We start from the raw sequence: 144,179 nt of genomic DNA on the forward strand, positions 1-144,179 counted from the left end.
AAAGTGAACCTTTTTACTATATATTTTATATTATTGATCTTATAGGAATATTTAAGTTTTGTATTATTAAGAGATCATTTTTTTTCCTCAGATTCTTTTTTTTCCTAACATGTTATATATTACAAGATACTTAGGATAGGGGCAATGGGATCTTTTGTTTAAAAAGTATAAAGGTAATGTATTTGTGTCTGATATTGACTTCAAGATAATAAGCTGCTGAGTGTAAAGATTAAGGAAGCCAGTCACCCTCCAGCCATGACACTGAGCCCTTTGGGTTACATGTGATTATGACACTTGGACTCCTTGATACAGTGGTTCCAACTCTGGTAGAGGTCCACAGAGAACGTGGGTTCTCCAGCTGTGGAACCCACAGTGTTCTGCACTGTAACACAGATCATACCTTACTTTGCATCATTATTAGTAGGTGCCCGAGAATGTCAAGGCAGAAGCGTGGGCATTTGTATTGCTGCCTTTAGAAAATAGTTTTTTTCCCCACTTTGGAAAAGAACTTTTCTGTGTCTAGTAGCCTTTTCTAGCAGTTTCTTAAATAGGGTAAATTCTCATATTGCTTGTTATTAATCATTCGCCCTGTATACAGAGCCAGTATAATTTTCTTACCTCATGTTTGGGGATGTTGCTCAATATCTACTGGAACACTTCTCACTTCTCTGCTACTTGATATTTTTCCCCCCAGTACTAGGGCGTAAAACCCAGGACCTTGCATGTTATAGGCGAGTGCTCTACCACTGAACTGCGTCCCCTGCTCTATTTTTTTTTTTAATTAAGTGAACAGTATAGTCAGTTTTGACCATTTTGAAAGGATGATAGGCATATGGGAAAGCTCTGGCTTAGTGATTTCGCATCTTATTTGATTGGATTCGCATCTGCTTCAAGTGGGATTTTTATGGCATTATAATCTGATCTTGTGTTTGTCATTGATGTTCATAATTTTAAGAATGGCAACCCAAATAATTAATAAGTGAAGTGTTAACCTAAAAGAATGAAAAAAAAAATGGATCAGCAGGGTTACGTTTGATACCTGAAAATATTTGGCAGATTAACCTACATGTATTCAGAAATTGTAACAGGTAAGTGCTGGGGAATGGCTAAAATTCTCATTGACATGAGCTGCTCTAAATAAATGACACATCATTTCAAATATGTGCAGTCAGTTGTCAAAAAGAACAGAGATGTATCTTTTGTGTACTAGTGTGGAGCAATGTAATAAAAGTGTCAATCAGAAAAATATGTAAAGTAAAATAAGTATGCAGTTGGGCATGTGGATAGCATATTTATGCTCTGTTCATAGGAAGTTTCTGGAAAGAAACTTAATGATAAGCTCTGAGGAAAGAAGACTGGAAGACAACTGGCTTCATTGCAGTTTATGTAAATGAGGTAGAATTTCTGTTTCTTGGTATTAAATTCTGCAACATGGTATTCAGTTTTGGTCACAGCACTTTAAAGGGGAACATTGGCCATCTAAAAAGCACCAATAAAGGGATGAGGCAACTGGGAAACACAGGGCCACATTAGTAATGGTTAAAGGAATTACATACATCCCACCATTGAAGAGAAAACCTTGAATAAAAACTTCATGTATAAAAAGCTCAGTCACAAAAAAGTCATTCAGTTATAAAATTCTGTCTCTTTACTATTTTTTAAGCCCCATAAAGGCAGGAACCATATCTTTTTTACTTTCTAATTTAGTGTAGGATCTGTTCCTTGTACTTAGCATATAGTGAATAAACATCTGTGTAAAAAAAAACTGATAACATCTCAATATGCTTTCACAGCTCTCTCAAACTCTCCATCCTCACTTTCAGCCAGTTCCCTCATGGACAAAATGGAGGGAGGCATCAGAAGAGAACTTCCAAGGACCCCCTTCTCTCTCTCCTGACCTGTTTTCCAGACTGTCACCATCCACGATGGTGCTTCTCGAGCTTACATATCAACATCACCTGAAGGTCTTATTACGTTGCATGGCTCCAACTCAAGAGTTTCTGACTCCTGGGGTGTCTGGTGAGACCTGATCATTTGCATCTCTAATAAGTACCAAGTGACACTGCTGATCCAGGAACCCCACTTTGAGAATCCCGTATTATAGCCATTTCTGCTTCATCATCCTCTTAAGATCTCAGACTTCTGACACAAAGACATCACTGGCAACACTGCCTTTCAATCTAGATTCCCCTCTTCATTGGATCATTTCACCACAAGATTATTTTTCATTAAATTTATCATGTGTATGGTATTGGGGATTGAAACTAGAGCTTCATGCATGGTAGGCAAGTGTTCTACCAATCAACTAAACCCAAAGCTATCATTAAAACTCTTACCCTGAATTCTAGGTCATTTTTGTCTCATCTTTTTTGCCTTTTATTGAAATAAAATCCCTTGAAGAGTTATCTATTCTCGGTGCTTCCAATTCATTTTTCAGCCCACTCCAATTCAGATTTTGCCATCATCCATGCCCAGCACCACCAAAATTATTCTCAAGGTCACCTTTTTACTTATGTAATGGTTGATTCTTAGACTTCAACCTTCTTTTCCTATAGGCAGTGTTGTGCTAGGAGCTCTCCCTCCCTGAGCAGCTTTCTTCACTTGGCTTCTGGAGGCACCACGTCTTGCTTTTTTTTCTGTCTCAATGCTTGCTGCTTCTCAGTCTCCTTTGCTGGTTCCTAACCGTCTCCCTGGTTGTCCACCCCGAGGCTCAGTTCTTAACAATCGCTTTACATCTCCCCTACACCTGCTTTCCCAGCATTCTTCCATCTCAGTAATTGGCAGTTTTCATCCTTCCAGGTCCCCAGACCAAAACCTTGGAGTCATTGTTTCTATTTAAAACCCTCATTTATCAAGAAACACTATTTACTGTAACCACTGCCTCCACCCTAGACTGAGCCACTCTCATCTCTTACCTGAACACTGCAATAACCTAACAGGTCTTTCTGCTTTCATGCACCACTTATAGCAACCCAGGAGCCAGGATGGTTCTTTTAAAAAATTTTTTAAAAAAAACATCATTTCTCTGCTCCAAAATTCTGGGTCCTCAGGGTAGCCCATGCATTCCCATGTCATCTTCACTTGCCCTGAATTTCAGATTTCCTCCCAGTACCATCCCTTTAACTCTGCGCTTTCCACTGGCCTTCTTGCTTTTCTTAGAGTATGCCAGGCCCTCTCTTCCTTTCACACCAGAGTATTTCATTTGTTCTCCTACCCGGAAATCTACTACAGCACTACCTTTAAATCTGTTCAAAAATTAGTGGATCAACCTCAAACATCCTATTTCAACAGAATGTAATCATATCTCCAGCAAGCTAAGGGACTCACCTGGCCTGCTCCCCACCCCCCATTGCTCTTAACTCCTGCCAACATACTCTAATATCTGTTATATTTGTTCATTTGTTGACATACCCAGTAAAATGTGAACTCTAAGGGTGAGAACCTTATCACTCAATGATAGCCCAAATGATCAGGTTAGTTCTTGGCATTCAGTAGGCTTCCAGCCAATACTGCTTTGAATATACAGCTTCCCAATACACACAGATTAGGAAACCCTGCACGTTCTGGAATGTTGTGGTTTGCTCCTGTCTCTTTCCACCTTTCACAGTTTATGACATTCTAGGTTAGCACTGTCTGATAGAGGGAGAATGTGAGCTAATAGGCAATTTCAAATTTTCTAAGAGCCACATTTCACAGTTTATGACATTCTAGGTTAGCACTGTCTGACAGAGGGAGAATGTGAGCTAATAGGCAATTTCAAATTTTCTAAGAGCCACATTTAAAAGTAAAAAGAAACAGGAAATTAATCATAATATTCTAGTTACTTAACCTAGCATATCTAAAATATTTTGAAGACAATATATCAATATAAAAAAACAGTTTACCAGATGCTAAATTTCCTTCAGAAATATTTTATCTCTATTTAAATGATTTAAATTCCATAAAAATTCACTTTGAGAAAGTAAATTTGCCTAATTATTCTAAGTATATTGAAGTAGATCTCACCAATTTTTTTTAATTTAATTAAAATTACATGAAAAACTCATTTTTTTTTCTGTTGTATTAGCCACATTTTAAATGTTCAACAGCCACACATGTCTAGTGGCTGCTATATTTAGCAGCTTAACTGTGACTCTAACACAGGGCAGAACAGGCTGGCACTTGCCTCTCGCCTTTTATAACTGTTGTCCTCCCACCTGGAAGATTATCCTCTTTGCTCCACCATCACCTCCTTTATCTGACCCAATTTCAATTACCCCTTCCTCTACACTCTTAATACCGAACATATTACATTATTATTATACTGTATTAGAATAATCTAATGTGTTGTTCATTGGTGCCAGGGATAAATCTGTCTTGTTTACTTTTGCATCCTCAGATTTTTTTACCTTAGTGGCTGACAAAAGGTACTATATATATTTCTTAAATAAATGTAGAAGTCTATGAAATTTCAGCATATTGATATTTTAGTCATGCTTCTATTAGTCATACTTCTATTTCCAGCTCAACTCAGTTCTTCTAGGAAGCCCTCAGACCAGCCCATGGTAGAGACTCCCTTTTATTCCCAAACCACTTGGATTCCATATTGCTCAAGGACCATTGGTTTTATGTGGTTTACCATATACAAATTCTTACTCCCTAACCGGATAATGAAAACTGGAAGAACAGGAATTTGGGAAAAGAAGATGACTCACATTAGGTATTCAATAAAAACCTGATGAACTATTCAATGCATTGTCTGATTTCAGTCTTGTAACTCCTCCACTAGGATAAATGAAACGTTTTCTCCTTTTAACTACAATGTTAAAAACTATCTGCTTTCAAATGAAGAAATGAAACTACTTCCTGTACCCCGCTTTGCCTGCATGTCTGTGTATTTGATCATTCATCAAAATGTCATTTGTATCACAGACTTCTTCATTTCATTTATTATCTATTCTGTTGGTGCAGGGAACATGTCCCTCCATATACATATATACACTGATATTAGTCATCAAAATGTTATGTACAAACTTTCATATATTGCTGCTGGGCTAAAAAATAATTATTAAAGAACAAAGCTTATTTTTCACTTTTACTTTGAAGCATCCTACAGTCATCTACCTACAGAGGATGAAAGCAAACTAAATTATGAAACTTATGCCAAGATCTGTTTTATGTAATATAGAGCAAGCAGTAACTCTTTTTCCCTTGCTTCCTACCAGATTGGAGAAAGAGGAGGGATGAGTGGAACAAGGATTACATATGTATCAAAGCTTCTCCAGTTCTCATATTTTGTGACTATAGTCCTTATGATAAAGAACCCCAGAGGCAAATATGGGACCTGCTCCAGGTGGCTGTAAGCCTGATATCTCTGTAAACAGCTCAATTCATGATAAAGATGTTGGTGACCTGGCATGGCAGAAACCAAAAGTCTGCTTTTCAAAAAGGAATGAATATGCTTTATTCATCAAGTGAATATGTTGGTGCCTTAATTAATGTTACTAGACCCTCACCCCAATTTTCCCAATTTATGCCCCCATTACCTTAGAGCTGATGGGTAATGAGAATGTAGTAGGTTTAAAAAGGAAAACCTAAGATGGAGATAATTGACTTTTCTCTTTTTTTTTTAAATATGTATTCGGTTTTCTTGACAGTTATTTCCATCTTTGATCACTCAACTTGTCAGGTAATCTATCTTACAAGGAGAATTTCCTCAAGGAAATTCCTATATAAATTACAGGCTCCTATAAATTGCAAACTGGTTTAGATGTCATTCATATGGTCCTGGCTTCATTCCTTATACACTTAATGAATAGCTGCTAAGGTCTGAGTATCTGTGTCTTCCCAAAATTCACACATGGAAGCCTCCTTCATGAATGGAATCAATGCCCTTATGAAAGAAGCCTGAGGGAGCTTGTTTGCCCCTTCTCCCATGAGAGGAGACATCTATGAAGCAGAGTGGGCCTCAGCAGACACTTAATCTGCTGCTGCCTTGACCTTCAACTTTCCTACCTATGAGCAATAAATATCTGTTGTTTATAGGTTTTCCCAGCCAAGATGTTTTGTTATAGCTTCCCAGATGGATAATTGAGCAGCCAATAAGATGTTTAAACTGAATAATCATGAAAATGGAACACGAGTCATAATAACAGGAACTTGAGGAAATGGTTTTTGAAAAAGTACAAAGATCAAAAACTATGCCTGATTTTGTTAGTATTTTGTTACAAAGCAAAGTTTTTCAGAATTAAAAAAAAGTGGATGATTTCATTTAAGGAAGATAAACAGGAAATTGTCAGTGTTTTCAAACTATGTCCCCAGTTTTACAAATGATTCAGCCTTAAAAGTCTACACATCGGAATGTGATGAGGTATTCATTAGCTGTTCTCTCTGCAACCTCACTTGAGTTTACAAATTCCAAGAATCAAGATTAAAAGACTAAAGCAGGAATTGGAAAGTTGACTTGAAATATATACAAAATACGAAGAATAGTATAATGAACCCCTACTCATCACCCAGCTACAAGAATTATCATCACAGAGACAATGTTTTTTCTATAATACCACATGAGGAAGGTAAGAACAAAGATGTATTGAGCTAACAAAATTACTCCAGATGGTAACTGGTATACACAAGAATAAATAAAAAGAAACAGTAGTGATAAAACAGAAGGTTAATATAACAAAAGTTATAAATATGTATTTGCTCTCCTTTTTCTCCCAGCTTGTTTAAAAGATACAAATTAATAATATGAAAATGTATTGTTGAGTTTGCAACATTTATAGATTTACCATATATACAACCACAAAGGAAAGGGAATAGAGCTATGTGAGACTAATGCTTTCTCAAGAATTAATATAAACCTGAAGCTGATGTACATATTAAACCTTAGAGCAAACACTAAGAAAGTTACTAAGAATCTATATAGGAAAAAGTCTTACAGAAATAAAAATGCTACCTGAGATAATGTTCATTTATTGAAAAAAAAAAGACATGAGACACAAAGAAAACAAAATAAAATGGCAGACATAAATCTATGTCTATATTAATAACATTAAATGTGGCCAGATCAAATAATTCAGTTGAAAGGCAAAGATTGCCAGACTGGATTTTAGATTATATATATGATTTTATATTTATGTTTTTAAAATTATATATAATATGTATATATATACACTTTCTGCAGAAAACATGCTTTAGATTCAAAATAAAATAGATTTAAAGTAAAAGAAAATGAAATGATTTATTATTCAAATAACAACCACAAGAAAACTGGAGTGTCTATACTAATATTGGGGGGGAAAAACATTGAATGTTACTAGGAATAGAGACATTTTGCAATGATAGCAGTGTCAAAACATGAGGAACATATAACACATAAAAACACATGCATTACCATCATAACAGGGCATGGTAATACATGAAGCAAAATTAAGGGAAATTAAGAGAGAAATATATAAATCATAATTGGAGAGATTTCAATACCCCACTTTCAGTTGGTATTGAATAGGGTAGAACAACTAGCTGGAATACAAAGAAATAGAAGACTTGAACAATACTACAAACCAACCAGAGCTAACATATTTATAGAACACTGTGAACTATGAACAAAATACACATTCTTCTCAAGTGCACAATAAACATTTTGGGGATAGACCAAAGAAAATAAAAGAAACCTCAATAAATTTGAAGTATGGTGGGTATAAATAATTAAACTATTAAAGGGATAGAGATAATATAAAATTTTCAATCACAGAAAAATACTAGAAATAAGGAAATCAAAAATTATAAGTATGAAGAAATAAAACATTCCTAAATAACCAGAGGGTCTAAGAAGAAAGGATAAATTAGAAAATTCTTTGTGATAAATGAAAAATGAAGACACATACAGAAACATGGGCTGCAGCAAGAGCAGTCTTCCAAGAAAATTTTATATCTGTAACTGCCTAAGTTAAGAAAGAATAAAGAGGAGATCCAAGTGGTAGAATAGAGGATGTTGTGTTCCTGGCTGCTCTGTGGTGTAAAACCAAGAAAGCAGACAGATAGCAAGGGGGGTGAGCAAAAAGGGAGCTGGGGGGGGCGTGCTTTACTGGAACCTAAAACTGGACACTCAAAGAAGAACAGGGACACAGGAGGTTGGGTATAATAAAATAAGGAAAAAATCCCTAGCAGCACAGCCATTGCCACAGCCCAGCCGGAAGCTCCAACTAGAGAGGTCCCTCCGTGACCATAGTAGAGGGATAAGGGAATTAAAAGAACCTATATTTAGGGGAGGCCTGAGGTATGTCTGGGTAGGGAGCCTTTAGAGACAAAGGACATTGTCCAACAAACCTGAAGGGAGCACTGAACAATATCCATGTGTGGGGAAAGAAGCCACCATCTCTCCAGGGCATGAAGAGGACAATGGAAGAAACCATTTTGAAGCTGCAGCCTGGGGGTCCAAAAACTGAGGAAGTCGATTCCCGCAAACCTGTTTGGCTCAAAATACAGGTCAAGTAAACATGCACTGCAAGACATAAGAGTGTGTTTAAGTGATCAGAAGAAAATCAAATGTGGAGAATGAAAGAAAAGCAAGGAACCAGGAGACAGTGAGCAAGAAATAAAGACGGAGACCAGGCAGAGATACACAGGACAGTTTGTTTGCCAGAGCTGACAAATAAAGGCCATCTCTCCAAAGATGAAGGGAAGCAACACAAGCTTGAGTTCTGGGGCTTTTATGGGGGAGGCTCAGGGATTAGAGCCAGGTAGGTCCTAATAGAGCCTGGTGGGTCCTAATGTGTAGGAAAGAATGCAGCAGTTAAGGGTGGAGCTGTATGAGGGACTGATAATATGGCCCTTGGGCAGGAAAATGGTGGTTGTTACTTAGGATGGCCCCCCAGATGCTAAGGGACCTTACAGAGAGAGGTTTACACAAGGGACAACTGGTGGCAGAAGCCCACCCAGGTCTACCCTCCCGCTCTAATCTTGGGCAGGAAAATGGTGGTTGTTACTTAGGATGGCCCCCCAGATGCTAAGGGACCTTACAGAGAGAGGTTTACACAAGGGACAACTGGTGGCAGAAGCCCACCCAGGTCTACCCTCCCGCTCTAATCTGACTGCTTGCAAGATCTGCTGGGAGAGATGTATCTGCCTGGGAACTCAAAAGGGTAATGATGGGAGAAATTGTTTAGAGACTGAACCCAAGCCCAGGAAACATGGGGTCTGCAGGTGATGTAGGATGTAAGATAAGGCACCTGTGATCAAAAGGAGGAAGATTATAAGCAGCTGAACAGGTTTTATTGAGATTAACTCCTGGGCAAGACCCTTCAGTCCAACAGAGTGGGTTCAGGGCAATTGCCCCCAGGCTCAGCCAGATTGGAATTTTATTGGGCTTAGGGCAGGAAGAGAGGGTTTGGGACAGGAAAGGGAGGTTTTAGAGTCCCTTGTCCTCCTGGGTTGGCCAGGGGATCTTGCTGAGATCCATGTCCTACCAGGATTGCTCAAGAGACCCCGCTGATTGACAGGTGGTATGGATTGCCTGGGGCTTTGTTCCCTTAGCCACCTAATGTAGGGGACTAGAAATTGTTTCCCCCACCACATGAGTGGAACCCAGGGGACCCCTGGGGTAAAGTCCTCCAGTGTGGACCAGCAAGTACTGAGCACTGGAGGTGCGCTGATTTAAAATCTCCAGACCAGTTAGCATTCAGTGAAGAGGCTGGAGCCTGTCTAACCCTAAACCCTGCATGCAAGAGTTCTGCCTATGGGACTACCTCTCTCACTCCAGTGATCCAGAGGGTGGAGCATCACACTTCAGAAGACCCACCTAAAACTGCTGAGAAGCTGATAATATTTTGAGCTCCCACAGAAAGAATTATTTACCTTTTCATGAAGATTTTTTTCTTTTCTTTTTTTAAATTCTTTTTCACTGTTTAATCATGACCTTAATGGTACATGGACATTTATACAGTTTTCTATTTTTTTTCTTCTCATTTCTAGCATTTTTGAAGCCAGTCATATGGCATGAATTATGTGTGTGTCTGTCTGTGTATGTGTATGTGTGTGTGTGTGTGTGTGAACTAGGATGTTTGATTAGTGTATTTTAATTTTGTATTCTTTTATTTTTATTTTTTTATTTAAAATTTTACTTTAGATATATTTTTTCCTGTTCCCCTTGATTCTCTTTTCTTCTGCTAACAGCCAATCTCTATTGTTCTCTCTTTCACTTTTCCTTTAACATTTTACTTCTGTCTTCTCCTCCCTCACAATAATCACATCCTCTATCATTTCTGTTCTTTCCCTGTCCATCATTTGAAAATGTAAACCCTTTTGCAAATGTACTGTTTTTATTATAGGTAATAACTAATCATTTCTGTTTATTGTGATAATTAATATTGTGGATATTGTAATAGAAATTTGGTTTAATGCTGCATAATATTTGCATTGGTTGTTGTTATTAGTTGTCTTCCCCTAAATAGTGAAGTACTAGAAACTTTCAGAGACACTCTAAGTCCACAGGGTAGAAAATCTACTGCCTCAAATCCATACTCTTAGATGAGTAGACAAAGAACATGAATAAGCAAGAGAACAATCATCCCAAGCAAACAAGATACTCAACAGAATTCATTCATACCATAGTGGAAGAAATGTCAGAGAGGGAGTTTAGAATTGCATAGTTAAACTAATCTGCAAAGTAAAAGATGATATAAGAAAGCAAATATAGGTAGCAAAAGATCACTTTAATAAAGAGATAGAAACTCTGGAGGAAAAAAATCCTTGAAATGAAGGAAACAGTAAACGAAATTAAAAATTCAATAGAAAGCATCACCAACAAACTAAACCACTTGGAAGACAGAACCTCAGGCAAAGAAAACAAAATATATAATCTTGAAAATAAAGTTGAACGTGGAGAGAAGATGTTAAGAAACTATAAACAGAACTTCCAAGAATTATGGGATAGCATGGAAAGACCAAATTTAAGATTTATTGGGATAGATGAAGGTACAGAGATACAAACCAAAGGAATGCACAATCTTTTTAATGAAATAATATCAGAAATTTTCCCAAATATAAAGAAAGAAATGAAAAGTCTAATGCAAGAGGCTTACAGGACCCCGAATGTGTAAAATTACAATGGGCCCACATCAAGGGACATTATAATGAAAATACCTAGCATACAGAATAAGGATAGAATTTTAAAGCCTTCCTGAGGAAAATGTCAGATTATTATAGGGGAAAACAATTCAGATCTCAGCTGATTTCTCAATCCAGACTCTCAAAAGTAGGAGGTCCTGGAATAACATATACCGAACTCTGAAAGAAAATGGGGTACCAACCAAGAATTTTACATTCAGCAAAATTATCTTCAGATTTTCAGAAAATGAAATAAAAACTTTGATGATAAACAAAAATAAAAACAATTCGCAAAGAGAAAGTCTGCACTACAGAACATTCTCAACAAAACATTCCATGAGGAGCAAATGAAAAAAAAAAAAAGTAAAAACCAGGAAAAGGAGAAACTACACTAAAGGAATAGTCAATCAAAGCAGAAACTAAGACAAATTAAAAACCAGAAATAAAAAAAATTACTGGGAACACAAATCATGTCTCAATAATAACCTTGAACATCAATGGCCATACTCATCAATCAAAAGACAGATTGGCAGATTGGATTAAAAAACAAGACTCAATAATATGCTGTATCCAAGAGACTCACCTCATAGGCAAAGACATCCACAGACTGAAAGTGAAAGGATGGGGTGGGGGAGTGTATCACTCACATAGATGGTGTAAACAAGCAGGGGTTTCCATCCTCTTATCAGATAAAGTGGACTTCAAGCCATAGTCAAATAGAGGAACAAAGAAGGACATTTCATACTGATTAAAGGAATTATACATCAACAAGACATAACAATCATAAATAGTTGTGTACCAAACAATGAAGCATCCTTATACATCAAACAAACCCTTCTCAACTTCAAGAATCAGATCTAACACAACATAATAATACTGGGTCACTTTAACACACCTCTCTCACTACTGGATAGATCTGCCAAACAAAAACTAAACAAAGAAACTATAGAACTAAATAATAAAATCAATAATTTGGACTTAACAGCCATATATAGAATATTTCATTTATCAAAGAGAATACACTTTCTCCTCAGCAGCACATGAATCCTTCTCTAAAATAGACCATATCTTAGGCCATAAAGCAACTTTTAGCAAGTACAAAAAAAGAAAAAGAAAAAAAAAATAGAGATACTACCCTGCATTCTATCAGATCCTAATGGAATGAAATTAGAAGTCAATGATAGAATTAAAAACTAGAAGCTACTCTAACACTTGGAGACTAAATATGCTATTGAATGAAGAATAGATAGCCAAAGAAGTCAGGGAGGAAATAAAAAATACTTAGAGCTAAAGGAGAATAGTGATAAAACATCAAAATCTCTGGGACACTATGAAGGCAGTATGAAGAGGAAAGCTCATTGCATTGAGCTCATTCATTAAAAGAATAGAAAAATCAATGAATAAAAACCCTAAAATTACATCTCAAAACCCTAGGCAAAGAAGAACAAATCAATACCAAAGCAATAGAAGACAGTAAATAATTAAAATTAGAGCTGAAATCAATGCAATTAAAACAACAACAACAAAAAATTCAATAAATTGACAAAACCAAATTTGGTTCTTTGAAATATAAATAAAATTTACAAATCCTTAGCTATGCTAATGAAGAGAGAGAAAAAACTCAAATTAATAAAATTCATGATGAAAAAGGAATATAACAATGGACACTACAGAAATACAAAAGATAATTAGAAACTATTTTGAAAATTTATACTCCAATAAAACAGAAGAGTTTAAAGACATCAACAAACTTCTAGAGACCTGTGACCTACCCAAACTGAACCAGGAGGACATACATTTGAACAGATCAATCTCAAGCAAAGAAATAGAAGACACCATCAAGAGCTTACCAACCAAGAAAAGCCCAGGACCATACAGATTCTCAGCCAAGTTCTACAAGATCTTCAAAGAAGAATTAACATCAATACTCCTCAAATTATTCCAAACTCATTCTATGAGACTAGTAGCACCCTGATACCAAAACCAGACAAAAACACATCAAAGAATGAAAACTTCAGACCAATATCCTTAATGAACATAGATGCAAAAATTCTCAATAAAATTCTGGCAAATTGCATACAAAAACATATTTAAAACATAATGCGCCAAGATCAAGTGGGTTTCATCCCAGAGATGCAAGATTGGATCAACATATGGAAATCAATAAATGTAACTTATCACATCAACCGACTTAAAGACAAGAATTATATGTTCATCTCAATAGCTGCAGAAAAAGTATTTAACAAAATATAGCACCCCTTCATGTTAAAAACACTAGAAAAACTAGGGATATTAAGAACATACCTCAACATTTTAAAAGCTGTCTATGCCAAAACCAATGCCAACATCATTCTATAAATGGAGAACAAGTGTAAACATTTTCTCTAAGAACTGGAACAAATCAAGGATGCCCTCTTGTACCACTTTTATTCAACATCATCCTTGAAACTCTAGCCAAAGCAAATAGACAAAAGAAAGAAATTAAAGGGATACACATAGAAAAAGAAGAACTCAAACTATCACTATTTGCCAATGACATGATTCTATATTTATAAGATTCAGAAATTTCACCAGAAAACTTCTAGAACTAATAAATGAATTCAGCAAAGTATCAGGATATAAAGTCAACATCCATAAATCAAATGCATTCCTATATATAAGGGATGAATCCACTGAAAGAGAAATTAGAAAAACACACCATTCACAATAGCCTCAAAAAATAAATAAAATATTTGGTAGTCAATCTACAATGAAAACTATAGAACACTAAAGAAAGAAATTGAGTAAGACCTTAGAAGATGTAAAGATCTCCCATGCTCTTGGATAGGCAGAATTAGTATTGTCAAAATGGCCATACTACCAAAAGCATTAAACATATTTAATGCAATTCCTATTAAGTCTCCAATGATATTATTCATAGAACTAGAAAAAGCAATTATAAAATTCATTCGAAAAAATAAGAGTCACAGAATAGCCAAAGCAATCCTTAGCAAGAAAAATAAAGCAGGAGGCATCACATTACCTAAACTTAAATCATATTACAGAGTCATAGTAACAAAAATGGCATGGTATTGACACCAAAACCAATATGTAGACCAATAGTACAGTATAGAAGACACAAAGATAAACCCACATAAATACAGTTATCTCATCCTAGACAAAGGTGCTTAAAAATATACATTGGAGATAAGATAGCCTATTCAACAAATGGTCCTAGAAAAATAGAAAATCCATATGTGGCAAATTGAAATTAAACCCCTATCTTTCATGCTGTACAAAATTCAACTCAAAGTGGATTAAAAACTTCAGCACTAGATCAGAGACCGTGTGTCTACTAGAAGAAAAAGTTGCCTCAAATCTCCACCATGTCGGTTTAGGAACTGACTTCCTTAACAAACTCTTAAAGTGCAAGAAATAAAATCAAGAATCAATAAATGGGATGGATTCGAACTAAAAACCTTCATGACAAAGGAAACAATTAATACTTGGTAGTCAATCTACCAAAAGAGGTGAAAGAGAGAGCCTACAGTATAGGAGAAAAAAATCTTTACCATATGACCTCAGATATAACACTAATCTCCAGGATATATAAATAACTCAAAAAACTCAACACCAAAACAACAAATAAACCAATCAAGAAATAGGCAAAGGAACTGAACAGTTTACAGAAGAAGAAATACAATTGATTAACAGTATATGGAAAAAATGTTTACCATCTCCAGCTATTAGAGAATTACAAATCAAAACTACACTGAGATTCCATTTCACTCCAATCAGAATGGCAATCATCAAGAATACAAGCAACAATAAATATTGGAGAGGATGTGAGGGGAAAGGTACACTGGTAGAACTTCAAATCGGTGCAGTCACTATGGAAAGCAGTTTGGAGACTCCTCAGAAAATTTGGAATGGAACCCCATTTGACCCAGTCACTCCACTCCTCAATTTATACCCAAAGGATTTCAAATCAGCATACTACAGTGACACAGCCACCTCAATGTTTATAGCAAGAGCTAAACTGTGGAACCAACCTAGATGTCCTTCAACAAATGAATGGATAAAGAAATTGCGGTGTATATAAACAATGGAATTTTACTCAGTCTTAAAAAAGGATGAAACTATGGCAAATTTGCTGGGAAGTGGATGGAGCTGTAGAATATCATGTTAGGTGAAATAAGCCAGTCCCAAAGAACCAAAGGCCGAATTCTTTCTCTGATATGCAGGTGCTAATTCACAATAACCAGGAGGCAGGGGCTATGGAAAAATAGAAGAATTTTGGATTAGGTACAGGAAGTGAAGGGTGGAGAGGGGGCACGGGGGTAGGAAGGATAGTGGAATGAATCAGACATTATTATCCTATGTACATATATGATTATACAACTGGTATGATTCTACATCATGTACAATCAGAAGAATGAAAAGTTATACTCCATTTCTGTATGACATATCAAAATGCATTCTATTTTCATGTGTAACTAATTAAAACAAACAAACAAAAAATCTTTAAAAAATTACCTTGAGGTATCACTTCACATCCACTAATATGGCTCCTATTAAAAAGTCAGAAAACATAGGCTGGTGTTGTGGCTCAGTGGCAGAGCACTTGCCTAGCATGTGTGAGGCATTAAGTTCAATTCTCACCATCACATATAAATAAATGAATAAAATAAAGGTCCATCAACATTTAAAAAAATATTTTTTAAAAATTCTAGAAAATATCAAATGACACCATGGATGTGGAGAGACTGGAACCCTTATACAGTATTATTGGAAATGTAAAATAGTGCCACAGCCACTACAAAAAAGAAAATAAATTTTTCTCAAAAAAATTAAAAATAGAGCTCCCATATGTTCCAGTAATCCCACTTCTAGATACGCATGTAAAATCAAATCGTGGAAAACGGGATCTCAAAGAGGTATTCGCAAAACCATGTTCATTATAGCATTATTCACAGAAGCCAAGAGGTGGATCAAGGAATGAATGGATAAAACAAAATGCACTACATGTATAAGATGAAATATTATTCAACTTTGAAAAGGAAGTAAATCCTGTCACATCTTACAAAATGGATAAACCTTAAGGACCTTGTGCTAGGTGAAAACGGTCACAAAAAAATAGAAAAAAAAAATGGAACTGGGCCTGGTGGCACATGCCTATAATCCCAGTGACTCAGAAACCTGAGGCAGAAGGATCACAAGTTCAAAGCTAACCTCAACAACTTAGAGAGGCCCTAAGCAACTTAGCAAGACCCTGTCTCAAAATTTACAAGTAAATAAATACAATTTTTGAAAAATTAAAAAGGAATAAATGAAAAAACAAAAGAAAATTACTGTACGATTTCACTTATATCAGATATCTAAAAGTAGTCAAATTCATAGAAACAGAAAATAGAATACTGGTTGCCAAGGATCTGGGAGGAGGAAATGGGGGCTTATTGCTTAATGGGTATGGAGTTTGAGTTGTGCATGATGAAGAAATTCTGGAGAGAGATGTGAAGCACAGCAATGTGAACATGATTAAAACCACTAACCTGTACATCTAAAATGGTTAAGATGAAAAATGTGGAGGCTCAGTGGTAGAGCACTTGCCTAGATGTTCAAGACCCTGAAATCTATCCCCAGCACTATTAAAAAATGATAAATTTTATGTGATTAACTACAAGTTTAAAAATTATATTTTGAAAATTATATTTTCAAAATTATGAAATATTGTTCAAAGAAATTTAAACAGATATAAATAAATAAATGAAAATAAATCTCATGTTGATGAATCAGAAGACTTAATATTAGTAACACTAATTGTACAGATTCAATACAGAATTACATAGTGAAATTTATAAAAATACAAAGTGAGATTTTTATTTTTTACTCTTAGTAACTTATGCATCAAACAAGTTTAGATGCAGATTTGAACAACTTAATTAGCAAAGTTGATTAAGCATATCCTGTATGTAACTGTTAGAAAATGTTACAGTTTGGATCTAAAACTGCCCCCCCCCCCAACAGCTCCTGTATTAGGCAATACTGGAATGTTCAGAGTGAAATGATTAGATTTTTTGAGCTATAATCTAATTGGTAGACTAATCCATTTGTTGGATTAATCATTTGAATGGACTACTGGATGGCAAATGCAGGCAAGTAGGGCATGGCTGGAGGAAATGAGTCACTGGGGGCATAGCCTAGGCCATATCTCCCTATAGCCCCCCTTCACCTCTTTTCTTCTCTTTTCTCCCCTTCCTCCCCTCCCCACCCACTTCCTCCTCCTCTTCTTCCACCCACTTCCTTCCACCCACTTTCCTTCTCCTCTTCTTCTTCCTCCTCCTCGACACATCTCTCCCTCTCTCCCCCGTCCCTGTCTCTCTCATTGTCATGAACTAAGCAGCTTCCCTCCCCAACACTATTTCACTTCATGTTCTGCTTCATCTGGGGCCCAGAATAATGGACTTGGCACACCATAGACTGAACCTCTGAAACCATGAGCCCAAAATAAACTCTTCCTCCTAGAAGTATTTTGGTCACAGAACAAAAGCTACTAACAACAAAATATGCTTTTCTTCCCCCCAAAAAAACACGTGATACATTTACAAGAATGGATGATGTTTTGGGATATATATCATACCTCAAAAAATTTTAAAGAGACTTAATCCTTTAACCATAATACAAACATAAAGTTCAAAAATAAAAAAAGTCATAAGTAAATCTTCTCATTTGGATATTCACAAAATCTATTAGGAGGGATGAAGTTGCAGGCTCAAGGCTAAGTTGCTAAGAAAATGCACTGAAGTATGTTTTGAATTGGTCTGAAGATAAAACTTCTCCTTTCCACAGAGCGGATGTTCTCTCAAACCCTTGTTTCATGTAGCTTCTGATTGGTAGAACCTATATTGTGTTCCTGTGCAAAAGAGGAAGGGAAAGTAAATATCTGGCACTTTGAGCTGCTGTAGTGAATTGTGCATGCCAACCATACAAATAAAATTCAGGAATTCCCCAAATATAAAAAGTGTTATACCACAGAGCAGCCAAAACTCAGAACAAATATCCTAATAATAACTGTACATCACTCACTATACAATCGATGAAGTCAGTCCTGGGAGGGACTTAAACTCAGATTGCAAATTGTACTTATATTCATATAGACATTACAAACTAACATTTTTAATTCAATAATGTACTTATAACCCTGAATATCTTAGATTATTTTCAGTAGGGGCTCTTAAAACATGCATATATGTAGCTTTCCTATATCAATTTAACTTGATCCAAGAATAGAATGTAGAATACCTGGAGAATTGATAGAATTGGAACTCCTTGTATTGCTTCTAAGGGCTCCATATATATATAAAATATAAATAAAATATTTTATTTCTGCAATAACATATTTACAGTTGATTATAAATTAAAGGCCTGCTTGCACACCAAAGCCAAGTCCTTTGGGTGGTTAGGACAAAGAGGTAAGACCTCCAGCTGGCTCACGACAGAAACATCCACTCCTTGGCCCAGGTTTTGGAAATTTGCCTGCTTTGAGCTCATCAATATTTCTTCAATATACTTTGGTGTCAGATCCTCATAGTAATTGGCATTTATTGGAACCATCGGTGCATGCGCGAAGACCCCTAAACATTTCACCTCTATAAGGGTGAAAGTTTGTCAGGTGCAGTTTTCCCAACTTTTATTCCAAGCTTCTTTTGAATGACTCCCAATATGCTGTCAGAGTTTTGAAGATGTTGTAGTGCAGACTTGAATGTGTTACTTTCCAACTGGCTTTCGATTATACATTGTATAAAAAGTTGCTACTTCATATACTCTCATTGGAGGTACTTGTAAATTTTCTGCAACCTTGTTCATAGCAGAGATGGGCAACCACTCATTCTGCCTTTGAGCCAAATCCAGGACTGGAAGCACAGCTGCTGCTTTATGCCCTGCTGGATAGTTCTTTATAATTGCCTTTATGCTCTTATAGTTTTCTGGTGTGAAATCAAATGGGATAGCTGGGTTATTCTCAGGAGTATCCCTGTGCACAAACAAGGCTCCTCCAGCACCATTCTGTACAGCTGTCTTATCAAATCCCTTATGTCTTCTCCACCCCGCGGTGAGGCCTGCAGGCCAGCCCCTGAGCACCAAGGAGCAGAACTCAGCGGACTAAATTATTTGCCTTTTGCTGCCTCGCCAAACCAAACCATAATCTCGATAATCCGGAGAGAGCCTGGGACGCATGGCATGCACGCTCCCAAACTCAAGCATCGCGACCAGATTGGTGCGCAGTTCTCTATGCGGAGGGCTTTAAGGGCTCTTAACAAAACTGAATTTGCCAGCTAAAACCCCCAATTGATTAGGGATAAAATAGAAATACCAATGCAGTATACTTAATTGCTTTAAGATGAAATTATTTAAGATGAAAATCACTATATGAATAAAAACAAACCCCCACAAACATAAATTTTAAAAGTAAAATAGGTGCATGTTTTAGTCAGGTTTTTTGCTGTTGTGACCAAAAAACCTGACAAGAACATTTTTTTTTTTAAGAGAGAGTGAGAGAGGGGGGGGGAAGATAGAGAGAGAATTTTTTAATATTTATTTTTTAGTTTTCGGCGGACACAACATCTTTGTTGGTATGTGGTGCTGAGGATCAAACCCGGGCCGCACGCATGCCAGGCGAGCGCGCTCCACTTGAGCCACATCCCCAGCCCCTGACAAGAACAATTTTAAGAGAAGGAAAAGTTTATTTGGTGCTCATGGTTTCAGAGGTCCGCAGACAGCCAACTGCGTTGCTCTTTGTGGAGGTGAGGCAGAACATCATAGCAAAAAGGTGTAAAGGAAAAAAGCAACTCAGGACACGGTAAGCTGGAAGTAGAGACAGAACCCTCCCTCACTGGGGACAACAGGTATCCCAAAGGCACACCCCCAATGACACACCTCCTCCAGCCACACCCTACCTGCCTATAGTTACCACCTAGTTAATCCCTTTCAGAGGAATCAAGGCACTGGTTAGGGTAAGGCCCTCACAACTCAACCATTTCACCTTTCAGCTTTCTTACATTGTCTCTCACATGAACATTTGGGGTACACCTAAGATCTAAATTATAACATTGCATATGGAAAAGAATCGAAACATTATAAAAAGCTGTTGAGATGACTAAGTCAACTATCCCAAAATGGGGCTCTGCTGTATTTAAAATATAAGACAAAATGAAAGCCAAGACACCTTGATGTGATTGCAAGTGAGGATGGAAGGACTGCCTGCTTTGCAGCATGGAGTGGAACCTGCTTTGTTACATGATGTCAACTGTAGGCTCTTCCAGAAGATGGATATGCAGACAGTGCGTTTGGAGGGCAACTGCCAGTGATCCCTGGTGAGGTATGCTTAAACTTGCTGAAAAAGGATGATCTCTGTGTTTTATGCACAAGTTAGCCTGAAATGTGACTCGACAATAAAAAAAGTTCTCCAAATCCGACTCTGAACCAGTATCTAAAATATCTTTGATGATTACATAATGTGTGGAATTAGAAGAAAACGCTTCTGGATGGAGAAGAGATGAGAAACACTGAGCAGAGTCACTGGGAGAAGAAAGTCCTTTTCAGTTGTCCACAGTGCTGAGGCCTGTCCCAGGGCACTCTGGCCTCCCCTTCACACCTTCAACAAAACCCCTGTCTGTGGCTTTTGCTCCAGAAGCCCAGACCCTGTGTCTGAGTCACTTTCTACCAGCAGTGCAGACAGATATCAGTATTTGTTTAATTGTATGAGTAAACTATTGTGACTCACTAAAAATAAAAATACACACACACACACACACACATATATATATATATATATATATATATATATATATATATATATATATACACATTACCCCGAATAAGGCAGAGAGAATTATGTACTTTGTGAAGGTTGTTTTAGTCATTGTTGCTGATAAACTAGAAGGGATTTTTTTTGAATACTGGATTTTCAGCATATAATTGTTTTTCCCTACTTAGAACATCACTGAACCAACAATGTTTGTTCAGACATTGTCATCTTACAGCTAGTGTCATGACCTGCCCATTATTTCTTAATGAGATGACTGCATTTTAAAAAATTTAAGCCAACACACCTTGAAAAAAAGTTAAGATTCAATTAAAAAAGAATCATCTAAAATCCCTGCCTTTTCAAGGAATATGAAAGACCAGAAAATATGAAAATCTTTCACTACAAAAAGCTAAATATACTGGATAAAATGTAGCAAGCATTCTATTAAGTGCAGAGGTAAGATTTCAGTAAAATAATTACTAAGGGCCCTAAAACAAGAGAGAACTATATCATGGTGTGACACCTTTGCCTCTAAGCCAAGAAGTTAACTTAATAATCAGCTATAAACTGGTAGTATTCTTGTGAAGCCTGATAGAAACAAACTGAAATGAAATGCTCTGAAACCCAGCCTTTCAGGATTTTTATGGATAAATCTCAGCTTAAAATGAAGTCATCTTCCAAAATATAAAACCCAAAGGGGAACAATCTTTTATGACCAACTATCAGCAGATAAGATAAAGATAGCAGATCAAAGTTCCAAATAACTATATAACTATAAAATGTCAAATAAGGAGAGGAAACATGATTAAAAAGAAAAAATATAAAAGTTTTTTAAATGTATTTTTGCAAACAAAGTAGAATTATGGAAATGAAAAACGTAGTCATTAAAAACAAAACTCATCAGATTTGTGTTTGTGTGTGTGTGTGTGTGTGTGTGTGTGTGTGTGTGGTAAGAGGATTAGTTAACTGGATAACTGACCTGAAGAAGTTTTCCAGAAGTAAGAGCGAAAGAGGTGAGGTGGGTGAGGAAGACAGGAGAAAGGAAGGGAGGAAAGAAAGAATTTGCAGGGCATGTTAACTAAAATCTAGTAGGAGTGCTAAATGGAAAAAGCAAAGGGAATGGAAGATTGACAGGCTTCATTAGAGGGAAATATAAGGGCTGAAATGTTTACGAGATTATAGATAAACTTAAATATGTAGATTCGAAAAGGGAAATAAATTCCAAACTAGAGTAAATAAATTAATGATAGTGAAACAGCAGAATTCTAACACAGAGCAAAAGTCTTAAAAGCAACCTAGATAAAAGGATAAAAGACCACTTGTAAAAGAATACTTGTTAGGATGATCACAGTTGTATCTTTGGCAGTAATAAAGTCATAAATCAGTGGAAACAATGACCAGACTATACAGTGAACTATGCCCTCAGGTTTTAAAAATGAAACCTTTTTGAGAGAAAGAAAAAAATAAAAAAGACTGGTTGAATCATCTTTCTTCCTGCCAAAGCATGCTTGGCAGACTTTCAATAAAGGAACAGAAAAACCTGGCAACCAGCAGCTGAACCCAGCCGTTCAAGTGAATGTTAAATCCAGAGGTATTTTTCCACTAACTAGGGGTATGTGATTCTATAAAGGAATATGGTTGGGTTAGATAAGGGTGGAATGGGGTTATTGAAGAAACAGCAAGTAATGGCTGGTGCTATGTCTGATAGTGGAAGCAACCCAATCTAGGGTTTTTTTTTTAATCCAATCTTGATTTTGACTGTTTCAACAACAGTGGAAAGCAATATCTAATTTATGTTAGGCTCAAATGCACCAATCTGTAAAGACTGTCACAAAATGTTCTTAATGCTTAATAATTTGTATGTGTAATGTATGTAAAAAAATAAAACTATAAATATCTTTCACCTAGTTTGCTTAGATTACAGAGCACTTATTTCTTATGAATTATATTTTTATATATATTTTTACTATAAGAGTAATTCACATTTGCTGTAGAAAGTTTGGAAGACATATATGTCACAGGAAAATTTTTAAATCTCCTTTAATCTTACCATCTCAAGAAAATACTGGATATGGAGAATTTTAGGATATTTCAAGTCTTGCTGAATATTTAATTAAACTTTTTGTGCCTGTGCATGTGTATGTGTGGTATTGGAAATTTTTTTTTTCAATTTCAATATTTATTTTTCAGTTTTCGGCGGACACAACATCTTTGTTTGTATGTGGTGCTGAGGATCGAACCTGGGCCTCACACATGCCAGGTGAGCGCGCTACCGCTTGAGCCACATCCCTAGCCCCTGGTATTGGAAATTGAACTCAGGAGTTTCTCTACCACTGAGCTATATGCCAAGTACTTTTTTTTTTTTTTTTAAGACAGAGTCTCACTATATTGCCCAGACTGGCCTCAAACTTGCAATCCTCCTGCCCCAGCCTCCTGAGTAGCTGGGATTACTGGCATGCACCACTGTGCCAGTCTAATTAAACTTTTTACTTTTGAGGCAATTATAGATTTACATGCAATTCTAAGAAATAATATCAACGAATCCTGGGTACTCTTTACACAGTTTCCCCTCAATGGGAACCTTTCAAAAAACTATAATACAACATCACAGCCAGAATAGTAATGTTAATACAATCAAGATAAAGCACACTTCATTTATCACAAATTATTGCCCAAGTTATTCTGTAGTCACACCCACTTTCCTCCTGTCCCAACCACTTCTTTAATCCTGAAACCCATTATTCTACATTTCTATGATTTTATCATTTTGGGGTGAGGGGGATGATACCAGAGATTGATCTTGTGTTGATGTCAGGGACATTCGATTATTGAGCCACATCCCCAGCCCTATTTTGCACTTTATATAGGGACAAGGTCTCACTGAGTTGCTTAGTGCCTCGCTAAATTGCTGAGGCTGGCTTTGAACTTGTGATCCTCCTGCCTCTGCCTCCCAAGTTGCTTGAATTACAGGAATGTGGCACTGTGCCCGGTCATCCATTTCTATGATTTCATTATTTCAATAATATTATATGAATGGACTTATGCAGTAAATAACTTGTCTGCATTCAGGTTTTCATTCAAGACAATTCTCTAGATATGCTTCCAGGTTGTAACCTGTGTCAATATTTTTGTTCCTTTTTATTGCTGAGTAATATTGCATAGTGTTATGATTTGAATCTGGAATGCCCCCCAAAGGCTCATGTGTTGAAGGCTTGGTCCCCAATGCAATAATGTCAGAGGTGGAAATTTTGGAAAGTGATTGGGTCATCATTGATGGATTCATAACTGGAGGTACTTCTGGGAGGTGATGGAAACTGTATGAATGAGAGCTAATTGAAGGGAATGGGTCTTAAGGACATACCCTTGGGTACTCTATCTTCTCCCCAACCCCTTTCTCTCTCCCTGCTTTCCAGTCACCATGAAGTAAGCAGCTCTGCTGCACCACATACTACCTACCATGATATTCTGCCTCATTATAGGCCCATACCAATAGGAACAAGTCACCATGAACTGAAATCTCTGAAACCATGAACCAAAAATAAATCTTTCCTCCTTTAAGTTGATTTTCTTAGATATGTTGTCACAGTGACATAAATCAGACACACACACGGTAACACACATTGATATATCAGTTTGTATAACTATTTGCCTTTTAGAAAACATTTGGGTTCTTTCCAGTTGTTAACTACTGCAACTAAAACTGCTATAGCACTCATGTACAGCTTTTTTGTGTGATATAAGTTTTCATTTATAGGGGTAATTTCTGGGTCATATAGTAGTTGTATTATTAATTTTTAAAGAAACTACCAAATGGTTTTTCAGAGTGGCTCCACCTCTTTTCATCCCACCAGTCACCTACAAGAGATCCAATTTCTCCACATCCTCACCGGCTTTTAGTGTTGCCACCTTGTTCTATATGTTAGCCATCTTGGTAGGTGTGTAGTGATATCTCATAATCATTTAATTTGTGATTTTAGTCAATTCCTTAATGGCTATTGATGTTGAACAAATCCTTATTGATAGCTGACAATCAATCTTTTTAGTGAAATGTCTCTTCATATGCTTTGACCACGTTTTATCTGAATTTTTATTTTTTTTTTATTGTTCAGCTCTGGGAGTTCTTTATGTATTCTAGATACTAGTCTTTTGTTGAATTAGTATGTTATTGGCAATTATTTTCCCCCACTCTGCAATTTGTTTCTTTATCTACTTGATGAAAAGTTCTTGAACAGAGCAAACATTTTTAACTTTGATGAAGTCCAATTTACAAACTTCTTCTTTCATGGATCTTGTTTTGATGCCAAGTACAAGATCTCTTTTTTTAAAAAAAAAATTAGTAGTAGATAGACAAAATACCTTTGTTTTATTTACTTATTTTTATGTGGTGCTGAGAATCGAACCTAGTGCCTCACATGTGCCAGGCAAGGGCTCTACCACTGAGATACAACCTCAGTCCCAAATATAAGAACTCTTTGAAATCAAGTACTGATGCATGCTACAACATGGGTGAGCCTTGAACACATTATGCTAAGTGAAAGAAATCAGACACAAAAGGCCATGTGTTGTATAATTCCTTTTATATGAATATCCAAAATAGGCAAACTCATGCAGAAAGCATATTAGTGACTGTCAGAGAGGAAGAGGGAGTGGTAAGTGACTTTTTAGACAGTAAAGAGTTTTCTTTGTTCTCATACTAGTTATTGGTGGTGGCTTCACAAGATGTGAAAGTAACAAAGGGTACTAATGGTAAATTCCATGTATGTTTTGCCACAATTTTTAAAAAGCTTTATTAGAGACATTACAAATTATTTTTGAAATGTCACAACAATAAGCATTCTATACCACTCACTAGGGTTAAAAGTCTCGATTTATGTACATCCCAAAGTGGATTTTTTTTCAGTGTAATTTGTAAATAAATAAATTTTGAAACCTGAAAACAATTATAAGAGCACTTTACCTAGACCTGTTTCCCAAATATTTTCTCAGATATTTTTCCAAAAGTTTTATAGTTTTGCAATTTATACTTAAGACCTTAGTTCATTTTGAGTTCATCATTGTATAATGTGTGAGACTGGGTCTAAATTACTTTTTCTGCCTATGGATGTTCAATGTTTCTAGCACCATTTGTTGAAAACCTATCTTCCCGCTTGAATTGTTTTTGCACTTTTGTTGAAAATCAATTGGGAATATTTGCATGTGACTCTATTTCCAGATTCTGTAGCCTGTTCCACTGACCTGTTCCATTGTCTGTCTCTGTCAATACCACACAGTCTTGACAATCAAAACTGTATAATTTGCCTCAAATTTGGGCAGACTGAGCCCTCCCATTTTATTCTTATTCAAAATATCTCTTACTAGTCTAGTTTCTTTACCTTTCCATATCAACTTTAAAATAACCTTATCCATATATAGTTTTAAAATCTTTGTTGGATACTGATAGAAATTACATTAAACCCATATTTGAGAACTAATATGTTAATATAGCAAGCTCCCAATCTATGAACATGGTACATTTCTCCAATTATTTTACTCTTCTTTAATCAGTGTTGTGTAGTGTTCAGCATACAAGTCCCCTTGGATCCACTGACACCACAAGAGAGGAAGGTTTATTAATAGCAGGTGGATATCTGCCCTGTCTCCCTATATACAGTCTCATTACAGCTTAGCAAGAATAGAGGTCTAGAATCTACACTGAGCCTTTGCTAGTGAGAATAGGAATAAGTATGACAGTTTTTTCTATGGTGTTTGGCTGAACCTGAGCGGTTATTATGTGAAAGTTTTTGTCTCACTAGTACATCCTTTTCCTGGTCCTTTGTTGGTTAGAGAAAACAAGCTTATGTTAGGTCATTTTTAACCTATATCCATTGGTGTTTCCAGCATGCTGAATTCAGCTCCAGGCCTAGGGTATGTGGGTAAAAAAGAAAACTTAGGGAGCTGTGTCTTTCTTTGGTTCCTGAGGTCCTAAGAATGTCCTCCTTCTCTCCTTGCAGTCTTTCTCTGTTTGCTTTACGTATCACGACCATGATCTTCAGTTGTACTTAGCAAGGGGAACAGGGAAAATTATGTCTGTTCCATGTCCCAGGAAGCAGAGGCCCTATTTTATTTTCTATTAGTTTAGTTTATAATTTTGTATTAAATTGGGATAATATTAATTTTTCCAACTTAAAAATATATTTCAAATATTTGAAGTTATGTTTTAAAAATAGTATAAATTTATCACTTTGGAACTACATCTCCTGATATTTTTCAGCATTTTATATTCATGAGTTTTATAATTTTCTTTGACTAATTTCTATTTTCACTACCATGCCTGGAAGTTTTTCACATAGGAATTGCTTTTCAAATATTGTTATTTCCATTTATTCATGACAGTTACTATGGAGATAATGAGGCCACATAGATTCTGTGCTGAATGGGCATCTAGACTTACTTTCCAGCTTATTAAAATGTCTTCTATACAACATAGTACTAAATATCAAGCATCTTTGATATTGCTTTTGAATAGCTGCAATAATGAAGATTCTATTTGAGAGCACCCAAGTTCTAAAATGAATGGCAAAACCATTATAGAATAACTCACACTAACATAAATTTAATTCTATTGTGGATTAGATTTATTCTTTTGCACTTTCTCTCAACATTGAACATTTCCATTATTCCTCAACAACAACAACATAAACGTCTTCTTTAATAAGTCTTCTTTCTGCCATCACTCTGACAAGAGGAAGAAGAATCTGTGAAAAACATAAAAATAATATGTGATTAACATAAAAACAGCTAATATTCTTTCATCACTTTTCATGTGTCTAGTAGTAACGATTCATTCAAAAGGCAGTAACTATTTTGATTCTCACATCTGTGATGCAGATACTACGCATTTCTCCCATTCATGTATGAGAAAACTGAGTCCCAGGGGTGTTATGTGACTTGTCTACATTATACACAGTAACAGTAACATAACCAAAATTCAATCCATTTTACATGCTTTAAACACTGTTTAACCTCAGCATGAGAATGATGATTTCTGCAACATCAGATTGTACCAGACAGCTTTAAACCTTCTTGGCTGGTTCAGCAAAAGGAACCAAAACTTTTAAATTTAAAAAAATGTTATTTATTTACTTCATTCACCCATTTTTCTATGTAGCAGTCACCATTGTATTCTCTCCATAATAAGAGACTGGGGAAATTTTGTTCTTCAAATATTTGAAAGGGAAATCTATCATGTGTTTGTTCAAAACTTTGTATGAAATGCCTATTTGCCAGCATTTAAGTACTTAAGATACTTCATTTGCCAAAACAGAGAAAGATTGGAAAGAGAAAATAAACAGTGACTAAAAGAAATAAGAGATAAGTAAATTTTATGATATATTTGAAAGTGGAAGTAAAAAAGTCAAAATCAGTATATGTGAACTTAGTGTGCAGGTTGCAAGCAACATTAAATAGCATAAGAAGATGATGTACAATGGTGAGAGAATCAGTCTTTAAGGAAGGGGATTCCATGTAGAGAACATTTCCAGGGCACTAACTGGGAGACTGTCTGGCATATTTGAAGAATGGCAGGGACTAGTGTGGCTGGCAAAATGATCCGGTGAAAGAGCAGTAGGAGACATGTATAACCATGAAAATCACTGGAAATTCTGGGAATTTGCAGGGGAAGGACCCCTATTTCTAATAATAGATTTATTGTGATACAATTCAGATACCATAAAATTCCTTTTGCTGAAGTATACAATTCAGTGATTGATAGTATATTCACAGAATTGTGCTACCCTCATTATAACTTTAGAATATTTTCATCACTCCCCAAAACCACCATACCATTTAGAAATCATTCCTCATTCACTTTTCTCCCTGCCCTCTAGAGACTCTTATGCTGTTAAAGTCTCTGTGGAATTCCCCATTCTGGACAATTCATATAAAAAGAATCATACAATATGTGGCCATTTGTGCCTCATTTCTACTAAAAGGCAAAATGTTTTGAAGGTTCATCCATGTGGTAGAATATATAACAGTATTTTATTATTTTTTAGGACTGAAGGGTATTCCATTGTATGGCTGTAGTACATTTTTTTATCCATTTGTTCTCTGGGTTGTTTCTACTTCTTAGCTTTTACAGGAAATGTTGTTATGAATATTTGTGTACAGATTTTTCTTAGATTTTTTTTCGATTATCCTTAGTAAGTAACTAGGAGTGGAATTGTGGGGTAACATGGTAACTCTATACAAATTTTGTAATTTTACTATGCGTTAAAATGGGCATATATAGGACTTACATTTAAAAGCATCACTCAGGCCTCAGGCTGTATTAAGTATATATGTAAAAGAACAATGTAAGAAGAGAACTTAATTAGGGGGTTGTGATGGGTCATATTCATGTCCACCTGAAACTTGTCAACTAGATTCTTTGCGCTATTGTCAAAGTTAAGATGAGATATCAGATTAGGTTCAACCTTAATTCAATGGTTGGTTTCCCTAAGAAGTCATAAATCTGGAAACAGACATAGGAAGAACGCCAAGTGAAGATGACACAGAGACTGGAATAATTTATCTATAAGCCAAGAAATTCCCAGTATTTCTAAAAGCTAGGAGTTCCAGAATCTAAAGTAGGAGAATCTAGATTCACTAAATACTTCAGAGACAGCATAGCCCTGGCAATACAAGACTTTTAGTTTCCATAATTGTGTGAGAAAATATTTTTGATTTTTTAAAGCCCTCTTTAAAAAATCTGTGGTACTTTGTTATGTCAACTCCAGGAAGTGGAACTCTGTTATGTCAACTCCAGGAAGTGAATACAGAAGCTACTGTTGTCATTCAGTTGAGAAATACAGTTGGTCCACAGAAGGATTGTAGGAGTCAAGGTAATTTGAAGAAGTCAGATTCTGGAAATACCCTGAAAGTACAGCAATAAGATTTATCATAGGAGTGGATCTAATTTTGAGAGGGGAAAAAAAATGAATCAAGGATGACCTAAGACTTTCAATCTAAGCAAGTGGAAAGATAAAGTTTCCATCAGAAGAACAAGGACAGCTTTGGGTAGAGTAAGTTTAAGGAGAAAGATAAGTTCAGTTATGACAAGTTTTAGATGCCTAGAAAATATCCAAGTGGAGATGTCAAGTAGAATATGAAGCTGAATATGAAGGTCTTGAGTTTTGGAGAGAATCTGGTCTAGAGATAGAAAACTGTGAGTGAGGCATTTTCTGCCATAAAATGGTATAAAGTCTGAAAAGATATCATTAAGGGATGCAGTGTAAATAGCAAGGCCCACATTGAGTATTCCAACATCAAGAGGTCAAGAAAAAGAGAGCAAATCAGCAGAGGAGACCAGAAGGGGTTAATGGGTAAGGTAGAGAAATAAGGTTGTGATGCCTGCAATAGAATCCACTTGAAGAGATTAGGATGAGCAACAAGGTGTGACATAGGAATGTTGGTCTTTCAAACACTGCTGATGGGAAAAGATGATAGGAAAAATTGCTTGTTGAATTTGGCACTGAAAAAACACTGTGACTCTGAAGAACAGTGGGTCCAATAAAGTGTTGAAAGCAAAAGTCTGATCAGAGTGGGTTTAGACATGAAAGAGAGAAGAGGAATTAGTGCAGCAATTATAGACATTAAAAAAATTCACAGTATGGAATATTTCCAGCATATAACAATAGAGTAGTAAAAATGAAATGCTCTGTTCCTATCACTCAGATTCAAAAAGTTTTAACCTATGTTTTTCCCCACCCACTCTGTACCTATCCTACTAAATTATTTTGAAGCAATTATTTTGAACTACTATTTCTTTTCATTCATAAATAATCTATACTTGTATTTTGAGGCCATTGAGGTTTCTTTCTAAAAGGAGCAAAGAAGCAGATGCTAATTTGCAGGTGAAATGCGTTAAGGGAAGATTTTTGTAAATCCCATTCAGCTATTGAGCTCAGGTGGACTAGCAAGAGATTACATTTAACCAAGATTATGGTTTCTTTTTTTCAGATATAGAGACTGTGAGATTCAAGATACCCTAACCATACACATTTAAATTGGAGAAAGAATGATGACATCAAGTGGTGAAAGGTAATGAAAAGATAGTAGAATGATGAATTAGAGGTCATGGTGGGCAAAAGGGGAGTGAACGGCAGTACACATGGTTGTAAGAGGTAAAGATGAATGAAATTGAGGCCACCGCAGCTCTGTCCCATGTCAGAATGAGGCAGCCTCCATCTTGGGGCATGTTGCCGCCTTCGCCATTGCCATCTCAAGATGTGACAGCCTCGATCTTGGAACACGGCCAGGGTCAGACTCAGTATCGGGGTGCTTGCAAGTTTTCTGACTCTGACACCATCTCAGGATGCAGTCTCCTCCATCTGGGGACACCAACCGGGGCCTGGAGGTTCATTATTGAGGTGTTTGCAAATTTGGTTATACCTGAGATCTTCCTGCTAGGTGTGGTAATAGCCACCATTGTGCTGCAGAGGTGGGAGAGAGTCAGGCTCTTCCTAGCTCAGCAGATTCTGGGGCACAAGGGACGGCCGGGAGTGGCAACAGTGGATAGAGGGTAGGATGAAGCTGTGAGGACATTTTGCTCTTGGTTTACCCAGCCATCTGGTCCAGCACCCACCATGTTCCCTGGGCCTACTCAGGCCAGTGTCTCTGGGCCCTGGCACCAGCCCATTCCCCGGCACCAGTCTGGTCCCTGATTCCCTCCCCAGTCTGGCATCCACTCATCCCCTGATCCCACCAGGTCTGGCATCAGTCCAGCACCCAATAGGGCCCTCACTCTCCTAACTTCTCCCTAGCCTCCAGACCAGCCCAGAACTCACAGCTATGTGACCAACCCGCAGCTTTCAGCACCTGGTCTTGATCTGCCTGATATAGAACAGGTCTCCTCAATAGGTGCACAGGTCCTGGTGCTCAGCCCTTAGGACCACATGTGGGAGAAGTGCCTAATGTCTTAATAGGAGTTATTTGGTTTAAGGCTGTATATTGTTTGTATTGGATACTGTTAGTATCAATCTACCCCTTAAACATGAGGTACTGAAGACATTAAAGAATGCTACAAGTATACATGGTAGAAACTATACTACCTCATATCCGCACTGCTAGATGGGAAAATATATGAACAATATAAAGAAACAAGGGGACAAAGAACCCCAAACAAACCAAGATGCTCTAATAATAGAATCCATTGACAGCACAATAGAAGAAATGTCAGAGAAACAGATCAGAATGTACTGAAGATGACATAAAGGAATGAAATCAGAGATAAATTTCAGGAGGCAAAGATCACTTCAATAAAGAGAGATTATGAAAAGAAACCAAGCAGAAATCCTCAAAATGAAGGAATTAATAAGCCAATTAAAAATTCAATGGAAAGTATCATCAACAGACTAGACCACTTGGAAGATAGAACCTCAGACAACAAAGACAAAATATATAACCTTGAAAATAAAGTTGACCAAATAGAGAAAATGGTAAGAAACCATGAACAGAACTTCCAGGAATTATGGGATAGCATGAAAAGACCACATTTAAGATTTATCAGGACAGAGTAAGAAATGGAGATATAAACCAAAGGAATGCACAATCTTTTCAATGAAATAATATCATAAAATTTCCTAAACATAAAGAATGAAATGGAAAATCAAATATAAGTGGCTTACAGGACCCCAAATGCAAAAATTACAACAGACTCACAAGAAGGATAATCATTATGAAAATGACTAGTATACAGTATAAGGAAAGCCTGCCAGAGAGAAATGTCAGATTACATATGGGGGAAATCAATTTGGATCTCAGCTGATTTCTCAACCCAGACCCTCAAAGCTAGGAGGTCCTGGTACAACATATACCAAGCTCTGAAAGAAAATGAATGCCAGCCAAGAATTTTATATACAGCAAAATTAAGCTTCATATTTGAAGATAAAATAAAAGCTTTTCATGATAAACAAAAGTTAAAAGAATTCACAACTAGAAGACCAGCTCTACAGAACATTCTCAACAAAATATTCCATGGGGAAGAAATTTTAAAAAAAAATTAAAACCAGCAAAGGAAGGAATTACATTAAAGAAAAGACAATCAAAGGAGAAACCAAGTCAAATTAAAAACCAGAAATAAACCAAAATTACTGGGAACACAAATCATATCTCAATAATAACCCTGAATGTTAATGGCCTAAACTCATCAATCAAAAGACATAGATTGACCAATTGGATTAAAAAACAAGACCCAACAATATGCTGTCTAAGAGACTCACCTCATAGGAAAAGACATCCACTGAAGATGAAAAGATGGGAAAAATACATGACCCACATGGACCGTTTCCATCTTCAGAACAGATAAAGTGGACTTCAACCGAAATTAGTGAGAAAGAACAAAACAGAATATCTCATTCTGTTTAATGGAAATATACATCAACAAGACATAACAATTGTAAATATTTATGTACCAAAAAATGGAGCATCTATATACATCAAACAAACCCTTCTTAATTTCAAGAATCAAATAGACCATAATACAATAATGCTGGGTGACTTTAACACACCTCTATCACTGGGTAGATCTTCTAAATGAAAACTAAATAAAGAAACTATGGAACTAAATAATACAATCAATATTATTTAGGACTTAATAATAATTATAATAATTTGGACTTAACAGACATTTGTAGACTATTTCATCCAACAATGAACAAACACACTTCTCAGTAGCACATGGATCCTTCTCTAAAATAGACCATATCTTATGCCACAAAGTAACGCTTAACAAATACAAAAAAAATAGAGATACTACCCTGCATTCTATCAGATCCTAATGGAATGAAATTAGAAATCAATGATAAAATGAAAAATAGAAGCATTCCAACTCCTGGAAACTAAATATTACACTATCAAATAATGAATGGATAGCAGAAGAAATTGGGAATGAAATTTTAAAAAATACTTAGAGGTAAAGGAGAACACCGATACAACATATAAAAATACCTGGGACACTATAAAGGCAGTGCTAACAGGAAAGTTCATTGCATTGAGCTCATTCATTAAAAGAATAGAAAGTAAACAAATAAATGATCTAACATTACATCTTAAAACCCTAGGAAAAGAACAAATCAGCACCAAAAGCAGAAGACAGGAAATAATTAAAATTAGAGCTAAAATTAATGAAATTGAAACAATTCAAAAAATTGAAAAAAACAAAAAGTTGGTTCTTTGAAAAAATACATAAAGTTGATAAATCCTTAGCTATGCTAATGAAAGGGAGAGAAAAAACTAAAATTACTAAAATATTTTATGAAAAAGGAAATATCACATGGACACTACTGAAATACAAAAGATTATTAGAAACTATTTTGAAAATGTATACTCCAATAAAATAGAAAATCTTGAAGACATTACCAAATTTCTAGAGACATGTGACCTTCCAAACTGAATCAAGAGGACATACACAATTTAAATAGATCCATTTCAAGCAATGAAATAGAAGACGCCATCAAAAGACTACCAACCGAAAAATCCCAGGACCAGATGAATTCTCAGCTGAGCTCTATAAGATCTTCAAAGAAGAATTAACACCATTACTCCTCAAATTATTTCATTAACTATCAAAGGAGGGAACCCTTACAAACTCATTCTCTGAGACTAGTTGCATCCTGATACCAAAACCAGACAAAAACAGACACATCAAGGAAAGAAAATGTCAGACCAATATCCCTGATGAATATAGATAAAATTCTGGCAAATTAAATACAAAAACATATTAAAAAGAGAGTGCACCATGATCACATCCTGGGGATGCAAGGTTGGTTCAACATAAGGAAATCAATAAACATAACTCATCACATCAACAGACATAAAGACAAGAATCATATGTTCATCTCAATAAATGCAGAAAAAGCATATGACAAAGTGCAGCACCCCTTCATGTTCAAAACCATTAGAAAAACTAGGGATAACAAAAGCATATCTCAACATGGTAAAAGCTATCTATGCTAAGCCCCCAGCCAACATCATTCTAAATGGAGAAAAATTTAAAGCATTCCCTCTCAAAACTGGAACAAGACAAGGATGCTTTCTTTCACCACTTCTATTTAACATAGTTCTTGAAACACTGGTCACAGCAATTAGATGAAAGAAATTAAAGGGAAATGAATAGGAAAAGAAAAATTCAAATTAGCACTATTTATTGACAATATGAGTCTATACCTAGAAGACCCAAAAATTTTCACCAGAAAACTTCGAGAACTAGTAAATTAATTCAGCAAAATAGCAGGGTATAAAATCAATACCCATAAATCAAAGGCATTTCTGTATATCAGTGACAAATCCTCTGAAAGGAAAACTACCCCATTTATAATAGCCTCAAAAAAAAAAAAAAATACTTGGGAATCAACCTAAGGAAGGAGGGGAAAGACTTCTACAATGAAAACTACAGAACACTAAAGAAAGGAATCAAAGAAGATTTTAGAAGATGGAAAGATCTACCTTGCTCTTGGATAGGCAGAATTAATATTGTCAAAATGACTATCAAGAGTACTATACATATTTAATGCAATTCCAATCAAAATCCCCTTGGCATTCCTCATAGAAATAGAAAAATTTAAAAAAAAAGAAAAATCAGCCATGAAATTCATCTGGAAAAATAAGAGACCCAGAATAGCTAAAGCAATTCTTAGCAAGACGAGTAAAGCAGGTGGCATCACTATACCAGATCTTAAACTGTACTACAGACCAATAGTAAGAAAAGCAGCAGGTATTGGCACCAAAATAGACTTGTACACCAATGGTATAGAATAAAGGATACAGAGATTAACCCACATAATTACAGTTATCTTATATTAGAGACACCAAAAACATACATTGGAGAAGAGATAGCCTCCTTAACAAATGGTGCTGGAAAAACTGGAAATCCATATGCAATAAAATGAAATTAAACCCCTATACCTCATTATGCACAAAACTCAACTCAAAGTAGATCAAGGGCCTAGGAATTAAACTGGAGATCTTGTGCCTAATAGAAGAAAAAGTAGGCCCAAATCTCCATCATGTCGGATTAGGCCCCAACTTCCTTAATAAGACTCCTATAGCATAAGAACTAAAATCAAGAATCAATAAATGGGATGGATTCAAACTAAAAGGCTTCTTCTCAGCAAAAGAAACCATCAGTGAGGTGAATAGAGAGCCTACAATTGGGAAGCAAATTTTCACCATATGCACATCAGATAGAGCACTAATCTCTAGGGTATATAAAGAACTCAAAAAGCTGAACACCAAAAAAACAAATAATCCAGTCAGTAAATGGGCCAAGAAACATAACAAACACTTCTCAGAAGATGATATACACTCAGTCAACAAATATATGAAAAAAATGATTAACATCTTTAACAGAGAAATGCAAATCAAAACCACTCTAAGATTTCATCTCACTCTGATCAGAATGGCAGCTTTTAAGAATACAAACAACAATAAGTGTTGGCGAGGATGTGGGAGAAAAGGCTCATTCATTCATTGCTGGTGGGACTGCAAATTGGTGCACCAATATGAAAAACAGTATGGAGATTCCTTGGGAAACTGGGAATGGAACAACCATAGGTCCCAGCTATCCCACTCCTCAGTCTATACCCAAAGGACTTAAAAACAGTTACTACAGGGATACAGCCACACCAATGTTTATAGCAGCACAATTCACAATAGCTAAACTGTGGAACCAAACTAGATGCCCTTCAGTAGATGAATGGATAAAGAAACTGTGGTATACATACACAATGAAATATTACTCAGCAATAAAAGAGAATAAAATTATAGCATTTGCAGGTAAGTGGATGGTGTTGGAGAATACAATGCAAAGTTAGCCAATCTCAAAAAAACCAAAGGCTCAATGTTTTCTCTGATATGAGGCTGATTCATAGTGGGATTAGGAAAGGGAGCATGGGAGGATTAGAGAAACTCTAGATAGAACAAAGGGGTGGGAGGGAAACAGAGGGGCATGGTGGTAGAAGAGATGGTGGAATGAAATGGACATAATTACCTTAAGTACATGTATGAAGACACAAATGGTGTGAATATACTTTACATACAACCAGAAATATGAAAAATTGTGCTCTATATGTGTAATATGAATTGTAATGTATTTTGCTGTCATATAAAATGAATTAGAATTTTAAAAAATAACAAATAAATAAAAATGTTCAACATTTCTAACAATCAGAGAAATGCAAATCAAAAGTACACCAAGATTCCATCTCACTCAAACAGAATGGCAATCATCAAGAATACAATCAACAATAAATATTGGTGAGAATGTGGGGGAATAGGTACACTCATACATTGCTGGTGGGACTGCAAATTGGTGCAACCATTATGGAAAGTGGTATGCAGATTCTTCAGAAAATTTGGAATGGAACCATCTTTGCTTCTTAAGGAATTAGGAGTAGATTTACAGAGAGAGACTAAATTTGAAAACTACAATCATTAAAAAGTGAAGGTGAATTACAGAATGGGAGTGGATGGCTGATGGTTGAGCAAAAATTTCCAAACACAACAATGAGGAGGAAAAAGAAAATTGCTCAAGTCAAGAGAGAGCTGTGCAGGCATAAAAAACAACATGTACAATGAATCAAATGCATTCTGCTGTCATATATACCTAATTAGAATAAATAAATAAATTAATTAATTAAAAAAAAAACAGCCACTGCTTGTGAGTGTTGTAATAAAAGGAAGGAACCATCAGAGCTGGTGATAGAACTCAGAGTGTGTGGAAAGGGATACAGGAGGGAGAAATCCATCAAAATTAGTGGTAGAACTCAGAGTATGGTAAGGGACACAGGAGGAAAAGAAACTCCATCACAGCAAAGAAACAGATTTTGCTTAACCACTGTATGACACTTTTTCATCAATGTGAGCAGAACAAATCCAGGTTTTGTGAGGTCTGAAACTCACTTAGTTTGGAGGACTTCAAAAAAAATACAAAAATTTTGTTCTGCGAATTTTACCCTCCTCCATAAAAGTATGAAGAATTCACATGAATTCATTGACTACTCACCTTCAGATTTTTAAAGGAGCTATTGGGAATTAATTTTCTATGGATATACTGGTTTTTGCATGGCTCAGGTTTCCTAGGCAAAGAATACAGGCAAACTAAGTTAAAAGATCATTAAGTAGTAAACATGGAAGCTAGAGAGTTTTAGAGATTCATTTCCCCTGGAACCACTTGCTTACAGACTAGAAACCTTCCTGTTTCTTCTTATCAATCCTTGAAGATTATTTACATTTCAGGGTAAATATCTAGAAGGCACAAGGTACAAGTGTACCAACAGCTCCATATAAGCTATGAATCTCATGATTGCAAGGTTCCTGTTCTGGGATGCAGTCATCTGCAAACAAAAGTGACCATCTGGCCCTCACTGCATCATCCTGTGGGGATGGAAACTGGGGGAGGGAATTGAGTTATTTGATGCTTGGTGAGTAATAAAGGGCCTGTCCTCTGATTCAGAATCTGTGAGTAATAAATGGCCTGTTCTTCGATTCAGAATCAGTGTGTGTAAACATATATATTAGGAATCTGAGAAGTTGAGCGAGTGAGGGTATAAAGCTTCAGTTTCACAAACCTTATCATAAATCTGTCCCTATTTGTTGAATATGGAGTAGAGAATGGCATTGAATGTCCAGATTCTTTCCCCAAACCAAATCTGTTTTCACTCAGTTGTGACTCACTTGAGATTTTAAATATAGTTTCCATATTTAGTAAACTTTCTCTAAAATGATGTTGTTTTCAAGAACTCAGGAACTGGTATTGATATTTGAAATGATTACTCATTCCGTTTGCACAGTTTGAACATCTGCCACTTTTAAAAGATTTCACCTCGCCCAGAAATATGGAAGATAGAATGGTAATACAGCTCCAGCGCTTCATGGTCAATTCTGAGCAAAATGACCAAGGGAATTTTTTTCTCTCATATTTTCCTCACTACCTTTACCTTCTAGCTTCCCTTCTCTCTCTCTCTCTCTCTCTCTCTCTCTCTCTCTCTCTCTCTCTCTCACACACACACACACACTCTCTCTCTCTCTCTCTCTCTCTCTCTCTCTCTCTCTCTCTCTCTCCCTCCCTCTCTCCCTCTCTCTCTCTTTCTCTCTTTCTCCCTCCACACTCTGTGCCAAGATCCCCTAGCAAATCTCACTGAAGAAGGAAGTCAGGAAATGAAAAAAATCAGATAATGGACATGAACTTCCTTAGGATGTGCCATGAGAGAGTGTACCTCCTGAAGAGTCAAAACCTTAGTCTGTTTACACTACAATGGTATAGGCAAAGGTAAGCACAGGTATGTGTTAATGAGAGGAAACAGTTCATCTACATATAAAAGCTCAGCACATTTACAAAGTTACTTATATCCATTTTTGAAGAAGGGATTAATGGGAGTGTAAATAAGTAATTTTTTGGAAACAATGAACAGAGTATGTACTCTTTGACCCAGCAATTTCACTTGGTTGGAAACACAATCCAGGCAACATGTGATTGCAGTCTATGTGATTGAGAGAGGACCCAGTAAAGTTGCACCAGGACTCCTGACCCCCAGAAACTGTGAGATAATAAATGTGGATTGTTGTTTTAAGATAATAATTCTGTGATAATTTGTTACACAGAAGATTGTGATGTTGTGTTGTATCCAGAAACTGAACAAATTAAATTGATAGATGATATGTTTCAAGCTGTCATAATCTGAAGTGTTACCAGAAATAATTTTAGCTGGAATTAATGCTAGTACAGACTATATTTGGGTCTAAATAGCTCTTGACTGAAAGTTAACAGTGAGCAAATTATCCTGTTTTTTTTTTTTTAGTTTTAAAATATTTGTTAATTTATTCATATTCAACAGGCACCACAGCCATTGCTCAATCTTTTTTCCATCTTTAGAACTATAAAGTCTTCATAAGATTAAGTATATGAAAACTAGATACAAATCATTAATCTTAATTTTTAATATGATTTATAATCAGAAAAATACCCAAATACTCAGATGTAAATATAACAAAACATGTATAAAATTTCTTTAAACTGTCAAATGCTAATCAAACATTTAAAGATCTAAACAAATATAGATGTATGCCATGTTGTGGGTTGGAAAACTCAACACAATAAAGATGTCATTTCTCTGCAAAGTAATATATAGGTTAAGTGAGATTTCTATAAACATTCTAGCAAAATTTTCATACACATAGCAAATACTACTTAAAAATTTTATATCAAAAAAGATTAAAATAACTAAAGCAATTTTAAAAAAATAAAAAGGGGAGAATCAGTTCATCTGATTTCAGTACTTACTCTATAGCTACAGTAATCAAGATTACCTGGTATTAGTGGGAAAAGAGATACATAGAATCATTGGAACAGAATAGAAAAACAAAAAATTAACCAACAGAGCTAATTCCCAAGGTTTTCTGACAATGGAACAAATGCAGCTCAGTGGGAAATAAAATTGACTATCCATAAGCAAAATAGTAAATCTTGATCTGAATATCAAATTGTATACAAAAATTAATTGAACAAATGTACAAATATAAGTTATATTTTTCTCTTTTAAAAAATTTGTTCTAATTAGTTATACATGAAAGTAGAATCCATTTTGACACATCTTACATAAAAGGAGTATAACTTCTCATTCTTCTGGTTGTACATGATGTAGAATCACACCAGTCTTGTAATCATATATCAACATAGGGTAATAGTGTCTGATTAATTCTATTATCCTTTCTACTCCCATACCCCTCCCCTCCCTTACTCCCCTCTGCTTAATCCAAAGTACCTCTATTCTTCCCAGCCACCACTGCCCCCTCTTATTGTGAATTAGCACCCACATATCAGAGGAAACATTCAGCCTTTGGATTTTTGGGTTTGGCTTCTTTCACTTAGCATAGTATTCTTTAGCTCCATCCATTTAAATGCAAATACCATCATTTCATTTTTATTTAAGGCTAAATAATATTCAATTATGTATATGTCCACATTTTCTTTATCCATTCATCTGTTGAAGGGCATCCAAGTTGGTTCCATAAGTTGGCTATTGAGAATTGAGCTGCTATAAACATTGATGTGGCTGTGTCACTGTAGTATGCTGATTTGAAGTCCTTTGGTTATAAAACAAGTAGTGGGATAGCTGGGTCAAATGGTGGTTCCATTTCAAGTTTTCTGAGGTATCTCCATAGTCTCTTCCACACTGATTACACCAATTTGCAGTCCCACCAGCAATGTATGAGTGTACCTATTCCCCAATACCCTTGCCCTTTATTGTTGATTGTATTCTTGATGATTGCCATTCTAATTGGAGTGAGATGGAACCTTGTTGTAGTTTTGATTTACATTTCTTTAATTACTAGAGATGTTGAACATTTTTTATATACTTGTTGATAAATTGTATTTCTTCTTCTATGAACTGTTTGTTTAGTTTCTTAGCCCATTTCTTGATTGGGTTATTTGTTGTTTTAGTGTTGAGTTTTTTTTTTTTTTTTGTATATCCTGGAGATTAGTGCTCTATCTGAGATGCATGTGGTAAAGATTGTCTCCCATTCTGTATGTAATCTCTTCACGTTATTGATTGATTCCTTTCCTAAGAAGAAGCCTTTTAGTTTGAATCCATCCCATTTACTGATTCTTGATTTTACTTCTTGTGCTTGTGGAGTCTTGTTAAGGAAGTCAATTCCCAAGTCGACATGGTGGAGATTTGGCTACTTTTTCTTCTAGTAGGCACAGAGTCTCTGTTTGTGCCTAATTTTTTGATCCACTTTGAGTTGAATTTTGTACAGGGTGAGAGAAAGCGGTTTAATTTCATTTTGCTACAAATGGATTTCCAGTTTTCCCAGTACCATTGTTGAAGAGGCTATCTTTTCTCCAATGTATGTTTTTGGCACCTTTGTCTAGGATGAGATAACCGTGTTTATATGGGTTTGTCTCTGTGTCTTCTATTCTGTACCATTGGTCTATGTATCAGTTTTAGTGTCAATACCATGCTGTTTTTGTTAGTATGGCTCTGTAGTATAATTTAAGGTCTGGTAATGTGATGCCTCCTGCTTCACTCTTCTTTCTAAGGATTGCTTTCACCACTTCTATTCAAAATTGTTCTGGAAACTCTAGCCAGAGCAATTAGACAGAGGAAAGAAATTAAAGGGATATAAATAGGAAAAAAAGAACACAAATCATCCTTATTTGCTGACAACATGATTCCATATTTATAAGATCCAAGAAATTACACAGAGAATTTCTAGAACTAATAAATGAATTCAGCAAAGAGGCAGGATATAAAATCAACACCCATAAATCATATTGGTGATGAATTCACTGAAAGAGAAATTAGAAAAAATTACCTCATTCACAATAGTCTAAAAAAAATTGGAAACCAATTTAACAAAAGAGGCAAAAGATCTCTACAATGAAATCTACAGAACATTAAAGAAAGAAATTGGAGAAGACCTTAGAAGATGGTCTTGGATATCCATGTTCTTGGATAGGCAGAATTAATATTGTCAAACTGGCTGTACTACCGAAAGTTATGCAGATTTAATGCAATTCTTATTAAAATCCCCAAGACATTCTTCATAGATCTAGAAAAAGCAATCATGAAATTCATTTGGAAAAATAAGAGATTCTAATTGTTTTTGCACCATGTTTTGTCCTAGATTTTATTAAACCAAAATTTTCAAGTCCAAAAGAATCATTTAAATGAAATGAGGTGGGGGGAGGGGTTACAATTGCTATCCAAAAAAAGAGTCAAGTCCATAGAGAACTTTCCATAAACTACCAGCAGGATGGGTAGGTAGCAGTTGGAAAATGTCCACTAGACTTAGAACTAAGAGTATTTTTATGAGCTTTGGGGAAAGCAAACATAAATTGTTAACATTGTAGGCTGTGGATAAAAGGGGTTGGATAATGTGAAGAAATAAGGAGAGCTTTGGGATAAAACAGTCCATAAGGAGAAGTAAGTACTGCTTCAGATTGGATGGGGTTAACAGTCTGGGAAGTTGATATGTAAATAGGACACAGTGGCCCTTGGGATTGGCCAAGATGGAATGCAAGCTAAGGTTTCAACATAAATGTTCTTTTTGTTGTGTTTGCCTGCTGCTGGTAACCAATTAACTTCCTCTATTTTTCTCCCCTCTCTAGCCTCTGCTTTGTAATTAAATTTAGGGCAATTTACAATTCTTCTTTTATCTATATGTTGTTACTTAAAGTCATTCTGGTAAAGAGGTGCAAAGGTTGTCCTAGTCATCTGTGTTACATTCTTGCAAGGAAATTGTCTGTACTTTGCCCACATCCTGAGATGTTTCTGTGAGGCTGAATTTAAATGATCCAGTGTAATTTAATCCTGAGATATAATTATGTGTGTGTATGTAGACACATAATAATACATGCATAGAGTTAAATTAGGAAATATGCCTATGGAATGAATTGGTATATTTTCATGTATTATATTATGTCAATTAATATAATAAGTGAAGCTAAGAATGAAAGATAATATTCCAAAGGAGACTTATAATGGAAAGCAAAGGGGTCTCTGGAACAAGGCAAGAATGTTCCCTGTTATGGTTTAGATATGAGGTGTCCCCCAAAAGCTCATGTGTGAGACAATGTATTTTCAGTGGTGAAATGATTAGATAATGAGGGATATAACCTAACCCATGGATTAACCTAGTGATATGGATTAACCAAGGCAGGTAGGATGTGGCTGGAGGAGGTAGGTCACAGGGGGCATGACTTTAAGGTTTATGCTCTGTCCCTGATGAGCAGATCTCTCTGCTTCCTTGTTGCCATGTTGGATCTGCTTTCCTCTGTCATGCCCTTCCATTATTGTGTCCTGCCTCACCTTGCACCCAGAGCAATGGAGTCTGTCTCTGTAGATTGAGACTTCTGAAATCATGAGCCAAAAATAATGATTCATTCTCTAACTTGTTCTTTTCAGGTTTTGTGGTCACAACAATGAAAAAAAGTTGTATGAAACAGAAATTGGTACCAAGAATTGGGGTGTTTGCTGTGATTAACCTAACCATGTAGTTCAGAAGCCTTTGGAGCTGGTTTGTTGGGAAAAAATTTTGTTTGGAAAAGTTTAGAGATGCAAACTGGAAAAGCTTTGGAACATTTAAAGTGGAACTTAATGGGTGATTCTGGTGGGAGCTCTAAATACCATTATGCTTATACAATTATTGACAGTGAAGACAGGGTTCATGAGGTTTTGAAGAAAGAAGACTCTATTTGAAATCAGATTAGAGTCCATTTGTGTTACATTCTTGCAAGGAAATTGCCTACACTTTGCACATGTCCTGAGATTTTCTGTGAGACTGAATTTAAAGGTGATGGACTAATTAATTTTGTGGAAGGAATTTCAGGCAGCACAACAGTGGCGGTGGCATGGATATTGCTAGGAGCTTTCAGAAAAATTTACTGTGATGATCAGTAGCAGAAACAAAAATGAAAGGTTTGAAAAACTTACATTTTGGCCAGAAAAGCACATGTAAAATTTGTGCCAAGGATGTTGTGTTTGTTGAAGAGCTTACTACCACTAAAGAGAAGCTAAATGCTTTGCACAAAAATGGGAAAGATACCTTGAAGGCATCTCAGGAATCAGCAACAACACATCCATAGCAGGCTCAACCTTATAAAAGTGATAATATTTGAGAGACAATGAGGGCACCAGGCTAGCACAGTGGTGCATAGGCACTCAGAGGTCACTGCAGTCATGGTCTAAGGCAGCCCAGATAACTTGTAGCAAATCTTGCAATTGTGCATGAGGTGCTGGTTATGCAGAAATGTAGGATGCTGGAGTTAGGGGTTCACAGAGGCTTCCACTGAGATTTTTAAGGAAGGCATGGGAGGTCAGGCAAAGTGTAGCAGGGTCAGAATTCCTGTGTGCAGACTCTAATGGGTAATGCATGAAGCTGGAATGGAGATCCCCTAAATTAAGAGGTGCCAGGAATGTGTACCATTTGCGGAGGAAAGGTGTAAGCAGACATCAGAGCTGGGCCAAGAATGGAGTCATGTGGGTTTCAGCCAACAAGGCCAAAAGGGTGGAACTGCCCAAGGCCTTTGGAGCTCAAATCTCAGCCCTATATGACTCATTTTCTGGACCTGGAATTATAGGACCTAATGTCTGTCTGGGTTTCAGTATTGCTTTGGTACCATCCTTTCTTTCTATGCTCCTACTGTTCCCTTTTGGGATGGGAATGTTTACTCTGTTTACTACTTATTGAATGCATATAGCTTGCTTTTGATTTTTACAGGACTCACAGTCAAGAGTTTGCCTTGAGTTTGAGCAATACTGAAACGATTAAGGCTATGGGGACTATTGGAGATGGACTGAATATGTTTTCCTTTATGATATTGGCATGAACTTTTGGAGGACAGGTGTGGAGTGTAATGTTTTAGATCTTTAATGTTCTCCCCAAAACTCATGTGTTCGGCAATACAGGAATGTTCAAAGGTAAATGATTAGATTATAAGGGTTATAATCTCATCGGTGGATTAATCCATTTGATGGATTAGAAATTTGAGTAGACTGCTGGGTAGTAACTATAGATAGGTGGGGTGTGGCTAGAAGAAGCAGGGAAGTGGAAGCATATCTGGACTATATCTGTTGACGATTCCCCCTCCCCGCTTTCTCTTTCTGCTTCCTGGCTACCATGAGCTGAGGAGCTTTCCTTCACTATGCCCTTCTGCTATGAAGTCCTGCTCCTGCCTCACCTCAAATTCACAGCAATGGAGTTCACCAACCATGGGCTGAACCTCTGAAATTGTAAGCCCCAAATACTTTTTATCCTTTAAGTTTATCTTTTCAAGTGTTTTGGTCGCAGTGACAAAAACTGATTAATATAGATGTATCTACAATTTTTTTTCCATTTCACATTATTTCTAATAGACTTGAAACAAACAAATGCCTGTTGATAGGGTATTTTACTAACAAATTGTATTAAATTGATAAGTGGAATATGCAACTGAATAAAAATGGCATGGGCTGGGGTTGTGGCTCAGCAGTAGAGCGCTCAGCTAGTGCATGCAAAGCCCTGGGTTCGAACCTCATCACCACATAAAAATAAATAAATAAAAACAAAGGCATTGTGTACAACCAAAAGAAATAAATATTTTTAAAAATAAAATAAATAAAATAAAAACGGCATGGAAAGTTTTCCTGGTGAAATAATCAAAGACTGCAAGATGCTGCTTACAGTTTTAAAAATGCACATTTGTGAAAAAAAAAAAACAATTAAAATAATGTGTTTTAGAATGTATATTCTGTGTATATAGAATATATGTATTCATTGAAACATCTAAATTATAAAGTATTGACTTTTAGCTTCTAGTCTGACATGGAAAAACTTAGAAGGCATCACACACATACAACAAGAGAAATGCTGAAGACAGGAAAATAAAAAGTTTTCAATCCAGCCGAGAATTTTTCAATCCAGCAAATTTCTTCCCCCAAATGGATGAGACAGGTAAGTAATAGGTATAATTATAGTTTGTCTAGGGTATTAAAGAAGTACAAGTCTCCAGCTCAAGCAAAGATAAGAAGGGACATTTTCTATTATGACTGAAGAATCATTAGTGACTCAGTATGGACTATCTCAGGTTAAAAATCTCAAGCCATGGGGAGGCACAACTTCAGAGAGTTTTTACCTCCAAGAGCCCTATATAGTTCTCACTGTACAATTTTTTTTTTAAAATCTCCTTCCTGCTTCTGGCAGGAGAAGGAGAAAAGGAACCATTTGAAATAGGCAGAGAACATTCTGTTCTCTTAACAAAAGTCTGGGAATTATTTCAAAAATGCCCAATTTTGCCCAAAGCCTAACCAAATTGGGGAAGGGAAATATCTACAATTCAAACTCCCCCCACCCTCCCCACCCCTGCTTTCTCTCTCTGTCTTTCCTTCCACATGGGGAAAGTCAGTCTTCCTGAAGGACTAAGACCTAATCATAAGAATATGGAGAACTTCCTCTCCTGCTACATCTTGCCACCATAATAACAGGGTCCCTGTATAAAAACAAGGGATTGCTAGCCTCAGATACTAGTCTTTAGGGATGTAAGGACAAAAGGAAAGAGCCAACAGGGACAGCAGAGAGATTTTATCCTCTGTCACTACAGTTACAGCAAACAGTAAAAACAGCCTAAATCCTAGCCAAATAAACATAAAACTTCACTAAAATCCTATCTAAGGTTCCTTTTACTTGATATAACATATTTCCATCAAAAAGTTACAAGGCATATAATGTTAGTATGTTCAGGCTGCTATAACAAAACACCTCAAACTTAGTAGCTTATAAATTCCCATAGTTCTGGAAGCTGGGAAATCCAAACCCAAGGCAACAGTGGATTCAGTATCTGGTGAGGGTCTAGTTTCTTGTTCATAGATGGTGCATCTTACTATGTCTTCAGATGGTAGGAGATGTAAGGGATGTCTCTAGGGCCTCTGACACAGGGCACTAACCCCATTCACGGGAGCTTCACCCTCATAACCAAATCACCTCCCAAAAGTCCTGCCTCCTAACACCATCATATTAGTGAATAGGTTTCACTTTTGACCATAGCACATACTAAGTGGCAAAAAAGAAACCAAGTGTTAGAATCAGACTCCAACAAGGCAGAGAGTTTCAAATTATCCAACCCAAATTGAAAATAGTTAGAAGTAACATGCTAAGGGCTCTAGTGGAAAAGTAGACAACATGCAAGAACAGGTAGGTGATATAAGCAGACAGGTGGAAACTCTAAGAATTGAAATAAAATGCTAGAAACTGAGAACATTGTAAGAGAATTGAAGAATTCCTTTGACAAGCTCAGGGTAGATTAGACACCACTGAGGAAACTATTAAGAGTGGTTGTCTGGGGCTGTGGCTATGGCTAGTGGTAGCGCCCTTACCTGGTATGTGTGAGGCACTGGGTTCGATTCTCAGAGCCACACATAAATAAATAAAATAAAGGTCTATAAACATTTTTTTAAAAAAAAGAGTGGTTGTAAATTAAATGGCAAGGAGAGTTTCATTATTGGGCATTGGGAGGGAGACTTCTCACAGTATATCTATGTTTGTTTGTTTGTTTTTCTGACATCAAATATATGTTTTCCAATACCAGCCAACTTCTTGTGTTAAAAATAACTAAATGGAAGACCATTAGACTGAAGTGGCTCTAACACCTGGATTACTATGTAAGAAAACTGAAAACTAACTCAGATTAATTTTCCTATAAACAGCTAATTTAAAACAAAACTTAAGCTTAGCCAATCATAGTTATCCAAATGAAAAATAATTATATTATCTGAACTTCCCACCAAGATAATAAAAATCAAGCAATTGCTCAGACTTTAACCAATCAAATAATTTCTTTCGTCTATTTTCAAATTCACCCTATAAAAGCTTTCCCTTCAACCACTTCTAGTGGGGCCCCAAATCATTTCCTGTTTGAAGCTTCTTGATTCATGAATCATTGTCCTTCAAACTCTTTAAAATTGTAATGTGCTGGAAGTTCGTCTTTTAACGTCTGACACCAACTGGGAGTTCAACAATTCATTTCAATTCTGACACTAGCCACTCAAAGTCAGCACAGACTCACAAGTTAAGGTCTCAGTCCCACAAGCCTGCTCTACCTTCTGAGGTCAGCCACAAATGGTATACTTCTGTCTAACTGACTACAAATGCAAGCATTCACACATGCACACACACCCCTCCAGATTTGATAATTCATTAGAAAGATTCACAGAACTCAAGAAAACACTTTATATATGTTTGCCAGTTTATTATAAAAGATACAAGTCAAGGACTGCCATAAGGAAAAGACCTGTGGGGTAAGGTATGGGAGAGGAGCGTAGAACTCCTACACCTTCTCCCAGTGCTTTATCACTGAAATACATACCCAGCTCTTTTCATTTTTTTTTTTATTTTGTAGCAGTTCAGTGTGCTTCTCAGCCCAGGAACTTTCTGAACCCCAAAGGTTAGAGACTGCTTTAGAGGTTTCATTACATAAGCATGGTTTATTAAATCACTTGCTGTGGGTGACTGAAGCTCCCCTGCCTTTCCTCCCCTACCTATGAGGTGGGGAGGGAAAGCTGACAGTCCTAACCCTCTTTGCTTTATAGTGACTGGCACCTATCTGAATCTAAGAGCCCCTGCCAGGAGTCATGTCATTAGCATAGAAAAGATAATTCCTCACTCAGGAGGTTCCAATGGTTTTAGGATCTCTGTCTTTGGAACAGGGACAAAGACTAAATAGATTTTTATTATACCAAAACATTTTATAGTGATATTTGATTTTTTAACCCTAAAAATATAATAGATACTTAAAATTTGAATGTACTTGTTCTGTGGCTGTATTCCTTTTACTCCCCACCCCACTCCAACTTTGTCTGATATCATTTTCTCTCTCTCTCTCTCTCTCTCTCTCTCTTTGTGTGTGTGTATGTGTGTGTGTGTGTGTGTGTGTGTGTGTGTGTTGCTGGAAATCAGACACAGGGTTTTGTATATGTTAGGGCCTCTATCACTGAGCTACACTCCCAACCCTGTCTAGTATCTTAAACCACTCTCATGGCTGAACCTCCTGTGTAATGTCTGCCAATAGAGCTCCAAATGGGAAGACATACCTTTTTATAGTTTGGATCTGAAATGTCCCCCAAAGGTCCAAGTATTGAAGGCTTGTTCATCTACCTCTGATGCTATTGGGAGATGATAGAACCCATAGGATGAGGAGCCTAGTGGAAGAAAATTAGGTTATTGGGGAAGTGGCCTTGGAGGGAATATTAGGACCCTGGTCCCTTACTTTCTCCCTCATTGCTTCCTAGATGTCACAAAGTGAGTACCCTCCTCCTCCACATGTTCCCTGCCATGTTGTTCTGCCCTGCCACAGGCCCCACGGAAACAGGCCCAAGCAACCATGGAATAAACCTGAAACTGTGAGTCAAAATAAATGTCTCCTCCTCATAAGTCGATTTTCTCAGGTACTTTTGTCAAAGTGATGGAAAGCTAATGCATGCCTGAAAGAAAAATCCATGAAGTAACCCACAGATTGTAGTTCCCTGGAGTTCACACTTATCACCAGGGCATTGGCTGCCCTAAGGTTAGTAATAATGCACTCCTGGCTAATTTCAAGATAGTAGTATCCCTGCCTACCATTTGGATAAGAGAGATTGCTTCCGCTATCTGGGACTAAAATTAATAGTAGGCCATTTATCCCTTTATGTTTTAATACCTGGACTAGAAGCTATGGTTATGGGTAAGAATATGGCCAAGAATACACATACTGGTTACAACAAATTAAAAATGTGGTAATTGTTGTTAAGTAATCCATGAAAAGTATTAGAGTCAGTCCTTGTTAAAAGACCATGAATAAGATTCTGGAGACCACACAATTGTGGAAGTCAATAAAACAATGATCAAAGTTGACAAGATCAAGAAACAGGACTGAGAAAGAAGCCAAGTGTCATTTAGGAAGCAATTATCTGATAACACAAATTTCAGCACCGTCTTAGGTCTGACATTCATGTACATATTAAATATTGTATGGCTGATAAGGCTTGGTGAATTATATTTACCAAAGCTTATTTGTATTTCAAAACGAAACAACTTTTAAAACAATGGAAAGCTTTAGTTCATTTGACAAATATTTGCTAAGTAACTACTCTGAGGATATGATGGTAAAAGAGAAACTTTTACTTTGCTGCTCTCCTGGAATTTAGAGTGTATAGTCCAAGTGTTAAATAACACTAACAGTTGCAGAACTAAAAACTCAGGTTAAAAATAAAAGGTGTTTCAAAATGAAATAAAATGGTTCTGTGGGAGTTTATATCAAAGATCTTGTTCAAGCAAGTATTCTAAAGGAAATAATAATTAAACTGAGATCTAAAGGAAGAGTTAGATTGGAATTCCCTGACCCATGAGAAAACTAAATAATTCTTTACATATTAAAAATAATTTTTAGCCAGGCACAGTGGCATATACCTGTAATCCCAGCGACTCAGGAAGCTGAGACAGGCAAATCATGAGTTCAAAGCTAGCCTGAGCAACAGCGAGGCACTAAGCAACTCAGTGAGACCCTGTCTCTAAATAAAATACAAAATAGGGCTGGGGATGTGGTTCAGTGGTCGAGTGCCCCTGAGTTCAATCCTGGGTACCAAAATAAAATATCATTTTTAAGTAAAAAATAAAACAGGGTTTTTACAAGAGAGTTGGTATATTAGTTTGGAAGGGCTTCCATAATAAAGTGTTACAACCTATATCTTAGTCCATTTTATGCTTCTATTAGAGTCTACCAGAGACTGAGTAATTAATAAACAATAAAGGTTATTTGGCTTATGGTTTGGTGACTGGGAAGTCCAAGATCAAAGAATGGCATCTGGGTGAGGGGCTGCTTATTGCATCCTAACATGGCAGAAGGCATCACAAGCAAGAGAGCATGCTCGTGAGAGGGCTGGACTGGATTTTATAATAAATTCACTTTTGAGATAACAAGCTAACTCTCAAGGAAATAAAACATCAATTCATGAGGGTTCTGCCCTCTTAAAGATCTACCTCTCAACACTGTTGCATTAGGGGTTAAGTTTCCAATGCATGAACTTGCGGAGACAGATTTAAACCTTAACAACATTGGGTAGCTTAAATAACAGAAGTTCACTGCTACTGAATATTGCAGACTAAATATCTGAGATCAAGCTGTAGGTAAGATTGGTTTCTTCTGAGAGTGATGAGGATGAATCTATTGCTTGCCTTTCCCGTAGGTACTTTGGTGTTTTGGTGTTTTTGTTTGTTTGTTTGGTGTTTTGCTGGCAATCTTTGATGTTCCTTGGCTTGTAGAAACCTGCCTTTATTATGGACTGAATGTGGTCTCCCCCCTGAATTCCTGGATTAAAATCCTAACTTCAATGTGATAATATTAGGAGGTGGGGCCTCTAGGAATTAATTAGATCATGAGGGAGAAGCCCTCATGACTGAGATTAGTGCCCTTCCAAAAGAATCCTAAGGGAGCTCTCATCCCTTCTGCCATGTGAGGACACAGTGAGAAGGTGGCCATCTATAAAGCAGAAAATGGGCCTTCACCAGACATTTGAACCTGCTATAGGGTCTTCATCATGGACTTCCCAGACTCCAGAACTGTGAGAAGTAAATTTCTGTTCTTTAAGCCACCAAATGAATGTTATTTTGTTATATCAGCCCAAATAGACTGAGACAGCTTTTGCTTTCACATAGCATTCTTCTTGTGTGTATATCTAGTCCAAATTTCCCCTTTTTATAAGGACATCACATATGTATTTATTTGGTACCAGGGATTGAATCTAGGGGTGCTTTATCCCTGAAATACATACCCAGCTCTTTTCATTTTTTTTTTTTTTTTAATTTTGAGACAGGATCTCGCTATGTTGCTTAGGGCCTTGCTAAATTGCTGAGACTGGCCTCAGACTTGTGATTCTCCTGCCTCAGCTTCCTGGGTCACTGGTATTACAGGTGTGCACCGTTGAGTACAGCCATCACTCATATTTGATTAGGGACCACCTTAATATAATATGACTTCATCTTAGCTAACTATATCTCATATCTGAAATTACTCTATTTCTAAAGGTCCCATTTTGAGGTACAGCTCACTAGAACTTCAACATATATATTCTTGATGGGTATACTTGACCCATAACATCTGGGGAAGAAACAATGGGAAGCAAGGAGGGTTCCAAATTCACCTCCTGACTTTTAGCTAGGTTTATCATGAAAAAGAATAACAGTATTCCATTTGGAAGATTTCACGATATTTAATGACCTCAAAGGAGAGTTGAATTGCATTTATGTCAAGAAAGGAAAAGAAATTGTCTGAGAAGAGGTTGAGGAAATATTAGGTGATGGTGGAGTAGGAGTACTAGGGAGTACAGTGGAAAGTGTGGAAGGCTTGGGTTAAGGATAAGAAAGTGCAAAGCATTTGGGAGATGATGGAAAAGGATAGAAAATTGGTCAGGAGTACTTGGCTACAGTCAGGACTCCAATTCACAAGAATGGGGGTGAGAAGCATGGTGTCTTTAATTGCAATGCCTTCTTGAGAAAGGCCAAAGGATCTAGATAACCCAGTCTAGAGAAGTCTGATACTTTTCAGTGAACATAATCTCTACTCTCCTGGCCAGGAGAACTGGCTCCACCATTCACTGGATGTATGTGTTTGAGCCAATTATGGTACCTTGCAAAGTCTCAGCTTCTTCAACTCAGAAATGGACACAGTATTTATTCTTTAGCTGAGGAAGCTATTGCAGTTGGATATGAGTATCACTAGTAAATATCTTGGGAACGGGCTGGGGATGTGGCTCAAGCGGTAGCGCGCTCACCTGACATCCGTGTGGCCCGGGTTCCATCCTCAGCACCACATACAAACAAAGATGTTGTGTCCGCCAAATACTAAAAAATAAATATTAAAATTCTCTCTCACTCTATCTTTAAAAAAAAATATCTTGGGAACTTTCATACTTTAACAAATTCATGATCTCTTGGATCTTCTGTTTTCTGATTTAAAAATTGCCATAGTAATACCTTTTAAGGGGTTGCAACAAGAATTTGTGGAAATCTTCTTTATGAAAGTGATTTGAAAAATAGAGAAGTAAGGCTAATTTTTCCTAGTTACATAAATGTAACTGGTGGCTAGTGGGTGATCAGTGTCTGACTATTGAAGTAGGAGTTTGTAGTCAAGCAAAGGGAGGAGGCTAAAGTGATCCATGTGGTACTGTTATAGTTGGAGAGGGTTCCACTTAATACAGAAACAGATGGCAGTGTATTTGTAGATATGTGTATATACTTGGACCAGCACACACATAGATGTCCTTGCATGGACAAGCAACAATACACTACATCAATGACTCATCTGACATCCAGTTCTTGGCTTATAAATCATTTTCCAATAAAAAGTAAGAGGCCTTGTTGGAAAAATTTCTGATTCTAAGACTTGGGCAGGAAGTGTGCAAGATGAGTCCAGAACATCTTCTGGTGCCAAAAAGTAAAGAAGTATGAATAGCAAAACACATAGAGATGGGGCTGTGTCAAAGGGATAGAAAGAAAGAAACCAATTGAAAGAGCTTTTTATGGTCAAATATGAAACAATTTGAGAAACATAATAAAGTACGTTATAAACCAAGGCGTAAAACAAATACCTGAGCCCAGACTGATACAAATAAATGGCTGAAGAAATAAGTAAATAAATTAGGGAGAAGAGAATCTTTGGTGCAAAAGAATTCCAAATAATTTAGTACTTTTAGTCCACCCTAAATTAGCTAAAGCACAGCTGCCCACACTCTCAGTGTTTGCCAAACATATTGATTTCATTCCTAAAAGGAAAGTATGGAAATAAAAAGAAACATAAGATAGAAAGAGCTGACAAGCACTATCTCAGCAAGGTGATCAGGGTTCCACGTCAATAATGATGTCATGCTGACAGTGTGTACTCTTCATATGATATAATATAATAAAAATAAAGTATATCTTTTTAGTCTTCCTCCTGAAAACCATAGTCTTGTAATTTAAAAAAAAATCTGACTCATCCCAAAAGATGGATATTTGCAAAATATATGACAAGTTCTAAAAATTATCAAGGTCATCAAAGCAAGGAAAGACTGAAAAACTGAAACCTAAGGGGATATTATCACTAAGTGTTATGTATTCTGGATGGCATCTGGTACAGAAAAGGGACTTTATGTAAAGACTAGTGAAATTTGATTAAAACATAAATTTTTATGGTAATAATGTGTTAATATTGGTTTATTAGTTGCAATAAATATGCCATACTAATGTACTATGTTCATATTAGGGGAAGCTGGTACAGGGTTCATGGGAACTTACTGTACTCTATTCTACTATTTATGTGAATCTGGAACTGTTGTAAAGGAGTTTGCTTTAAACATTACTGGTTCTCTTGGTCTTATTCACCACTTCCTTTTCTTTCAGGTGAGCCCAACTTCTGAAAATATGCAGTGGCAGTTTACTCTATATGTTTTACTTCAACTCTGGATGTTTAATGAATACTTCTTTGTTTTAATTATTCAGCTCATGTAACATAGCACCTACTTTCTTAATGTCAACAGTTGGTTTGTCTTTTCCTACCTTCTTGCATTCTCTCTCCTAACCTCATAGTATGCTAGGGCAATATTAAGTTGTGGATGTGCATACACACACACACACACACACAGTGGTGTGCTGAAACCAACTCAAACTAGTTTGTGGGACCAATTGCTACATTTTCAGTAGTGTTGCAAACCAGTTATTAAACACAGACATTTTTAAAAATTAAACTGTGCAAAGTAATAATTAAATAAATTATTAAAACAAAAATAATACTCAACACTCATCTGCTAATTATTTTACTATAATTTATACCTTTTGTTAATTGTATCTCTGTGGTATAATGATATATTACTACTCAATCCACTATTTGATGATATCACCAAATTGGTATGCTGAAATAGGTGGATCATGAATCATGAAAAATAAATAGTCATGCTTACATAACAACATTCTGGTAAACAACAGACTGCATATATGATGGTGTTTCATGGGATTATAATTGAGCTGAAAAATCTCTATTGCTTGGTAATATAGTTATCATAACAAAGTAGCCCAAGACATTGCTTATGTGTTGTGGTGATGCTAGTGTAATCTACTGCACTGCCAGCTATGCAACAGTACATACAATTAGGTACACTACATAATCCTTTATAACAACAATAAACAACTATGTTACTAGTTTATATAGTTATTACACTATACTTTTATCATTTATATGTCCTCCTTCTACTTATAAAAATGTTTACTCTGAAATAGCATGTTCTGTTACATCATCTTCATACATCTTGTTTACCCATCTCTTGACTGTATCAAAAGGTCAGGTGGAGTGACTGTCCTTTAATCATCTAGATTTGTGTGAGTGAATTCTATGATGTTTGCACAATGACAAAATTACCTAATGATGAATTTTTCACAATATATCCAAATTGCTAAGCAATGGCATGACTGTGTTCTTCAAGTGTTTGAAAACTTTTTCATTTCAGGAAAAAACTCACTGTTGTCAATAAAGAGAGTCAAATTCAGACATTCAACTCCATTATAAAATACTTTCATTTTAATTGTTAATATAGATGGAACTACCAACCAACACTGATGTCAGAATTATTCTCATTTGTCAATTGCAACCACAGGTTGGCTAAAGATGCAATTTTGGCAAAATGAATTAAGAGCATTCTGTGAAAGTCAATTGCCTACACAGAATTTATAAGAAGGAGAATTGCATATTTTGTTATTTGTTAAGTTGTATGCTACACATATTCTTTATGTCAGTAAATTCCATAATAACATGTGTGCATGTGTGTTTATTTTCCCAGAGCCAATTGTTAAATAGCTGCTATCACACTACTGTAGTCACATACAGAATGTGGGAGTAGCTGGGCGCAGCAGTGCACGCCTGTAATCCCAGTGGTTTGGGAGGCTGAAACAGGTGGATCATGAATTCAAAGCCAGCCTCAGCAACTTAGTTAGGCCCTAAACAACTCAGCAAGACCCTGTCTCTAAATAAAATACAAAAAAAAAAAAAAAAAAGGATTGGGGGGAGGCTGGGGATGTGGCTCAGTTGTTGAGTGCCTCAGGGTTCCATCCCTGGTACAAAAAAAAAAGAAAAAGAAATGTAGAAGTTATTTTCAATATAAATGAGAAAATATGAGGCTCTACCTGGTAAGAACAATCTTAAAAATGTGAATCCACAAGCTTAGTTCTTATTTCCAAAGCCACATTGTTAAAGAATAAAGTTCTGAGTTGTCAACTACAAATTCTGTTGAAACCAGACCTAAGAATCCATATGATTGCCAGAGTTTCTTCATCCAATTGGGTTTGAAAATGGTGAGAACAGTAAGAAACAAGTTGTTTATATGTATTAATTAGTGATCTGTTGTGGACTGAACTTTGTTCCCCCAAACGTCATATGTTGAAGCTATATGCTCTAATGTGGCAGAACCTTCAAAGAGGTAAATAAGGTTAAACAAGGCAGTTTGATTGAAAGTTGGTTCCCTAATCTTACACTTGTACATTGCTGGTGGGACTGCAAATTGGTGCGGCCAGTATGGAAAGCAGTATGGAGATTCCTGGGAAAGCTGGGAATGGAACCACCATTTGACCCAGCTATCGCCCTTCTCGGTCTATTCCCTGAGGACCTTAAAAGAGCATACTATAGGGATACTGCCACATCAATGATCATAGCAGCACAATTCACAATAGCTAGACTCTGGAATCAACCTAGATGCCCTTCAATAGATGAATGGATAAAAAAAAAATGTGGCATTTATACACAATGGAGTATTATGCAGCACTAAAAAACGACAAAATCATGGATTTTGCAGGGAAATGGATGGCATTAGAGCAGATTATGCTAAGTGAAGCTAGCCAATCCTTAAAAAACAAATGCCAAATGTCTTCTTTGATATAAAGAGAGTAACTAAGAACAGAACAGGGAAGAAGAGCATGAGGAAAAGATTAACATTAAACAGAGACGAGTGGGGGGAGAGAAAAGGAGAGAGAAGGGAAACTGTATGGAAATGGAAGGAGACCCTCATTGTTACACAAAATTACATATAAGAGTTTGTGAGGCGAAAGGAAAAAAAAAAACAAGGGAGAGAATTAAACAACAGCAGATGGGGTAGAGAGGGAAGATGAGAGGGAAGGGGAGTGGGGATAGTAGGGGATAGGAAAGGCAGCAGAATACAACAGTCATTAATATGGTATTATGTAAAAATGTGGATGTGTAACCGATATGATTCTGCAACTTGTATTTGGGGCAAAAATGGGAGTTCATAACCCACTTGAATCAAATGTATGAAAGATGATATGTCATGAGCTTTGTAATGTTTTGAACAACCAATAAAAAAAAAAAGAAAGTTGGTTCCCTAATCCAATAGGTCTGCTGTCCTCATGAGAAGAGGAAGAAACAGCAAGGGTACATGTGCATAAAGAAAAGCCTGTGTGAGGACACAATGAGAAAATGGCCGTCTTCAAGTCAGAAGGACAGGCTGTAAAAGAACCAAATATGCAAAAACTTTGGTCTTGAACTTCCAACCTCCTTAACTACGAGAAAAAAAAAAAATCTGTTGTTTAAACCACTCAGTGGTATTTGTTATGGCAGCCCTACCAAACTAATACAAAATCTTCAGGCTGTAAGTAACAGAAATCAACTCTAGATAGTTTACAACAGAAAGAGGACAGGGTTGCAGGCAAAAGTTTCAACTGGAAACAGGAGGTCTGTGGGAAACCCACGTGTTCCTTTCCTTGGTATCTCACCTCTGCTATGCACTGCTGTCTCTTTATTTTGCACATCTCCTTTTCTGTATAGCTGCACTATCTGATATGATAGATACTGGGCACCTGAGACTTTTTTAATTTAAAATAATTAAAATACAAAATTCAGTTCCTTAGTCACATCAAACACCTTTTAAATGCTAAACAGCCACATGGGCTGGTGTTACTATATTGGACAGTGGAGATATAGTACATTTCCATCCTTATTGAAAGTTCTTTTGGACCATACTGAACTATAACATTACCAGAGACCAATTTATCTTGAAGGTAAACTTCCATTCAGCTTCTTTTTAAGGCTCATACATGGTTTTGAATTTGTAATCTTGTATTATTTTTCTTAGGAGTGGGGTAGGGTTATTAATAAGAGTTTTTAGATGATTACAGCTCTACTTCATATTCTCCTTCATTCATATATGTATTATGTTTGCATTCATGACTCCAACTTGAATGCTACTTTTTTCCTTCAGATGTATAGCTTTATCGTCAGTATTTCAATCACTTAGTGTATTATAGAATACAACTTGTGTTTAGACTGCTTTTGATCATGACTTGTTGCCTTCATAGACTTTCTAAGGATTTGTGACTTATCTCTGTATAAGACTCTTGGTGACAGGGGATATACTTCATTATGTATTCTTACTCTAGATCACATTCAGCTGGAGCTGATTCTAAAGCTATTTAAGCAGCAGTGGAATTTTATTACAATGCCTACAGATATAAAGATCACATCCCTATTTTGCAGATTCTAAGGATGACTCACCCAGATTTCATGTTCTTTGAGAAAACTTCTCAGAAAAAGTACATTTTCTGGTGTCCTAGAGATTCTGCAAAAAGTGGGAGTTAACATAAGGATACTAAAACCAGAAACAAGAAAGCAGATATTCTCTCTACCACATGGCCATTTATGCATGATCACTAATCATAAATGCTCTAAGTTTCTCCAGATTCTGGCATTTCTTAGTTCTCTGAGAACATGACTCAATGTGATGCTGCATAGCTCCTCTCTTTATAAACGGTATTCCTAAATTCAAAATACAAGAAATACTGATGCTTTGGACAAACGTTTTTAGACTGGATTCTTTCACTTAGCAATATCCATGCAAGGTTCTTCCATGTCTTTTGTGGAAGTTTATTTCTTTGTATCACTGAATAACATTCTATTGTATGGATGTTTCAGTTTATACATTAATCTATTGCAGTACATCTTAGTTGCTTCCAATATTGGACAATTATCATCAAAGCTGCTATAAACATTTTTTGTGCATGTTTCTGTGTGGATGTAAGTTTTTAATTCATAGAGTAAATACCCAGCAGTACAGTTGCTAAACTGCCAAATTATCTTCAAAGTGATTGTATCATTTTGTGTTCCCCAAACAACCTGTTGCTCTACCTCCTTACCAGGATTTAGTGTCATAGTGTTTGGGTTTTAACTACTCTAATATGTGTGATGATATCTCACAGTTGTTTTGCTTAGCAATTCCCTAATGACATATGATATTCTTCATACACTCAAGTTGGAGGTAATGTAAGAGCAAATTGCTGGGGGTCATTCATAGAATACTATCTACCATAGAACTCTTCTTCACATCTATATCAGTTTCTTATTGTTGTGATCATACATTTTCTCAACCATTTTGGCTTAAGGCAATTCAAATGTATTGTTGTTCAGCTCGGAAAGTCAGAAGTCCAAGATGGGTCTTACTGGGTAAAAATCAATGGCAGGGGTGTGTTCTCTTGGAGTCTCTAAGGAATAATTTTTTTCCTTGCCTTTTCCAGCTTCTAAATGCTGCTCACATTTCTTCAACCTTTAAAGTCATCAATGTTGAGCTCAGTCTTTCTCATGTTACCATCTCTTGGGTTCACTTTGTTTGGTCTTCTTCTTCCATTTATAAGTATCCTTGCAATCACATTGGGCCCACCTGGCTAACTCAGGATAATCTCCTATATACACTAGATGGAAAATGGCCTTCAAAGCAAACCAGGTCTGAATCCCTAGGACCTGAATGGTACTTTATTTATTTTATTAATTTTTTATTTATATATGGCAGCAGAATGCATTACAATTCATATTACACATATAGAGCACAATTTTTCATATCTCTGGTTGTATACAAAGTATATCCATGCCAATTCATGTCTTCATACATGTATTTTGGATAATGATGTCCATCACATTCCACCATTATTTCTAACCCCATGCCCCCTCCTTTCCCCTCTCATCCCTCTGCCCTATCTAGTTTGTATATTTTTCCCATGTTCCCCCTCCCTACCCCACTATGAATCAGCCTTCTTATATCAGAGAATATTCTCTAACTCCATCCATTTACCTGCAAATGCCATAACTTTATTCTCTTTTAATGATGAATAATAATATTGTGTATCTATGCCACATTTTTTTTATCCATTCATCTACTGAAGGGCATCTAGGTTGGTTCCACAATTTAGCTATTGTGAATTGTGCTGCTGTAATGTGGCTGTGTCCTTGTAGTAGGCTGTTTTTAAGTCCTTTGGGTATAGACCAAGGAGAGAGATAGCTGGGTCAAATGGTGGTTCCATTCCCAGTTTTCCAAGGAATCTCCATACTGCTTTCCATGTTGGCTGTACCAATTTGCAGTCCCACCAGCAGTGTACAAATGTACCTTTTCCCCCACATCCTTGCCAACACTATTGTTGTTTGTATTCATAATAGCTGCCATTCTGATTGGAGTGAGATGAAATCTTAGAATAGTTTTGATTTGCATTTCTCTAATTGCTAGTGATGATGAACACTTTACGTGGAAAAAAGAGACTTTACAAATGTAATTAAGGTTCTCAAGATGGAGAGTTTATCATACATTATTTGGGAAAGCTCTAAGTATAATTACAAGTATCCTTTACATTTTTTCAATTTAGATTTACAAGTCTTTATAAGAGAGAGGCAGAGGAAGATATAATGACAGAAGCAGAGATCTGAGTGATGTGCTTTAAGGAAGGAGGAAGGGGCTACAAGAAGGTAGCCTGTTTAAACATTTATTTGTCCATCAGGCTACCTGCTGCTATTTAAAAAATGAGGGAGAATTTTTCTGACTGAAAAAAACCTCCAAGGGCCTGGGCTGTGGCTCAGCGGTAGTGCACTTGCCTGGCATGTGTGAGGCACTGATTCTCAGCACCACACATAAATAAAGAAATAAAGGTCTACCAACAACTTAAAAAAATATATTTTTAAAAAACCCTCCAAGACATACTGATGATTTAGCCAGATGCAGAACAGTGTATACTATGATGCTCTTTAAGTCATAGATCATAAAGAACTCTTCCACCTTACTGATGTCTCCAGGTACCTCTGGGGAGTGAAGTAACAAGGAAGAGAAACATTAGTTGCATTCTGCATTGTTTGAATGTAAATACATTCATGTATAAACAGCATAATATTTTTTAAAACACCAGAGTTTTTCTTGCTCACCATTGTATCTAAGCACTCAGCATAGTCCCTGACAGGTAATGTTTGTTTAATAAATGCAGCCTAAGGGAAGAGGACTTACTGTTAATGCTAAATCTCCTGCTAGTGAACAGATGCTGTGGTCATGCTAAATTCTTCCTATTTCAAATATAGTTTGGTCCGGGAATTGCTAATAGAAACTTGAAGGCTAAGCCAGAGGGATGTATGTGTTTGTAATGAAAGTTACTATTGTGTGTCTGACACTGTGGGAGTTTATATCTGTTGCATCTAATCTAAACAAGCACCCTGCAAAGTACTTGCTCTTATACCCATTTGACAAATTAGGAAGCCTAAGGCTTAGGTAAGGGACTGACTCATTTTGGTGTGTTCTTTTTCCTTTTCCTGTTAGTGCAATTTGACATTTGCACAATTCTTAACAAATAGAATGTGGTCAGTTCTCAAAAGAACTTCCTTCCAAGACCCTCATTGTTATACAAAATTACATATAAGAGGATGTGAGGGGAAAGGGAAAAAAAGTCAAGGGAGAGAAATGAATTACAGTAGATGGGGTAGAGAGAGAAGATGGGAGGGGAGGGGAGGAGGGATAGTAGAGGATAGGAAAGATAGCAGAATACAACAGTCACTAGTATGGCAATATGTAAAAACGTGGATGTGTAACCGATGTGATTCAGCAATCTGTATATGGGGTAAAAATGGGAGTTCATAACCCACTTGAATCAAATGTATGAAATATGATATGTCAAGAGCTTTGTAATGTTTTGAACAACCAATAAAAAAATAAAAATAAATAAAATAAGAACTTCCTTCCACCAGTGTTTCACTTGTTATTAGTTTATTTTTTTAGACAACTTATACAATGGTTTAAAAATTAGTAGATCTGGGGATGTGGCTCAGTGGTCAAGTGCCCCTGAGTTCAATCCCTGGTACCAAAAAAAAAAAAAAAAAAGAAAAGAAAAGAAAATTAGTAGAAAAACAATTGATAGAAGAAATAAGTTCTGGTTTTGTATAGCACAGAGGGATGACTATAATTCATAATAATTTATTATATATTTTATGAAACTTTAGAAGAGAGGAGATCAAAGGCTCCAAACATAAAGGAATAGTAAAGAAAAGGAAATACTAATTATGCTGATTTGATCACTGCACACTATATGCATACAATTAACTGTCACAGTGAACCTATTAATATTTGCAATTAGTTTTTAAAATATAGAAAACACCTGGCATCAAATTGTATTCAGTTCAAGGTAAGTCTTCCTCTATATACTCCCTGATGAAACAGTTGACAATTTCTTTGTGCTCCATTTGTGTACAATGAATCAAAATGCATTCTGCTGCCATGTTTAACTAATTAGAACAAAATTTTTAAATGATCCAGCATTATACAAGGCATAAAGGATGACACAACATTAATAAAAATTGCTTAAGCCATTTTATGCTTTTTAGAAATTGACTTTTTTTAAAAAATAGGAAAGCAGGTATACTATTTTTTTTAAATGTTACAACATATGTATCTATAATTATGTTGGTAATTTTCTAATATATGTGTGTGTGTGTGTGTGTATATATATATATATATATATATATATACACACACACATACATACATACATACCACATTGAAGTCAGAGTATTTTTATTTATTTATTTATTTATTTATTTATTTTGTATGTGTTCACTAACATAAACCTCTATGGAAGAACTGTGGAGAGAAAACAGGATGCTGGCCTTGGAGTAAAATGGAAAGGTGCTGATTTACATGAAATAAAAATTTCTTTAGTTGCTGCCCTATCCAGATATTCTTGAACCATTTTATGGGCTCTGAGGATCCCATCTTCTAGGTTCAATCTGATGTGCTGATAACTGCTCACATCTGAAGCACCTAGGCAAGGTGTATGAGTGAGGACAGAGCCTTTGAGGGAAAGTGTCCCTTTCCCTACAGAAGGAGAAGGGGAAGACCCAGCAATCAAGAACAACATATAGACATATTTAATGCCCCAGAAGAAAATCAGAATAATCAGTAGAATAGAGGGACCCTTCTCCACAGGGGGTGTGAGATGGGGAGGGAAAGGGTAAGTACTGGGGATTGAATTAAAGCAAAGTATATTCCATGTGCTTGTAATTATGTCAAAATGAATCCTAAAAAGAATCAATAAAAAGGAAAAAAAAACAAAAATAAAATAGTTGACAATTTCTTATGTGTCTTTCCAGAAATACTTTAGGTTATACAAGCACATATACAAATATTTTTAAATTTAGTGTTTTACACACCTTGTCCTGTACCTCTTTTTTCATTCAACAATGTATGTCAGAAATCATTATATATTTACTAGATCTGCCTGATTCTTTTAAATAACTATATGTTTTTATTGCAAGGATGCCTCAAAATTTAAGCCTCTCTTCATTTATGGTCATTGAAATTGTTTCATATCTTTGGTTATTATTATAAACCTATAGCAACTATTCCTTTAAATGGGCCATTTTGCATATGTGCAAATGTGTCTTTAGAATAAATTTCTAGAAGTGAAATTGCTGAGTCAAAGTATATAAATATTCCTTTATATTTTTCATAGACATAGCTAATTTCATCCAGAGATATTATACAAATTTAGTCTCCTCAGCAATGTTCATACACACCTTTTCTTGTACAAGAGGAAAAGAAAGCAAAATCATCATCATCATCATCTAATTTGCCTACAGATACTGAAATTTTGTTTTGTTTTAGCTTTGCTCAGGAGTCATGTAGTTAGTACAACCCCCTTATTTCCTGGAACAGTACTACTTTCCAGTTGAAACTGTGAAATCAATTTCTTTCTATTTTATTTTATATGTCATTGATTACTTGATATACAACTGGACATGGAATTTAATAATTCTGCTCTTCTGTATTAAATAACAAACCTGCCTTTGAGTAGGATGGCCCCTCACTTCATGACTGCACTGTCCATAAGTATCCATAATTGGTCCTGTGGTGATACTCAGCAGCCCACCTGGCCTTCCTGAGACCCTCTTTTCCTAACAAAAAGAAACACACCATTATTCTCTTCACTCCTTTAACTCTCATCTCCTTATTTAATTATCTAGCTTTGTAAAAACTATATCCTTATTTCCCCAACAAAAAAGATATCCTTGATTTCTAAGGCCAAATCTATCTTATTTTACTACTCCCATTTAAAGCTTGAAATTATAGCAATAGATACAAGCTATTTACCTGTTAAAATAGCTTTAAATGTACATAATAATTAATCATCCTTGATGCCTTGAAGGTTGTCAGGTAGAAAGATCCAAAGATTTACTTACTTGGTTGCTAAGTTCAAAAAAATTTCTCACCTAAATCATTAACAACAATAAATTATTTTATTAAATAATTTACAAAGAAAGGGGCATTTTCCCCTCTCTTTCCCACCTCCAATGGGGGGGAGTAATGAGATTTGGGGGGCTAAGGCTGACGTATTAATTTGTTCTCTCTCTTTCTCTCTCTCTCTGTACCAGGTATTGAACCCAGAGGTTCTTAACCACCAGCCACATCCCCAGCCCCAGCTCTGTGTTTTTTGTTTCGGAGATTGGGTCTTGCTAAATTGCTTAGGGCCGGCCAAATTGCTGAGGCTCACTTTGAATTTGCAATACTCATGCCTCAACTTTCCAAATCACTGGGATTACAAACGTGAGTCACTGTGCCCGGCTTCCTATTCATTTTTTAAAAAATCTTAGGAATTGTTTACCAAATTAAGAAAGCTTGGCTTAGTTGGGGGCAGGGAGAGATGTTCAGTTTGTTAATAAAGTTCTCCAAGCCATGAGAAGACTCTCCCAAAGATAGCAGCTAAAACAGAAGGTCGAAAAATTTACTAACAACACTAATATTTTCTGTTTTTATTTCTATATTCCCTTTGAGGTAGCTGGCGAGTCCTTTACAATTTTTATTGCTTAGGACGATGCCTGATACAGAGTTGGTGCTCAGTGAGCATTTCTTTGCATTAACTAAGGAATGAGGAGATAGCTTAGAGTTAGAACTTTTCACTTTGTTTCCCCTTCAAAGGGCACAGCTTTTTCTAGGAATGAGTGCAAATAGGCTCTGGAGATGCTGCTACTTTACCCTCCGAAAGGAGATAGGGGTTTGGGAATTCTTATTCTCAGTCTGTTCTCAAGTGCCTTAAAAATATTAATAAACAGAGGAAATACTTTAAATAAGTTCACTAGTAGTTGATAGAAAATGTAAGTGGAATGTCCTCAGACTTGTTCTCGTGGCTGCCATCCCCATAAAGAAATGATTCTCTAAAACCGGATTGTCTGCAGATGATCTATGGCAACTCCTGATGACTCTGCTACTTGAGAGACAACTGAAAATTCAGAAAACAAAACGTTATAATTCACTCAAAGACAATTTCTAGGGGATGGGGTTGTAGCTCAGTGGTGGAGTCCTTGTCTGGCACGTGTGAGGCACTCACTGGATTCGATTCTCAGAACCACATCAAAATAGATAAATAAAAAGGTATTGTATCCATCTAAAACAACAACAAAAAAATAAGTTTTAAAAAGACACGTTCTAATAGAAAAAGAGGAAATAATGATAACGTATTCATTTAAAAAATATGTTTATTAGCCTGCCCGGTGGCGCACGCCTGCGATCCTAAATATTCTAGAGGCTGAGGCAGAATCGAAAGTTCCAGGCCTGCCTAAACCACTGAGTAAGGCCCTATCTCAAAATTAAAAGAAAAAAGAAAAGAAAGAAAGGAAAGAAGGGAGGGGGGCTGGAGATGCAGCTGAATGATAGGGCGCCTAGGTTCAATCTCCTGTACTGGAGGTGGGGTGACAAGGCTAAATAGGTACCTTCGCGTCTGGCCCGCCACCGAGGTAAATGGGGCAACCGCCTGGGACAAGATAGGACCGAGGCCAAGTTTCCGTCTCTCACACGCCCGGGAGCCAAAAGCTGCAGTAGATCTCGCGGGCTCCAAGGTCGCCACATCCGGGCGCGCGTGGGCCTCACCGCTCTCCGGACGCGCGCTCCCAGGGAAGCTTGAGAATTCTTGGGTCGGAAGTGCCTTTTTTCCGCTTCACAACCCTGGCACCGGCCGGATGGTTCAGAGGAAAGTCCTCGCCAGCAAAGTGCAATCTCATAGGCCCCTCTCCAGCCTCTGGCCCTTGGACAGCGGGTTTAGAGCCCCTCAGTCTTTCCAGTACTCCTCGCACGCTCCCTCCTCCCTCTGATTATTACTGGAGAAAGCCGGTGTGAGTTACTTGGCGTCCGCGGGTGGCTGCGGCCTCCTGCACCCAGCACCGCTAGGACCGGAGACTAGTCCCGGCCTTTCCACTGCAGGTCGCTCCCCGAAGCAGCCTAGCCGGTTGTGCGCTTGCTCAGTGAGCTCGGGAACCTCGCGGGGAGGCTCGGCAGATCTCCACGGAAGGGCCCCGGAGATAACGCCTCCGGGCCCAAGGCTGTGTGGCTTTCAAGTAGGCGCGTGTTCTGTCCCTGAGGTGTACATCACACCACGGAGGAGCCTGCTGGCAAGAAGGAGAATTATTGCGAACTCGCGATCTCTGAAACAGAAGGGAAGGAAGTGAGCGTCTTACAGTTGGTTGGGGGTGGGGAGATGAGAGAAAAATTGGAGAGAGACAATTTATCGCTGAGTACTAGGGTAGTTCAGAGCGCGATGGAAGACAGATACCCAGAAAAAGGCAGCCGGACATGGGCACTGAATAGCAGGCACAGAGGGATATGTGAAGAAAGGAACTTGGCACATCAGAGACATTTGGTGATTCTGCCTTAAAGCAAAAGCAAATTAAAAATTATAGGTGACAGCGAACACCCAGAGAGGGAAGCTCCAAGAGCATTTCCTTCCACTGAAACAGAAAAACAAGCCCCCCCCCCCAAAAAATGTCGAATTGACTTTGCAACCAAGTGGACGCTGAATCCACAAGACGACTTAACGACAGAGCGGTGGGGCCATTATTAGTGACCTTAAAGAAATAAAAAAAGATTATGAGAGAATACAGTATTATGAATAAATGGTATGCCAACAAATTAGACAACCTAGATGAAATTGTGCAGCACTGTAGAAAATGTTGAATTCTCTGAAAGCTAAACATAGAATTATTTGTTGGGCAAGGTGGCAAAGGCCTGTAACCACAGCTACTAGTGAGGCTGAAGTAGGAGAATCAAAAGTTCAAGGCCAGCCTGGGCAACTTAGTGAAATCCAGTTTCAAAATTCTCTCCCCCCCACTCTTCTCTCTCTAAATTGTTTTTTTTTTTTTTTTTTTAATTAAAAGGGCATGGGGTATCACCAGTACACTACAAATAAAATAAAACAAAGCCCCATAGCATTATTTATAACCTTAAAATTCTATTCTTAGTCATTTATGAAAAAGAATTAAAAACATAAATTCAGACACTTGTACACATTCATTGCAGAACTGTTCACAATAGCTCAAAGGTAAATGACTCAAATGTTCATTACCAAATTAATGGATAAACAAATTCCAGTATATTTGTACAATGAGATATGATCCAGCCATTAAAAAGAGAAGAACTGATGCATGTTGAAATGTGGATGATGAATCTTGAAAACATTGTGCTAAGTGAAAGCAGCTAGGCACAAACTGTCACAGCATATATGAGCCCACTTACATGAAATGTCCAGAATAGGTAAATCTGTAGAGACAAAATAAGATTTGCAACTACCAAGGGCAGAGCGAGGATGATTTAATGGGCATGCTAAATGGGATTGCCTTTGGTGATCATGAAGATGTTTAGATGTTTTGAGAAGTAGATAAGAGTGATAGATTGATGGATGAGCAACACTGAATGAATTAAATGGCATTTATGTTTTCTTTTTCTATTTGCTTATTTATTTTATGTTACCTTGTTGCCCAGACTGTCCTTGAACTCCTGATTCTCCTGCCTCAGCTTCCTGAGTAACTGGAATTACAGGCGTGTGCCACCCTACCTGTATATTTTTGAATCATTGATTTTAGGTTATGTGAATTACACCTCAATAAAAATAAATAAATAATAGAGCAATAGTGCTCCAACCTGAGATGAAGCAGTTGCGTGGACAGGAGTATGTCCTGGATATTATTGAAGTCAGAGCCACGTCCCTGTATTACCCTGCTTTGAGGAGAAGCACGAGTTGCCTTTTTTGGTAGAGGTAAGTGGCAATCTGAACTACTCCGCCCTCACCCCCTCTTCTACCCGCTGCCTGCAGGGTTCCATAGCGCAGATGGAAGACCAGCCACGTTAGGACTTCAGAAAGTAGCAGACAAGGGCTCCTAGGCTGGGGTTGAAATTCGACTTGGCTACTGAACGGAATACCCTAAACCTCCTGAGGTTCGCGAAATAAGAGGATCGTAACCGAAGGCCGAGCATACTAGTGTCCAGCAAAATTGTCCCTGGAATTTTCCTTCCTCGTTTTAGCGCATCTCATCTATTCTAAGCCCTGGCTTTTGATTTTTTTTTTTTTTAATCATCTCTGAAATCTGGATGTCTCACAATGCATAGCTGTGTTGTTCTCTAACGGCAGTGTTTATCTGAAACAATGATGAATCTCACAAATTTCTTTGCAATTCAACGAAATTGAAATCAAAATTTCTAGTTATGTATTTTGTGTGCCAATTTGCTGATATCCGTGTCCCCTACCCCTTCTATATCTCTGACGCAGGGCCATAATAGATCCTAAATAAATAGACTGAATAAATGTGAGCGAATGAAAACTTTCTTTAAAAAAAAATAGAGTTCTCTCTGCAATTTGCCAGCTATTTGATCCAAAAAAGGCACGTAGCCCCTTTGAGCTTTCTCAGTTCATTAAATGGCTATAACAACGCCATTTGGGGTAACAACGCGCCTTGTTGGGAAAGAGGAAGTACATACTTAAGTCCTCAGGACCTCGGTACTCATAAAAACTCCAGCCCAATGAAAAGGCAGGATTTTTTTTTTTTTTTTTAAAGAAAATACCTCTTACAATGACATATAAATGTAAACAGAAAGGAAAATTTCGGGCAGAGGGAAGCCAGGTCCACGTAAAAGAAGCAGTTCACGTTTTTTAAAAGCTGTATTTATTAAAAAGTTGGAAATAAGAAAGCAGGGAAAATTTTGGCAAAATGTAGGGCTTTCTTCCAACTTTGTAGATTGAGGCTCTAAGTGTCTCAGACCTCAATGATTCTTTAAGTCGGGGTTACCTGTAAAGGATAAAGAGAAAACTGACATTAGAAACTAGTCGAAGACTTGCTGTCGGTGCCTCCCACCTCTCTCACAGCCCAGACCCGGGATTCTGGCGGTTATGACCAAGTTTCTCAAAATGGCTTCGTCTTCATGTACACCTTCTCCCGATTTTCACCAACCGTGGGCACAGGATCTGCCCAACAGTTCTAAAGCCTGTCATCCCGCGCCACACTCCGGAGCCTGTGAGATCCAGGAGTGCATGGACTTTGGGTCTGCGCGCTCGGCAACGGCTGGGAGAGTATATAACGAACGCCAAGGTCTTGACCCACACACCACTAGGAGCTCGGCGTGAAGATGTCATCTCACTCTTCCTCTTTTGGTTGCAGAGCTAGCCAGCAAGCTCTCGCGACCAAAGGGCAATCCAGTTTCTGAAGTCGCTCGCTCGACAAGGTGAGAAGCTCCGGTTCTATAGCTTCCAGTTCTATAGTTCGGTCCCTACGTCCTTCCCCCAAACCCGTTGATGGCTTCCTATTGTTTCTAGAACTAAATGAACTCTCTTTTATTTTATCTAAAAGATTCCTAACCGATCTAGCTTTTTTGTACATGTCCAGCTCACTAGGTGCGCCAACACTCACACCATCATTCGAGCCCGGAGCGCCGGTCTTTGCACTTGACTGTCTCCCTTGAGTACTTTCTTCTCATCAGGCAGGTTGTCTACTCTAGTCTCTCCTGTTCATTTATTCATTGTAATGGTTTGACAAATGCTAAAATGCTTTTGTCAAAAAAGTCTATTTCCCAGAATGTAAGCTCTGGGAATGTAATCTGTTTGGTATTGATCATATTTGTGTCCCCAGCATCTAGAAGGGGACTGATCATGTGGTAGGATCTTCATTTAAAAATTCCATTCAGGGATAAGGATGTATAGAGTTCGCCTAGAACACTCAAAGACCTGATTTCAATTGCAGGCACACCCAAGAGGGAAAAAAAGGAATTAAGTTGATCTTCCTTATTCATGGGTTCCCTATCTGGATTCAACTAATTCCCTGTGAAAAGTGTGGTTAGGTCTACCATGGTTGCTTGTGTACTGAATATGTGCAGACTTTGGGAGGTGGGGTGTCATTATTCTCTAAACAACATAGTATAAAAATGGTCTACGTATCTAGACTTTAAAAAAAACAGGTGGAGAGTGGAGAGTTACAGCTCCGATTTAGAGGACCTGGTTTACCAGAGTAAGGCCCTGGGTTCCATCCCAGCAATGCAAAATAAATAAAATATATAGGCGGTGTGTGTGTGTGTAAGTTATATGCAAATACCATGGCATTAAAAGGGACACGAACATCGAACATCAGGGATATCGAGGATATGGTATCCATGGAAGTTCCTGGAACAACCCCCTAAGGATATCTAGGATATGTGTATCTGAAGAGGAGGGGTTGAAGAGAATGAGAAGGAATGAGGGACTTAAGGAACCAACAAATGAGGGAGGGAAGAAAGTAAAGAAAGGAAATCATGTTCTTGGGCTAAAAATCTTGGGTTTGGTTTCAAGGGGTTGCCAAATTCATTCGTTTGGTCCAGTTCAACAACCTACTTCCTCTCCTAGGCTCTTCTGCTTTCTTACTCCATGTCGCAGCAACGCTGCGATTGGTCCTCCATCCTACAGTGTTCCCTTACAGTGAAGGGGATAAGTTGGTGGGAAAATAAGTTTTGAGGTTTCAGAAGGGAAGGCAAGGAGGACCGTACCCTTTTTCGTTCCATGAAGTCTCTAAGAAACCGAAAACTTCTCTTTTACAGAGTGCAGATTTCAAGGTCTCCATTCAGTACCCTCAAAATCTTTTAGAGGAGCTCTGGAAAACTCTACCACATAAGGCAGAGAGCCAGATTTGCATGCATAAAAGCAAAAGCACCCGAACTGACAGATCTCCTGATGATGCCTAGCATAAGTGAGTTTGGAACTTGTGTCCCTTCAAAGTAGGTACGCATTGGGGAAAACTGAGACTTGATGAGTGTATGCGACTGACCAGCTAGTTTGGAGAGGAATCCGGATATATTAAACCTCTAGCCTTCTAGTTGACAATGTTAATGCCCAGTAGGCCTCGAGGTACAGGCAGGGTATTTAGGTGGTCAATGAGGAGAGGATTTATGGGATGGGCTTCCATCCCACGCTTGAGTTCATTTCGGGTTACATCTTCTCTACAGTTCCCGCGAGGCAGCTCAATTTCCAGATTGTCTCAAGGTTAGCTGTGTAAGGTGACTCTAGGCGAGACCTCGACTTTGCTCTCCCGGGCCCAACTATCCCTTCTGATAACAGAGCTGAGCTTCAGAGGCTCTCAGGTTCAAGTGCTTGTTGTCCACCTATCCTCACCTGGGGGACCCTCCCCTCCGGCCGTGCAGGCTGGGCTGCCGCTTTCGGTGTCCCCTGCCGCCGCGCGCAGATACTGCGCAACGTCGCGGTGGCCCCGCTCCTCTGCGAGGTCAACCGGAAGGCGACCCCAGACGTCGCGCACATCCAGCCGCGCCCCTGCCAGGTGCAGCGCCACCAGCGTGTCCAGGAAACCCTCCCGGGCCGCGTCGTGCACTGGTCGGGTGAGGGTGGCTGGGTCTGCGCAGTTGGGCTCTGCGCCGTGGAGCAGCAGTAGTCTGGCTACGCGGGTGTTGCCCATCATCATTACCTGGAAGAGGGAGAGAAAGGGAGCGGGCGGGAGAGAAATGATTAGGGCGAGCCTGGGCAATGATATGGGCAGAACTGGTTGGGGGGAAAAACCCTATTTATGAAGCTTCACCCCCACCCCATGCAGTCAAGGGTATAAGCCAGCGGTGTCTAGCTACCCTTCATTTGCTTCTAGTTACCAACTTTCCCCCTCCAATTTTACCCAGTCCACTTTTCAGTACACATCAAACTCCAGTATATTCACCAACCTTTCAGAGAGCCCTAGCCACAAGCAGGACGCTGCCAGAGGCAAAGGCAACAGCAAAAGGGTGAAAGACAAACTGGCTTTACTACAGAATAGTTTCCTGTATTTTCCCTATCATTTAGAGACATTATGCTAGGCTCAAAGACTGCGTAGTTCATTGCTGTATATTCAAGCTCAGATGTGGTAATTATTAAAAAGTGAAAACTTTAAACACACACCCCTTAATTCTTGCAAAACTCTGTTAATCTTATCTTCCCAGAATGTTAAACTTTATTTACTTATTATTTTATTTACTTATTTATGCAGTACTTGGGCTCCAACTCAGATCTTTGCACATGCTAGGCAAGTGCTCTAAACCGAGCTACATCCCCAGTCCACTTTATTTTTCATTTGTAGACAGGCTTCCTTCCCTAAATTGTCTGGGTTGGCCTTTATCTCATTATCTTTGTGTTTCAGATGCCTGCCTTGAGTAGCCGGGATTATAAGTGTATGCCACCACAGAGGTTTAAATGTCAGGTTCTTTAAGTATAAAATAAAAAGGCTTATTCAATTTCCCTAAAATTCCTTCCTGTGGTAAACTGAATAATGCCCCTCTACATAATAATGCTTTCAGAAGGTGTCAGTGTCCTAATCCTTAAAAGCTGTGTTACTTTACAGGGCAAAGTAATGTTACTTTACAGGGCAAAGGGAATTTCCAGATTTTATATTAAGGATCTTGAGGAAAATTATTCTGGATTTTGAATGTGGGCCAAATGAGATCACAAATGCCTTTTCATTGTAGGTGAACACACAGTTCTTTATTTATTTTTTATGTGGTGCTGAGGATTGAACCCAGTGCCTCATACATGTGAGGCAAGCATTTTACCACTGAGCTACAGCCTCAGCAAAAATGTCCTTTCAATAGGGTCAAGATCAATGCAAAGATATAAGCAGGGTAGCAAAGGTAAAAGAAAACACTCAGGGGCCTTGAGCCAAGAACTTGACAGACACTAGAAGCTGGAAAGGGCAAGAAACCCAGATTCTTCCTGATAGCTTCCCCTAAAAGAAAGAAGTCCTGTGGATCCATTTTTGGCTTCTGACCTTCAGAACTACAAAAGGACAATTTCTTATTTGTTTTAGCCATTACATTTGTGGCAACTTGTTATAGTAGCAATAGGAAACAAAAACACTTTCCAATTTTATGATTTGAGGGTTATTGGAAAAAGGAGATGCTGAACTCTTGATTCCTAAATCATCTTAGAATAAAGCCATTTCCAAAAAGGAATTTTAAAATGTTGTCTATAATCACTGCAACCTTGTAATTTGAGTGTTGTATGGTGGGTGGTATGGTAGACAATTCTTTTTAGGATATTCATCATCTGGTTATATTAGCTCAGGGACAGTGACTATCTAAAGAGGAATTGCTTATTTTAGTTATATTCTGTATCAATAAAACACGAATTAATTTTTCTAAATCAGGAAACCATAAAAAATTCTAGCATGGTTACTGGATCTTGTCTTGAAAGAAAGTGAAACTGACTTAGTTTGCAAAAAAAGACAGGAGAAAATGTTATCTAAATTGTACCTACAGAAAGAAAGAAAATACATTGCACTGCATTGTCCATGTATCTGATGAAATCCTTCATCTTGGTCTTAAAACTGGTCTTAATTGTTTCCCACATATTTTATGATATGAAAAGATGAAAAGTGACCCACATTTGAGTATTTAAATCATAATAGCAACCAAAAGCAAAAAGGAAAGAAATATTTGGAGGGTCCCTAAATCCATTTGATAAGAAATTAACTTGAATTTAGTACTTCAAATTTTCTGTAAACTAAGTATTTCTGTATTAAGCAACAATTTGGTTAATTCAAAATCATTTCCCCTTTCTTCCCCCTGCTAAGTAATTGTCAAATATAATTATCCAATTTTCTTTTTCTTTTCTTTTTAAAATTCAATCAAATAAGGACTCTTCTAATATATTCTAGGACTCCAAAGTCAAACTCTAAGCTGCTGGCAAAATTTCAGAGATGTTATTATTCACGAGCACAAATAATTTTTAAAGGATTCACATTTATCTTAAACAATCAACAACCTAAACTCTCTAGACTCAAAATGTCTGCACACTTCAAATTCCAAACAATCTTAAGTTTTAGAGCATTTTGGTTGTATTTGTATATTCATATACTCATGTATTTGTATATTCATATTTTAAAGTGTGTAAAATTTATTATATTTTTCATAGTTTCAGGGAAGGAAGTCATTTGGACAGTTTGTGAAGTTCCAAGTAGTTTCCTTTGTCTTGTTATGCAGGAATATTTTTTTCAATATGCATTTGTTTCATATACATTTTCTTTTTTATAATCAGAAATAACGGTCACCATTTGGAATAAAAACCTGGGTGGTGGCTGCCAGAATTGGTTTTTAGCTTAAAATTTAGGAATTTACTGAAAGCAAAAAGGAAAGAAGAAGAGAGAAAGAAAGCAAAGCAAAGAAAACCCAACAAATCCACTACCCTCCCCCACTAACATAAAACTGGAGCATAAAGGGAAGAAATGAGAATTCTCTCTCAACAATGAGGAATTGAAAACACTATCAGAAATAAATTAAACCATATAAAGAATTTAAATACAGCAAAACAGTACATAACAAAATGGACATCTTAGGCCAGATCACACTAACGTTTATCTTCATATACTTGTCTTTATTTTCTAAGTTCCTACATCAAGCATATATCTCCCTACTCAGTTAAAATAAAACAAACACAAAATGTAGTTGCTTCTGAATAATTTTAGTCGGTATTTATTCCAAATATACGCAGTAGATTTCCAACGAAATACCCCTCAGCAAGGAATACAATTCAGGGTCTGTGTGTTCCAGCAGATCATTTTTAAAATACATTTCTTTAAAACTCGCTTTTATCATAAATGTTTGTAAAATCTGTATCTCAATCTAATACCTCAATCTAATAATATAAGCACCCCACCCCACCCCACCCCATCTTCACAACATTCTGGAGATCCATACTCGTGGGCCTTCCCGTTTCTTCCTGGGCTTCCCGAGCCCCTACGGAATCACCAGGAGGAGGCTGTGATACCTAACCCCAGCTAAAAATTTCCCAGGAAGCGTCACCGTTTCGCTGAAACAAACGAAGAGCTATCTAATTCGGATTCCACTGCCAACACCGTCCGCTGAAGTTGCCCGCCATCCTCCTCTCCCGCTGCAGACCCTCTTACCTACCTGAATCGGGCTCCGACCGTACCGATTCAGGGCATTGGGCGGCGCGCCTGCCTCAAGCAGCGCCCGCACCTCCTGGGCGCGGCCCCGCGCTGCGGCGCTGGCTAGCCAGTCTGCAGAAGACTCCATGCGGCTCGGGCTCTCTAGCTCTCTGGCCTGCTCCCTTCCCCCAGCCTCCGGGGTCTTTCGCTGGCTGCCCGCCCCGCCCAGTGGCGATCTGCCCGCCCCTCCTCTTTCTTCCCCGGAGGCTGGCAGAAAGAGGCCCCCGGACACTGTCTACCGCTGGAGCGGCGTCTTTTCCACTGCAGGAGGGCGCCGTTCACTTGTCTCCCCGGAGGCGCCATTCACTCTGAATACAATGTGACTGTGACACCGGTGAATTCGCCGTTTCCTGGGGCTAGCCACAGGGCACCGGCCAAAAGGGGTCCTAGCCTAGAGCCCTAGGAAGCGGTGGGAGAAAAGCTCCCTGGTTCGCTTCCCCACCTGCTTCCCTTGCTGCGCTCAGGTCGTCCCTCCTAACTGCTGCGTCTTCCGGCCGCCCGAAAGAGGCGCACGTGGGTTTCTGAGCTAGTTCACCCGGGTAAGACTACATTTCCCTCCCGTTTCCTTCTTCCTCAATGTAATACCCTACCATTAGAAAATCTAGGAGGGATTCTTTACTGCCAAAACCCCAGTAATGTCATAGGCAAAGATTGCTTCATTTTTAACCCATTAAGTTCCAAGTTTTCAATTTTATAAACATTTCAATGAAATTGTCACAGGCGCATTAAAATAGATTGGAAATGATAATCTAGCGCTTATGTGTTGCAATCATTACACTATAATTATATTATATTCAAGTTTTTATAGGTATCCCACATCTGGGATGATGGGGGGGGGGGGTTAATCAGAAGAAATGCCAAAGCCACCCCCTTCTGCTGGCAAGAGCTTCACTAAGGACAGTAATGGCAGGACTATAAGACTTTCCTTTGTTTTAGATGACACACTTACCCCCACATACACACACCACCGCCGCCTGTCTGTTCAAACCCATGACTTTCTTTCGCGGTAGATCCACGCTGAGCTGGGATACCAGAAATTCCAGCTCAAAGCATTCATTTTGGAGAGTTCGCATACCCTCCAGCCTACCAATCCGCTCCCCAATTTAAAACGGATATTTGGGTGAGGGTGTTTTTCACACTTGCGCAAGGCTTGGTATAGGGGCTGGCTTTTAAAACATGAGGTCTATTTAACGCCCGATGAGGAAGAAATCTGCCTGTTAGCAATTAGGGAAATAGAGAAGTGGGGGAGGGAGTCATTGGGAGAACCGAGTTGGTGCTTAAAAAGTGATTCTTCCCAGACCCCAGAAAACTGCCTGGCGTTTTAGCGGCAAAGTTACACCGTGATTCAGAAACCAGGCTCATATGCTGTCCCGGGGGACCACTCCTGGGTCTCCTTCCAGCTTCCCACACTTCTCTTCCTACTGAAAATACCTTCACTTTTTCTTAGACATAAAAAGAGTGGCTAAGAGTAGTCCTGCTTTATAGAGACGTTGTGAGTTTAAATGAATTGTTATATATATTAGGAACAATGCCACACATCCTAAACTAATTGGTATGAACTATAAAATTATCTATTTGAAGGATCCACTTACAATCTTGTGAGGCACAGAGAAGAAAATGCGTTGGATCAAGAGTAGATCAAGAAGACTTTAATCACTGAAATTTTGGCTCCCCTCTGCCATTCTTATATAATACAATGTATGTAACAATGAAAAGTTAAACAGAACTAAAGAGTATAACAAGCAAAAGGAAATACAATAAGTTTACATTGTATAATATATATTTTTTAAAAATTAGATTGCTCAGCCTTAGATGCTGATGTCCTAAGCATATGTTTAATCTATTATATTGAATAACCCAGCTCTATATACAAGTTGTTTCAGTCCCTGGTTGACTTCACTTGCCACCCAGAATACCTTGTAGTTTTGGTTGCTGTTGTATTAGCAAAACATGTAGCTTTAAAATAATAGCAAATAAAATGTTGATTGTATGTAAATGTGTTTTTAAAACCCACAACACACTACTGTGCCATCTGTTTTCCCTCAGGCATTTCTCAATTATCTGGGTGGCAATGGTGTGAAAATTTTGAACTGTGGATAAAGAACATAAAAATGTTGAGTTTAAGGTATTTTATGATAGGGGAGGAGGAAGTAGTAGTTGTGTTGATGAAAGGGAGGGCACACATTTCCCTTGTAATATCAGAATATCAGGTTTAGACCAATATCAGAATTCATTTCCATCACTACAGTAATGGTTCTTTATCTTGGGGTAAGTGGAAAGAGTAGGCTCCTTCTAGAATCTGTTGAAGGCTACAGGTCCTCTCCTCAAAAGAGAAAAAATATGTAATGATTTTTGAAAATGTGTGTTCATTTGCACATGTATTTCTGAACAAAACTCAGGGAACTCAGGGATTGCTCTGCAATTCGATTATCGATTCCTACCAGGAACTCTTTTAGCTCTCATGCAACATATTAGGCTGCTGGTGAAGGAAAAAAATAAGGGATGGAACCACATAAAAACATCCTTTGTGGAAATGGAGAATATCATGCTAAGCGAAATAAGCCAGACCCAGAAACTCAAAGGTTCAATGTTTTCTTTCATATGTGAAAGCTAGAGTAAAAAAAAAAAAAAAAGAAAGAAAAGAAAAGAAAAAGAAAGAAGAATGGAAGGATAGGACATCATAAAGATACAGGGAAGAGCAGAGGTATAGAAGAAGGAGATTGAGAAACAGAGTGGAGGAATGGGAAAGGGGCGGCAATGCAGAATGAATTCTTAAAAAATCATGTTATGTGCATGTATACATATACCACAGGGAATTTCACCATTATGTATAAGTAAAAAGAATCAATCAAATATAAATGATGAGCTAAAAGAAGCCTAGCAGAGTAAAGAGAATGAGAGAATGAAAGGAGAACAGGAGGGAAAAGGGGGAGGGTAGAGTTTTCAAAATATTATGGCATTAGGTATAGACATTTTGTTCTGGAAGTTGACCCCATTATCTATGCTAAGTCTTTTATGAATAGTTAATAATAGCATGAAAACTCTTCCATTTCTTAAAAATCTACCACACTCCTAATTTACTCAACTCTCTTAGCTCAGACTGGAGTTCAATCCCCAGATGAACTAAAATATAAAGCCCAACATCCAGGTATCCCTTAAATTTACATCCCTTAAATTTCACGTGTAAAATGGGACCATAATATAGTTTGTGGGTTCATAAAATAAGATAATGCTCATCAAAGAGCCTTATGAAATTCTATTTTGTTTATTATTGTTAGTATTCACATACTTGCTTTTCTTCTTCTGTGAGAAGGTCATGGCCTTTTTTTTTTTTTTAAGATCTGTGATGCATTTGCAGTTTTGAACATCTATACTATGAAATTCTGATGTCTTTGAAGAAAAGAAGAGTACCACCTGTTAATTCATCCAATAAATTCAAAGGCTAAGAGTGAGGTATAGAGGGGCAGACCAAAGGAATGGGCTCTAGAGTTGGACTACCTGGTTCTAATCCGGACTTTTCCTACATATCCACTTTCTAACTTTGAACCAAGTTACTTAATAGTCTCTGGGCCTCAGCTTTCTCATTTGTCTGGTTAGGGTAATAAAAAGTATATGTCCCACACAAGATTGTTTAATAGAAAAAGGAAGCAGAGGATGGCACAAGAAAATGCAGGGGAAGCAAACCTCCTGGATGCTGAGAGCCGACTGCAGCCTTGGAGGAAGGTATGCAGGAAGATAAAGACAGAAAACAAAGAGAAAGATGTTCCAGGTAGAGGTGAGAGCATGTGCATGGGCATAGAGGTTTAGGAAAACTGAAAGTAATTCGCTGGCATGCTAAGAAACTGTAAAAATCAACTTCTGGATGAGGAGCCTGAAACTCTCTGACAGCTCAGAGAGTCAGAAGGAAACCCAGGCAAGGCAGTGGGACATTATATGTGGACTACACTTTCCAATTTGGCTGTGATTATCCAAGACTATGTACAAACAGGTCTGTGTTAATAAGGGAAAATAGTCTGGCATGATGCATTCTTATCACTGATACTTCAGATCTGTGCTGTCATGAATAAATGTGTGTGTATGTGTGTGTGCGTGAGTGTGTGTGCATGTGTGTGTATAATTTATTTATTCATTTAAAGGTCTGGAAAGGATCCCATAATGAAGAAGAGTTCCTTGGAAAATAACTTATTAGGGCAAGATATACATGCTGTAATGAAGCTTCTAGGCACAGCTGTGTTGAGCCTGCCTAGATAGGCTCTAGGGTAAGATACTGGGTTCTGTGGAGAATTATTCAAAGATAATAGAAATGGAAGAATAATCCCATGTGCCCTTTAGTTTAGAAAAACAATAATGTAAGAAAACAAGGGTCTCCAGTGAAACTACCATGTATTTTGTTACCTTGAAAGTGACACTTTTTTTTTTCTCCCAATGTCCTCTTCTGCAAGTGGACATAACAAAAACTGTGCCTTAAAGATGGTTGTTTGATTACAGCAAGAAGAATGTTCCTTAGGGTGTCCCTGAGTAAGAATTATGAGCACTGAGTGTCCAATCTTGAGTGATGAGACTATTTTAAATGGAAAAAAAAAAGCACTTTCTAAATTGAAAAGTGGCAAGGAATCTGTTTATTTTCTGCAAGGAGAAAAGATAGCTTTAGTATGAAAGGGATATCTCTGAGAACATAGAGCAGACTCCTGAACAGGTTTGCTATAAAAGAACAATGTATGTGTCCCTTGAAGGAGATCTCTAGAAGTTCCAAGATGGAGGATATTTCCTTCTTCCTCTTACTGTTCTTTATTTAATTGAATTCAGTGTAGCACAATTATTGAAAATAATAACTTGCTATGAGTAAGGCACTCTTTTAAGTTCTCTATTCTCTCTTCTTTTTCAGAATGGTCATACAATTTATTTTCCTGCTCTAGCAGGACCATAGCAAGGAGCACAAAACTCTAAATGCCTTAATTTATTACAGACTTGATGCATAATTATAGGTAAGTCATAATTTTTCACTCTTCAGTTTCTAAGTGTTAATTGGGCATAGAATCTACAGTATCTACTAGCCTGGTGTGGTGGTACATAACTGTTATCCCTACAGCTTGGGAAGTTGAGACAGAATGATTATAAATTCAAGGCCAGCCTGGAAAGCTTAGCAAAACTCTGTCTCAAAATAAAGTAAAAGGGATTGTGGATGTAGCTCAGTGGTATAGTATTTGCCTAACATTTGTGATATACTGGGTTCAATTTCTAGTACTAAAAAAAAAACAAAACAAAAAAACCCCTGTAGTTCCTATCATCATTTTACCAAGATAATTTTGAGGAAAACTTAGAAGTGTATTATATGATATAAACCAGATGCCTTTTTAAAATTTGTGTACAAAACAAATGTGATTTTAAGATCTATGTAAATATTCCACTATTAAAAATATCTTCAGAGTGGACTCATATGAGAAATCTCTATAGCTCATGAGAATAATCACTCCCTAACAACTATTCTATGTACTTTTTTATTACAGAAATTGAGAAATTTCATATAATGAATTACTTATATCTATTTGTAGCTATTTGACCAACTGAAAAAACTAAATTAAGACAGTGAGTATGCATGTATGTACATATGTATATGTGTGTGTGTTGTTTATGTGTACTAATATTTATAAATAATCTCATCCTGCGGAAGAAAATAAATAACAAGACATATAATTAGATGCAAATCAGACAGACTGAAATACAGTCAATAAGAAATTCATTCAAAGTTGCCAGTAAAATCTTTATGATTATTATTTAGTAAATCCCAACGATGTGACAAGCATTAAGCAGTTTTACATATATGATTTCTAATTCCACAACTGTCCCATGGGATAGAAAGTATTATCCTTCCTTCATAAAGCAGGAAAAAAAAAAAAAAGAAGAAGAAGAAGCCAAGACTGCAACAATGCACAAGAAGATAGAGTTCAAACACAAGGTAAGATTTCCAGTTCTAAGAGGTCCACACTCTCCTTTGTGGTATGTTTCCCTGTTGACTAATTTGTACTGTACATGGTGTACAGTAGGTAGTGCTTCCTTTTCCTTGAGGACTGTACTCTTAACCAGGTTGCAAAAGCTGAACCAAGGTAATAGGGTCTCTACTACTTTAGGAATTATGATACTTCTATTGTAGTCTTCAGTGGTAATATTTAATGTTAGAAACTTGGATCTCCAAGAGCCCTCAAAGTCACTTAATCGAATTCTCTCATTTTTTAATGTTTTTTCCTGATTATAGCTCACATGTTTTTTAAAAAATTGAGGTATGAGCTGCATAAATAAAATTTAAAATACACTATGGAGAAGTAATAGCTATTAACTTTTTTGATGGGGGGGGGAGGATACTGAGGATTGTATCTAGGGGCACTCTACCACTGAGCAGCAACCCCTACCCCTTTTTATTTTTTATTTTGAAACAGAGTCGCCCAGACAGGGCTCTAAATTGTGATCCTCTTGCTTCAGCCTCTGGAGTTGCTGGTATTACAGATGTGCTCCACTCTGCCCAGCAACTGTTAGCATTTTGAGACATTTTCTTCCTATCTTTTTCTTTGCTCAATCTTGACCTTGCAAATATTGTACTATAATATTGAAAGCAACTTTTCCTTTCACTTATTGCTAGAGCATTTTCCAAACTTCTCCAAGACCACTACATAAATACTAGCCAAAAGCTCTATTACTGAGTTACATCCCCAGCCCTAGACATGACTCTTGACCTAATATTGCAAAACTGCTTTTCAAAGAGCCATCCCTTTGATTTACAGCCAACTAAATGGAGGGTGATACACTGCCATGGTTGCAGTGTATCAACCATGAATGTTTTTGGCAGATCTTGAACTTGGATCCCCTCTCTGTATTCTTCCTGTGGCCTTACTACTGACTTTGACTTGGAGGGATATGGGTGTTGGGAATGCCATGCACATCTTTAATCACGGTTATGGTTTGGAAGTGAGGTGACCCCCAAAAGCTCATGTGAGATAATATGAGAAGGTTTGGAGGATAAATGATTGGGTTATAGCCTTAACCTAATCCGTGAATTAATCCCTGATGATATTAACTGAGTGGTAATTGGAGGGAGGTGGGGTGTGGCTAGAGGAAGTAGTTTATAGGGGGCATAGCTATGGGGTATATATTTTGTATCTGGTGAGTGGGGTCTCTCTCTCTGTTTCCTGATCAACATGTCAGCTGCTTTCCTCTGCCACACTCTTCTGCCATGATGTTCTGCCTCACTTTGATCCCTGAGGAATGGAGCCAGCCTTCTATGGACTAAAACCTCTGAAACCATGAGCCCTCAAATAAACTTTTCTTTCTCTACAGTTGTTCTCATTGGGTCCTCTAGTCACAGAAGCTAGAAAGCTGACTAAAACAATCACAACTGTAAGGGGTACACAAGTATAGTGCAAGGAATTGGGATGATTCCAGTCAGAGAACTAACCCCTCACTTGTCAGCACTGTGAGCTTAAATAAATTATGTAAACTTTCTGGGCCTTGGTTTCCTCACATCAGGTTCAAATAAATTTTGTAAAGTTTCTGAGTTCTGTTTCTTTTTTTTTTTTTTAAGCATTCGATCATTTTATTACCATTTGGATCATCTGTATATTCAAGAAGAGCAGGATTGTGACAGTGAAAAATTGTCATTAAGAAGAAAAAAGAAGATGTGCTATAACATGAGCAGTTCAGAGACTGCATTTTCTTGAGAAGTTAGAGATTTTAAAATGCAACTTTTAAAATATTAAATTTTATGTGACAAATAGTACTTGACAAATGCAGGCTTTTTTGAGTACTTAAGATGCAAAGTAAGAACTATTCTGAAATCTTCCTGTAAACACTAAATGTTCTTTGTGAAGTTATTCAAAGTAAAAAGAAAAGCCACAGTTCTCATGAGTAGAGAGCTGAACATTCAATATTATTCAATTAACAACTATAAAATATATTTGACCTTATAGACCTAATGTTAACTCATGGAAGGATATGTAGAGTATTAGGGTAAAAATATACCCTAATATTTAAAGCAATTTCAATTAATTGGTTTGTTTTAACCAATTTTCATGGTTTTATGTTTCAACTCATATTTCAAAGAGAACATCACATGAAATCTCCCCCAAGTTTGCTGTTTTAACTGAAAATAAGTTTAAGAATTATTGATTCTGAATTTTGCAACTAGTTATTTTTATGCATGCCTATTTTAGAATTGGGTCATAACTAACAAACATTAATGAATAGATTTAATAATTAAAACTTTTGCATGAATGTTTCTCAGTTATAAAGGTGATCATATATTAAGTGAAAGCAAAAATTCTGAGGATATTTTACAGATCCTCCATTTTGTAGTCTAGGACATTTTCTTTTTTAATTTTTTATTGTTGGTTGTTCGAGTTCTGTTTCTTTACCTCACACTAAGTAAGGAAGACACAAAGTATTTCACGAGGTTATTATGGGTAATAAATAACATCAGGTATATAAAAATACGAGTACACAGTAGACTTTCAATAAATGGAACTTCTTGTTGAGAGTTCATAAGAAATTTACTAACATGTTATTTGTGTAGACCATCAAAGTCAATTTCCTCTTGGGTAATCTTCATGCATTACTATGCATTTTGGCAAGTGTTTGTAGGTTCAACAAAGAAACTCCTTTTCAAAGATGTAATTCTCCCTCCTTTGAATTCTGACCTTCTGAAAACAGCATCTTTATGACAAAGCTGCCTGTGTTATAACAAAAGAAATTTTTAAAAAACATTAAATTATAGGAAGCAACTCTGTAGTGTAACATTATGTTCAATGTTTTCTCCCCATTAATTGGCACCAACTGCCACTCTTTGGAGTGCTTTTCAGGTAGAAGATGAAGAAATTGGACAAAAGTGAACAATTGAAAGTTTACTTCTTTAAGCCTTTATTGCCAACCTCCCTCTCTCTTCTTTGATGGTGTAGATTTTCCGTAAAAAATGTGTTACCTTTTCAATTACCAACTGAGAAAAGGAATACAATTTAGCATATTTTGTCTCTTGGCATTCCTATTTCTAAATAACTTCTTCAAAGTTTTATTAAATTATTAAAAAAATTAAAGGTTACCTTCCAGACAATGTGACTAATTTGAGGATGACTTTAATGTCCTTGTTCCTCTTCCCTCCACCCTCCCACAACACACTTTTTTATACTAAAGAGCTTTTAGACAATTGTTCTGGCCAAAACTATACTGCAGATATTCCAATGGTGATGACCATTCTGAAGAAATCAGGAATCCAATTGCTTTAGTGCTCCCTTCAAAAATTATTATTCTGGATTACTGAAATTTTTTAATATATTGAAGACAGGTTAATAAGTTTTATTTTTGTTTTTAAAATTAGCTTGATTTCCTATCTTAGGAAATAGATATTTATGAATAATGTCAAATATCTATTTAAGTATTAATTCGAATCACACCCAAAGGCCTTTGTATTCTGCCTCTGTACAGGTATGGATCAGAAATTTACACTGACTTTATGCAACACCTTAAAATGTATAAGGGATTTGTATTTTTAAATATTTTTATTATGATGTATATGTTCTTTAAAATTAGTTCAGGAATTGTGAGCTATTTTGAATAATTGATGAAGGTTTTCACTGTAAAAGTAAACCAATGTACTTAAAAAAAGTTTAGATATACACAACAGTAGAATATATTTTAACATATTATACATACATACAATATAACTTATGCTAATTAGGATCCCATTCTTGTGGCTGTTCATGATGTGGAGTTTCTCTAAACATGTGTTCATATATGAACATAGGGAAATTATGTCTGATTTATTCTGTCTTTCCTAATCTCATTCCTCCAACCTTCCCTTTCATTCCCCTTTGTCTAATTCAATAAACTTCTATCCACGCTCCCCCCTCTCCAGCCCATGTACTTTCTTTTTTTTTAATATTTATTTTTTTAGTTTTAGGTAGACATAATATCTTTATTTTACATTAATGTGGTGCTGAGGATTGAACCCAGTGCCTCGTGCATGCCAGGTGAGCGCTCTACCACTGAGCCACAACCCCAGTCCCCCCATGTACTTTCTTAACAGCATGATTTAGTTAGGCACTTTAACAATGACTGACAGATATGTATATTTTGAAAGCTTACAATGATCTATATATATACTATTTAGTTCTTAATTACATAAATATGGTAGGTGTCTGGGATTTACAGATGAGATAATAGAAGCACTGAGAGTTTCTAGCACTAGTCCTGGAACCAGAATAGCTAGCAAAGAAAATGGATGATCACAGATTATGTGAATGTCCAAAAAATGATTTTTCTACTGCATGCATCAAGTGGTCCTATTTCTATACTGGGGCAGTTTTCCCCTTCATTAATTTTAAATCAAAGTAGAAAAAAGTAATTTATAATTATAAGATGTTTCAATTAATTTTAGAATATTCAATGAATTTTGGAGGTCACAAAGACTTCAGTTATTATTATATTGCCTTATTTTTCAGAACTTTTTCATTCACTCAATATTTCCTGGTAAATATGTAGTTGATATTGAATATGAAAGGCTCAAGGGGGTTAAACAACTCACAGAACAGCAACTAACTAGAGGAGATGGAACTGAAACCATGTATATATGAAATCATGTGTAAATATATATGTATATATACACACACACACATATACACACATATCTATGTATTTATATATATATTCCCAGAGATAACCAAATATATATGCACACATACCTGATACTGTAATAATTAAATTAGATAATGAAAGTTGAAATACTCTGTGACTATAATAATTATTTTTAAATTACAATAATTACAATAATTATTTTTAAAGGGAAAGAGAACTTGACCACACAACATTTGGAAGAAAACTTTTGGAAGAAAGTTTCAATAGCTTCTTTTTTAAACTCAAATGTTACATGAAATATATTCAACTTCAACTATTCAGAATGTAAACTGCATGAAGTAAAATTCAAAGTGTTTCATGTTATATGGGCATTTAATTATTACAAAGTTAAAAGAGAACACTTTTTTTCTACAGAGTAGAAAATATTTTTAATTTAGGGGAGTCACTGTTATGCAGATGGCTGCTGTTTCCTTAAATTGGGTGAAAGAGTTAAACAATTGCTGAGTCAGATGACCTGGCAGCCTGAGAAAGTCAGAGAAAGAAAATGGTGGCACTCGAGAAAAGAAAGCAAAAACATAAGCCTTTTCCTAATATATCACCCAAAGTTATTGGTGTAATATTAGATATTTGGTAGCTTGAAAGCAGAAAAACTATGATTATACTTTGGAAGGCATCATATTTTAGGTTTTCTTATAAAAGTACAATATTTTAAAGCTTAAATTATTCATCTGTTTTCCCCCTTGTCAGTGTGCTTTTACAGAGACACAAAGACCCATCATTTTTTCCATGAATGCTTTATTCTGTTATGGTGACATTTTACTACAAGCTTGTCTTAATCTTAAATAAACAAAATTTAACCTATGGAACACATCTTCTCTTTTTTTTTTTTTTGTACATTATTTTAGGTTTTTATGTTTATTACAAGTCTGATTTAGATAACAAAATAAGATTAAAAAAAAAAACACCCTTATTGTTATTTACATGTCAGGAGTGGTGGAGAGAGAGAAAGAAAGAGAGGGAGAACAGAAAACAGGGAACAAGATTCATTCTTCCTGTGCAAACAGAAGTATATATAATATTTTAAAAATATATTATAAATGACCTATGTGAAACTTTTATGTCTGGGGCTGTGAATTTAAAAGACCAATATATTCTGTTGTCCTTCCTCCCAGTTCTGATTGAAAAAATTAACTGTCATCTAAGACACAATATTTTCCATTTCAAATGGACTACTTAATAACAGAGGTTTCTCCTTCATTTGGCAAAATAGTTTCTTTTTTTATTATTCAGACTCTCCTTCCTGGGATGGAAAATTTAACTCACTGCCTCTAGAATTTAAAATCTTACCTACAAGCCTGGACCTCAATTTAAAAATAAACAAGCAACAATAAATTTTAGAAAAGGTAATGTTGGATATTTTTCAAATTGTGTTTCAGTGGGCAACGTATGACAGAATCCTCAGGTGTTAATTTAAAATTCAAGTTCCTGTTCCAAAAGCAAATCTGTGGAATTAAATTTTCTGTGAGTTAGCCCTTGAAATATGTATTTTAACAGTAGTCCAAGTAATGATGCTGCTGATAACCTTTGCCATACTTTTTTTGGCTTCTTCTTACTTAAATATTTCAATTAAGAAAATAAAGACATTTTATTTTGGTCTTTGGTATTGTAATGGAACCCCCAAAATCTCACACTCACTAAGCAAGTACTCAGCTGCATCCTCAGCCCTGCCCTTTCTATTTTGAGATATGGGGGTCTCCCTAAGTTAACCTGGCTGGCCTCCAACTTGTGATCTTCCTGCCTCAGCTTCCAGAGTAGTTGGTTAAAGGCCTGCACCATCACACCCAACATGACCTTTTCTTTATGTTACTCAGATTGTACACCTACATTAATTTTATTTTGCTTAAGAGATTACGTATCTTTGTTCACATAATCTGAATCTCTACAAAACCTTTCTCCCTTAATTCTCCCTATTAGCTTCATAATCATTTAAATAATTTGATATTTTGTTCTGAACGTGAAGAAGAAAACAGAATCTGTTGAAAAAAAATTCAAAAGTCCTTTGTGATCAAATGTTTTAATAAACAAAGCCAATGTGTTTCTAATAATATAAAAATGAACTTGCTAGGGTTTTTGTTTTTGTATCAGGGATTGAACCCAGGGGCGCTTTACCACTTCGCTACATCCCAGCCCTTTTTATTTTTAATTTTGATAATGGTCTCACTAAGTTATTGTTGAGGCTGTCCTGGAACTTTTTATCTTCCAGCCTCAGCCTCCTGTGTCTCTGGGATTACAACTGTGTGCCATCACGCCCAGCTTGGTGGGTATTTTCTAGAGAGACTGGAACATTTTTTTAAAACTTCCTTCCCTTACTGAACAAAAACTTAAATTTATTCTCAAGGTTTTTATCCATTGGTTGGTTTGTTGTCATAGAAGTGGGTGTTGTTTTAATAGCTACACCCACCCCCATTATAATCAGTGATTCTCCACGCCCCCTGCCCCCCGGATTGAACCAGGGTGCTCTATCTGTGAGGTACATCCCTTTTTTATTTTGAAAAAGGATCTCGCTAAATTGCGGAGACTGACCTCGAATTTGTGATCCTCCTGCCTCAGGCCCAGACTCACTGGGATCACAGGCGTGCGCCACCGCGCCCTGCGAGGATTTCTTTTGATGCTTTAACTGAGGGCGAATTTTGCAATAAAAAGGTGATTTTTTTTTTTAAAGTTGAGAGACACCCTCACTGGAAATACTATTGGGCCACTCACCACATCATCCTGCACATCCAACAGAAAAGCAGAGAGTGGACGAGTGAGGCCTTTCAACACTCTTGGGTTCCATGCTGAAAGAACCGTTGGCCACTGAGTCTTGGAAGTACTCTTTACCGGAGATTCCCTTAGTGAACATGCCTCAGTCCCCACTCACCCCTTTTAAAAAAAGTGCGGATGGGGGCTCGCTAGTTCCAAACTGGGGAGGTGCCTTCTGTGGTACCCCGCCTCCCTCGCGAACCCTCTGGGCGCACTCGCGAATCCTCTGGGCGCACGCAGACCACGACCGCCCCATCTCCTCCCCTGCCCAGCGAAGCCCCCTCCTGCTCCACGACTAACCTCTGACAGCAGCTATTGTTATTCGTAACACATCTTACTTGCTTAAACTGGGGAGAGGCAGGGCCCAGGTAAGGCTAAAAATGAAAGGGGTGCGTGTTTGGAGCGCGGCGGTAAGTAGATCAAGACTCTGAACTCTTGCAGGTGGTCCTGCCCCTGCTGCCAGTTAAATCTCTGGCATCAGAAGTGTCTTAAGAATTGAGAGGGTCGGAAGGTATGGGTCTAGGAGGGTGGTCTGAGCTGTGGGACCAGAGAAGCAGAGTTGAGGGCTCATCTCCTGTATCCCCAGTTTAGCCCCGCCCGGCGAACGTGAGTGCTGGGTTGGGTGGGGCGTGAAGAGCTGAGTGAGGGATCGCAAGGGGAGCAAGAGGGCTGTGACCACTGCCCAACACCCAAGAACCTTGGCAAAAACAGGTAGAGAGCTGCCGCTTTATACTACACAGGCCTCTCACCCCTTCCCCTCAAATAGTCACCTTCAAACACATCCTACTTTCACAACTCAGTTCGCTTTTCTCCCTTTTCACCCATCTAATGCTAATTAAGCTCTTAGTTGTGTACAATTTTTTTTTGCAATGTCAAAAGCTTTGAAAATAATGTATATTTACTAATGATGACCCACTTTGGAAAATTCAAAAGTATAACGAAGGAGTTAAATATCATCCAAATCCTCCCCATCCTGAGGAAACCATGATAAATATAAGGAGAGACAGAAGAAAAAGGAGGAGGAGGAGGAGAAGGAGAAAAAGGGGGAAGGGGGAAGGAGGAAGGGGGAGGGGGAAAATAAGGGGGAGGGGCAAAAAGTAATAATTATTTGAATCTTTTAAAACGCTTCAACATAATCGTTATATATTCAATTAAAAATTATGCAAAACACAATTCTCTAATATTCAAGACGTGTAATTTAACACCTTATTGCCAGAATTTTAGGCATTTTTCAGTTTCTCGCAGCTATCTGTCCATCTGTGTTGATGTTTTTCTTTTCCCCTTTTATACAATCTGGAAATTGAACTTCCCCTGCCTTTTTTATAGTACTGGGCCTTGCACATGCTAGGAAAACTTTTTCTTATTTTAATTTTTTGAGAAAAGATCTTGCTGGGGCTGGGGATGTGGCTCAAGCGGTAGCGCGCTTGCCTGGCATGAGTGCGGCCCCGGGTTCGATCCTCAGCACCACATACAAAGATGTTGTGTCTGCCGATAACTAAAAAATAAATATTAAAAAATTCTCTCTCTCCCTCTCTCCCCCCCCCCCTCTCTCTCTCTCTCTCTCTCTTAAAAGAGAGAGAGAGAGAGAAAAGATCTTGCTAAGTGGCCCAGGATAGTCTTGAACTTGCCATTCTCTTGCTTTAGCCTCTGCAGTAGCTGGGAATAGCGGGGATTACAAGAGCCCACAGGCCACTGTGTTGATCTTTATTTGAATCTTTCTTTCCTTAGATAATGCCTAGATAAAGAATAGCTGGATGAAAGTGTGAGTACTTTTAAAGCTCTTGGTACTACTATAATGTATTATTATTATTATTATTAGCCTGTGAAGTATTTAAGGAAGGCATTAATCTTATCAGGTGACAGAGGCAATATTAATGATTAAGTATGTCAGAGTCCAAATTTAGAGAAAAACTCATTTTCAATATTATAATTTTGTATTTAGAAAATAAAGCAATATCTATGTTTGCATAATTTAAACTTCAGAAATACAGCACACAAAAAAAACTTGTTTATCAGGTTGGGTTTTTCAGCTGATAGAGTGTCTAGGATGTTATACTCTGGAGCTTCAGTTTCAGTTTGGCCCAGCATGTCTTTTTTTTTTTTGTACAGGGGATTGAACTCTGGGGCACTCAACTACTGAGCCACATCCCCCAACCCTATTTTGTATTTTATTTCGGGTCTCACTGAGTTGCTTAGCGCCTTGCTTTTACTGAGGCTGGCTTTGAACTCTCCATCCTCCTGCCTCAGCCTCCGGAGCCACTGGAATTACAGGCAGACACCACCACACCCAGCTCCAGCGTCTTAATATGGAGGGAGTAAGTGAGATTTTTATGTTTCTCAAAAAGGACTGAAATTTTGTTTTGGTGTGCTTGGGACTGAGCCTAGGGCCTCAAGCATGCTAGGCAAACACTTCACCAGCACTTATTATTTTATTTTGTGACAGGTTATGGCTTGTTCCCAGGCTGGCTTTAAACTTGTGATCCTCCTGCCTCAGTCTCCCCAGTCACTGTGATTACAGACATACATGCACCAGCATATTGGGCTGTCTAGAAGTTTTATAAGAGAAAAAGCTAGGCCAAATGGTCAATTTTGCAATAAAAAAGTATTTTTTTCTCAGATAATTTGTATCATTTTACTAACCGGATTTATTCTAATGTTAGGAAAACGGCTGAGCTTAACTCCATCACAGGAGTTACTAGTCATGAACTAGCATGCAATAGCAGGCCTGTAAAATAAGGAAATAGACAGCAGTAGACAATAGTATTTCTATCTTAGAATGACAATAGATGTTTTAAATTCAAGAGTCCTCAAAGAAATAAAATGAACATGAAGTTTAAGTTTCTAAAAGAGCTATTGTTCATTTAGAACGCAATACCAATTAGAATTATGTACATGGGATAGTAATGGTTAATGCACAGTGTTTGCCATGAGAGGACTCCATGTTGTTAAAAACAAAAACACTCTGAGACTTCCTTAATAGCTCTGCAAAAAAATATTTAACTTCATAATAAAAATATGACAATTTTGTAAACACATCAAAGTAGAAGTAACAAATCAGTATTGTAATTCATCAGATATAGGTAGATAAGAAACTAGTTATGTAGACAGTAGTGTGTATGTTGCTATGGATCCAACTCAGGGTCTCCTGCATGCGAAGTATTTGCTATAACTGAGTTACATTCCTGTCCAATGTGAAATTTTATGACACACATTTCCAGTCATATATAAATAAAATAATGAACATATTTGCAAATAATTTAAAATTATGTTAAAGTAATGGCACCTTACATATTTTATTGATATTAAATAATCATGCAAGTAATTTTTATCAACTTGTACCTCTCAAGGAATTATGAGTCTCAACATAATTAGCACCATATATATTCCTAAATCAATATAACTCTAGGTGAAATATTTAACTACATATCACTTATAATTAATACTGTAGATGTTTATATTATGTGTATAATTTCACATAGAAAATTGAAAAATTATGCATTTTTTCAAGATGATAAGCCATGTGCTCTATCATCAGATATTTGCTGAAAGCTGGGCCTTTCACAGTGAACGAATGCCTAAGCACCATTACACATAGTTCCTGAAAACTGGTTTATACCTAAATATCCAGAAATAAATGGTTACTTTCAACAAACGTATTTTTCTATTTTGTACTACAGATATACTATACAATGAATATTTTCTCTAATTTAAAGTAGCCAAATATGTTTTATATTTCTAAAATAGAAATGCATTATTAGAGAATTACAAATATTAGTAGTTTTGCTATTTTCTAATTATAGATTTCTAGAATCATCCTAATAATTTAAATAAAATAATTTTATAGAGTAATATTAACTAGAGTAATAAAACAAGTTTTTTAAGAGAATAATACTAACAACTATATTCAAACTTAATAGCAGTGGCTAAACATTTGCTGATACAGCAAAAAAAAAAAAAAAAAAAAAAAAAAAAAACACCATTGGGGGAAAAAAAAAATCAGAATCTTGTGAATGTTTTAAAATCACCTAAAATTCAAATCTAGCAAGAAGCTGTGAGAATTTTTATAAGCTCCTTCTACTGATTTTAAAAAGTTAACTTTTATAGTAGTATGAAATAAAATATAAAGTGCACTTTTACTATAAATTGTAGATTTTTTTGCTGATTAGAAAAAAAAATCCTGATAGTTTAAACAGTTTTTCAGTTCCGTGTCAAAAAGACATGGCAATTAAAAAAAATTCCCCCCTCCACCAGCCTTTGCCTTTTGGAGCTATGTATTTCCGGGGAAGAGATGCCACGAGGAAGGTCACAAAAATAAAAGCTCACTAAATTAATTTTAGATTTTACCTCCGAGTTCTAATTAAGGTTTTGCATACTACAACTATATATTCAATTTTCCTGGTCATAGGAAATTACACCGGCTGAATAAAAGATTTATCCCATGTGAGGACGCAACTTCCATAGCTTCTATTTTTCAAGAAGTAGGCCTCATTGTATAATTCTGTTAATTGTGGTCTGACATGATTAAAAAACGTATTTGTGATTCCCCAGGGACACCACTGTAGTTCTACCTTGTGCTAACTAACCACAGGCGCTTTGTCCTGAGCAGTTTGATCACATAGGCCGCCACGCCTGAAACCTCCATCTCATCTCCCTCTGGGCTGCAAAATCCCCAAGAAGCAAGTGTTTGCTCCTTGTGGCAGTATTTCATTAAGTCAAACTGTGTGCACGTCCACATTCTCTCTTGTCCTTCACCACTTCTGGACACGGGGAGGGCCACTCAGCCTGGAGGCTGGGTGGGAAAAAAAAAGGCGGTTTCTAGAAAACTAAGGCCATTAGCAGTAATTTCCCCCAAGGCAAAATAAAGTTCTCTAGAGATACACCTTACCGTATATGTGTGTGTGTGTGTGTGTGTGTGTAGTTCACTGACTTCCACCGAGGAAATTCAGAAGCCACTGACTTCTAAGGTGGGCTTAGAACCCTTCGGTTCCCCTTAGGGCTTCACAGAATTGAGGTCTGTGAAGGGGGCTCTGGGCTCAATGTGGTGGGAGAACCGCATCTCCTAAGTGTCTGTAAGACGAATGGGGGAAAGGCGTCCAGTTCCTGACCCCATAGCCTCCTCCTCCTCCTCGCCTCGTGCAGATGACTTATCTGTGTACTAAATCATACCAAACAAAATTCATCCAAGTGTCTTTACACCCAGGATTTTTTGAGGGGCTTTCCTACCTGGTCTTCTAGGATGCGATTGTTGCCCTCTGCGTTGACTCCTCACTAGCATCAGCACGAGGGCCGCCACGGCCTGCTCACGCGACACTTCCCACTCCCTCGCGAGCCGCGGGATATGCACCACGAAAGCCCTCACTCGCGGTGGGCCGCAAGTTGGCCGAATCCTGACCGTCACCAAGAACCTGCGTACCATATTCTTGCCACAGCCACGGAGCAGCTGCCTCTCCTCCTTTCAGCACCGGAGGTAAGCAGCACCGCCCCTGTCCCCCGAATGCAGACTGGGACCCACGCACCGCCCCCTGCCCATCTCCGCCCCGCAGGCGCGCACCCTCCTTCCTCGCGCGCGCCATTGCTCCCCCCACCCCCTACAGCCCAAGATCGCAGAACCGTTCGGTGCCCAATGCGCGCGGGAAAGGCTGCCGAGGCGCCCAGAGGGAGGCGCGCGCGGGAGCGGCTGGCGTCCTGGGTTCCTGTCCCTTCGGCCTACCAGCTCTTTCCCGCCTTATCCGCATCCCCACCGCTCCCCCGCCCCACCACCTTCCCACCCTCAACGCGGGCGCCCCACCGGTGACAGCCTCAGGGCCTGACGCATGGACGCATCTCCAGGCAGCCCGCCCCCTGGCAACATCCGTCACCTGACACGGCCCTACCAGGAACCGCCGCGCTCCCGCGGGTCCGGTCCTGCTGGGTGCCGCTCCGGGCTCCCTTCCTTTATCCCTCGCGCCCAGCGTCAAGAGTCCTCCTTTTTTCCAAATCAGATTATTTAAAAGAGAAAAAAAGAAAGAAAGAAAAACTAGGCCAGCTCTTTGCTCTATCGGCCAATCAGGAGGCTGAATGTCAGTTTTGAAAGAAAATGCCGCTCCGTCCGTTCGGTTTCTAGATTTGGGAAAACAGCGAAATTAAAAGAAACCGCTGCACGCACCGACACGACATCTGGATACTGAAGGCCGGGCTCGGGACCAGGTAGGTGGAGCCAATGCCCGGGTCCAGGCTGAGTACGGCTCCCCTTCCCCTACCAGCACTGGATGTCGCCTAAGTTACCGGACTAGGGTGAGCACCGAATCCGCTTCATCTAGGCCATTTTTATTTTCGGTTTTGGCTTCAAGATACAGTGGAGAATCTGAGCGCTTCTTCCTCTTTCCTCCTCCCGCACTCCCCTCCCCCAGGGGCCGCTCGCTTTCGCTCGGGCACCCGAGAGGACTGCAGCGTGGCGCGGACTGCAGCGTTCAGCTGCCGCCGCCTCCTCCGCCCTGCGCTCCGCCACCCTGCTCTCCCGCCGCCTGACAACTCTGCGCGCTGGCTGTCCCCTCCGCCCTCTCTTTCCTTCCACACCACTGATTCTTTCATTTTAGAGAGCCTCCCTCCTTTCTCCTCCGCGGTGGTCCATTCGGAACAGGAAAAGCGGGGGAAGGAAGGGAAGGAGCCGCAGAAAGACGGGGTGAGTCCAGGACACCGAGCGGCCTGAGGATACGGAGAAGCCGCCGTGTCCTAGAGCGCACTTCGGCGAGTCTGTGTTCGGGGTCTGGAGCTCGGAGGCGGGCTCGGCGACTCTCTGAAAGCGGGAAGTCGAGCCCAGGACGCGGCTTTCAGGCGCGCGGCGCTGACCGGGTGACCGACTTCCTGGGCCTGCGGTCCCTCTGGATCTGTCCAGAGCCTCTTAGGCAAGAACCGCGGCCTGGACGACCCAAAGTGTGCAAGAGCTTGTGGGACTAGGCCCAGCTTTCTACGCCTGGAAATGTGGCCCGCCTCGCAGCGGCTGCCCTCCCGTTCATGGGTTCGGGCCTAGCAGCCTGGCAAGTGGAACCATTTCTACTTTAGAGAAAGAACTCACAGGTCCTTATGTATCAGCCACCAAATCCCTTCACTTTAAGGAGGAGGAAAGTGGGGCCTGGGATGGCCAAGCCACCCATCTAAAGCTGTTCTGTAACTGAAAGACCAAAGCGGAGCAGCGGGGTGCTTTCCTTTCCCATTCCCCGGTCCTGTCACGTGACATTGATGGTGAAGCTGTCCCCCGGACTGAAGATCCAGCCGGTCCGATGAAGTAAGACTTAACGGTTGCTCTTAAATTCTAGATTTCACAAAGGCACTTTTCCGGTAGGATTCACTCATCATTTACCTACAACCTTGCTCAGAGCAGGAGCTACTTGCCTCCTTCTGTCTGAAATGAATGTTCTCTCGCTCTTCTCAAGCCTGGCTCCTTTCTGTTCAGGTCTCTTATTCAACATCTCAGCTAAGAAACGCCTTCCCTTTAGGGCACCCGCACACCACGGCAGCCCCACCCTCCTTACAGTATTAAGTGTGCAAAAGTTACCTTAATTAAGTATTTGTTTGTTGTGTCGGTCTCACAGTAGAATGTAAACTTGGTGAAAACCAGACCCTGGTTTACCTCCTGCACCTATGACACCATTCTCTTCAAAAAACTTCATGGGAGAGAGGGACTCTCAGGGATCGCCCAGGAAGGGCACTTTAGAAAGGGGTAGGTCAGAGAAATAACTCCTCTGCAGGAAACAATGCTGCTGAATTCAGCGTAGAATTTAAGGATTCTAGAAGAATGAAGGAGTGAAGAGTTTCCCGGGCCCAGACAAAGTGATTAGCTGGGGTAACAAATCTCGGTGGGGAAAGGAGAGAAGGCCCTGATTCATTTCTTGAAATTGTTATTTATAGTAGCCAGTGTTCTTCAGAGAAACAGAACCTCTAGGGTAGCATAGGATAGGTAAGAAACTTATTTTAAGGACCTATTCAGGAAATGGCGGGGCTGGCAAGTTGCTAATTTGCAGGCAGCCTGGAAACCCAGGAAAGAGTGGGTTTTGCAGGCTTGAGGCACCTCAGACTTTTCTCTTAAATCCTTCAGTTGGTTGGATGAGACCCATTCAGTTTATGGGCTGTATATGCTTTATTCAAAGTCTACTGACTGAAATGTTGATTACATCTAAAAGATACCTTCACAGCCACATTTAGACTGGTGCTTTCCCCACCCCCACCCCCCCAAACTGGGTACTACAGCAATGCCAAGTTGACATATATAATTCACCATCATATTATCTTGTTGTGCTTGTTTGGCTCAGTTTCTTAGCCAAATTTTAATTCAGGGATCTGTCTGTATTTATTGGACCTGTATAGCTTAAACTGTTTTCTTTCTATGGAAATTTGTCCAGGAGAAAAGAGCAGTTGCCCTATTCAGAGGAATGCCATTTGAGTAAGAAGATGATTATAGGGCTGGGGCTATAGCTCAGTTGGTAGAGTGTTTGCCTCACATGCACAAGGCCCTGAGTTCAATTCCCAGCAACACACACACACACACACACACACACACATTGTATAGTAGGTTCTCTGTTCAAAGAATTTTTTTTAATTGAACTTTTAAATTCCATTTTGTTTTCTCCTTGCTGCCTAGCACCTGTTCTCTATCAGTTTTGGTGTGGAGAGAAATTCTAATTTTAATTTGTCTAAGCAAAATGTAATTATAAAGGTGATTTTCTAGTAAAACAACTAATGGAATATGTAAGGAACTTTTGGTTAGGTTATGTGCTTTTCAAAAAATTAACAACTAGGAGTTGAAAAGTATGTACTTGTGCTTGAATCACTTGCTTTTTCTTTATAGTGACCCTTTGAATTTTGGATTATTTATAATCCTACAGGTGAAAATATGAATGTCCAGACAGGCTCAAATCATGGACATTACATGGCCAGCAAGTGTGAGAACTGGAACCATTAGGAAGGTCTTAAAAACAACAACAAAAAAAAAAACTTTTTGTAGTGGTACTGGGGATTGAACCCAAGGTCTCAAGCACACTACACAAGCATCCTACCACTGACCTACATCCCCAGCTCTCCCCCCCCCCCCCACTTTTTAAAAAAATTTTGAGACATAATTACTAAATTGCTCAGTCCTCAAACTTGCAATCTTCCTATCCTCCTGCCTCCGCCTCCCAAGTAGCTGGGGTTATAGGCATTTACCACTGCACCAGCTTCAGGAAGATTTTTAGACTTCTGGTCTTTCTGTTTTCCCAAAGACCTGATTCAACAGCGAGTGAGTTGATTGTGAATCACTTATGCAGGCAGTTACTGAATGTGGGAACTTTTCTCTGCTATCTTCCACTGGCCTAAAAATCTGGAAGGCACTTTTCTGAGTCTTTTAATAAAGGAAAAGAATGTTCTATTTGGATCAGTACCTCTCAGGCAGGGATAGGAGAGGAAAATCTTATTGTGCATTCCTTGTCCTGTTTTCCTGCCCCTATGACTCTTGATTAGCACAACTTCATGAGAAATTTTCTCCATGTCACATATGCTCAAATCCCAATCCCAAAGGCACAAGAGACACTATAGGCAATATTTAAAATCAATTTTTTGATCATACATGACAAAAGAGTAATTTCTAAAATATATGAATAAACACATAAACCAATAAAAATATAACCCAGTTAAAAATCAGACAAAGTTATGAGGCAGTTTATAGTTTATATACACATAGTCAAAAAATAAATGAAAGATACTCAATCTCACATGTAAAGACATGTAAACAAAACCAAATTTGTATAATTACAAGTCTGGCAAAAAGAAAATGGAATGGCAAAGTTGTTAGGAAACAGTCACTCTTTTAACTATTATAACTTCATGTAATTGTTTTGAAAGGTAACTTTATTGTATCAATCAAAATTATATGTGCATTTATGCTCCTGTATGTGCTTATATGTTCCCTCTGACTCACCTTTTCCATTCTTATGATTCATAAAATAATGCAAATGTACACAGATAATGTGTAGAAATATACTTGTATACACATGCACTATATAAATATGTGTATATATATATGCTATATATGGTATATCTACAAGTATGGGAAATATGTTGTGTACATGTTTGTATGAACATACACACATATGTGTATATATAGACATGTATATGTCTTAACAAGTGACTTAGCAATAAGTCATATAGATATGAAAAGCATATATAACATATATGTATTCATATCTAAAAGTATGGCTATATATATATGTACACACAAACATAAGTATGGAAAGATTACAAACACATGCAACATACTTGTACAGAGACATCTCTTAAGTAACAATTTTATTCCTGTTGCACAAATATCTCATATACATGTGCAGAAATTGTTATTATATAATATACTATGTTATTAGTGTTACAAAAAATACAAGAAAAAGAAAACATGTGACATGTTTGTAACAGTTAAGATTTTTAAAAATTAATACTCATTCATAAAATATAAAACTATATACATTTAGAAAAAATGAAGTAATCTATATGTGCTGTTAATGGAAGCTGTCAAAGAACTATTGCTAATCAAAGAAAGCCAGTGATAGAATAGTATAAATGTGTTTTTCAAATATGTGTGTTGGGGAGGGATGTTTACAATTATATATACTAATATTTCTGGAAGGATAATTTATAATTTTTAAATAGTATTTACCCTTGGATAGTGAGAATGGGAAGAGGAAGTTTCAGGGGATTTTTATTTTGCACTTTTTGCTTTCTGGAGTGTTTGAAAGTTCATTATAGCAAGAATTATTAAACCAAAAGCACAGACATTTGGGAGATCAAACTTATGTATTCCAGTTTGGTAGACCTGGAACTGATTAGCAAATCTATATGGGTGATTCTGACGTCCAGCCAGGGTTGAGGACCAATTGCCTCAAATGAAAATGGTTTTAAACTTGTTGCTTTCAAGTGACTACTGGGATTGACACCCTTATTGTATAGGCACAGTCCTAGAAGGTAAATGTAGAATAATAATTTAATTTTTTCCTAGAAAGGATATGACATTAAATATTTCTGTTTATGTTAATATTTAAACACATCAGAGGCCACTGTGAACTTGGAAAGGCTTATTGCAATCACTCTAGATATCAAAGGTGGTACAGAGATTGGAGAGTAGTAGAAGAAAATCAAAGGTTATAGTTTTATAACTCTAGGTGGTATGTTGACAGGGGATACACAGGACGGTGAAGGGCAGTTTGGTGCCCTAGGAAAAGTGATAGAGCTAGGGACTCATAACTTATAGATTCCATGAGAAGCCATTTTGTAAAAATCTTTCCAGAAGACACCCTTTAGAAGAAAACTCCAGGTGTTAGCAATAAACCTTCTGACCTGTCTCTGGGTTTTGAACAGAAGAAATTGTTTGCTGTTTTCTTTATGTATTATCTCTTATATTATAAAATGTGTTATAGCATGCAGTGACTTTTACAGTTTAATTAGATGTAGAAAACAAAATGTAATTATGTTATTTATATTAATAGAATAGAGAAACCTGAAGGACAATGGATAATCTTCACATATTTGGTTTGTGAGTACACCAAAAACTACCTAATATCACACACACAACCCTGGTTAAATCATTCTCTGTTATCCGTAACTTAGAATCATGTATCTGGTGCACAAGAATGTGAAATTCTCAGGAAGACCCAGTTTTTAGCCAAGTCAAGGAGATGGAGAGATTTGTGAATGGATAGAAGGCAGAGAGAAGTTTGTTTAAAATGGAATGGAGACAGAGTTCAGAGGAAGTAGCTCCAACCACATGATAATAGTTTTATGTTAATGAGTGGATAAAAAGATTGTGCATTTGAGGAGCAGACCAAGTATGAAAGGGAAATGAGCATAGTTTAGTTACTGTAATTGGTCATAAAGTTTTAACTTGACCTCTGTCGGAAGATATTTTAAATATCAGGACTGGCTTTATATATCTACCAGATGTCTAAATCTAGGAGCTTCTGAGTGAGAAGGGGATTAATAGCTATTTAGGATCCTTATAAACTTTTAGTATAGTTTTTAGTATAGCTGTAAGGATGTTAGCACGGTGTGTGTGTGCAAGCATGTGCTAGGCATTGAACCCAAGGCCTTCTGCATTCTGGGCGAGTGCTCAACCATTCAGCTACACCCCCAACCCAACCAGCATGTCACTTTAATACAATGTTCATAGATCTTTTTCCAGCAAAGCCTTTGTTTTATATTTAGTTCAAATGTCAAATTAGTAAATCAGAGTTGGTGCTCATTTTGACACATAAATTTATTCACATTATTGTGCTTAATATATAATCCATGCCAGTTACATTTTTTTTTCAGTAACAGCACTGGTATCAAAGAAAAATTTCCTGTATTATGTAATTAATAGGACTGAATATATGAAAGTTACTTAAGTTTACAGAAGTTCTTTATGCATGTAATGATAACAAAATCTGAGTAGGGGATTGAAAAGGCAAGAATGGAATCATCCCATTTGAAAAGTTGAAATTGAGAAAAGTTTTATTTAAAAAAACAGGATAGTAGTAGGGAGTGAACACATTTCTATTATTTATATTTTGATTATTTGAAGCCTGGAATTTTTTCACAACTCCCAGCAGCATGTACACAATGTTTTGGTTGAGCAAATCTGTTGAACTGCTGGCCCATCTTCCACAAAATAAAACCATGCTCCTCTTCCTTCTATTCCTCATGTTATTCTCTTTTAATTCTCATCTCTGCCCTCCTGAAATGGTTGCATTTACATAATTAGTTGATACAGATGTCTTTCCTAACCAGCTGATTCCTACAATCACTCAGTGAAGAGTTAGGGACCTAAAAGTTTCAAGGAATTTGATGGAATCAATCCAGAAAGTAACACCCTTAGGAGTGGGTCTGTAAAATCCATGACAGATGTTCACAGAGAATTACTCAGCCTCTAATGACTTCTTTTACATAATTTAATTTTTCTGGCCTTTACACTTTAAGTTTCTTCTAAAATCTTCATCCTTTCCTTTTCAGCCAATCCCTAATACCAACCCCAGTTAAGTCAAAAAGCCTTGTTATACACTCACATAAAAATTATTTATTTTCTTCAGAGTACTTATATTGGCATATAAATTCTCATTTCCTCAATATTTTATATGTTGAGTTTACTTGGTCAGCTCACTTTAAGCAACAGTTTTAGTCAAGCATATGGTGCACATCTGTAATACCAGTGATTCCAGAGTCTGAGGCAGGAGGATGGCAAGTTCAAAGTCAGCTTTGGAAACTTAGCAAGACCATCTCAAAATAAAAAGGACTGGTGGTATAGCTCAGTAGTAGAGTTTCCTGAGTTCTACACACACACACACACACACACACACACACACACACACACGAAAAGGAAAAAAAGCAAAACAAAACAAAAAAACCCAAAACAAAAACAAAAAACATTTTAGTGGTCTGATGACATGGAGAAAATTTAAAAGTAACTAAGTCTTTTTCAGAGGATCTTTTTTGTCCAAGTTCTCTCAAACTTGCCTGTAATTTTTTGATGAACTGATAAAGGTAGAGCTTAAAAAGATTTTTACTCCCTGGGGCTCCAGAACTTAAAAAGTATGTTTTTCTTCCATCATCTATATATCTTCTCCATTCATCTGTATATCTTTCCTTAGCTCACACTATGGCAAAATAACTACTAATAAAATATATATATGTAAATAGGCAGGCATATACATATACCACAGTCATGTATGCAACAAATTCATAAGGGTATAAAACTTTAATGGTGATAGGAACTTAGAAATAATCTAGTCCAATTCCTATTTTTATATATGAGGAAATTATGGCTAATCAGTTACATGATTTAGCAGCATGTATTTAAAAAGTTGAAGAGACAATACACGGGAACCAATGTCTTCTACCTTTCAATCAAGTCCTAGTTTCTTTCCTTCACTCCCTCTCCCTTTTCTGGAATTATAAATACAACGGGAGGATGTACTGAAAGTATTGAGGCTTCACTGTTATTGCTCTCTCAAGTAATTTCTAAAATTAAATTTATCTTTTTAAAAAATATGTGATCATCTGCCTATATCTATCTAGCTGTAGCTTAATAATTGAATACTGTGAAATTACACCAACCTAAGAGTTATTCTTCAAGTTTTTATCAAGCAGTCAACTAGTTAATTTCTACTATTAATGAAAAATCTAATAAGCAAATTGAAATTGCTTATGATTATCAACTGATTTAAACATGAGAGCAAACCTCCCTGTACTTAGAAGACACTGACTTTTGCATTAGTTTCAGAAGGCAGTCCAAAAGAGTGCTGTTTCAGATGATTTCTATAAGTTTGTAAATAATTAATTCTACTTGCTTTGCTTTGGGTAGAATAGCATTGTGTCCTGCATTATAAAGATCATACCCTCTCATAAAAACAACTAGCTTCCAGTTAAGTATAAAAGGAAAATGAGCATATCTTTCATTTTTTAAAATTAATGAGGGATGATTATAAAGGCAGTAAAAAAACATTATATGTTAATATCATTACATATTATATAATATTATATGGTATTTTATTATATAATATTAATATTATTGAATATTATATAGCTATTATATATTAATGTACACCTAATTTGTTTTTAGTATTTCCAATAAAGGGCAGCATAGAATCTTAATGCATGTGCAAGTGAAATTAGTTGTGTATATTTGCCAAAGGTCAGTTACCTAGTTTCTGAAGATAAATTAATGATCCTGGACACTTATATTGTGTTTGCCATAACATGGACATAAATTATCATAAAATCATGCCTGGTTCAATCCCCGGTACCCCAAAAAACATTTTTTATGATAATTAATTTGAACCTGTTTCATTTCTTAGGTCTGAAATTACTAATTTTAACCACTAAAGCACAGGAACTTTTATTTCATTTTATTGTAGTACTGGGAATTGAGCCCAGTACCTCACACATGCTAAGCAAGTGTTCTACCACTGGGCTACATTCCTAGCCCTTATTTATTTATTTATAAATTTTGAGATAGTTGCCTGGTTTGGAACTTTTTTTAATAATAAATTTTTATGAATTTATTACTTAATATTTTCTTTAGCATTTTGGTGCTATATATGCAATTTTAGAACGTTCAAAATGTTATAAACATATGATCATTATTTAAAGATTGAAAAATACAGTTAAAGGAAAACATAGTTATGTCATCCTCCATTATGCCACTTAGATATGGTATCCTTCAAAGGATGGTCTGTTCTCACTGACTTAAAATCACTCTGTGTGTGTGTGTGTGATATATATATTCTGGATCTAACCCAGGACATGCTCTACTACTAAGCCATATCCCAGGCACTCCACTTATTTCTAAAGCTCACTTTTGTGCCTTTCTCTTCCTGCATACCGCCAAGAATTGTTTTTCTCAATCTAGATATACTTTCATGCACTTAATTTTACAATTACTTATTGAGCAATGAAACATTTCCACTTCTAATAACAAGAATTTCTAACCTGCTGAATGGAGTTTAGACTTCATGCAAACAGCTATACAAAATAAATTCTCTTTTCTACACACACACACACACACACAAACACACACACACACACATTCCCTAAACCCATCCAAATAGTTGAAGTAAAACTAATAAAAACCGGGGACAGAGGGAAAAACAGAGAACAACCTCACTGAATTGGGGAAGGAAAGCTGTTGCCTTTCATGCAGATCAACTTTTCCCCCAAGTTGACACACTTTGGTATGATCAGAACAAACTGTCCAAATATCAGTTTTCCCCTTTTGGGACCAGAGAAAAGAGGAGAGTATAGCTCCAACATTCTGGTTTTCAGGGAAATGATTTCTGTCTCCTGTGACACAGAGAGCTGGAGACATATTTTGGATAATCAGGCACACTGAAAAAGAGGAAGAACTGTTGAATACCAGAAAACCTACAGTACACACATCAGGTGGAGGATGGTTTGGAACTTTTGATTCTACTGCCTCAGCTTTCTGAGTAACTAATATTACAGGCATGTCACTATGCTGGGCATGAATTTTAAAAAGATTTTTTAAAATAGTTAATTGTACTTGTTTTTATATCCATCCAGTTAACTGAAAAAGGAAAGATAAAAATAAGGTCAAATGAGTGATTCAACAAGGTCAGGTAGTAGGATTCGTAAAAACCTTGGTAATATTTTAGACTTAGTTACACAAATTACTAGGTATATTTAATTTTCTGTAGTTACTCAATGGAGGCAGAAGCAGGGCTCACGAACATAGTAACTATATGTGTTTGTATGAATCCTTAAGGATTTTATAAAACAAATAGGAGATTGATCAGTTGACATCTTTTTTGCAGTATATTTTCTTAGTAATTATAGAACAATGTAGACTTTTAAAATAATATTCATCTATCCAATAATTATTGAGTGCCTAAGTGATAACTAGGATTAAAGTTTCTGTCCTTGTGGCTTAATTTGAAAATGAGGGTTCCATTGTCTTTTTTTCAAGAGTTTTGAAAGAAAGATTTAAAACATTCTGTTTACATTTACCAGAATTTATAAGCCACCTTCGCAACTTAAAATGGGAGATGATTGTGTTCTTTCTGCTTAAAAATTTTTTATTAAATAGCTGTTTTCCTCATGTGTTATTCATGATTTTAGAGGTCAAAGGGAACAAAACAAAACTATAAGCTTTGTGGTGAGAACATTCAAACTGTCTATCTTGATAATTTTGAAATGTACAATACTGTTATTGACTATATTCACCAATCTGTTCAATAGACCTAAAAGGGAAACATATTCCTTTTAGGAGATTTTGTACTAATTTGACCATCATCCCCATGCTCCAGTCTCTACTTCTATAAATTCATTTTAGATTACACATATCAATGAGAACATTTGGCATTGTCCTTCTCTACCTGACATTTCACTTAGCATAGTTATCTGTGGTAATAGTTAACTGACTTGATTTAATTATTCTACACTGTCTTTATAAATCATGACATCATTTTGTACCCTATAAGTGCAATAATTATAAATTGTCAATTTACTGTAAAAAAAAAGGAAAAAGGAGAAAGGTAAAACACCTTTTGCACATGTGTTCTACATGTTCTTAAACCCCACACCATTTCACAGGCTGAGAAATTTTTTTGAATTAAAAATTTTCTAAATGTACTAAACACTTCCTGTATTGACTGACCTAGAGATTCACCCAGGACTAGTGGACTGTTTGCTGCAGTTCATTAGTCATTTCTGTGTAGCTAAATTAGTACTAATTACAAATGTAACAAGTTATTGGTATTGGTATAATATCAGTTTTACACCATGTCTACCATACATTGAAATCCCACACACTGATGGGAATCATGTAATAGTTTTAGGACTGTAGCTTCATGAAGTATATATTACATTGCCTGTATCATGTCCTTTTAAAAAATCTTCTAATGTTCTAAAACTACAATACACTGTGGAACCAATTTTAAAAATGCATGTAGTTGAAAGACTCATGAGGATTGTTTTGGATCTGTGTAAATAAAATATTCCTAGCACTATGCAATGTATTAGCTCAAAAATTACTTAATCATGATACAATTTTACAACACTAACTCTCCCAGCAATAAACTATTTTTAGATTCCTAAAGTGAGTTTTTTTTTTTTTTTTTTTTTTTTTTTTTGGTACCTGGGATTTAACCCAAGGGCACTCACTGAACCCACTGAGTTACATCCCCAGTCCCAGCCCTGGGACAGATTTGTTTTTGAGTAGAAAGCAATATTTATTTATCTTTCTTTAGATTATCTTTCTTTATTTAGATTTATCTTTTAGATTTATTTATCTATCTAGAGAAAGATATCCATAAACATTGTCTATCCATAAACATTGAAATTTACATCAGAATATTTTTTCCTCTGTAACCAATAGCATTAAATGTCTCTTTTTATCCATTGAGTTCTGTGTCTCAGATACTGGGATTCACAGGGGCTAAAAAATAAGATATGCTTTTTGCCATTGATGAGTTTACAGTATTGCAGGAGAGAAAAAAATATCAATCACTGATATGGTTTAATTAACTCTATGCTAGAGGAACATGTAGAGTGTCATAGAGGAGGGCCCCCACTTCAGCTTCAGGATAAGGTAGTTGTTCTGATCTATTTTCAGCCAGCACATATTCAACAGTTACTGAAAGGGTTTACTTGACAACTTGTTCCTTAAGCTGATCCTAGCAGGATACATAAAGGATGCCTAGACTGATAATATAGGAATATATATATATATATATATATATATATATATATATTATGCAAAGATGTGAGGGTAAGAACATAACATGTTTAGGTGAGTCTAAAAAGATTAGCAAGGTTGGATGATAAAGTGCTACATGAGAAAGGATCTATGCTTTGGTTTAAATGTGCTCCTCCTACCCCAAGTATGTGCTGGAAACTTAATCCCCACTGCAATAATGTTGGGAGATGGGGCCTAATGAGATATGTTGAGATTGTAAGGGCTTCACCCTTATGAGTGGATTAATGAAGATTGTGAAAGGGTTTCGAGTTTGAAATCCCTCCACCCCATGGTGATGCTTTCCACCATATTATGATGCAGCAAGAAGGCCCTTTTCATTCTCCAGTTTAATGAGCAAAATAAAATTCTATTGTTTGTAAATTTAAAAACAAAACAAAAAATGAGAACTCAGAAGCTTTGGAGCCAGATGGACTTACTTTGCCCATCATGAAACAAATACTTTCTGACCTTTGCAAGTTATTTGATCTTTCTCTGCTTTATTGTCCTCATCTGGGAAATAACACCTATCTCTCAGGGCTGTGTTAACTGTAAAGCATACTTGCTACAAATTATGTGTCAGTAAACATCTCTTGAGGATGTAGGGGGAAAGGAATATATATACATTGTTGGTGGAAGTGGAAGTGCAACCACTATGATGATCAGTGTGAAAGTTTATCAAAAGACTAGTAATGAGGGGCTGGGGATGTGGCTCAAGCTGCAGAGCACTGGCCTGGCATGCATGCGTGCAGCCCAGGTTCGATCCCCAGCACCACATACAAAGATGTTGTGTCCACTGAAAACTAAAAGAGAAATATTTAAAAAATTCTCTCTCAAAAAAAAAAAATGTTAAAAAATATAAAAAAAAAAAAGACTAGTAATGACTCCTTGGTATTTATATCAAAAGAACAAGTCATGTTTTCTCTCATATGTGGAAACTAGAGAGAGAAAGAGGGGTAAAGAAGAGAGGTGAAGTAAACTGATAGAGAGGAAGGATATTAGGGGGAGGAAGAAGAGAAGAGGTGGGGGAAGAATTGAGGAATGAAACTGAACAAATTGTGTTTTGTGCGTGTACGAATGTCATAATAAATCCCATTATTATATATAATTATAATGTATCAATAAAAAATTTAATACCTTATATATCTCTTCCCCAATTAGATATGGCCCAGCTCTCCACTAACCTTCCCCAGTAATATGTTAATTTTGGGAATAAGGAATTAATAGAGAAGTAATGATTGGTGTTTTTAGTTCAAAAGCACCCTTCCTTATAAATCTCTACTCTCAAATATTTTTTCTATTCCCTCTTTTCTCTTTTAAATCTATATTTAATAGTCAACTGAACTCAGAAGCATAATGCATGTATAAATTTTGTATTTCACTTTCTATGGTATATGTAAGCATTTTTAATTGTTAGAATCACTTATCAACAATTATTTTACAAGGGGAAAAATGAATCCTCTTGAAACTTCACTTCTCAGGAGTAGTGGTAAACCCATGATAATGCATTTTTAAACCAAATTATTCATGTCTTGGAGTTCAGTCTGTGTTTATTCTTTATTAAAGCAGTGAATTATCAGTTGTTCCAATGCTATAATGATCAAGCAACATTGGAAATTAAATCCCAGAGCAGTGCACTGTTAGTTTGGTCAGCAGATAAGAAGCCATCCCACAAGCCATCATTATGTATTTTCAACAGCTTCCTAATCTATTTTTCCAGCTACCTTTTTGGGAAATATCCCAATATAATTTACTAGACAAGTGCATCTAACTTCTAAAAGACATTTGGAATATTTCCCCTGAGATACTATAGAGAAAATAATTAGACAATTTAAACAAAGAAATAAATAGGCTAAGGATGAAAGCAATCTAGAAACTGGCACTGAGTTTGTCACAGTGCTGTAGCTTCATTAAAAAGCTAGCTCTGCCTCACCACTTTATTGAAAGCCAGGAGTTATTTTGTTAAATTCTTCCCGTTAAATACACTGTTACAACACCTCAAAAGTACAAATTATCACAATCTTTTAAAGTGACAATTCATAGGGGGATTTCTGTATCCTATGGTATGTAGATGAAGCAAATAGTCATATTGTTGCTCTCTTTACATTCCACTGCTTCATTCCGTGCACCGTTTTAATCCGTCCACATCCAGAACATAGCAGCAACCGCACTTTGTGGAATAATAGAAAGAGCCAGCACCTTTACATCATCCTGATCCAGGGATTTTAACTTATGGGGCAGATCTGCCATCGCTCCCATGTCCTCTTTTCTCCCTCCGTCTCTGGTGGAGCTGGGCGTGAATACCCAGAGCTTCCGTTTGCACATGCCTTGGTGTCGTTCCCAGCTCACACCCACCTCAAACCTCCTTCTTTGGTCTTCAGTCTTCTGGTTTGGCGTCTCTCCTCTAGGGTCTACCACCCGTATCTGGTGTTCAAAGGAATCTCTTCCGAGGTCTGTGGGGAAAAAGTACCCACTGTCCTGCGCCCAAACACCAATCCCTGTCACCTCCAGCTCCGACCCCAGAGTCAAACATTGGAAGATTCCTAGGAACCCGGGGTCCTTCAAGATTTTCACATTCACTTTACATCAGAAAATCGTGAAGCGTAAAGGACACCAGGTACTTCACATAATCTTAAATCTCCGTGATCCATTTGCCCCACCCCTCTGCTTGTGGCTTCACGGTGAGTGTCGAGGGTAGGATTCGGATTTAAAAAAAAAAAAAAAAGGTATATGAATTTATTCCGGGTTGGCTCCTCCTTTTTCTGGGAAGTGGAGTTTCTGAGAAAGGCTTGCAGGCTTTGTGCCGCTCCACGTAAGCAGCCTGCATTAAATTAGGTGGGGGTAGGGTATTGAGGGGTAAAAAAGTCGTTGTGGGCGGCTGGGGAAACTTGCAATCAGTCCCCAGCAGCCGCGCGCAGGTACTCTGCGACCTCGCGGTGGCCCAGCTCCTCAGCCAGGTCCACCGGAAGGCGGCCCCAGGCGTCGCGCACATCCAGCCGCGCCCCTGCCCGGTGCAGCGCCACCAGCGTGTCCAAGAAGCCCTCCCGGGCTGCGTCGTGCACTGGTCGGGTGAGGGTAGCAGGGTCAGCGCAGTTGGGTTCTGCGCCGTGGAGTAAGAGCAGCTCCGCCACGTGGGCGCTGCCCATCATCATGACCTGCGGTAAAGAGCAAAGTGGTCAGGGCGCGAGAGCAAGCAGAGAGATACAAAGTGGTCAGGGCGCTAGAGCAAGCAGAGAGATACCGGCTGGGGCGGGGCAGGTAGAGCCATTTTAAAGAAGAATGTACCATTTGTGAAGTATCCAACCAAATGCAGAAGTGCCTACAAGTCTCAGGCGTCTGGTTTCTCTCCATTTGCTGATGTAATCCATAACCCCACCCACCCAAGTTATACTCAGCTCAAATTAAATTCCATTTTATTCTTCAAACGTGCTGAGACAAGAAAGAACTAATGGTAAAGTGATTATTTATCACTGTGGAAAAAAAAAAAAACTCTTGATCGTCATTGGGACAGGGGAATTTATTTGGTTAAATAATTTATGGGTGGAGTTGTTTAAAAGACTTTTAAAGTATTAAATTGCTTCAGTTGTTGCTCCCCCATCCGTCATCAATCCAGGTCTAAAAATATTTAGTAGGTTATCAACTGGTAGTTTTAGAAGTTGAAGTAGTTTTAGGGGGAAAAATAAGAAACAACTAAGTTTTTACATTGTTTATTTCTCTTAGCAAATTCCCGTGAAAGGCTTTTTAATTTTTTCATTGTTATATATGCCCGTACTCAGACTGATTGTAGCCTGATAATTTGTGCCCAAATTGGAGATTAGAAGGGAAGAAGTAAATCAAGCCATACCTTGCATCTTATAAGATAAAAGCAAATGATTCGCTTTAATTTTCACCATATTTAATATTTTAAGTTAACATTATTTCTATGAGCTAAAATTTAGAGTGTAATATATTTAATGTAGCAACATTAAAACTGCATTTACATTTATAATGTTAAGTAGTATATATTCTGCTGTATTAAAAAATACTTTGAATGTTAGCAGTAAAAGTAGAACTTGCATAGCTTAGAAACAATGATGTTTTTATTTTGGAGGAGTAATCCTAGTAGCCATTATGTACATGTACATTATGCAAGCATTTGCTTTTATATTCTAAGATAACAAAAAATGATTTTTGGTAACTGAATGTCCAAAATACAGTTATTTGTTCTTGTAGGTCTAATGTGTTTAGAAATGTACCTTGTAATAAAAAGGCAGTGTATTTCTAATATTTGTGTTTTACAGATATTAGAAATATTCATTTACTCTTTTTAAAACTATGATAACTAAGTTATTTCTACAAATGATGTAAAGGCTATTTTGATGCAGAGAAGAAGGGGGGAAAGTCGTTTTTAGTATCCCAGAAAATGGCAATTTAATATAAATAAGAAAACTTGCTTTAAAATTATTAATAAAAGTTTAAGTCATTAAGAACCATTTTGAAGTATTTTTGCTGCTTTAAAATATCTTTCATTTGTTATACCACTTTTCTAATAATTTTAAAGCAATGAACATTTTCTTTAAAACCACAGTATTAACAAGATCTCTTAATATTAGCTTAGTGCTAAAGTGTGATGATGAGATGAATACCAAACATGACCACAAAGTTAACAATGAAGTATGAAAGCATTATCTTAGATTCTTAAAAAAATCTAAAAAATCAATACTAATTAAATCAGGGTTAGTAAACGTTGAATAACTGTACCTTAACAATGAAAAGGCAATCATCTATGAAAACCCCTTGCTATTCTAAAAGGACCTAATAGCTGCTATAGAAATGCTTTTGTAACCCAAGCTTTGAGTATGACAAATAATAATAATAATAATAATAATAATAATAATAATAATAAAAAACTAAAGAAGTACATTTTTTTTCCTACCATGCATCACTCAAGAGACACTGCTAATGTAAAATAAAAGGAATTAAATTCTGTGGTTGGGAATTCTGTCTCACTCCTCTAAATTCAACTCCTCTCTATGAGGGAAAAATATAAAAGATTTTATACAGTGGCTTAAAGTTCACAGGGAATTCTTTCATGCACTATGATTTTGTTAATTCCTTAAATTCAATCCAGATTGTGTAACCTGGAATTTACTTATCTTTATTCTGGAAAGTAGACAAACAAAACAGTCTTCCCTAATTGGCCTTTCCTTTCCCCGTTTCCTCCCAGTTGAATTTCTTCATTGCATCTCTGATCATGAGATGCAGAGGAAATATTGATATTTTCCACTATAAAAAAGAAAAGCGAGGATTATAGATGCAGCTCAATCATACTCGCCTAGCATTCACCAGGCCTGGAGTTTGATTCCCCAGCACCGCAAAGGAGAAAAAGAAAACCAAACTGAAGTAGTGGTTTGTTCAAACTCTACTTTTTTTTTTTTTTTCTTTAGGATTTTTCCCCCCCCTGGGTAAAATCCTGCCTTGCACCTGCTTCAGCAAGAGAGCCAGAAACAGCTGCCCAGGTCTGTGTCGGAGATCTGTCTGGGTCGCGGCCCAGACTCGCGGAAGGCTCGCCGCGCGCTCGCGCGCCCCCTGCCGGCGGGGCCCCGGGGCCCCAGCTACCTGGATCGGGCGCCTCCCGAAGCGGTTGACTCCATTGGGATCTGCACCGGCTTCCAGGAGCTGCCGCACCTTCTCCAATTGTCCCCGTGCCGCGGCGTTGGCCAGGCCCGCATCGATGCTGCTACCACCGAGCATGCCCTTGTCCTCCTCTCGCATTCCTCAGCCTCCAGACACCGAGCGGTTCGGATAATCCACCGCTGGCCGTGAGTTTAGCGACCCTCCACGGCGTTCCACACCTCTGCGGCGCACTCCACGCTCCTCAGAAGAGCAAGGCTTAGCTTCAGCACCCTGTCGCCGTCCTGCAGTTTGCGGCCGGTGCAATGGTCGAGTGGCTGGTGGTTAGATTTGAGTTTTTTCTGGAGCCGGAGAACCAGCCGACGCTCGTGGCTTGCTCCTGGGAAAAAGCGTCTGGCGCGACCGCAGCCTGACTCTGGCAGTGTGGGGAGCCAGCTGCGACTGAATTCCGTTTCCAGCTGGGCGGCGGGGCCCGGCTCTCCCCGCCCCCCTAGGCTCCGCCTCCAGCCGGGCAGGCCAGCGCGGGCGCGTCCCTGGGGTTGGGGGAGGCGTCCAGAAGCTGGCCGATGGCGTCATAGGCGATGGGGGCGGTGGTTTAGGGCTGGTGGGGGGTGGCGGAGGGAGGCGGGCAGCGGGCGCAGAAGATCCTATGATTGCTGAGCCAGAGATCCTGTGAAGGCACCTCCTGGAACCCTCGCCGCTCTGCTGGCTCGGTGTCCGGTAAAGTGAAGGCTACGTGTTTGGAAATATTGACCCACAGCGCTCAGCTCCTAATCCCCAGCAGGCGGAGCAGTGGACTTCCATTCCTTTAGTCATAGGCCAACCGGTCTGGAGACCTTAGTGGCTGCATTGCAATGGAGTGGCTGAGAGAAAACCTTTGAAAATAACTCCTACTTTCTTAAGATGCCTGAAGGTGACAGCTCTGCACCTGTCATGGAGGGTGAATTCATCCCCAGGCAGTACTTGAACTTCACGAGTTTCACATCGTGCAGTAACCTTAGCAATTTTCTTCTGGGTGTGTCTTTTTGAATTAGTCATCCAGAAAAATAGTGAAAAATTCTGAGAATCCTGTTCTGCGTGTGCTTTTAATTTTTTAATCTTTGAATTGTTAATATGGTTCTGACATAATTTTTTTTTTTTTTAGAAAAGAGATCAAGACTAGAAACCTGGCATAGGTAACACATATATACAGATGCATTTTAAGAATCCGAAACTCCTGCTGACGCTTGCCCGAAGTTCCAGCTACTCAGGAGGCTGGGACAGGAGGATCACTTGAGTCCCAGAGTGCCAGGTGTGCCTGAGCAACGTAGAATGACCCCATCTCAAACAACAACGAAACACTTAAGATCTGTTTCATGATATTTGTGAGATATATCTTTGCCCTCAAACCTATTTAAACCCACCTTAGCGTGTGTTTGATTTTTATTTACCATGACTAATAAGGACATTTATGCAGTAATAATGAAACATAATAAAACATGGGTGTGGTACTGGGCCTGTCATTAAACTGGCTGAACCTGTCATTAAATCCACTTTTGAAGATTTAAAGATCACTTCTTCCTAATCTTCATAAGTGAGTTTGAACCAACACACTTATTGCTTTGACAACTTAAAATAGTACAAGTGATACTACATTGAAATAGGAAGATAATCACAAGTTATGCATCTGTAGTCAAAAACTCTGGTGAGGAACTACTTGGCAGCGGATTTCTCCTAACACCAAGAAGTTATTTACAAAATAAGTTCAGAGTCCTGAGGAAGATGAGTCTCAAAGAAAGGTCTTTTGCTTTCTTATTCAAAAAACAAAAGACTTCAGAACACATTTCTTCTAGCTTGGACTTTCCCTTTAAAAATCAGGGAAAGCTATTTCCTTGAGACAGAGGGGCACAGAAGTGGCATTTGGGGAGGGGCTAAAATTCACCTTTGACACAGTAGGGCAAGAAATACAGTTATAATTTCTCTCTTTCCTACCCCATTTCTTAGTTTCTGGGTTCCTCTACCTCTCTCTCTTATTTGAACTTCCATATTTATCTGGAGAAAATGCCCTTTTATTTGTTTATGGCCATCCCATTATTAGGTTTGGACAGAAAAATAGACATCTACCTCTGGGTGAAAAACATGGATACACTCTTTTTGTCTTACTTGAGAACCAGTCCCCATGGACAGAGTATTGAGAATTACAGGTGTGTAGGTAGACAGGAGAAGGAAGAAGAAAGATGGGTAGTTGGAAGTCAGAGCATTTGAGATGAATGGCATTGGTATTTTGTCAGTAATCTGAGAGGCTGACTCTCCAGACTTATGTTAATAAACTTAGTCCAGGACATTTTCATCAGAAAATCCTAGCTACTCCATAATTCAGTGCACATTCATGTGTAACGTAGGCTGACTTTTAAGAAATGTTGTTGGGATCTTCTCTCTAATGGAGTCAAGAATTAAGTTTAGTTCAACAAAATTTAGTTCAACATGTCCTATATTCTACGTGTCCAGAGTTGAGTAAGATATGGGACCCTAGTTTTTAAGAAATTCTCTATAGTGGCACTTGGAACTGATGGAGAATTTCTATCTAATATGAAAATTTTCCTGAGATATATCAACAGGGTACTTGGAGACTAAGGTTGAAGGAAGCAACTCAGGGTGAAGGAACTTTTAGAGGAGGAGCCAACTGAAGAGATTCTTTCAAGGATGCATCAGAAATAAACTGTTTCCTCTCACCGTACTTTGAGCTCTGGATTTCTCTGCAGTTCATCAAAAAAGACCAGGAAATGATAATCTGAACCAACTTCTTAAGTAGTAGGCATGGTCAATGCATCTGAGGGAAAAGCCATTTGAAGTTGATAAGAAAGTGGAAGAGATTTGTTTGTATTTGACAGGGATAGAAGAAAAGCATGGTAAGGCAGGGTGGGGAAGTTTTTTCCGAGGTAGATATTTAAGTTTTCCTAAACAAATTGACCCAAAAGAAATTTGGGCGGGGGAAATGTTGCTAGGGGCATTTGTGATCGCTAGCACCATGGACAGCGCCTCCCCTGTTCGTACTTCTGGGTGGTCCTAAACAGCTCCAAATGGGGAATTCTAGAAGCTTCAAATTTGATCCTTCAATGCCTTTCCCCCCCCCCCTTCAAATAAAAAGGAAGCCACAAAAAAGGTCAATGGACACTTTTTTTTTTTAACCAAACCAATCTGCCCAACCTGGTTTCCAAATATTATTGAGTTACCTAATATTCTTTCTAAGGTTTAATAAACATTTTCTATACTTAAGAGAGGAAAAGTCACACTTGTTGTATGGCTCATATCCAGCACCTTAGAAGTGCTATTTTATTAAAATAGTATTTTAAAAAGTTCTATTTTATTTAAAACTATGCAGTATGCATTAGTACCTTAATTTTACAGATAGCACCTAAGGATCAGAAATTTAAGAAACTTGTAGACTACCTAACCGTGGCTTCAAAGCCTCTGTTCTTTACATTAAATAGTGTACAGCAGCAGTCTTGTTAGGGTAAACTGGGGGGAGGGTGACAATAAAATCTTATAATTATTTTCTCCTCTGTGTTTTCCAGATGGCTCACCTCACAGCACACCCTTAGTAGACTTCAGTGATGACATTTCACATGTAATACAATAGCACATTTGTATTATACAATAGAGTGAGATAATGAAACATTGTACCTCTCCCTGAAGCCCAGCTGTCTCTAGGATGAAGCACAACCTGTTGTTAATGCTTGAAACACATTTAGGAGATTAAATGGATGGGAACACAGTTGAAACTTATAATTGTCACAGCTGTGCCTTTTAATAGGGTGGAGAATTTTCAAGTGAGAAGAAAGAGAAAGTAAATGGTAAGCTGACTTTGAATTTTAAAGTAAGAGAAAATGAATAGAATCAGTTCTAATATTGTACATAATGCAGATTACTTGAGATGATGTTTATGTTCTAGTTTGTGACACTAGATATGAACTCATATAGAAGTATGAATAGAATTAGTTAAGTGGCCAAGAGAATTAGTGACATTATTATGCTCTCATTTGAGTGTTCTTTCATGTGTGGTTGGGCAATTCAGAATTACTTTGGGTTTTTTTTCAAATTATATATGACCCATCTCCTTTCCAAGAGGCTTGATTCTCTCCATTTTATCAGTTGAAAATTACTGCCCCATCATCTTCTCTAGCAATTAGAGAAATGCAAATCAAAACTACTCTAAGATATCATCTCACTCCAGTCAGAATGGCAGCTATTATGACGACAAACAACATTAAGTGTTGACAAGGATATGGGGAAAAGGTACACTCATACACTGCTGGTGGGACTGCAAATCAGTACAGCCAATATGGAAAGCAGGATGGAGATTCCCTGGAAATCCAGGAATGGACCCATATATCCTTCTCCTCGGATTATACCCAAAGGACTTAAAAACAGCATACTACAGGGACACAGCCACATCAATGTTTATAGCAGCACAATTCATAATAGCTAAACTGTGGAACCAACCTAGATGCCCTTCAGTGGATGAATGGAGAAAAAAATGTGGCATATATACACAATGGAATTTTACTCAGCAATAAAAGAGAATAAAATCATGGCATTTGCAGGTAAATTGATGGTGTTGGAGAAGATAATGCTAAGTAAAGTTAGCCAACCCCCCCCAAACAAATGCCAAATGTTTTTTTTCTGATATAAGGAGGCTGACTCATAATGGGGTAGGGAGGGGGATCATGGGAGGAATAGATGAATTCTAGATAGGGAAGAGGGGTAGGATGGAAAGGGAGGGGGCAGGGGATTAGCAAGGATGGTGGTGGAATGTGATAGACATCATCATCTAAAGTACATGTATGAAGACACGAATTGGGTGTCAACATACTTTATATACAGAGATATGAAAAATTGTGGTATATATGTGTAATAAGAATTATAATGTATTCCACTGTCATTTTTTTCCATTTACAACTAAAAAATATTTTTATTTTTATTTATTTATTTTTTATTATTAGTTGTTCAAAACATTACATAGCTCTTGACATATCATATTTCATACATTTGATTCAAGTGGGTTATGAACTCTCATTTTTACCCCGTATACAGATTGCAGAATCACATCAGTTACACATCCACTTTTTTACATACTGCCATACTAGTGTCTGTTGTATTCTGCTGCCTTTCCTATCCTCTACTATCCCTCCTCCTCCCCTCCCCTCCCATCTTCTCTCTCTACCCCATTTACTGTAGTTCATTTCTCTCCCTTGTTTTTTTCCCCTTTCCCCTCACTTCCTCTTATATGTAATTTTGTATGACGATGGGGGTCTCCTTCCATTTCCATGCAATTTCCCTTCTCTCTCCCTTTCCCTCCCACCTCTTGTCCCTGTTTAATGTTAATCTTCTTCTCATGCTTTTCCTCCCTGCTCTGTTATTAGTTGCTCTCCTTATATCAAAGAAGATATTTGGCATTTGTTTTTTAGGGATTGGCTAGCTTCACTTAGCATAATCTGCTCTAGTGCCATCCATTTCCCTGCAAATGCCATGATTTTGTTATTTTTTTAGTGCTGCTTAATATTCCATTGTGTATAAATGCCACATTTTTTTTTATCCATTCATCTATTGAAGGGCATCTGGGTTGGTTCCACAGTCTAGCTTTTGTGAATTGTGCTGCTATGAACATTGATGTAGCTGTGTCCCTGTTGTATGCTCTTTTAAGGTCTTTTGGGTATAGTCCAAGAAGGGGAATAGCTGGGTCAAATGGTGGTTCCATTCCCAGCTTTCCAAGAAATCTCCATACTGCTTTCCAAATTGGCTGAACCAATTTGCAGTCCCACCAGCAATGTACAAGTGTGCCCTTTTCCCCACATCCTCGCCAGCACTTGTTATTGTTTGACTTCATAATGGCTGCCATTCTTATGGGAGTGAGATGGTATCTTAGAGTGGTTTTAATTTGCATTTCTCCGATTGCTAGAGATGGTGAGCATTTTTTCGTGTATTTGTTGATTGTATATCCTCCTCTGAGAAGTGTCTGTTCAGATCCTTGGCCCATTTGTTGATTGGGTTATTTGTTTTCTTATTGTTTAATTTTTTGAGTTCTTTGTATACTCTGGAGATTACAGCTCTATCTGAAGTGTGAGGGGTAAATATTTGTTCCCAGGATGTAGGCTCCCTATTTACCTCTCTTATTGTTTCTCTTGCTGAGAAAAAAAACTTTTTAGTTTGAATATGTCCCATTTGTTGATTCTTGATTTCAACTCTTGTGCCATAACTGTCCTATTAAGGAATTTGGAGCCCGACCCCACGAGATGGAGATTAGGGCCAACTTTTTCTTCCATTAGACGCAGAGTTTCTGGTTTGATTCCTAGCTCATTGATCCATTTTGAGTTAACTTTTGTGCAAGGTGAGAGAAAGGGATTCAGTTTCATTTTGTTGCATATGGATTTCCAGTTCTTCCAGCACTATTTGTTGAAGATGCTATCCTTTCTCCATTGCATGGTTTTGGCACTTTTGTCTAATATAAGGTAGTTGTAATTTTGTGGATTGGTCTCTGTGTCCTCTATTCTGTACCATTGGTCTACCTGCCTGTTTTGGTACCAGTACCATGCTGTTTTTTGTTACTATTGCTCTGTAGTATAGTTTAAAATCTGGTATCACTCTACTGCCAGTTTCACTCTTTCTGCTTAGAATTGCTTTTGCTATTCTGGGTCTTTTATTTTTCCAGATGAATTTCATGATTGCTTTTTCTATTTCTGCGAGGACTGCTGTTGGGATTTTGATTGGCATTGCATTAAACCTGTAGAGTACTTTTGGTAATATGGCCATTTTAATGATATTAGTTCTGCCTATTCATGAACAAGGTATATCTTTCCATCTTCTAAGGTCTTCTTCTATTTTTCTCTTTAGGGTTCTGTAGTTTTTGTTGTATAGTTCTTTCACCCCTTTTGTTAGGTTGATTCCCAAGTATTTTTTTTTTTTTGAGGATATTGTGAATGGGGTGGTTGTTCTCACTATCATTTTAGAGGATTTGTCACTGATATACAGGAATGCCTTTGATTTATGCCTGTTGATTTTATATCCTGCCACTTTGCTGAATTCATTTATTAGCTCTAGAAGTTTCTTGGTAGAGCCTTTTGTTTTTTTTTAAATTTTCTATTCCCATATTAGATGAATACTCAAAATTCAGCAATGAAAAACTAGGTATGGTTATAAACAAGACATAGTTGAAATGAAAGTTTCCAAAAAGTATCATAAGTCAAAATTTAGTATCATAATGATGAGTTAAGATTTTAATTTTGACACCATAATCTTTGATGTGGTTATAAGGTTAGGTAATACTAAAGTGAAAGTTTCAAAACAAAACAAAGAGTTGACAGAAACATTAGTAATTGAAATTAAGTAGTTAGGAAGTATTGGATATGTTTTTGTTGTTGCTGCTGCTGTAGAAGGACAGAATACCTTTATTTTGTTTGTTTTATTTTTATGTGGTGCTGAGGATTGAACCCAGTGCTTCATGCACACTAAGCAAACACTCTGCCATTAAGCTACAGCCCCAGCCCCAGCCCCAAGTATTGGATATGTTTTATAAGACAGTTTTGCTGATTTTTTTTTTGGGGGGGGGAGTACTGGGGATTGAGCTCAGGGGCACTCAACCACTGAGCCACATCCCCAGTTGTATTTTGTATTTTATTTAGAGACAGGGTCTCACTGAGGTGCTTAGCACCTAGCTTTTGCTGAGGCTGGTTTTGAATTCGTGATCCTCCTGCCTCAGCCTCCTAAGGCACTGGGATTACAGGCATGTGCCACCATGCCTAGCATTTTTGCTGATTTTGATGTATGGTAGATGAAACAGTTTGTACTCAGTGTCCTTTCCATGATAAACTTGAACCAATTAATGATATCTAGTCTTCCCTTGATGTGATTCAAAAAATTGATAAAAGATAATAATGGCAATGATAAATATTAGGCAGTATTAATATACACTTATGAGATTCTTGCAGAGTATTTGATTATGGCATAATGAAATTTAATGTCATATTTTTCAAAATGAACTTTTTTCTCTAAATGACTTAATTTGAACATAATTTAAAAAGATGATGCAATTTAAGCTACCCTATAAAAATAATCCAAGGGGAGAGGGAAAGTTTTCTTTCTAGAAGAATGGCAGCTAATACAGATTCTTCGAACTGGAAAATCACCACGTTGTGAATCCCCCAAAGGTGTGACAAAACCACTGATAGATTGCAGTTGGGGAACAGAATGGTCTCATGACTTCATTTCACACTTATTTATGAATTTAAAAAAGGAAATATTCAGAGAGGGAGAGGGAGAAACTGATTATCACCTCAACCAAATAGGAGAACCTGACCATATGGAGTTTGGAATTCATCTATGTGAAGTTCTTGATGGAATTCTATATGTGTGTGTGTGTGTGTGTGTGTGTGTGTGTGTGTGTGTGTGATCTGCACATTATCAGAAAGTATTCAATACCTGTTTTCAGATATTATAATTTTTTAAATTTTCATGCTGTTTCCAATTTATTTTACCTAGTATTTGTGATCACCAAGTTCCAAGTATTGTGATTAAGATTACATTGTTCAAATGAGCAAAAACTTGCTTTCTTTTACAAAATGGATAGTGGATAATTGAGCAAAGAAAGCAAATTCTTTCTGAATTTTGATTTCTACTAGTAATAAAATTTCTTTCTTTGTTTCTTTTTTGGTACTGGGAATTGAAGAACCCAGGGGAGATTTACCACTAATCTACATCCCCAGCCTTTTTACTTTTTATTTTGAGACAGGATCTTGCTAAGTTGCATAGGGTCTGCTGAGTTGCCCAGCCTGGCCTCAACTTGCCCTCCTTCTGCCTCAGCCTCCCTAGTGGCTGGGATTATAGGCATGCACCACTGCACCAGGCATAGTAAATTTTCTCAAAATAGATTTTAAGGTATTTTTTTTAGTCCTACAGACATAAAGCTCAAAGCATTTCTTGAATGGAAATTAAACACATTTCAGTAACTTTTACCAGTTGCAATATCTGGTGTCAAGATTCACACATTATACTGAAAAAGCTGAAGGGATCTTTTCTTAAGGAGAGACCTTTGTTGCATTTACACAGCTCACCAAGTGTTTAGAGCCCATGGGTGGATCCCTTCTCCTTTGCTGGTAGAACAATCATTGACAGTGAGGTCATACAGGGGAAGTAGTGAGAGATGCAGTCAACACCCCACCTTAACTGCCCTGGAGGAACCCTATAAAGTGTTTAAATTTATCTTTCTATTTGCTCCTCATCCCTTGGGACTGGGTGAGGTGAAAGAGTTTGGGTTAAGAAGCAGTTGTTTTTCTCTTTCTATTTAGTTTGCATGTCATGTCTGGGGATTTGGCAATAAATAACTCATTCTCTGATCTTGTTTTTAATACCCTGGTTTTGATATATTTCCTCACATTCCAGAGGAAAAAAGCATTACAATACCATAGTGTAGAAGTACAAGAAGCGGGAATAAAAGTGAATGGAAGTCTGGTCCTTTCAAACTTATTTGGCAGAGTAGAATTTACATAGGCTTTACAGTCTACCTGAGTTTAATTTCTAGCTCTTCTACTTACCATCTGAGTGACTTTAGTCATGTAGTTTAACCTTTTAAAGACTCAATTTCCTCATTATAAGATATAATATAATCTTCATTATTGGGTAAGTATTAAATGAAACAAAGTGCATATGCATTCTAGCATATAGTAAGCTCCTGAGGTAAATGGAAATTATCATTAATACATTGTTCAGAAAAGAAAATACATCAGTGAACAAATGGTATATTTTATGAACAATACAGGGAAGATTGTGAACAAAAACTTTAGGAATGAATTTTTAAATGGTCATTTCTTTTACCAAGTGTTATTAGGTTTCCCATGCAAATACATATGCACACACACATCCACATATGCATATAGATAAATAAATATATACATGTACATATATAAGACATATATTTACTTATCTAGTTAACATTCTTAAGCCATCATCATGAAGCATAAGTTAATGAACGGGACTCAATTTATTTGTGGAACCATTTATACAATCATTGCCTATCACCTTCACAATGTTTGTTAACATTCTCGGACCACTTACCATATTATTTTCTTAATATTTTTCTTCAAATTGACTTATCTTTTAATTATTTACATTTTAATTTTTGCAGTGGTAGGGATTGAACCTGGAGCCTGTGCACACTATGCAAGTGCTCTTACCACCGAGGTACATTCGCAGTCCTTGATTCATCTTTTAAAGCCTTATTGAAATCTTATTTAAGCAATATTATTTGTAAATCATGGGTTTGTTGTGCAAGTGATATTTTTTAATGCACACTAAAAGAAATACTTAAAAAAGAAATACTTAAAGAAATACTTAAAAAATACTTAAAAATATATGTACCACTTATAACCATCTGAAGTACCTCCACTGTTACCGTGTTTTGGAAAATACTGATTTACCGTATCCCCCTTGGTCCTCATAAAAGTTATATGGGGTAAATAGAGAAGGCATAATTAACCCATCTCAAAGATGAGAAAATCAGGTTTGTGGATAAAATCTTACAGTCAGTTAATGACCAGCATTGGTCTTGATATCATTCTTTCTCTATACAAGTCCAGTGCTCCTACTGTAACACCCATTTCTCTAAAGAGTGTCAACCTTAAACTGGGCTCATGTATGCACAACTGTAATCCCAGTGGCTGGAGAGGTTGAGGCAGGAGGATTGTGAATTCAAAGCCAGCCTCAACAACTTAGCGAGGCCCTAAGCAACTCAGTGAGACCCTGAATATTTCGGAATTTTGTGGTAATTGAATGCAGATCACCAGAAAATTAGCAGAGAGCAGACTGCCAAATTGCTCCAGATTATCTCGGTGTCCTAGTATTCAAGGCCTTGTGTAATCCCCTTCACTGAGGTAACTTGCTTCTCTAACAGAACATGGCAACCTTGAAAAGATATAACTTCACTGATAAGTTTGCAAAGGATTGTGATTTCCATCTTGCTTGAAGACTATCTTGTTGATTTTGACAAAGCAAGCTGCTGTAGAATTGAGACTCCAGTGGCAAGAGCCTGAGGGTAGTCTCTGGCCAACAGTGAGCAGCAAATCAAATCCTTTAGTTCAACATTTATCAAGGAAATTGGTCCTGTCAGCAATCTTGAATTTTAAGCTTGAAAGTAGGTCTGTCCCAAGGATAGTCCTCAGATGAGCCCACAGCCTGGGTGGACATTTTTTTTTAATAAATAGTTAAGCTTTTAAAAAATATTTTTTAGTTATAGACAGATGCAATATCTTTATTTTGTTTATTAATTTTTATGTGGTGCTGAGGATCAAACCCAGTGCCTGACATGTGCAAGGCAAGCACTCTGCCACTGAGCCACAAGCCCAGCCCTGTGGGTGGACATCTTGAATGAAACAGGGCACCCAAGTAAGCAAGCCCTTCCCGATTCCTGATCCATAGGTGTTTTAAGCTGTTAGTTTTTTGTTTGTTTGTTTGTTTTAGGTGAAGAAACAGGCAGTTTGTTATTTGGCAACACAAGGTAGTTTGTTATCTGTAACACAAGCCCACAGAGTCATTTCCAGAAAGATTCAGTAGAGGTGGAATAGACTGACCACTGCTGGCAATGGGCCCTAGACACATTCAAACTAATAGACTGTGATGTCTAATACTGCAAATCTCATTCTTTCTTCTCTTACCTTTTCTTGTCCCTCCTTGCCTTTATTCATTCTACTTTTTCCTGTTGGAAACTCAAAGGTAATAGCAATGCAAAATAAAACTCCCATATTTACAAAATGTTGTCCTTTGTATGTTGTATCTGAGCCCACAGGAACATAATCATCTCTCACACATGAATCCTGCCCAGAGCTTATGTGTGAGAGGTGGATGTGCAGGTGGTGCTCAGCCAAGATTTGGCCGTTGGTGTTATTGAGTCATCATGGAGTTGCTTCACTGCTGTTCATGTCATTTTGAGTTTTCATTTTTCTGCAGATGGGAGTGTCATTGTTCTTTTTAAAAGCTGTGAACTCATGTTTTCTCTCATCTACTCCGCAGGCAATATATAGCACTGATTTGCTAGTGCCACTTGCTTACTTAAATGTAAAGATGATTTTTCCTGTGTGTATTCCTTATACAAAATTAAAAACATTAGCCATGTGAACATAACATATAGGCTTCATACTTTCTCTAAAATACTTCCCCTAGTTTTTCTAACCACTAGGTTACCTAAAATTTTTAATTTTTGCTTTTATTTCACATGCACAAGTATCTAAAGCAAGCCCTTTGGTCCATGGAGGGATAGAATAAGTGGTAGGGGAATGTATATTTGAATGACTTTAAATCACAAATCCCTTACTGTATGACAGCAAAATTTAATAATAACACTCTTAAACACAGACACATACATATGCAAATGAGTCACACTATAAAAACTTCTAACAAGTGCTGGCAAGTCGAATGGCAGAATTACCCTGAAACCTGCCTCCCCAATAAAAACCTTATAATTAAAAACAAGGTTGTCCATAAAGCATATATAATAACAATTATTTGCAACTGCTACAAGACTTGATTAGAAAGTTTAACGTACATTTTCACAGGTAAAAATTCTTTATTTCCACAGTGTGCAGCCAGAGGGTTACCATCCATTTTATACTTGAACAGTGAGACACTATTTACTCCAACAATCAGTACCTGCTTACTTTGATCCAACCAGAGACTGAAGGGATGCAGTTTTACCTGTCTTGTGAGAACAATGTTAGTGTTTGCTATGTATTGACCGAGTGTCCACTGTGTATCAGATACTTTGTGCTGTTGTATAGTTCATCCTCTTTTTTAATCTGGCAATAACTATATTTTATTTATAGTAGACTGAGGCTTAAAGCGGTTTACTGGATTTTCTAAGGTCTTTCAAGTAGTAAAGTGGCCATAACAGAGTTTGAACCCAAGTCCCTTAACTTTCTGAATAGTGCTCTTTTTTATCATAGCCTTAATAAAGGATGTGAAAATAATGAATACATGGAAGCCAGTGAATAGGATACAGTTGTGGCCTTAAGCTAGATCCTGTTGAACTTGTGGTAGAAAGGAAATGAGGAGGTTCTGTGTTGTTTTCTTATTCTCAGTTGGTTATCCCTTGGTATTTATTCCATATTCAAATTCTATTATTCTAGTCCATACATTCATCCATCCAAACTCATATCAATCTATCAATCTAACAAGCATACATTAATTAAACTCTAGGAATTGTCAAGTCTTCCTTCAGAGTGCCCCTGTGACAGGGGATCAGGGACTTGAAAATGGAATGGAAGTTCCCTGAAGTGATGGTACCACTTTTCCAATGTGTTTCTCCATGACTTTGCCTCTTAGGTACCTACTTTTGTGAGACATCCTGTGCAGACTGAGGTGAGGAAAAGCTGAAAATAGGATTGAAGAGGAGATGGGAGAATTTGTCAATAAAATTTAGATTCTTATGTTCTGAAATGCAAATATTCTTTCTCTAGTTCAGTTTTTGAAGAGTGCATAGGTAGAATGTCTTAGGGTAGCTGTTAGCAAAGAAATAGATTGCAGTGTACTCCCATTTCTTAGAATTTCATATTTTTCTGAAAGTAATTATTAAAATTGACAATTTTTTTTTATAGTACAGGGGATTGAACCTAGGGGTTCTCTGCTACTGAGCTACAACCCCAGCAACCCCTACCCCAACCCCCTCCACTGTTTGGTGACAGGTTCTCGATAAGTTTCTCAGGCTGGCCTTGAACTTGTGATCCTTCTGCTTCAGTCTTCCAAATCACTGGCATTACAGGCATGCACCACCAGGCCTTGTTTATTCTTGACTTTAAAAAAATCGTATGCAAAAAATTCTTAATGGCATACTGCAGTGCATCTGTTTTCATTAGAGGGCCAGATAGTAAATTTTTTTAGTCTTTGTGGGCATATGGTTTCTGTCACAATGACTCTGCTGCTGTAGCACCAAAGCAACCACAGACAACACAATAAATGAGTGTCTGTGTTTCAGAGAAACTTTATGTACAAAATCAGGCAGCAGGACAGATTTGACAGAATAATAATAGTTTGTAGACTGCTGATATAGTGGAAAGAGTTCAAATGGAGTTTGATTCTGGCTTTGCTATTCTAGCGGAGTATGTGTGGGAAAAATGCTTTATTTAGATTTGATGTAGTTTTCTTTTCTGTAAAATAGTAATAGTAAAACCTACTTCACATGAAGACTCATCTATGAAGCTAAATGTGGCAAGCTATCTGGCACCTAATAGGTACCTAATAAATCATAACTATAGTAATTATCATTATTACTGTATTATTACTTTAATTTTTTAAGTTTTTTGGGGATGTTTGCTGTCTAACTCGTGTATTTACAGTAAACTAATAAGTGCTGTTGAGGGAAGCAGAATTGTTTTGCTGGTTCATCACGGAAGTTTCTTTTACTAGACCTAGAAAGCCACTTGAGAGCTTTTTGTTACTTATTTCTTACCATTGAATGAATACCATTCTCTTTCAGTTCTACTTTCTCCATTTCAAGTCTTGTTTGAAAGAATTGTGTAGATATGGGTGCATGTGTTTGCTTTTCTCCTTTATTTTCTTTGTTGGGTAATTGTGCACATGTTGATTGGCTTCAAGTATGGCTTTCACTATCTCCATGACAATAAGCTTCTATTGACTTGAATTTGGACCAGCCCCTGTTGCTCTGTGAGTGGGATCATCTGGGTGTGTCAGGCTTCTCTGTGGTGGCAGGAGGGGGTGGCTGCACCTGTTTTACTTGTGGAGCGTTGGCACCAACGTTGCAAGTGCTTTTCTGTGTATTTGGTTTTTTCTTCTTTGTGAAAGGTCACTGGCTGATTTGAGTGACTGAGCTGAGTCCCACATCCTGAGTATGCCACACTGGCTTTCTTTCTGTGGCATTCTGCCTCATTTCTAGAGATGAGTTTGGTTCATAGAGTGAAACTGTTTTTTATTTTTATGACTTCTCCTAGAAGGAGAGAAGGTCATGATTACCCCTGAGTGTCGAAAATCATTAAAGACACGAATTTAAAGTGCATTTTGTGACTAAAGAAGAAAAGTGTACTTTATCATGATGAAAAGCAGCCACAGAATAGGGTCCAGGTTGTTGGCTTAACCACAATGTAAGTGATACAGTTAACACACAGCTTTCAATTCCTGCTGGTGGAAGGGATGGTCAGTCCTTTCCTTCTCCTTTTTTTTGAATCCCTTTCCTACTTTTGCTTCTTCTTCTCTTTTCCTAAAACGAAGAGTAAAGACAAATTATAGCAGATCAGTGTTGGGTTGGTATAGGGCAGAAAATCTATTTAATAACAAAAATTGTGTCAAATTCACTTTTCTATTTTGAATTGAAATTATAATGTACATGGACTAATTAGATTGAAGACTCTAAACATGAAGATAATATTCATGAAGTATCTATTGAGAAAAGGCTTGAAACGATACCATGTAGGTACAACATTAAAAATCTTCATACACTGCACATTTGCATACAAGAAGGCAATTTTTTTTTGGTAGGTAAAATGAACACTCCAAGCACATAGAAAAGAAAAATTATAAAAAATTCAATTTCAGTCAATATAATTCTGGAGGTATAATATAGCACTTAAGATTGGTCTATAGTTTAAATTATTTTTTTCTGATTGTTTTCTTTTACTTCTACACATATGGAGATGTTTCCATGCTAAAGCTACTTTATTCTATAAAATGATGAGATAGTCTATAATTTATTTTCACTCCATTGCTAATGTATGTTTAGCTTTATTCTTGGTGTACTTAAAAGAGTTTATAGTTGCTTCTTCATGACAGGAGTCAGACATCCACATAATGGATGACGTTTTCTTCCATATATTCTCTGGCATCATGCATGCTGTTAAGAATAATATTTTGAAGTAAGCCTAAAATACCTTTGGAGAAGTATCATAGATGTTCCTATTTACCCAGGGTCTGTTTCCATGACTTAACTGTATTACAGACCCAGTTGTATAGGTATAATTTGAAATTTAGCAAAGAAAGAAAGAAAGATACAATAACAACAAAACAAATAGTATGGTTGGATTCTGATGAGATAAATTACCATTAATCTAGCTGTGTGATGGGATTTAAAATGGCTCTTCCACACCCTCACATCGATTCATCCGTTTGGATGTAGCTCCTCTCTCTCTGCCCCTTCCCTTTTATTATTCTCATGTAATTATTTGTGGCTTCCTCACTCCTCTGAGGGAAGGGACTATGCCTTTTTCATCTTCGTAGTATTCATGGCTTCTAATGCAGAACCCAGAGCATAAAGGTTACTCAAGAAATGTGTTAGGGCTGGGCAACATGGCCCATGCCTGTAATTCCAGCAGCTGGGGAGGCTGAGACAGGAAGATCGCGAATTAAGCAACTCAGTGAGATCTTGTCTCTACATAAAATACAAAATAGGGTTGGGGATGTGGCTCAGTAGTCGAGTGCCCCTGAGTTCAATTCCTGGAACCAAACAAAACAAAACCAAACAAAACAAAAAAACAAATAAATGTGTTTAGGAAAGTAAATATACATAAGCTAGAAATGAGTGTTAGATCCTTGAATCTGAACAACACACTTTGCACTTTTCGGGTGGGACAAAGAAGAAATAGAAGGTTTTGGCATATGCTATACTTTTACATGGAAGTTAATAACTGCCACACAATTTCATAATCTTCTGTGGTATTAACCTCACTTCTATCACTAGCCATGCCTAGTGCTAGGTGACTCTTAGCCTGGCATGTTTTGGCAGGACTTTACCTGGTTTGCGTAATCTACATTGACTTCTAGTTTCAACAAGAATTGTTTACATGCATTTAATTTTAGCTCTTGGGCTATATAACATGTCATTGTTCTTTTTACTTATCTCCTCCCCTTACTTTTGGAAACAGGACAGGCATCTTCAATACTGGCTGTTCCCGTTTGGTGTGCTCTTAGATTGATTTTAGCTTGCTCTTCAGCTTTCTTATTTTCCAGCCATATTTCCTGTATAAGAAAATAGAGACTATGTTGCCAGAGAGAGAAATGGAGATTGGTGGGGACATTATTTAATCATTCAGAGAACTGATATTCTGGTTTGAAAGGAAATTAAAGCAAGGTATTTGGATTAAGTGATACTATTTGATTTTCTTATATTCAATTTACAGGACAGTGCATTCAGCTTTTAATTAGTTTTACCTGCTTCTCCTACAGTGACTCTAATAAACACACATATATTGGGGCTTACTTAAAAAATAAGACAATAGAACTATTATTTTTTTTTATATTTGAGTGAAATGAATACTGTAGGAGAATAATAATAAATTTTGAGCAAAACATTGTTTTTCTAAGAACAGACCATGGAAATTGAAAGTAATCAACAGTCTTACACAAGTGTTTTGAAATTCTCTTGCACAATTCTATTTTTTATGGTACTTATACAATCATATTTCTTAATGACTTTCTATAAGCATTTTTTTGACAAGATTAAAAAGGTAAAATTAAAGTAAGAAAAAATAGGCTTTTTATGGTTGCTTACTTCTGCACCACAATATACATAAAACCACAGATTTTTTTCAGTGCAGTTTTCATATGTACATTCTAGAACAGACAGGAAATGCAGTACACTGTAGGAGGTATGAGTTTGCCACCTAGAGGAGAGATGTGAAATTCAACTTTCTCCAAATTCAGTAGAATTCATTAATTTATTCCTTCAGCTAATTATCTACTTATTTAAATATTCAAAAATAAAGTATCTACAAATCTTATTCATTGTGCCAATGCAGATTTATTAAATTTATTCAAGATAGAGCTCAGCTACGAACTCAAAGAATTCACAAAGTGTATCTGACTTTAATTGCTCAGCTACCTGTCTTAAAATTTTTTTAAAGAGAATATAACCCAACTATCTGGAAAATCTAAATATCTATATTTGGGATGAATATTACTTTTACTTTGGGGGCTAGAGTAAAATTCTATTTTTTCATTCATCCTATCCCTTTACTTTTTCTTTTTTAACCTTTTTTTTTTTGCATTGGGGACTACATGCTAGTAAGTGCACTACTACTAAGTTACATCCCCACCCTTATTTTTATTATTATTTTAGTTGTAAAAGATTGTATTTTGAAACAGTGGCTAAAATTTCGCGACTAGCCTTGAACTTATGATCCTCCCACCTCAGCCTCCCAAGTAGCTGGGATTACAGGCACGTGTCATCACACCCAGCTCTTTTTTAACCTTATAAATTTGATATGGACATGTGTAATTCCTTCTTGTTTTATATGACCAGGATAACATTTCTTCTATTAAGGAACTAACAGTAGATTGGAACTAAAAGTAGATTGGTGACAGAGACCAACAATTCTGGTATATTTTATTTATTTATTTATTTATTTATAGGGCGGGTGTTGCAAATGCTAGGCAAGTACTCTATTTTCCTAGAGTGCTATGCTGCAAGTCCAATTCTGGTATATTTTAAATGATAAAGATAACATCTAGGATAAATCCACCATTTGGTAAAGATTAAGGGTATTATAGTATTTATCTATATGTCAAAGATTTATAAAGTTTAAAAAAAGAATTGTTCCTCTAGTTTTTATTACAAGCAGTACCTGGCATATTGTTTGCATACTAAGTATTCAAGAAATAGTGATTTTATTGATGACTTGAATATTTTAGAGTGAGACTTGCCTTAGAAGAAATTCAGATATTCATATATCTGAGAAAATTTCCAATAAGGACATGAATAATTTTTCCTTGTCAATATTTATTCACCATGTGATTTAGAAATTTCCTTGCCAAGTAACTCATAGGAAAATACACTAAAAACATTCTAAATGACAAAAACTTACAACCACACCTAATTTGTTAAGGTGAAGAAAGAGGATCCAGCCTGGCCAGTGGCACACACTTGTAATCCCAGCGGCTTGGGAGGCTGAGAAAGGAGAATCTTGAGTTCAAAGCCAACCTCAACAATGGTGAGGCACTAAATAGCTACGTGAGACGCTGTTTCTAAATAAAATACAAAATAGGGCTGGAGATGTGGCTCAGTGGTAGAGACGCTGAGTTCAATCCCTGGTACTCACCACCCTTCCTCCACAAAAAAGAGGATCCAAATCTTTAGACTTTGTTGCTCAATGGAATGAGGATCATAAATAGCTCACCCTGCATGGGCCATGTCATCTTTGCAGTGTAATTTCTTCTGAGGTTCTGGTGTTCTCTCTTTGAAAGGACCACCTCACATACCTCCAATAGGTTTCTCTTTAAGGACCCAATATGATTTCTCTTTTAGTTCTTGTCCTGCTCACTTTCATGTGGCAACAAGATTTAACTCTCCTTATAGCATATCTTCCATTACTATTTTGGTTGTATTTTAGTCATACAACATCTGTTTAATCCATATTAACATCTGTTTAATCCATATTTTAACATCTCCTCCATGTTAGCAGTAATGTCATGATCTTTTGATTGTAAGTTTCTTGGAGGTAGAAGCCAGCATAATTTTCTCCCCTTTTTGAATAAAGAAATACAAGTCATAATAATCAAAATGAGTGGTAGATTACAGTGTATATATAAATAATTCACATGATCTTTTTTTAAAAAAACAATGATTACATAAAGAAGTGACTGAGCAATTAGATATGGCACAGTACATAGTTTCTTTGAGCTCTCAACTCCTAAAAGAAATTTACCAAATCTTTAGGTCCTCACATTTTTTTCCCACTTCATTAGTTATAGGTTGAATTGTGTCTCTGACAAATTGCTATGTTGAAACCCTTAACCTGAATACTTCAGAATATGATCTTATTTGGAATGGAGTCATTGAGATGTAATTGGTTAAGATGTTGTATATGGAGTAGGATTAGCTGCTAATCCAATATGACTAATGTCCTTATAAAAAAAGGAGAGTTTTGGCCATAGAGACATGCAAGTGGAGAACACTTTCTGAAGACTGGAGTTATGCAGCTACAAGTCAAGAAATTACCAGAAACTAGGAGAGATACCTGGAACAGATCTTCCTGAGAAACTTGAGAGGGTGCATGTTTCTCCTGACTACTAGATATCAGAACTGTCTAATCGGATCATAAACTTCGGATCATTTAGCCCTTAGTTTGTAGTCCTATGTTATGAGAGCCTTAGAAAACTACTACATCATTTTAACTGTGAACAATAAGGCAAGAATTCTGTAACCATGCCATCATCTCTTTTATTCCTTATCAGCATCCTACAGTATAGATATTAGTGACTTCTCTATTCAAATTAGGAAATGGAGCCTCAGAGAAATCAAATGACAAGTTCAAGGTGTTGTGGCTATTACATTATAGTGTCAGTTTTTGAAACCAAGTCCATCTGACTCCAAGGTGTCATCACTTCATTCAATTCTAGTGCAGTCCTGATGCTCACAACCAGGCTGCAGCAGTAGAGAGGGTGGTGCTTATGTGCTGAAAAGTTCATGGCCAACAGCATGCTGAATGACCCAGGCAGCTACTATATATATATATATATATATATATATTTTTTTTTTTCCTATACTCTGAAGAATGACATCCTAAATATACCAAAGTTAGTCCACTCCAGGCAAGAGGAAGCAAAGGTTGGAGACAGTGGACCTGCCTGAATGCCTCCAATGTAGCTGAGTGTCTAACCTCTCCAATATCCACATGCATATGAACACAGAGATATACAATCTACAGATTAATGCAACCTAAACTCTCATGTAGTCTGATTTAATTTTATTAACAATTTTCTCTGGTAATAGGGGCAGGGTTAGCATCTTAATTATGTATATGAAGAAGCAAAAATATTCAAGAGGTTCCCTGACTTCCCAGACCACGAGGTAAATAAGCCTTGGTGCCAGCCTGATCCTCTGGTTTTCTGATTTCAGTTCAGCATTCTTTCTATTATTTCTTACTGCATGAAGAGTCAGTTTTGCTTCCTCTGACTTTTCTTAGTCACTTCTGTGGTTTCATACCACTCCCTCTCTTTCACTCAATAACTGTGCCAAGCAAAAACTCCCATGAAAACAGAAAACAAACAAAGCAAGAGAGGTTGATGGTAGAGAAGATAAAATAAAAAAGTATCCTACAAAAGAAAAAAAAGTTATATTGGGAAGAAAAGAAAAGAAAGACACTCTGAGGTGGTGAGGAGAATAAAAATTGCACTTGAACCGATTCAGCAACTGTGGTCCTGGAGAGCTGGGGTGAGGAGAACAAAAGGAAATTCACTGCAAAGTCTGTGTAGCTGCTGAGATTCTGCTGTGAACCATTTTTCAAAGTGAAGAAAATTCCAATCAATCCCTTGATGGTTTGAGGAGAAGACTTTGCCCCACTCTACCCAAATGCTCGACACAAGCATTGTAACCCTGAGACATTTTTAGTTTACCAGGAAAAAAACCAAAAAACAACGTTGTGTAGATTTTTTGCATGAACATAGGATAATGTTCACGATGACCTGTATTGTAAATGGGAGTTTCTCTCTCTGAATCCACTGCCAAAGGGTGAAAGATAACCCCTTCTTGGGACTTTGAACTTCTTCAGTTGAAATCTGACTGAAGAAGATCACACTGGGAGACTGTATCTTATTTATGTTGTATCTTTCTTTACACCTAACATTTTTTTTTTAATTTTTTATTGTTGGTTGTTCAAAACCTAACATTTTGTTTTTTGAAACTAGTAAATAATGCTGTATTTTATTTAGATTCCAGATATTTGTATTTAATACATTTAAACTTATTTTAAAAAGCTATTTGAAGACCCTATTTACATTAAAAACCAGATTCAAATTGACTAGTGTTTTCCTCTAGTTGAGAAGAAAATTCACAGATTGCAAACCAACTTTTCATTTTGTGAGGAAAAAAAATCGCCCAGAAGCAACAGGGAGTGGCCCTGATTCCTGTGATTTTATTTATGGGCGGCTGAAGTTCAAATTTCTCAACATACTATAATCTCAGTGTAACTGGCCAAATTCCACAGTGGATAATGAGGTCCAGCTTACCAGGGCAGATTTGTTCTGGGAATCTGTTAGCCAAGTTTGCTGTTTTACATGAGCTGTCAGACTCACCACACTTGCTGGCAGGCCTGGCCCAGCAGGTTCTACAGGTGAGATAGTTGCTGGGCCTGGTAGGTAAAAGGAACAGAGAAATAAATGCTTTGTCTTTGGGTATCAGAAGTTCTCTTTCCTATTTCCTCTTCCATACTCCTTCTTCTACAATCTTTCTAGAGTTGAAACATGCATTTAAAAATTAACTCAATTGCTGTTTTAGAGTCTTGTGTTTCTTTTTTAAATTAGTGTCTTATCCTTCTCTGTGTTTCTATAATTGGTATTACCATCATAAGATCTATAATGTGGACTTGTTTTTATATATGTTACTGAGTTTTGCTGCCGGTATATAGTGGACTCCAAGCACAAATCATACCTTATTTACTTCTCATCTTGCATCTTTCTTCATAGAGTGTCTTGAAATACACAGGACTTGAAATTCTCTCTGCTTGTTTAAATTTCTAAGCTGATGATGGGAAGATTCACTGTGTTATTTTCATAAATGTACATGGGAAAGTTAGGTCCGGTCATTCTACTGTCTTTCCCAAGCCCATCCTTCCTTCCTCCTCTTCATTTCTCTTTGTCTACTCCACTGATATTTCTTGTACTTTTCTTATCCCCTCCCCTCTTATTTTTGGATTAGCTTCCTCATATCAGAGAAAACATTTGAACTTTGACTTTTTGGGTCTGGCTTATTTCACTTAGCATGATAGTCTGGAGACTATCCACTTGCATATAGCAAAAAGAATAGTGGAGGGAAGGGAACAGGGGGAGGGAGGAAGAGGGGGAAAGCAAAAGTAATAGGGATTGAATTAGAATAATTTACATTTCATGCTTTTATAATTATGTCACAATGAATCTTAATGTTATATATAACTAAAACAAACTAATAAAAATAATTTTAAAATTCATTTATTCAGAAAATGTTTACCAAATACCACCCAGTATTTCAGGCACTAACCAGGGTCCTAGAAATATAATAATGAAGTAGACATTTCCTGCTTTCAAGGGTGTATAAACAAATAATTACAATACTCAATGAAAAATGTTACAATTCACAGAGCTCAGTTATTCAAATCCTTACTACTTGTGAGAAAAGGCAGAAAGCATACAAATACTCTTTTAGATTCAGAAATGGATTTATGTATTTCAACACATAAAATTAGAGAAAATTAATAAATACTTAAAGACTGGTTCATTTGTTTTGTGGTGAGTTGAGTGAACCCTTCCCATTGTATCCAATCTCCATCTTGCCCACAGCCTAAACTGTAGCACTACGGAAGCACCACTGTGGCTAGCCTTGTGCCATGCTGTCTCTGGGAGTCTTCAGAATGTTCTCACAAGTACTTAAAATTAATAGTAAGGTGTTAAAAAAAAGAAAGTAAGTAAGAAAGAAAGAAAAAAGTGGCCATAATATTAACCTTGGCCTTGTCGTATTAAAGAAAGCAAATCAGATATCACTGCATTTATTTCGTAAAAAGTCCTTATGTTTCTGCAAAAGTAGCCTGAATTCCCTCTCTCTCTCTCTCTCTTTACACAATCAAACAAGAATGGCTTCGTTTAAACTCTCCTGATCGATTATGTCCATAGTATACACAATGGGGTAATGCATTGCCATGGCTATGAAAGGTGTATGTGCTTTGAAAATCTCTTCACAATGGTTTTGTGACATTCCTATTAGTAGGCTGTCATTGCAACACTATTATAACACTGTTTACACAGGACTTGAAATTCTATCTGCTTGTTTAAATTTTTAAGCTCCGTTTCTCTCCTAGAATTGCAAGGAGCTATCAGGTTTATATTTTATTTGGATATGAAGCTGTTTATTACTTGTAGGTATAATACCCATATAATCACTAAAAAAATTTGAGTGCTGCTCTGTGCTTGGTCTTTTGCTGTGTTGTGAAGGGTGGTTGGCGAAAGTTTTCCCACATTTATTAGTGATTTAAGAATCTTTTTTACTCCATGAATTCTAATCATGGTTGCAAGCTTTTTCATATTCGTAGATTTTTTTCTCTATAATAAGAAAATGCATATTGAATAGTTTAAGGCTTTTCCATATGACTGCCTTTATATGATTTTTTTTCTTCATGAAAAATTATCTAAATAAAGGGAATGTTCTGATTGAAGAATGTGTTTGTGTGGGTTTTAGTGTGTGCTGTTTGGATTTTCTTCAAATCTGTGCAGCATTCAGTTGTTGAAAACATTAACGTGCTGATCTAGGTAGAGACTTTGCCCTCAAAGAATTTATAATTCAGTAGGTGAGAGATCTGCCTCTTTCAAAATGTGTCACCACTTTCTCAATCTTTAGTTTGTGAAAGGAGCTTTTTGTGCTTTATTTCATTGTATCCCCAACTTCAGTATTCATGAACCATCCTTATGATTTCCACTATATTCACAGACCATCTGTACTATTAGGTTTCTGAAATATATATTATTATTTTTATTTTTTAACACAAGCACACAACAATGACTGCAGTTAAACTATCCTAATCAATTGTGTCCATAGTATACATAATAGGATAATGCATTACCATGGCTATGAAAGGTGTATATGCTTTGAAAATCTCTTCACAATGGTTTTGTGACATTCCTATTAGTAGTAGGCTGTCATTGTAACACTATTATAACACTGTTTACACAGGACTTGAAATTCTATCTGCCTGTCTTAATTTTTAAGCTCCTTTTCTCTCCTAGAATTTTAAGGGGCTATCAAATTTCTTTGATAATAGAAATAATAATGTTAAATCACTCAGTCAATGTGCTAGTTATATAAATTTCAAATATATTTTAATACAATTATGTCTACTAAATTAAATGCTTTTGTCTGTATACATCCCCAAATCTTGCCCTCAGGACTACATGCATATACTTGGGGAGGGTCTACCTGTAAGACCCACTTTTGAGAGTGAGACTTGCTGTGGAAAAATGAAAAAAATAACGATAACCACAGCAATGGTAACAAGAGCTATTATTTATGGAGGACTTCACATGTGCCCCTTAACTTTATCTTATTTCATTTTCACAGTAACAATCACAGTCATGTATATCCCAGAAGAAGAGGCAACGTGTAGGAGAGAGGCGACAGTGGAAGTAAAACTTCATTTTGCCTGTGGCAGCCATAACCAACATGTGATGTGATATTTTGTATTTGTTCTTTCTCTTTAGTCAGTTGAGATTTCACACCTGATTATTATATAAAAATTGGAGTGTGGTGGGGGTGGCAGAATAAACATTTTCTTCATATATTTGCTGTTATCTTTGTTATGCTGAACCAAGGCATTTGCTCAAAAGTCTTTGCTTTCTCTGGGAATAGTGCCTAATTAATTTATTATAATCTTCCAGCTCTTTGTTCAGAAATAGTAAAAATATTTTTATAAACAAGTTATCATAAAATATTAGAGGTATTAATATTAAGTTTTCTCACTTTACAGAGGAAAAAAAAATTTGAAACCAAGCAAAAAACTTGGAGAATTTCTCTGTGTTTCTATAATTGGTGTCACCATCATAAGATCTATAATGTGGACTTGTGTTTATATATGTTACTGAGTTTTGCTGCCAGTATATAGTGGACTCCAAGTACAAATCATGCCTTATTTATTTCTCATCTTGCATCTTTCTTAGCAGAGTGTCTTGTACTTCGTTGGTGCTGAATAATCGCTGCTTTGCGATTCTTTTCATGAACTTTTTAGGTATGTAAACTTCATTTAGCATCCTATTATTTACTTTCCCTGCAAAAGTTTTTAAAAAATTTTTATTAGTTATTGATGGACCTTTATTAACTTATTTGTTTATATGTTGTGCTGAGAATCGAATCCTGTGCCTCACACATGCTAGGCAAGCGCTTTACCACTGAGCCAGCACCCTAGCCCCACTACAAAGGTTTTAAAGATAGTTTATTTCAGAGATACTTCAGTAAATAATAAAGATTTAGAGATCTGGAACAGTATGCTGTCTACTATCATTTTTATGTGTGTTGGGAAAAGACAATGTATTTTAGAATGATCAAAATAAGAAAGATCAAAAATCAAAAGGCATGGGGTTGGGGTTGGGGCTCAGTGGTAGTGCACTTGCCTAGCATGCGTGAGGCACCCGGTTCAATTCTCAGCACCATGTATAAATAAATAAAATAAAGTCTATCAACAACTCAAAAATATTAAAAAAAATCAAAAGGTACATAGACTGTTAATTAAATATTTTCATCACATGTTTACATAAATATAGGATCTAAAAATAATGAATTTATTTTTAACAATTATTATAAAACAAATCAGCTAAAGATTATACAATGCTTGGAAAAGATGAAAATATGCTTGGTTCTTCCTATAATTAAGTTATCAAACAATTGCTTTGCTTATTTTTCACAGTAATCTAATTAAGTTGTAGATAGTTAGTATACTTTAATGTAAACGCTTTGGGGAGTTTTACACTTGGCTTTTCTGTGTGAGTTGATATATATGTTTTGTTATATTCCACAGATAACTGGATTATTGCACAGTAATCCTGTCTAACATCACTTTAGCTATTAATGTTATTTAAGGTGAGGTTTGCTTTGAGAAATATTGCATTTCAAGAGCCTGACTTCTACCTGTGAAGGTCAATGCATGCTCCTTTTTAATTCTCTGGCTTTTTTTTTTTTTTTTAATAGCTTGATGAAATAGGACATGCTTCTCCTACCTCCCCCTCCTTCCTGTGCCTCTTTCCCAAGAAGTTTTTTCTATTCCTCTTGGCATCTGGACTTCTTTTTCTGCCAAATGAGTCAGTTAGAGAGGAAATGTTTAACCCACATTTTTCATCTTGGCTGGGAAAAGGTTTGAAGGCAAAGGTGCCTGATTATGTTTCATTCAGGATCCTGATCCTGGGATTTTCCTGATCGTCTCCTGAGAACACAACTCTACCTTCAAGTTAAAAAGTGCTAAATGATTCACTTTTTATCATGCATACATTTCACCAGATCATTACTGATTTTAGAACCTTTTTTTCTTTAAGGAGAAATATATTTACTTTGGAAAATATTTATATGTTTCTGGGGTGTGTGGTGTGTGTGTGTGTGTGTGTGTGTGTTTGTGTGTGTGTTTTCTTAATATGTAGTCTTCTTCCACATAGGATTTGTTTTATAAACGCAAAAAATACACTAACATTAAGTATATAAAACTTAATGAGTAAAATTATAAAGTGAAAATTAGTTGTATTCCAGCATAAAATGGCAACTGTTAATGTTTATCATATATCAGACATTTAACACTAATCAAAACATCTAATGAGATAGTCTTTGTTTCAAATCTGTTAGATTTTGTAGATGTAGAAACTAAGCCTTAGGTTAGTTCATTCACCTCCACCCTGCTATTTAGTGGTGGAAGTAGAATTTGGTTGTCCTATCAGAGATGCAACACCTACAACCCCTTTAGCTTATCTTTTGACACAGGCATTTATTATGAATGGTGACACACAACATCGTATCAGCAAATGTTCAAGTAGCTTAGCTTCGCTAGTCAATTTTTTCTCAACTGTCGGTGCTTAGGAAGCAGAGTAGGTTGGGGGAGCGCAATAACTGTTGGGTCTTGGTGGTACTTGTGGTACTGATAGAGGAAGTGGTGAGAGACACAGGCTGTCCATGCTCTTTGCCACAATGCAGGTCAAAAAGTAGATCATTCAAAGTATAAAAGTTTTCCTTGGAGGTTATATTCTTTACCAAGAACTTGTTGTTAAATAAACCATACAGACTTAGAAATAGGTCATAAAAGTGAAGAAGATACTATAAAATTGTACCTTAATATAAACTGCTCAAAATTTTAGTCTGAGCTTTTCGAAATGCTCATCAACTAGTGTGCACATTTATTAAACAATGTTTTATGCTATAATAATATAATGCCTTGTTATAACATCACAAATTGGACCTAAAATTAATTCATATACTATATTAAGTATTACATAGTCAACAATTTTATTTGTATTAGACTTAGAAGACAGGAACAAGGGCTGGGGATATAGCTCAGTTAGTAGAGTGCTTGCCTCACATGCACAAGACCCTGGGTTCAAACTGTAGCACCACTAAAAAAATAAAAAATAAAAAGACAGGAACAAAATTTGGACAACCCAAATAACTTACATTTTTTGAGAAAACTCTCAGCTTCTTTGAATAATTTGTTTTCCTCCAAATAAATGTTCCTGTAGCAAAAAGGAAGTTATCAGAAGATTGATTCCCCAGACCTTAAGGCTATCTTAAAGTTCTGCAGTTTATGTACTTGATAGTTTATTGAGGTAGATCATAGCAATAATTCAATAAAAATGCACTGATTCTCATTATGTCTTAGACACTATGCTAAGAACTTTATGCATATGATTTTGTTTGATTTAATAACAACTCTATGAAATAAATCATAATAACAAATGACCATTTTAGAGGTTGAGAAATGACATAAAAATTAAAGAAAGGACATAATTTGCCCTTCCAAAGTCACATTTTTGATGGAGGCAGAATTGAACTCATGTACTTAGCCACTGGACTGACAGCCTGTCCCTCAAGGAAATGCTAAGGCTGTCACAGAGCCTTGACTGTGTATAAATAGTTGCTTCAAGAGAGGAAAAAGGCAGGATAATCTGATGTATCAGTTTAAACTAATAATCAGTTCTGGAGTTGAAAAGTTGAACTACTGTATTCTATTTACTGCATACAGGTATATCATATTCAACGTGTTTATTCTGCACATTTTCCAGAGTGATAAAAAATCTATTATGGAGAATTAGGACATATTTATTATATTTAGGTCATAGTCAAATTCCAACATTAACATCTGCCTCTCCTCTCTCCTATAACCAATCTCCCTCTTGATGTGAATTACCATAATTCTGACTCAATGGCACAAATCAAAGAGAAGACTTGTGTCTTCTTGACACCATATATATGCTATCTGCACTCAAAGAATTGAGAAGAACACACCAGAAAACCATTCCTTCGGAAAAAGAGGTGATGCAATGCTATGAAAGAGAATGAGGTGTTCAAAATCACAGAGACTTAGGATTAAGCTCTGGGATTGACACATAGTATTGTCTACTTCTTTGAGCCCTTGTTTATTTTTATGAAAAATGAGAGTGATTAAAAGTATGCCCACCAGGCTGGGGTTGTAGCTCAGGAATAGAGCACTTGCCTTGCACGTGTGAGACACTGGGTTTGATCCTCAGCATCACATAAAAATAAACAAAATAAAGGCATGCTGTCCATCAAAAACTACAAAAATAAATAAGTAAATAAATAAATAAATATAAAGTATGCCCACCAAAGGAACTGAAAAGATACTTCACAGAACAAGAAGTACAAATGGTCAACAAATATATGAAAAAATGTTCAACATCACTACAATTAGAGAAGTGCAAATTAAAACTATGTTGATATTTCATCTCACTCCAGTCAGAATGGCAATTGTCAAGAACACAAGTAACGATAAATGTTGGCGAGGATGTGGGGAAAAAGGTACACTCATACATTGCTGGTGGGACTGCAAATTGGTTCAACTACTCTGGAAAGCTGTATGGAGATTCCTCAGAAAACTTGGAATGGAACCGTCATTTGACCCAGTTATCCCACTCCTTGGCATATACCCAAAGTATTTAAAAGCATATACTGACACAGCCACACCAATGTTCATAGCAGCTCAATTCATAATAGCTAAGCTACGGAACCAACCTAGGTGCAGAGTTGAAAAGTGCCCTTCAATAGACAAATGGATAAAGAAAATGTGGCACATACCTACAGTGGTATATTACTCAGCCTTAAAGAAGAATGAAATTATGGCATTTGCTGGTAAATGGATGTAACTGAAGACTATCATGCTAAGTGAAATAAGCCAATCCCCAAACACCAAAGGCTTAATGTTCTCTCTGATATGCGTATGCTGACTCACAATATGAGGAGGTGTGGTGGTGGTGGTAGTAGTAGGGAGGAGTGGAGGTTCACAAGATTGAAGGAGGGTGATGGGAGAAGGGAGATGGGAATGGGAAAGACAGTAGAATGAATTGGACATAACTTTCCTATGTTCATATATGATTACATGACCTGTGTAACACCACATCATGTACAATCACAAAAATGGAAAGTTATACTCCATGTATATAAGATATGTCAAAATACATTCTACTGTCATGTATAACTAAAAATAACAAATAAAAAATATGCCCAGAGTTATAATAAAGATGTAAGGCAGGTAAACCAACAGGCACAAAACAAATAAGGAGTATCTTTCCTGTCTTTGCCCATGTTCTGTTCTTCCCTTGTCACCTCTCCCCTTTCTTTCCTTCCCCTTTTCTTCTATCTTTTTTATTGTTCTGTACCCCACAATTTCCCCCAAGCCCTAGAGCTCTGTACACTTAATTCTGCAGCATCTGTGTTTAAAGGAGATGCTGATTCTTTGCATCCATTTACATAGTTATATAAGCATTTTGTCCTCACAAGTCTTAGAAGGAAAGGATAGAGACTGGTGAACTGATGAGAAAGAAGCAGTTATTGTTGCAATGATTTTAGACCTGAGCATCGAGGAGACACCTTTCCCTATTGTTGACAATTACATACTGCCAAGAGCAGACGAACTGAATAATTTAGCACTTGTGATGGATTAATCAGATAAAAAGTATGAAGTGACTAATTTCTAACACTGTGCTACACCCAAAATGCTGAAGTGTGTTATGATGATTATTATCAAGTGTATTATGATGACTATTATTCTTTATTATGTTTTTTTATAACTCAATTTTATATTTTTGTACAAAGTTCCTTATATCATTGTATAATGGTGGTGTGTGTGTGTGTGTGTGTGTGTGTGTGAGAGTGTGTGTGTGTGTGTGTGTAGTTAGTTAATGATAAAGATTATAGACTCAAGGGCCTACTATAACTCCTTTCTAAATATTTTTTCTTTAAGTATTTTTGGATCCAGTTTTAGACATGGTGGATGAGCAAACATTCATTTGGAGACCTAAAGATGATGCAATTGAGT

General features: G+C 37.1%; 2 protein-coding genes, 2 long non-coding RNA genes and 1 pseudogene across 4 annotated transcripts; 1 reads left to right on the plus strand and 4 right to left on the minus strand.

The window, feature by feature from the left end:
• Positions 1-18,484: 18,484 nt before the first annotated feature.
• LOC114089148 (NADH dehydrogenase [ubiquinone] flavoprotein 2, mitochondrial pseudogene) lies at positions 18,485-19,329 on the minus strand (annotated as a pseudogene).
• Positions 19,330-27,463: 8,134 nt separating this feature from the next.
• On the minus strand, positions 27,464-67,093 carry LOC117794735 (uncharacterized). Its single transcript, XR_004618599.2, has 2 exons — positions 66,432-67,093; positions 27,464-27,606 (listed from the first exon to the last, which is right to left on the minus strand). It is a non-coding gene; the product is annotated as an uncharacterized lncRNA (long non-coding RNA).
• Positions 67,094-69,633: 2,540 nt separating this feature from the next.
• LOC114089242 (cyclin-dependent kinase 4 inhibitor B-like) lies at positions 69,634-76,014 on the minus strand. The gene is made up of 3 exons (XM_027931038.2): positions 75,889-76,014; positions 72,119-72,425; positions 69,634-69,773 (listed from the first exon to the last, which is right to left on the minus strand). The coding sequence occupies exons 1-3, from the start codon at positions 76,012-76,014 to the stop codon at positions 69,748-69,750; spliced, it is 459 nt and encodes a 152-aa protein (XP_027786839.2). The 3' UTR covers positions 69,634-69,747.
• Positions 76,015-109,103: 33,089 nt separating this feature from the next.
• Positions 109,104-113,319, minus strand: LOC114089243 (cyclin-dependent kinase 4 inhibitor B). Its single transcript, XM_027931040.3, has 2 exons — positions 113,164-113,319; positions 109,104-110,720 (listed from the first exon to the last, which is right to left on the minus strand). Exons 1-2 carry the CDS (start codon positions 113,317-113,319, stop codon positions 110,460-110,462), a joined length of 417 nt encoding a protein of 138 aa, XP_027786841.1. The 3' UTR covers positions 109,104-110,459.
• Positions 113,320-113,916: 597 nt separating this feature from the next.
• On the plus strand, positions 113,917-114,685 carry LOC114089245 (uncharacterized). The gene is made up of 2 exons (XR_003582141.2): positions 113,917-114,193; positions 114,323-114,685. It is a non-coding gene; the product is annotated as an uncharacterized lncRNA (long non-coding RNA).
• The last annotated feature ends 29,494 nt before the right edge of the window (positions 114,686-144,179 follow it).

The sequence above is a fragment of the Marmota flaviventris genome, chromosome 13 (assembly GCF_047511675.1).
Source record: "Marmota flaviventris isolate mMarFla1 chromosome 13, mMarFla1.hap1, whole genome shotgun sequence".
In the NCBI taxonomy this organism is placed as follows: Eukaryota; Metazoa; Chordata; class Mammalia; order Rodentia; family Sciuridae; genus Marmota; species Marmota flaviventris.

Coding starts and splice junctions, on each gene's coding strand:
- LOC114089242 (XM_027931038.2), bottom strand. CDS start 76,014: ATGGAGTCTTCTGCAGACTGGCTAGCCAGCGCCGCAGCGCGGGGCCGC. Junction 72,426..75,888: donor ACGGTCGGAGCCCGATTCAG/GTAGGTAAGAGG, acceptor TCCCTCTTCCAG/GTAATGATGATGGGCAACAC. Junction 69,774..72,118: donor CGGAGGGGAGGGTCCCCCAG/GTGAGGATAGGT, acceptor TATCCTTTACAG/GTAACCCCGACTTAAAGAAT.
- LOC114089243 (XM_027931040.3), bottom strand. CDS start 113,319: ATGCGAGAGGAGGACAAGGGCATGCTCGGTGGTAGCAGCATCGATGCG. Junction 110,721..113,163: donor TCGGGAGGCGCCCGATCCAG/GTAGCTGGGGCC, acceptor TCTTTACCGCAG/GTCATGATGATGGGCAGCGC.